The 144,179-nt window shown below is 37.5% G+C and overlaps 4 protein-coding genes across 8 annotated transcripts; 2 read left to right on the plus strand and 2 right to left on the minus strand.

Moving 5' to 3' along the window:
* Nucleotides 1-11,497: 11,497 nt before the first annotated feature.
* LOC115625040 (ABC transporter G family member 20) lies at nt 11,498-88,296 on the minus strand. 3 transcript variants are annotated; one of them, XM_030519887.1, is made up of 10 exons: nt 88,140-88,296; nt 87,354-87,480; nt 64,800-65,111; nt 34,427-34,586; nt 33,716-33,978; nt 33,526-33,619; nt 20,910-21,337; nt 20,198-20,417; nt 13,340-13,517; nt 11,498-12,625 (listed from the first exon to the last, which is right to left on the minus strand). In XM_030519887.1, the coding sequence occupies exons 3-10, from the start codon at nt 65,015-65,017 to the stop codon at nt 11,871-11,873; spliced, it is 2,316 nt and encodes a 771-aa protein (XP_030375747.1). In that variant the 5' UTR covers nt 65,018-65,111; nt 87,354-87,480; nt 88,140-88,296; the 3' UTR covers nt 11,498-11,870. The 3 variants fall into 3 exon arrangements, with proteins under 3 accessions (XP_030375747.1, XP_030375746.1, XP_030375748.1); XM_030519886.1 differs by having other exon boundaries at nt 88,115-88,296; XM_030519888.1 differs by lacking the exons at nt 87,354-87,480; nt 88,140-88,296 and adding an exon at nt 66,768-66,822.
* A 21,198-nt stretch (nt 88,297-109,494) lies between these two features.
* LOC115625501 lies at nt 109,495-110,525 on the plus strand. Its single transcript, XM_030520561.1, has one exon. It carries the CDS (start codon nt 109,551-109,553, stop codon nt 110,496-110,498), a length of 948 nt encoding a protein of 315 aa, XP_030376421.1. The 5' UTR covers nt 109,495-109,550; the 3' UTR covers nt 110,499-110,525.
* A 4,536-nt stretch (nt 110,526-115,061) lies between these two features.
* Nucleotides 115,062-119,583, minus strand: LOC115625237. 3 transcript variants are annotated; one of them, XM_030520222.1, is made up of 4 exons: nt 119,474-119,583; nt 118,405-118,660; nt 118,076-118,235; nt 115,062-118,004 (listed from the first exon to the last, which is right to left on the minus strand). In XM_030520222.1, exon 4 carries the CDS (start codon nt 117,511-117,513, stop codon nt 115,507-115,509), a length of 2,007 nt encoding a protein of 668 aa, XP_030376082.1. In that variant the 5' UTR covers nt 117,514-118,004; nt 118,076-118,235; nt 118,405-118,660; nt 119,474-119,583; the 3' UTR covers nt 115,062-115,506. The 3 variants fall into 3 exon arrangements, with proteins under 3 accessions (XP_030376082.1, XP_030376084.1, XP_030376083.1); XM_030520224.1 differs by lacking the exon at nt 119,474-119,583 and adding an exon at nt 118,730-118,888; XM_030520223.1 differs by lacking the exon at nt 119,474-119,583 and adding an exon at nt 118,730-118,883.
* Nucleotides 119,584-136,743: 17,160 nt separating this feature from the next.
* On the plus strand, nt 136,744-141,152 carry LOC115625428 (laccase-2-like). The gene is made up of 5 exons (XM_030520468.1): nt 136,744-137,021; nt 138,714-139,858; nt 140,225-140,449; nt 140,594-140,842; nt 140,937-141,152. The coding sequence occupies exons 1-5, from the start codon at nt 136,744-136,746 to the stop codon at nt 141,089-141,091; spliced, it is 2,052 nt and encodes a 683-aa protein (XP_030376328.1). The 3' UTR covers nt 141,092-141,152.
* Nucleotides 141,153-144,179: the final 3,027 nt, after the last annotated feature.

Genomic DNA, 144,179 nt, shown 5'->3' on the forward strand with positions numbered 1-144,179 from the left:
GGGCAGTGTGGGAGAAAGGAGCGGCGGTTCACTATTTATTTTGCTTATGCTTTTTTTTTCCTCTTGGATGTTATTAGCGGGCGCATAAATAGACAGCAAAGAATTTATTTATATAGCTTAAAGTGGATGGGAGCAAAGCTCGCTGAATAATTCTGCTAACGATATTAATGCCAAGTATTGGGGGAAATCAATAACATGGCAATTTATCAGCGCAGTCGCCTGTGGAAATGGCACACACTCGTATTAGAGCGAAAAATGCCAGCGGTCACATAAATAAGCATACAAATGAAATAAAAACACACCGCGCTGCAGTTTTCCGTGCTCACTTATCACACAAGTTGCTGGTATCGAATGAGTTTTACATGAAACATTATTCAATTGCGCATACGCAACGTTGGCCGGCGAGCAATCATTCGGTGCGATAACAAATTGAAGTGCTGCCACCAGTGAGCAGCAGCCAACACTTTGCGGCCAATATCAACGCTTAACTTGGTTAACTTTGGCGTGCTTAATTGCATGCTGAGAGCTGGCAAAATAAAATGAAATCAAGCAGCAGTTCAACGTGTTATAATGAGTAATCAATTGATGTGTGAATGCGCTTTAATTGCCGTTTGCTGCGGGAGACAATAATTTTGAAATCAAAAACATAAGTGCGCAAAATTAGTGCAGATATACTATACTGTTGGAATTTAAAAACAGAGAAAAATATAACCAAAAGTTTCCAACTAACTATTGACATGACTTGATCTTGAGGAAAGCCAAACTTTTTCGATTTTTTTCTTAAATTGCGGCGGCACAGGAAACATTACTTCCAAAAAACATAGCAATTGACAAGTTCTCTGTCACTCAAATGCTTTTAGTTAAAAAGTCAGATGTAAATAGTAAATAGTTGTTTATAGCCACGTTGTCTTCTATTGCTTTGCACCTTCCCCTGCTTCGAATCCCCTCTTGGAAGTTAGAATCGTCACGCTTTTTGAAGGGACACCCATCGTCGATTCCATAATTTTATAGAATTCAAGGTTTACTCGATTTTACTATTGTTAGCAAAAGAAGAGAATATTTGCTTTATTATAATAATGTTTGTAAGCAAGGATGAAAAATGTTTTCATGCTAAAAATCGAAGAGAAGTTGGGATGGCAGGGAAGAGAACAATGCCTCAATAGCAATATTGCTCCAACGTTTGAATTGTAAAAGAACATTTCTTAGCAAATTTACTTTTAAATCGATTAATCATCATTAATCAAGCAAAGACAGCTGATTTCTGCATAAAGGGACTGATTATTAGTTAAAGTATTCAATTAGAGTTTGTATTATAGGTAGAAAAAATTGGAAGATAGTGAAGGGTATATAGCTTTGGCACAGCCGAATATAGCTTTAATTTGGTAAATTATTAATATTTCTGCTTTTCTAAGTGTTGGGTTCTTAAAAAAATTGCCTTTCTAAGGAATGAGGCTGAGGATTAGATATTTTCATGTAAGTCATAAATATTACTCATATTATTCTTAATAAAGGTGTATGCTCAGCTTGTACACTACTTTTTTCCCCTCGATTGGCATAGATTTAAATTTATTTTTCGGTGCCAATATTAAATGCAATTTAATTGCCATTTGGGGTTTGGGATTTACATTTGAGAGCTGAAAAACGGACAATGATGGTGACAGGCTTATCAATGCGCATGATGCGCATGCAAAGCACTTTTAATTTATCACAGGAATTAATAAAAGTTTATGCATACGTGCACACGCGGTGCGACACACACACACATACACACACAAATTCTCAATCACGCTCACTGAATATTGCAAGCACGTTTCATCAGCAGCCACTTATAAAACTTTGATTATTAAAATGTAATCAAAAAATTAACTTAATTAACGGCGCAAAAGAGCGTTACAATTTTTATTGAAAACTCTCATGCTTCTGCTGTTGCTGTTGTTGCTTGAACAACAACAACGACAACAACAAAACGAGTTGATAATAAAAATCAAATATTACGTATACGTAGTGTGTGTTGGAGCTGTGATGATGACGAGGGCCATGACAAAGAGGCGGTGACAAAAGCGCAAAGCATGTGTGCAAGAATGTGTTAGTATGGGTTTATGTTATGTATGCGGGTAGGCGTGTTTCTCTCTGTGTGTGTGTGTGTGTGTGTGCGTGCGTCTCATGCATAAAAATTACATATTAAAGGATATTAGTGTGAAAATTGAAATAAAAATCAATGTAGCAGGAGCGGATGCGAGGCAGTGGCAAGCTTTAAAGGGTCACATCCAGTTGGTCCAGTGTTGTAAAGCGCGTTGGGCGCGTTTTCCCATTGCCGTGTATTGTAAGTGTTGACATAAACATTAAATTTTATATGTTGCCATGTTGTTGGCATCGTTCCAAATATACTTTGCACTTTAGTTTTCATGTTACGAATTAACGAGCGCTCTCCCCCCCTCCCATAACCCCCGCACCTTTGTGACGGCGCTCTGTCGTCGCCATCGAAGTCAACTTTTGTCGGTCATGCACGCCCCGCTGTCGATATAAATTAGTTGCGTCGCAGTCTAAGTTACGCCCACACGCACAGCCCTAAAGTAGCTGCCGGCTCGCGCCCGAAACGACAATGGGGACCTCCAGGAGTATGTGGATGTGGAGAACTACGATGCCGACGACAACATATCTTGAGGCGCGGCACGGCAGGCAATAAAACGAATTTTTACGAGCACAGTCCTGAGTGTTTGCTTTGCATGCGGCAACGGCTATGGCAATGGCAACAGCAGCCAAAGATGCCGCCTATAAAGGGAGTCGTATCTACGACAAATAGCGCCACTAAATAGGCACGGATTATAATGACACACACACGCAAATCCACACACGCACACGCACACACACACACACACTCACACAGACATGCAGGGCATAGGCGTTCGGGCCGTTAAAAGTATGCCAAACTAGCCGTGAAGCAGGCCACATTGCGAACGCAAAGTCACGAGCAATAAATGTTAGCTTTTACGAGTCTAGTACTATGGAATTGCAGTCAACTGTAGGTGGACAAAAGTCAAGCTTCTGCGAACAAATTGAACTAAATATTAATGTAATGTATGATTTATGAAATGCAAGCAACTGATGCAAAAATGAAATCTCATTTGAAATGATTTTCCAAGTCATCAATCAACGTTCATTTGAGTGATTGCTTTTGATTGGATTTCTAATTGATGGGAACTTTCATTATGGCTGTTGGAACTTTTAAAATTGTGTGAACGCTCAAGTTAGAGAATATTATTATCAATGTGTAGATAATAATGCAATAAGTGAAGCGGTCACTAAAAAAGTGACGCACTGCGTCAAAAACTTCCATTAATTATAATTTCTGAAGTATTTCAAAAAGTTACAGCTCCATGTCAGTCATTGCAATATAATATTGAAGTTCACACAATAAAGTAGTTATAGTTTTTTATTTATTTTGGTTTGCTCTATGCTTGAACTATTCAATTACCTTGTAACGAAGATCTCTCACACCATGACACAACATTTAATTTGTAGTACTACTATATGCTCGGAATGTTCGTCAATTACAAATGTCTTAAAGAACAGCTTGAGACTAAAATATTTGCGTATAATCTATACAAATCATTTTTTGTTTGTTTGGTTTTTATTTAATTTTTTTTTATTTTAATAAATACAGAATTATTAAACTTTATGTGCTTCGGATTGATTTAATTTATTGCGATTTAAGCTTCTTGCACACTTTTCACGTTCATTCTCTTATTCTTCTTCTTCTTTCAGTGTGTCTTTTAGCATCATTATATTGTAATGATTTAGCTTTAACAAATGATCTACATATTTGCAGAAATCAAAAGCATTGCGCAAAATGTCTGCACGATTGCTTTATCAGAGATTAATTTGCATAGAAACACACACATGTATTATGCATTCATAATACTAACTGTAACGTGTTCTTTCTGTGCTGTACGAATATCAATTTAGTGTTAGCTCTTTTTATGGCAAGTTTTGAATAAAATTTCGCATCAAAAGACCCGCACCAATATTTCAAACAGTGATTAAAAAACTCAAAGTATTTCAATTCAAAGCCACTGTGGAGGGGAACAAACCGACCAGTAGGAGAAAAGGCTCTCTTCCCGAGAGATATATGTATACGAACTTGGGCTGCATGTCGGCTACCGCAGAGGGCATTGAAATAGTTTTTGGTCTGGCAAGCATCAATGTCAATTGATTGCAACTCTCTGGCTCTCTGACTCGACTCAACGGGCAGCAGGAGCCCTTGAACTAGTGCTGGGGCATCTGCCCCAGCCCATGGTGTTTTGTATTTGGGCATCAAGCGCACAAATTGTGGGCTGGCTATGTGGTATAATGCCATTTCATTTCAAAACAAGCCAAGCGTATGACTGCGCGTTCAAAACAGTGCGCTGATTTCCTTTTCTACATTTTTGTATGCGCTGCATGCTGCGCCATGGGAGGCCTAAATAATTGAGCAGTTAATCGCACAGAATTGCTTGCATAGAAAAATTTACAGGACTGCTGTACCTCCTCCTCCCCTTTGCCATGCACACCAATATGCGATATCTTTATTTCTCTTCGGTATTGCCCGAAGTTTTGTACTGCTGTCACGGCCAGAAACAGGACCAGTCACGAATGGCACGGCCATTGATTGAATTCACATTTGCCTACCACTAGGGCCATGCATATCACAGTATATATAGTTGTGGGGAGAAATGTGTGTATATGTGGTTGGGTGTGGCTATTATGTGCGAGCAATTGATTGCGTGATTATTGAATTATGCAAATGTCTAATGGCAATATGCATAGTAAATGCTTTTGTTCAGCTGTGCGTCTTGCATGTGACAAATAGTTGGACTATTCATAGAATTGTTGATGACTAAGCCCTATACAAAGGGCTCGGATACTTGACAAATTTGTTGAAATCATGATAACGATAAGTTCAGCACAGCCAATTTGTTATAAACTTCATGGGCAATTGTGCGTGATAAGTAAATAGTTAGAAAGTAGAGAGAAAGAGAAGAAGAAAACTTACTTCCAGCTCTCTTGCACTGATTAAAACTTATTTCTAGTGTTGTTGAAAGTTCCGTGGACATTTGGAAAGGGTATAAGTTTTAATAATAAACCGAAATTTAACAAGAGAGAACGCTACAGTCGAGCAAGCCCGACAGTAAAATACCCTGTAACCTCCACAAAAAGGAAAAATTAAAAAAAAAAAATTTTTTAAAAATTAAAAATTTTAAAAAAATGAATGAATTAATTAATTAAAATTAATTAATTAAATTAAATTAGAATACATGTTTATGCTCAGTTTTAACAGCATACATTTACATCACGTACCTATGCGTGTTCATATGCGTGTACTTATGTATGCAGCACAAAGTTGAACAAAAGCAGCAACAACAACATCAGCTGCGGGCAGCGCTGCAGGCAGTGCTGCAGGCAGCGCATGAGCAGCGATTTTACTTATGGCTATAACTTTCTTCAGAATTGACCTATCATGATGAAATTTGGCACACGGACACATTAGTACTAACCTTGATACCAATTTTGGTTATCCTAGCTCTTGTACTTACTGAGATCCTTGCGCTCATACAGACAGACGGACAGACAGACAGACAGACAGACGGACATGGCTATATCGACTCATCTTGTCATCCTGATCCTGTGGGGTCTGCCACGCCTCTTTCTGCCTGTTACATACATTCGCACAAAACTAGCATACCCTTTCACCCTTTGGGTACAGGGTATAAAAATAACAGTTAACAGTCGGACCAAAATATTGCCCAGAATAGAGTTTAGCTTTAGTCATTTTCTGTAGCAGTTTTAGTAGCACATTATTCTTATTGCTTTACGCTAAGGTATACTTAGTTGGAAAGATTGAATTTATCTGGAAACAGAAAAAAAATGAGAATGTGCAATGCTCTGTCCGCTGCTGTGTTATGTGCACTCCAAAAGCCGACTAGAGACACCCGCTAGGCACTACCATGAGGGCATTGACCAGCGACCAACGTTTGTGTCCTTCCAAACCCTAAAACAACAGTTCTTCAAACGACAAACAAACATGGAAGACCGCCAGCACAGCATTTCAGACTCTAAACAACACACATACGAGTACCGTGGCTCACAGCTGGGTTTGTGCAGGAGCAAAAAAAAAAAGCTCAATGTAAAGGATATTGAAAAAAATCCAATGATGATTATTGGATCAATATTAAGTTATTTTTAGCTGCTTTTCTGTTTTCTCCTTGTATTTGTATTTTTGTTTGTATTTGTTTGTTTGATGATCAGTAATTGAAACAGACCGAATAGACTTAAAAGTTACAACTATTTGTCTGTCTGTCTGTATACATGGTGTTATTTATTTGAATTGAATATTTGAACTCCAGAGGAAAGAGCCATTCGGATTACTCTAACAAGTGCCTTTAGTGGCAAACAATCTTTTCGTCCTTCTTCCTTTGGCTGCCAAATCTTAACTACAACTCCATTTTCTGCCACACTCCATATAATTACAATTACTAAACTACTTTTGCTCTAACTTCTATCACCATGGTGATCCTTGTAAGGAGACCCTGTAACGTATGTCGTCCTTACACAGTGTTTCGAATTAAGCTTTAATATTTAGTACATATTTCCACAATTCTGTTGGCCAACAGCTCTTAGTCGAATATTTGTTCGTGTTCGTATATGAAGCGTTTGATGTTGCCTGTACTTTAGTCAGTTAGGATGGAACGAAAATAATTTGTTTTCGACGAACCATTCGCCCATTATCGCGAAATTTAGGAACTCCACGAAAGAAACCGTCTTTATACAATTCCGTTTTGTAAAAAGGCGAAACAACGCAAAGAAAGCAGAGAGATTAACTATCTGCGACAGCGGAAAAACGTCCAAGAAGACGACGAGATCGATAACTTGGATATCTGAGTCAAGCCGTTTATTTTCCTCTTTATATAAACAACTCTTATTTAAAATACTTATTATTCACGCAATTAAATTCTATGTACATGTACTACTAATTATTTAAGTCGCTAATTTTAGTTTATCTGCCTTTAAAATGGTGGATGGTATTGAGAAATTCTTTAGCTAGGAAAGGGGTGGGGGATATACAATAAAAAATAAACGGAAGTGCCTACATAATCAAGATTGGTCAATGTGGGGGCTGTAGTGGGCCGCTTTTCGTTTGAACGATTTTTTTTTATTTTTTTTTTATACTCTGTACATGAAATGTACAAGAGTATATTAGGTTTGCGGGAGCTGAAAAATGTAACAGGCAGAAGGAGGCGTGGCAGACCCCACAAAGTATATATATTCTTGATCAGCATGACGAGACGAGTCGATCTAGCCCTGTCTGTCTGTCTGTCCGTCTGTCCGTCTGTCCGTCCGTATGAACACCTGGATCTCAGAGACTATAAGAGATAGAGACACCAAATTTTGCACAAAGATGCGTTATGTGTGTATTCTATACGAGTTTGTTTTATTTTTTTGATTTTCCCCTCCACTTCCCCCCTATGGGGGTTTTCCCGATTTTCCATTCGTATAATCGCCTATATCTCGGAGACTATAAGACCTAGGAACACAAAATTTTAGTCCCAGATGCCTTATGTGAATACGCAGAAAATGTATATTTTGGAATTCCCCTCCCTCCCCCCTCTACCCCGCAAATCGTAACTCCCGTAATTCTTGGAATTCCGAACTAAAATTTTGGAAATACCCCCAGTTGGTTATTATGTGTCCGTATGCCAAATTTCATTATGATAGACCGATTTAACAAGAAGTTATAGCCATAAATATATTTGCTGATGCAGCGCTGCTGCAGCGCTGCTCAAGCGCTGCCCGCGGCTGTTGTTGATGTTGCTGTTTGGTTGACTGCGAAAATGCTTACACAGACACGAATAGATGCGCATAGGCATACATACACTCACACAGACGCAATTGCTATGTAAATGTGGAATTATAAACCCTTTACGTGAGTTCGAATACCGAGAGAGGTAAAATCGATCAATTTTTTTTTTTTATTTTCTTAATTTTTTATACCCTGTACCCAAAGGGTACAGGGTACCCAAAGGGTACAAGGGTATATTAGTTTTGTGCGAGTGCACATGGAACACACAGAAGGAGGCTTGGTAGACCCCACAAAGTATATATATTCTTGATCAGCATGACAAGCCGAGTCGATATAGCCATGTCCGTCTGACCGTCTGTCTGTCCGTCTGTCTGTCTGTATGAACGCAAGGATCTCCGAAAGTATAAGAGCTAGAATAACCAAACTTGGTAAACAGATTCTCCTAAGACCGAGAAAGGACGAGTTTGTTCATTTTTTCTGATCCACCCCCCCACTCCCCCCCTATTACTGATTTTTTATAACTCCCGTAATTCTTAGAATTTTAAACTAAAATTTGGTAGTCACATTAGGTTAGTAATTATTTATCCATATACCAAGTTTCATTATGATAGAATGATCGGAAAGAAAGTTATAGCCATATAACCAGGCCCAATGCACACATACATACATATGTACAAGTACACAAACACGCATAAGGCACGATTCTGATGTAAATGTATGTATGCATGCATGGAATATTTTATATTTAATTAGTTAATATTTAGTTAATTAATTAAATTAATTTAGTTAATTAATTTAATTAAATTAATTAATTAATTTAATTACTTTTTGTGGGGTGGTACAGGGTATTTAAGAGTTGAGCCTGCTCGACTTTAGCATTCCTTTCTTGTTTTATTTTCTATAATTATTGTAAACATATGTACAGAGTATTTCAAAGTCGGGACACCCGACTTTAGCTTTTTTACTTGTTTCTTCTTAAATTTATCAGCGTAGAAGTATGAAACGCCAACTATTAATTGTGTGGCGAAAATAGGTATAAATTTACGTTGGTTTATTTTTGGCTAAGCAAGCTTTAAGATAGGAAAAAAAATAAATTTGAGACATAATTATTTATTTAAACTCCCCCAAGTTAGGCATCGGAGTAAATATATATCTGTCGAAACTGTCACTTGCTGCAGGAATGATAGTTGGCAACAGTGGGAGCTCGGCTCGGCTGATTGTTAGAAAGAAACCGCGCCAAGTTTTATTTCTGATAAAGTCAGTACTAGAAAATTAAATACACATAAAGTAAAATAAAATTAACTAAGGTGTTAATTGTTGGCATTTATTAGTTTGAATAAAAGGAACGTAGGTGTTTATTGGTTGAATTCATAAGGCGAACTGCGCGCGATTTTCACATACAATCGACGCGCATCTTATCGATAGATTACAATATATATCAAACTTAGTATGACAGGGCTGCTTAGTGCAAATTCAAATTAACTGACATTTATGTTGCTTATAATTCCAAATATTTCAACATTAATTACGTTACATTAAATACCTGCAAAAATATTCATTTGTGCCTTATTTAACCCAAATTTGAGTGGCTTAAATTGGATTGGCAGAAGTCGCGCATTTAAATCGACTTTTAATTGCCATCGGACGTTTTTCTAGCCGCAATAGCTCGGGACATTATTGTTCAAGTCTCGGCGAAGTGGTCTGTCATCGAGGTGCTTTTCCCCTCTGGGTGACTATTGTCTTTTGGTTCCGTCCCATGAAATTGCAGATTGCAAGCGGATTTAGCATTTAGCATTTAGCGGATTGCTATTAGGATTTAGCACCTTTGCTTAAGCTTAATACAAATAACAAGTCCATAGCTTAAGTTTAGCAGAGGAGCAAACAAGAGAAGAGGGAGAGAAAAAGAAACCAGACATACTATGAAAGCTTTTAGTTAGCTTTAGTTAGTTGCGGAAAAGATTACATAATCTTTCAATGGTCTAAGTGATGCACTTCAATCATGTTCAAATAATGCTTTAATTTGTGAATTTACATATCGATGTGCAAGCTGGCAAAAACATAATTTTAACAAGAGAGAACGCTACAGTCGAGCAAGCCCGACAGTGTAATACCCTGTACCCAGGTAAACTTCCGTCACTGAGTTATATGCGCCCATAGCAGCAGCAAAAAGAGGAAGAAGAAGAGCGAACTTGTTGCTGCAGTTTGGATGGGTTGTACTGGCGAGAATTTGTTTCGCTAATAACTTATCTTAGAATTGACCGAATTGAATAAAATTTTGAACAACAGTAGACAATTATATATAAATTATGTGTGCAAAGTTTGGAATGTTTGAAATGTGGACGCTATTGACGAAATTCTGTAGCGGGGGAAGGGGGGGAAAATTAAAAAAAAAAAAATAAACTCGTCCTTACTCGGACCTAGGAGAATCTGGATGCCAACTTTGGTTATTCTAGCTTTTATAGTTTCTGAGATCCTCGCGTTCATCCAGACGGACAGACGGACGGACAGACGGACGGACAGACGGACATGTCTAGATCGATTTCTCTCGTCATGCTGATCAAGAATATATATACTTTATGGGGTCGGAGATGCTTCCTTCTGTATGTTACATACTTTGCACAAACCTAATATACCCTGTTTACCCTACGGGTACAGGGTATAAAAATTATGAATTTTTTTTGTTACCCATTTTATTTGAACATGAAGTGAAGGCAAATCAAATCATATAGCCTATACTCCCCGTTTGAATTAGTACTTATAAGTTTGTACAACATTATTTAGCTTATCGTGCGAGAGCAGAGCAAACACCTGTTTACGACACCAGAACAACAACATTGCAAATTACTCCTCTACAGCTTACCCCCGTCTCGTCTACACCCGAAAGATCTTTCGCCGTGGGATGCAGCAAACTGTAAGTGTTTTATTATTATTTTTTCCCCTTTCTATAAAGTTTAACATGTGTTAGTTTACGCCAACTGGGGAACCCATGCATACCCTTAGGTGCGTCAAAAAGCGAGGAAGCCCGTCTGCCTGTCTGTATACACTATCTTTTCTTCAGTCTGTCGTCTGCTGTCCACTTTCCATAGAATCATACCTCACTATCCCCAAATCCCCATAAATCCTTTCTATAAGTACGCGAATTCTTTTTAAAAATACGATTATTATAGCACGGAGAAGTAATTGTCTTGCCGGCGAGCATGCAGCCGAGGAGCAAGCCCGTACTCCGTCTAATGACATACGTCCATCCGCTTCCATACCTGAGAAGGTATGCCCAACCGTTGCACGTTACAGGGCAGCCGTTTCTAAAATCCAGGTGGACGTACAGATAAACAGACAGTCGGATGGACGTTTGGACATGTCTATATCGATTTTTGTCAAACTGATGACGAATATTTATACCATATGCGGTCAACGATGTTTTCGTCTGCCTCTTACAAAGTTTTCACAAACTTATACCAGTCTTCCCCCTTTGGGTGTAGGGAATAAAGAGGGAGACTTTGATAAATGATTGCATCTGCTGCAACAAAATCGTATTAGATAGTACAGGTTTCTTAATTAAAATGTATCCGATTTAATCTGGTTTACATATTTGAAGCTGACACAAGGAAAAATGTATTTATTTTAACGAGTAATTAAGAATACCATTTTGAAGCAAATTAATTACATGGTAGGCTTTCGAATTTATTCAGAATTTTATTCTTAATGTTATAAATATTATTATTAATACGAAGTTGCTTGCATTATTCATGTAATTAGTACATTTCGTTGTGTAGTACATAAAATTTGTATGAAAGCTAATTAGCTGACTAAGTATATGAGCATGATAACGTGGTAGATAGATTGTAGACAACTCAATGTTTTAAAATAACACAATATTTTTAGCTTAAGTATAAGGCACAACAATTCGTTGAATATGTGACATCCGGAACCTTAGTCTAATATATTGTACACTCAATACTACGACTACAAGGACTACCCTTAGAACCTAATAAAATCATAAGCGATATTTATGACCACGGTGACAAGTTGGCGCTCAGCCCTTCTTGAACTTGATCAGCAAAATGGTGAGTACGAGGAAGACAACAACCCACGCTGAAATGGAAATGAAACCATAATAGACCGTAGGATAACTCATGTCCCAGCCGCGTTGCAGAATAGAGCGCAATGATTCCGTTGGCTTGGTCAGCGGCAAGAACAATGTGATAGACTGCAACAATGGATACATGCCCTCAATGGGCCAGATAATGCCACAAAGCATGACAATTGGCAGAAATGAGCCCATGGCCACATAAGTGGCTGTGCGCTCCGTATCCACAGCGCACGAGATCACGAAACCAAAACACATGCCGCACAACCCATTGAGTATGCAGAGTGCGACCACAAGCCACACGTTGCCCACGAGTGTCAGCTCAAAGAAGTAGAAGCTCACAATGAGGACAAAGGACGTTTGGCTGAACATCACGGTGAACTGTGTAACAACTTGGGAAAGCAGGATCTCGGTACCCGTAATGCCAGCGACCAGACAACGCTCCAACATGCCCTCATTTCTCTCAATCAACATGGCGCCAGATGTAATGGCCACCGACAAGAAGAATATGATGGTCAAGATAACGCCCGGTGCCGCAAAGTCTGTGAAATTGGGATTGCGATAACCATAGATGGGCTCTTTAAAGTCGGTGGGCACTGTTCCTATTTTCGGATTCACATCGCACTCCGCCAGAATAACCTGCACGAAGTCCAGGAATGTGTATTGTAAGTCGCGGTACATAAGAGTGGAAATTTGTTGATCTGTAATGCAGAAAAGAAAAATTAATTCAGAGAACGAATGAGCGAACTGAGTTCATAAAAGAGGTAGATCTATAAAAGATTCATCTATGGAAACGTTGATTTCTATATTGCACTAAACTAATATATACTAGTATGTATGTTCATATTGTAGGGATTGGGATTTTTGTAAAGGCGAGAGTATTTGCTTAGTCGAAAAATGTAATTGAAATATGACTTATTGCTTATTAATTAATAAACCATTTAATAAATAATTGACAGGCCTTTAATAAAAACAAGAGTGCATCCACTAAGCAACGTCTATTCCAGTTTTGGTGGAGTCACTAACTTGTTTACTTTTTCATGTCCAAAAATAAGTACATATAAGCATGTGTGTGTTAAGCTCCACGTGTTCTCTTTTATTTATAGGCCTTTGAATTAATGGTATATTGTTTATTTTTATTATGAAGATGACTTCTGCCGAGGAGTTTTTAAGTTAGTTTACAACAGTTGTCCCTGCTTGTATATTTTATTCTCATTTAGTTAATAAGCAAATTACTTCAACTTCCAACAGAATGGAGAATTGAGAAATTGAACTAAATTACTTCCAAGCAAGTTAAAAATGTTTTAAAATCACTTGAAGCCATTGAAGAGATTTCACTCAGAAATGATTTTTGCATTAAATGCCTAGTTATACTCTGTATTTTAATTTAAGTTTTTATGAATGATGCTACTTACTTGTCCAGTCCATTCTGATGCCCAAATCGGACTCTTCGATAGTGTCGTTTTCTGCATATCGACCCATTTCAGTGCGCTCTACCAGAGCTGAGGTGTAGTTGGGTTGGAAGACCAGAGCAGCCCAAGCGCGGCCACGTCGCACTTCGTCATAGGCCGCCTCATCATCCGCCATATAGTTCTGTGTACATAAACGAAAGAAAATGAATGTTAAAACATTTTCGTGTGAGCTTGAATGATGATACATAACAATGACTTTAGCAGGCTGCAAATGCCAACAGTCAATCAAATGCCCATTCAATTAGCTTAAAAAGTCATTGCACCTGCCTTGAATGAATTCTCTCTGTCGTTATCTGGGCTATACAAGTACAATGTGCCTGATTTGTTTGTTTGCTTGCGTTGCTGTTGTTTCTGTTGTTATTGTTGCTATTGTTGTTGTTGTTGTTGTTGTTGTTGCGCAATTAAAAGCGCTGCTGAATTATTGAGAAACGCATGTCAATGTAATGCCGCCTACCCCCGCAGACACAAACTGTGAATTGTATCTTGTAACTTATAGATATATACGCATTTACAGAGCTCTCTCTTCGCCTATTGTTGCTGTCGCTCATTGTCTGTCTCGCTTCATTTCCTGTCGCATTGTTTGTTGGTTTGGCTGTCTGTGTTCGTGTGTTTGTAGTAAATGTTGGCGTTGTTACAACAATAAAAGTAACTCCATGTAATTAATGTGCGTACTTTGCGCAAAACGATAAATTCAACGCCAAACAACAAAAGCTCAAGCAACAACAACAACATCATCATCAGCAGCAGCACCAACAGCGACAGCGACAACAACGTCAGCAGACAAGAGACAACAAAATATGCATTGCCTACTTTTGTGCGCCACAACTGCGACAGAGGCTGCCTGCTTTTGTCAACAATATGTTTATTTTATCTTTTACAATTTCATTGCGTGCATTTTTTGCCTCGCCCTGTCTTGTCCGTTAATGTTTTTGCTGCTTTCTTCATTTTTGTTTATGTTTTTTTCTTTGTGCGTATTTCGCAAACATAAATAATGAAGTACAAGCCGCATGTAAGCTTTGCAACTACCCTAGTAAGTAAGTGGCGAAGTAGTGTTGCGCGGTCCATGTCATAAGACTGTTATGAACTAGTTCCCTTTTTTTGAACTGATATGAATATATTTTAAAATTATAATCAACAATAAAGATACTTGCTTTGTGTTTCGATTATCATTGAGGGATGGGAAGTTTATAAATAGTTGCTATGATTTTTCCGTTAAATGATGCATATCCATGTATCGATATACCGCTTTAAAGACTGACTTATTTCAGAGAGTTAACAATTTGAATAGAGTTTCATTTCGATGTTTGTGAGCTTTAATTCATATCTATTAACTCAGTGTATTTACACAAATTTTGTTTAAAGAATATGTGGACCTGTAATTTTCCATTCGCTGGAGGCACAAAGCTGCTGTAAAATATTTCAAATATTCAATTCAAATGGTATCGCTCTAACTGTCCGTTGTACAATGGCTGGAATAAACATGGCCCAACTAATTTTCCAGCATTTGCGCATACACTTGTGCATGCGTGCGTGCGTGTACAACAGAAAGTGCCCATACATTGATTAAGTTTGTTTTTGGCAACAACAAACCGAACAACTAAAACTACATACTACTTGTATACTATAGTATATAGAATAACAACTTTGCTAAAGTTTCTCTGGCACAACTTACATACTTCATAGACTTTGGGGGGCAGAATCAGGCGAGCAAGCGGTGTAGGATGTTTCAACTAATGCCATTGCCAGAGCCACACGAACAGCAACAGCAACAACAAACGCCGAATGATTGCCTACAGTGTAAATGGTAATGGCTCTGCTGCTGCGTGTATTGGCATTTGTATTTCGGCTCAACTTCAAGCCATTTTGTGGCTTCGAACAAGGCGCATTTAAAGCCCCGAGGCTCATGGGTAGATGGCGGAGAAAAAAGGATACAGGCGTGAATTTACGCAATTGCCCCATTAATGTTGAGACAAATGAAGTCATTCACGACCACACGCGTGTGTGTGTGTGTATAAGTGTGTACGAGTGGGTTTGTTGCCGTGTGGTTATACGCCCGGCATTAAATGGTTTGACAGGCTTCATTAGCTTCATTGCTGCCGAGTTTATAAATATCAATTAGAGTTGAATGCGAGAGCATGGCGCACAAATGTCTGCCACAAATCACAACCAAATAACTCAAGGCACAAGCAATCAAATCAAAGTATAGAAAAGTTGCCCACTCACATTACATGTTGAAACATTCATTGATGTTTCAGATAAAGTTTTCTACGGCCACAATAAGTGCACAAATAAACTCAAGTTGAAAGATAGAATGCGGCCCATTTCTGTTACCTCAATAGTTTAGCTTTCCTTAATTTTTTATTGTTTTACTTTTGTTCCATATGTGGGTCGATTGAAGGTAGTCATTATTGACGACAAAACTAGAGCTCTAGGTCTCTGCAAAATAAATGCATATATACGTATGAATAAGTTCGTAATCATATGTTTGGCTTTATATAAATATATTTTTTAATTATAATAAATATACTAAGTGTATACTAGTATATAAAGAATAGATTCAATATAGCTATATAAAATTCAATTCTATACATCAATATTTAAAAGGCAATCTTCAAAAGAAACAGAACGTAAGACAGTTTATTATTAGAAAAGAGAAATATTCGCTACAAATATATGGAATTAAGATTAAGCAGATTAAGTGTTGCTCAATTGAAAATTCTCAGGAAAATATGCGATGCCCCCTGGTACATGCGCTCCAGAGATATCGAAAGGGACTTATGTGTTGCCAAGGAGAAGCACCTCGGCAGTCACCCTAACGCACTAACCAGGCGGTAGCTGTACAGATCCAGGAAGAGAAGACTAAAGAAGTATCATCCGAAGGACCTCTATTTAATCTATTTCATTTAAAAATATTGCAAGCATTGCATTGTATATTTATATTGATTTAAGTTTGTTTTTTAGATGTTAGCTTGCAAAAATTGGCCAACGATTTGCTAGTGTGGCAATGAATCGATCGAAAAGCTTTCACTATAAGTTGATTGGTATTTACGTGCAGTTCGTGAGTTTTGTATTAATTGAATTTTACTTTCTACAAAACAGTGCTTTCAATGCTGATATGATTTGATTCTTCTATATTTTACTCATATATGTACGTATATTTATTCTTGAATAGGCGCTGGAATGAATGCAAGTATTTTTCTTAATTAAAATGATAAACCTTAAATCCTTTAAATAATGAATGAATCAAGTCTGGCGCTTATGTAACGTCGCAGCTTGTAAAGTGCAGGCAACTGCCGAACAATGTAGTCACTCTATTCAACTGCAACAATTTTGCTGCACTGTGGTTAACCAACCATAGAAGCTCAAAAGTTGCTCAGTTGCCTATAAAATTGTCGCTCGGCCATGCCCAACCACTTCGAGCAGCAGCAGCAGCATAAAAGCTCTGGGTTATGCCTAATGAGCGCGTGCCACGCCACAACAACGGCGATGGCCGTAAGAACGGTAAACGCGCGAGCGTTGTCACGCCTAATGAACTTTTAATTAAAAGTAAGCCACCACAACCAGTAGAATAACAACAACAACAACAACAAAAAACAGCGCTGCTAACAGCTACAATAAAGGCAAAAACAACGCCCAAAGCTGACCACAATACGTTTTCAATTTGCACATAAATTAAAAAGCGAACCCTTTTTCGACTTGCCCCAAAAATTATTATAGCAGCCTTTTAGGCAGCGCCAACAAATTCGCTTTGGGGTAAGCAACATAGGCTGGGTTTTGCACCCTGCAAACGTTTCCAGCGAATGTATGTAGCTAACAGTAGAAAGTATTAAATATAAAGCAACTGAGGCAGAAAGCGCAAAGATCTGAACTATAACTGAGGATGAATAAATCAAATTTAATGAAATAATTTCTGTTACTTACTTTGTTGTACAAAAAACATTTTCTTAGTAAGGGTAAACAATATTCGTCTTTAAAAATACCAAGCACCGTTTGTCTGGTTTATATAGATTGAGATGAAAGTTTTTAGGAAACAATTCTTTGCAGTTGAGTTATGGGCTTTATAGGAATGTTTAATGTATTCTAGAATATCAATTATAGAAACCGATTCTGACTTTTGGTTAGATAATTTTAGTGAAATAATGTCTGTAACGTATTTTGTCGTAACAGAAAATATTCAGAGAATGAAAAATTATATGTATGTTTAGATAAAAGTCTTTAGGAAACAATTCCTTCAGTTGGGTTATGGGCTTTTTATGAATATTTTATATAGTATTTTAGAATATTATTTATAAAAATTTGCTGTTTGCTTGGGACATATTTTCTTCTTTCAGCAATAGCCGTTATAACACTATATAATAATATAATATTGAAATGAAGATTTCTTATGTTTCTCTGTTTTTAAATCGAGCTTGTTTGAAAGTTTTTGAGTTAAATGCTATCAAAAATTGCGTGAAGGGTATACTTTAGTCGACCATGTGTTGTATAAACACATTCTTTACTATTGCTTAAGTTGCCGTCGCCGGCGAGGCTTTGAAACTTTGAGCAAAGACGGCCGCAAGCCTTTTTAGGCAAAATAAAAAACCAAAGGGAAACGGTAGCGTCGAGGCCAAAAACAAAAGCCAATTTTTATATCATTAAGATGACGTTACAATATGCGTTTGATCTAGGCAAAGACAAAACGCTCGCTCGGAGTATAGGAAAAGGAAGCTGCCGTAGTGGCTTTTGTATTTTTACGGCTGTCATCAAAGCTGCCACAAAAGGCCAAAAGCTGATGCGCTTTTCACTTGTTCGCTCTTTCAATTTTCGTTTTTGTGGCCTGCGGTGTAAATATACATACATAACTGTTGTTGCTGCTGTCAGTGGAAAAAAGCAGTACTGAGAAAATGAAAGGCTGCTATTGAGAAAAACCCAAAGCGCCAAAACGCCAAGCGTCAATAACGACAACCAACAACAAACAACAACGAAAAGCTGACCAGAAAAGACGAAGAAACGGAAAGCGGCAACAAAATTCAAATTTCAAAGTCCGTCGCCCTCAGCGCTTCATTTGAGTAAGTAAAGTGGAAGTGGAGGTTTCCAGGATTTCGCAGTTGGCAGCGTGCTGATGCCACGTTGATATGCTGTTCATTGACCAAAATTAACTTTACCAAGTAGCCAAGGTAAGATACAATAAAACTCAGTAAGCAAAAAAGAGATGAAGGCAGATGAAGCTCAGAGGAGATAAGCAAGTGGGTGCGTGCCACAGTACTTTTTGCTCTTTTTTCTTTTTTTTTGTATCTTATTTTACATTTACACAAATTAAGGACAATGGAGCAACGGTGGTGGCCTCGTATTTGGTTGGGAAAGTTCAGCTGTTTTTCTACCATTATTGAAAATACAAGTTTCACCTTCTTGTTGTTACTCATTTGACTGTTGAGATATGCCTCGTGTTATTCAATATTTAATTGTTATTGTATTCGTTGCACAAAGTTCAAATGAAACAATGTAAACAATTTTAATAATACAACAAGGCTGCTGGTTAAGGCCTGGCATGATTTCCACTAGCAAATAATAAACTCAATTTACAGATTATCACAAAAAGTTGTCTTTAATTAATATGGTTTAAAAGATAATTCAAAAGCTGTCATTGAAATTTTCATCTGTCATAATGCCAATTTATATTAAATGAACATTTAAACTATCAATAATTAAGGCAAAAGAAAATATGAAAAAAAACTAATGTTCATTTCAGGTGGAGTCTATTTTGTGGAATAGACGTACCTATATTTGTATAGTTATATATAGTATATTGTCGATTTTATACAGCCATTTGACAAATATTCTGCTCAAATTGACAAGCAAAGAGAAAGAATGAGTTCCTTTCTATTCAAATTTATTCTAGTAGCTTTCATAAAATGAACTTTATTTTAGGAAAAGTGGCCACTTTTAAAATGTAATACAAGGACTTTCATGCTCTTATTTTGATCTACTTTTTTACAGTCGTTAGAAGAGCTAATAGAAAATTTATGAAAATTTAACATCGGCACAGCAGCACGAAGAGCTTTAGTCTCAACTCGTAGTCTCAACCTCATTGCTCAAACTGCTGACCAAATTAGCCAACACAAGAGGCTTTTGTTTTTGAAGCGTAATTTGCAATAAATTGCCACGAGGGTCCACTGGCAACAACATCCGGCAAACTGTGCATCTTTCAACTATTTTTAGTCCGAAAGCAAGTAAATTTATTGATGATCTCGACCGTAGCTCCTGCTCGGCCCTGCTCGGTTAACCCCCGCCCACCCATCACCATGTTCCATGATGCGTTTCTGGTATTTTGGACGATAGATAAGCAGCTGTAATTTGTGTTCGCCAACAGCCAAAGACAAAGCCAAGTCGATAAAGAGAAGGGTGTGTGTGTGTGTGTGTGTGTATGTATCTATATGTGTGTGTGCATGTGTGATTTAGATTTGTGGAGCAGGAGCATGAGCAAGCAATGCCTTCACGCGTGTGTGTGCGAGCAGTAGATTGAAGAGAAGGCACAACTATGTAGCTGGCACACATCCCTCCCCTTTTCCGACTGCTGTCCACACAAATTGAAATAAATTACACGAATGCCTTGCAGGGTCAAAACTGACAGACTAGGTGCCCAGTTGGCCAGTCGGCCAGCTGGCCAGCTGGGCGTACGGCCTTGAATAGACAGCATCAATGGGCGTTGTAAGCTCACACCATGCCCCACAATTTAGAACGGCATCCCGTTTGGCAGGCCTGAACAGCCAATGACGGTGTAAGTAATTTACATTATGCAACTATGGCCAATACTGCACTTACCACAACCATACTCTTGTTCCTGACCAGCATATCGATATAACGACAGCTCAGCATGCTCTGATGACATCCTCTGGCCACTGGACAGAACTGTTCCTCGACCATTTCCTTGGACATCTCGTGATTGGACACGGCAATTTTTAGGCCGGTTGGGTCATGACCGATTGCATAGCAGAAAAGCAATATTTGTACCACAGGCAGACCAACTATGAACAACATGATGCTAAAATGGAAAAGAATCAAGTAACAAGTACATATTAGTGAATTGTTGTAAGTTGTTCTTGTTTTTACAAAGACTTGTCTTACAACGAAATACAAATCAATTAATTGGCTTTTGTTGGCTACTACAAACACCAACTGCATTTTTACTTTCGAATTAAATAAAACATTATTTGCATTAATTTCTTGTCTTTATGCAAGTGTATTTGAAGTCAATCAATTTGGGATGACACCTGTTTTTGGCAACATCAGTTAATAATAGTAAGCAACAATAGATTTATTAAAATTTCTTTTTTCATATTAGATGCCAAATGTAAAGTAAATATTGTTTTAAAAATATATACAAGTATCTCCCATACATTTACGCATTTACACGATGTACGAGCCAAATCTCCCAAAATCACTTTCTAATTGCGTCTTGCACACACAATCGGTATTCATTAAGGAAAAAGATAGGTTCGCAACTTTTTTTCAATATCTTCGAAAAAAAACTTACCCCACATTTCGCATCATCCATAGAAAGTTTTTCCAGATGAGCGCGTGCAAATGATGCTTCTGCATGACTTGCAAGTTATACCAGAACGATGTGGGTGTTTCGTCTGCTGGTGGCAACGGTGGTGCTGCGGGTGCGGTGGTGGTTATCGGATCACGGGCAGCCGAAGACATAGAGATGTTATCACCAAATTCACCTGAGATCTCGGCAGCGTGCTGTTCGTCGGAGATGTCCAGAGCAGGGTTTGAAATGGCCGGCACAGTGACTTGCTCAACAATCTCTTGGGCAATCGAACTGCGACGCCTTTTGCCCATATTTTGCATAACGGAAAGTTTCAGGAATACATCCTCGAGGGAGTCTGCATTGTATTGCTGACGCAAAAAGTGCGGAGATTCCTCGGCAAGCATTTTGCCGCCACGCAGCAAACCAATCTGAAAGGTACAGAGTGGAAAGGATTAGATTGCATGTAACTCGTATTTATTATGTTGTTGAAATTGATTTGAAGTGCGTGCGTGCGTGCGCGAAGAAAGTGTCAGCAAGTCAATTAAACTTTTGACTTTGATGATGGGTACATACAATACACTTTCTATTAGATAGCTGCTGAAAGTTTCGTTAGACTTCAACTTCCACTTCGCCTTCGACTTGTGCTTACACAAACATTGTGCAAAAGTTTGCGCTTTTTGGTCAACGGACAAAATTATGCACATCCGGTTTTGTCGGCCATGTCGCAAGCGCCATCGATGTCGTCGCAAAGTTTTATTGACTGTTCTTGCCGTCATTGCCCCCCAAAAGCTAAACTTCTCTCTGACTTCATTGTTTTGTCTATCAGTTTAGCCCAACATTGTCTAATCCCTTGTCGCTGCCTTCGACTCCGGCTTTGCTGCAGAAACGTGCGGAAATTAACTTAATTGATTTCTGTGCCAAAGCACATGACCAGGCATGCCGAACAACATATTAAGCGTCTATGCCAAAAACTTTTTGCTTTCACAAAACTTGTTCAACGATGTCTTCATCGTCGTCGTCATCGCTATCACCGTCGTTGCTCTTTAGGCTTTGCTTGTTCATCAATTCTACGCCATTTACAAGTACGCCTTCATTTGGGCGACTAGCGTTGACGGCTTCATTAGACATGCACATAAGTGACTGGCCGACCGACTAAAGAATGTACTCTACTCGTACCAAATAGGCCAAAAAGTTTTCGCGCTTCATTTTGCTGCGGCTCGATTTTTGTCTATATTCTCGGAAATCGGTCATTTCCTACAGTTTGGCTCTGCCGGCGGCTCATCTTGATTAATTTGGCTTCGAATGGTTCTTGTTGCTGCTGCTGCTCAAGTTTTGTCTGTGTGCAAAGCCAATTAAGCTCTAAATTGAATATCAATACGAAAATAAATTAAAAAAGTTCCCGATGCTCGCGCGAAACTGGCAATTGCATTTTTATTGACGGCAGCCTGAACTATGTATGGATTGCAAATCCTATTTCATTCTTTTACTCGTATTGCCGAAATGGTTGCTGAACGCAAAATGGCAACATTTTCGTATGCGCCCATGCGTATGCTATAAATTTTTGCACAAGTGCGTGTCTGCTTGTATTCAAGTGTGGGTGCATTAAGAACCGGAAATTGAAAAAATTCACATGATATAAGAAACCAAAAAATGTTCAAGTTGAAGGAGCCATGCAGCTAGAGGTGCTTAGTTTAATGAATCGCAATTCATCGGCTTCATTTATTCAAGGAATTGCTGGTATGGTATTGCCCATAGAAAAAATTACATATTCGAGTCGGATTAGCTAGTGATGAAATATTTATTTTCTTTTGCAGCAGAGATTGCTAAATTTGCCGAATTCAGCTAAAATTTGAGACCGTGATTTTCAAAAGGACGGTTCAAGCCACCAATCTGCTGCGCGTGTTCTAGATTAAGAACCAAATGTGCTCGGTGTTTAACAAAATACGCATTAACAAGAAAGCCACACTGTTTTTCAGCTATATGGCATGAGCAAGAAAAGCATTTACTAATTCATATAGGAAATTGAGATTTTTTGCACACAAAATAATTATTATTTATTTTCATAGTCTGTCAGTCTCTTTCTTTCATCTGACTTGATAATGATCGGACGATTGTTCGTTGCTAGAATACTAGAATCATATAGATACTAATGGCACAGATATGGTGAACAAGTTTTGTTAACTCTAAAACTGTTTTTAAACTAAATTATACTACACTAATTTTTCTGATAAATCATTATTATATTATTACATACTTTTGATTCAATATAATTGAGGCAATGGTAGAGTTCTAAAAACAATTCTGGTAGTTCGAAATTGCTACTGCATTATTAGCAATATTTAAGCAGAAAGTTTTTTTTTGTTTTTGCTGTGTTTCGGTAAATTGAGAGCTGGTTGATATCTTTTCTTTGCCATTTGTTAAGGCATTGTCATTTGTATCATAAATGCATATTGAAAGTTAATTACTGTCGTTCGAAAAGTGTCCAAATCCAAATCATTATTATATTATTACATACTTTTTATTCAATATAATTGAGGCAATGACAGAGTTCTAAAAACAATTCTGGTAATTCAAAATTGCTACCGCATTATTAGCAATATTTAAGCAGAAAGTCTATTTTTGTTTTTGCTGTGTTTCGGTAAATTGAGAGCTGGTTGATATCTTTTCTTTGCCATTTGTTAAGGCATTGTCATTTGTATTATAAATGCATATTGAAAGTTAATTACTGTCGTTCAAAAAGTGTCCACTGAAGAGCATACAAAAATGGACAACTGAAGAAACTTAATATTTTCATAAACAATTGTCCTACTTCCAAGCTATCCATTTCAGATTCTGATTGCTTCACTTAATGAGTTGGAACCATCATTTGTCGTTCGCTTAATGTGTACTTTCTGTAAAGTACTATTTTTTTATAAGTAGCACATTTTTTCTGTCTCTCAAATGTTTTGCGTTATTTCCTTTGCTTTTATCAGCACTATTCGCACAAATTATCCATTGTCTGCGCACTTACTCAGGCATTTCCTGCATGTCCTTTATTAGCACAAACATTAGCACAACACACCTACATAAAACGTCAGCTGTCTGGTTCAGCACAAAAACTTGAACTTCACAGGCTTCAGCAAGCCAGCCGGGCAGGCAGGCAGGCGACAGACAGACAGGCAGACAGGCAGACAGAAGGACCCACATCAAAGCCAAGCACATTATGACACAACATCAACGCCTGCAATGGTGTCATTATTACCCATCACTGACTGATTCCTCCCACCTAAACACTTGCAGAACTTTGAGGTCAACTAACCCGACGAGCGCCATTTTGTGTTGTGGTTCCTCTATCTGCTTGCCCAAGCGCATGAGTGTGTAGGTGGGGGAGTGTGGCTTGAACCATGTAAGGATGTGTGTTTCTGTGGGTGTACGTGAGTGTATGTGTGTGTCTAGCTCAGTGCAACGCTTCACTTTTTTGACAGACAGTGCTCCCTAAATTTAATGCTTTTGCTCGTGGGAAATCGTTGGCTACCAGCACTGGAACAAAAATCGCGCATACGTCCCGTGGCCACACATACACACACACAAAGGCGCCTCTTTCTTTCTAGGAGCAGGAACAGCAGCAGCCCCTACATACTATACTCATATACAGAGTTTTTCAAACGTCCGTCTGTATTTTGTCTTACAGTCTCTATGCCTGTCTGTCAGAAAGTCTCTGTTGTACTCTCAGTTGGATGCAGCACTTTCTGCTCTAATAAATGAAATCAGGGACCGTAACATTATGTGATGGATATATTGTTACTTTTTTCGCCCAGCAGCGGCACTCGTTCTGCCAGGGCAAGCATACAGCTCTACTATTTTTTTTTTTTTTTTTTTTTTTTTTTTTTTTTTTTTTTTTTTTTGGTTTTTCTCTGGTTTCGTTTGCTTTTATTAGTTGATTTTGTCTCCTATATATTTCCTTTGTCGCGTAATTTTCCGCATGTTGCCTTTTAATAGTAAAAAGCCAAGCCAAAAATGCAAATGGACAGTCACATAATTGCTGCTGTTTCTGCTGCTTCTGCCGAAAGCTGATGAATGCCAACAGCAAAGACAAAAAATAAAAAATAAAAATAAAAAAAAAAAAACAACATCAGATGTGGCGCTGGGCCCTGTCTGTTGGAATTAACATGAGGCCAGAACAATTGGATTGACAAATAGCAGTGGCGTTGAAAACTACTCAGCCAAACTTTCACAAGCAAATTCAGATACATTTATATTTATATTTGTGTACGAGTATGTCGGTATAAGCTGACGGGTCATATTCGCTTTGATTGGCGTTTTAATGTGGCATCGCATATTCTGCGCTATTATATGCATTAAGCTTTTGCCCGCTGCACTGCAAAAATATTGCGCATAAAAATATTAACAATTCATATTACACGTATGTATGTACGTAGCTTAAAGCCATTGCCTTTTTATTATTATGGCGTAGCATTAAAGTTTTTCAAGTATTCCTTTTATGTGCATGGGGAAAAATTCGACATACGAATATAAGTATATGGATTAAAGCGAACAGGTTGAAAAATAAATAGAAAGCACACGACTTAATGGTAAGCATAAAATCGTTCGCCAGCATCAATAATTAAGTCGAGCGAATATATAATACTTCAATATTTATTTGTGGTTTACTCCTGTACAATTTTTGAGCTATATTATTTCTGGATGCTGTATTCATAACTATTTTAATTGCTGTTTATCGATTAAAGTCAACTGGAAGGAATATTCATTAGCATGGCGTAGAGCATATTTCTTATGACGAAAAGCTTTCAAGGTACTTGTATACTTCCCCATACAACTTAACGAAGCTGTGTCGTAGAACTTAGTGTACTTAACAACTCGCTCATTTCTTCTCATTTCTTGAGATAATTTTAAATACATATTTGAAATCGCTGCTTAAGTAAGATTATAAAATGTTTCGATTGATATTTTTTTGAATTAAATGGACTCCTATAGTTCTAAAATGAAAGGGTTTTATATCTGTTATAAAATTAATGACATTTATCGAAGATAAAGATCCCTTGTGTCATTTCTGAACTTTGCCTAATTGGTTTTCCATTTCGTATAAAGGTAAAGCCATATCTGTCTTTTTGTCAGTGGAATCAGGTGGAATCAATGTCTTTGTTAAATACTAAGAACAGCACTAAGTAATCAATTTTTTTATTACATTATACATTAGCTGAGCTATTATTTTATTTTTAACTTTATTTTGATAGAGCCTCTTTTAAAAGGTAGAGGCGTGTATATTTCGCAGCACATTATACATATTTATTAGTGGCAGCTAGGTAATATACATAAACTAACACTTAGAACGGGACGTTAGGCTAGCATATAAGTAATACACTTATATGTAAGAACAGATTGTAGCTGCTGGTTAAGTAAGAAGCTATAAAAGAAAGGCGCTGAAGTTTGCCTGTGGAAATATTTTAAACATTGTATATCTGCCACGCCACAGGTTAGTACCTGTGTACCTAAATAAATATTTGCAAATAATTTCAGTATTATAGTCAACGAATAATAAACATTAATACATACATCAGACTTTTTAACATCATTCTAAAAATGTTATGTTCTTTGAATAAAGATTATTTTTTGTAAATTTTCGCTGCTTATGCTGATAATATGTTTATCTACAATACTTGGTTCTTTCCGTACACCCTTCACGGGAAAGGTATAGAAACCCGAAAAGAATGAACTTTTTTTTGCGCGATTTCAGCAATTTCGCCTGAGGTAGCGACAAGAAGAATAACAAGAGGATTAAGTATTCCGGCAAACAGAACTCGTAAATGCATTTTATGCTTATTCTGAACACTTGCCTTTGTTTAAGTGCAGCAGTAGAACTTACAACCATTTTTTTTTCCCATTTCCGCTATTCTTTAATTCGTTAGCGCCAGCGGCAAAGCATATAATTTTTATGAGCATTGCCACGATTAAATGCGTTTTCAGCTTATAAATTGCACAACATGCTATAATAATTTAAAATCTGCTCTGATCGGGAGTGGGCGAGGATGAAGGGCCTTGTAGGTGTCAATTGAAGTGTCTCACTCAATCAAGTGGCACAAGGACCAAAGAGCATGTGTAAAGTAGAATTTATGAGCGCTCAAATATTTTAGCATCCATAGTTAGCATCTATAAGCAGACTAAGCGACGTGGCGCGTACTGTTGTTGTTTCTGTTTTTTTCCATAAGACTTTGTGCTGAGCCAGCAAAAAATGGAAGCCCGAAGCACTGGACAACGTTGAGGCGAGTAAGACCGGCAATGTGGAACAAATTTTTTTTACCCCAACTTGACAGTTTTTCTTCTGCATCGTTTTTCGAGCGGCGGCATGCTACATAAACTTCTGTGAGACTTGTCGAGTGACGTGCAGAATTGGCAAAAAAGAGAGATGTATGTACAAGTGGATAGTATGTACAGTAGAAACTAAATATGGCATATTTTTATTGCTATAATTCTACAAAGAGAAACTATTCATTATTTCTAGTATGGCTTAAATATATGCAGCAGTTATATGGTTTAGTTAATGAACTTAAAAAGAGTTAATGGATGTAAGAAGAAAAGTAAGTCTTTCATTAGATAACAATTTTCTAACTGTGTAATTTATTCCCAGTATCTTTAAAAATAAACATGTTTAAGAAACCGAAAGTATTTGTAAATCATTCTGTTTCTATTACAGCTACTATGTGCTAGGTCCAGATATTGAAATAGACAGGCGATTCGACTTTTCATTATTTATATCTCTAACACTCAAAAAAAATATATATAAAAATAAAATAATACAAGTAAAAACCATAAATTCGGATGTCCCGACTCTGTACATATGTTTACAATAATTATAGAAAATAAAAATAATTAAGAAAATTAAACAAGAAAGGAATGCTAAAGTCGAGCAGGCTCAACTCTTTAATACCCCGTACCACCCCACAAAAAAAATTATTAAAAAAATTAAATTAATTTAAATAATTCATTAAGTTAAATATAAAATATTCCATATACGTATAGATACATTTACATCAGAATCGTGTCTATGCGCGTTTGTGTACTTGTACATATGTATGTATGCAATATACAAGTATAATTATGTCAAAGCAGCAACAAATACAGGTGCGGACACCGCTTGGGCTTGGTTATATGGCTATAACTTCCTATATATATAACCTTTGTAATTAACCTACCATAATGAAACTTGGTATACGGACATATAATCACTATCTGGGTGTGACTACCAAATTTTAGTTAATAATTGCAAGAATTACGGGGTGGAGTGGGGGGGGGGGGGGGTGCATCGGAAAAAATGAACAAACTCGTCCTTTCTCGGGCTCAGGAGAATCTGTATACCAAATATGGTTATTCTAGCTCTTATAATTTCTCAGATCCTTGCGTTCATATAGACAGACAGACAGACAGATAGACGGTCAGGCGGACATGGCTATATCGACTCGGCTTGTCATTAATTTTTTAACAAAGTCTATTTCTATCTAGAACTTTTAAAAAACAGAAGACTTTTTAAAATTTTTTAAAAGAAGTGGCTTATTGTTTTCTTTGTCGACTGATAACGTTAACATATTGTACATACTTGTATTGCAGTTTGTAAAAATAATAATCAAATTTATTTATTAGGCTAATTTATGAATTATGATTCTTCTTCCTCAAAAATATTTGCCTTGTTGCCAAGTGTTAGAAAAAGGAGGAGCGTTTTAGCGCAGACTGATCACTGGGCTTAAGTTATTTGAAATTATTTTAATGGCTATTTTTAAACAAGAAAGGAATGCTAAAGTCGAGCAGGCTCAACTCTTAAATACCCTGTACCACCCCACAAAAAAGTAATTAAATTAATTAATTAATTTAATTAAATTAATTAACTAAATTAATTTAATTAATTAACTAAATATTAACTAATTAAATATAAAATATTCCATGCATGCATACATACATTTACAATTACATCAGAATCGTGTCTATGCGTGTTTGTGTACTTGTACATATGTATGTATGTGTGCATTGAGCCTGGTTATATGGCTATAACTTTCTTTCCGATCATTCTATCATAATGAGACTTGGTATACGGTTATATAATTACTAATCTAATGTAACTACCAAATTTTAGTTCAAAATTCCAAGAATTACGGGAGTTATAGAAAATCGGTAATAGGGGGGGAGTGGGGGGGTGGATCAGAAAAAATGAACAAACTCGTCCTTTCTCGGTCTCAGGTGAATCTGTGTACCAAGTTTGGTTATTCTAGCTATTATACTTTCGGAGATCCTTGCGTTCATACAGACAGACAGACGGACAGACGGACAGACAGACGGACAGACAGACGGACAGACGGACATGGCTATATCGACTCGGCTTGTCGTGCTGATCAAGAATATATATACTTTGTGGGGTCTACCAAGCCTCCTTCTGTGTGTTCCATGTGCACTCGCACTAAACTAATATACCCTTGTACCCTTTGGGTACAGGGTATAAAAATGTCAAATAGAACGATTATAAGAGCCATTGCTACATCAGATAAGGATATTTAAAGTGATTTGATGAAGACCAGATGAATGGTTTTGGTTTTCTAAATGGGGTGCTCTCCTACATCTTAGGTGTCAATTGTATAGTCTATCGATCTTTGTAACAGATATATTTCTTTATAAGTAGCCCAATTATGATATGGAGACAAAATTCTTGCGACATCTTATACAACTTGCTGGCGATCAATAAAATTGAAATGGGAAGAAGTACTATTTGATAAATCGCGACATTTTTAAAAGTTCAGTCAACGCACTCCGGCCCGTATTCTTATGCACGTAGTTACAAGTATGTAGGTATAAAATGTATGTATGGACATACTACTGGCTAGTCAATGCGTTAGTAGCAGGAGATGAGAAAAGAAAAGAAAAACGTGCCTCACAAAAGTAGCAAAGCTGGGAAGGGAATTTGCTGCCGATGCTGAGGCATCAGCTCAAACGCTCTCTCAAAAGCTGTTTTTGCCTATCTTGTTGTTGTCGCTGTTGTTGTTGTTGTTGTTGTTTATGTTGTCTGTGTATGCATGTATGTGTATTTATATTTCAACATCTAACACGTGTTCAATGATAGCAATTAAACACCACCACCAAAGTCAATGGACAATCAAAACAAGCGTCAGACAAAACTGGCAATACAGCACTTTGCTGTTTTGGGATTTGGTTTTGAATGCTCACATTTCCACACACATACTCGTAGAAGCCGGACCACTTTTTATGATCTGCATATCCGGGGAAGGTTCTGCATTCATAAAGCCATAAATTTTGGGCGGATAACAATTCCGATTGTGTTTGCAATTCAGCGGCTGCTTGGATTATTAACTGACTTTGCGGACTGCTCCTAACTTTGTTCATTGTTTTAGGTACTGAATTGTTTTTTATTTTATATGACAGGAAGCGACCGGCTTTGCGGTGGGAGGAGATCAGTCTACAATAATAACACCAACAACCAACAACGTATTTTCTATTGCTGACAGTGATTTTGTTTATTGGCCATAACTCTTTACCGCAATGAGTGCGCGGCAGCCATTTGACAAGGGTGCGATGGCCCAGAACGTGGCTGGGCATGTCAATGGGGGAAGATGTGGAATGGTTCCCGCTGTGTGTCCATTAAACTGTCGCAGCATGTGGTCGTACGTATATGCGTTTGGAATGACCCTTTTCGAAGCATCTGTGGGGTGCAGATTGTCGAATTGAGCTCAAATCGAAAGGACATTGGAGTTAGCTTTAAGAGCAGTGTTAAGCTGACGTTAAACTCCAAAGCTTTGTGAAATTAAAAGTTGACGAGCTGCTTAGATCTTTTACAGCAACTTTCACAGTGATCCATAAAATCACAATAATATTGGAATGTCTTATTTAAGTCCTGTACGTAACGTAATTGATTTTGTAGAAGCCAAAAAAATAATAGCTATCATGTGTGTGTTTCAAATTACTTTTCACGTTATCCACAAATTTTTTGGTTTTTTTTTTTGCCCTTTTGAGTAAAAGTGAACAATTTTCCAGCGCCCAAATGCTCCAGCACAGGCTATTATTTCGAGCTTTCTTACACTTAAAATATAATATAATATATACATATAATATAAAATTGAATACATATGTATGTACCATAAATTTAAGGCCGTTGTAATATTTAGTATTTCGTAGAGCAACGCTGTCGAAATAAACTGCAGTGCAAAAAGCTTGTTGGCCGTTAATTAAAATTGTTAAAATTGGAAAGCTACTCTACTTGTATGTATTAGAAGTAGGATTGGTAGCTTTGGACGGAGTGAAGGCATTTATAAATAATATGGCATGGTCAAGTATATCTGCAAGTCTTGTACTTGCACCAATTTTAAACCGGATACTCGTGTTTAAGTAATTTCCCGACATAACATCAAATACGGCTTTGTTCTGAGAGTGTGTGTCCATCGATCAATAATTTTTATGTTTCATAATTTTAGAGCATTTCTTTCAGGCGTTTGAGCTCTATATGAAGTGTATATAGTTCTATTAACATCAATAACATTGATACCACGCCTAAATGTTGTTTAATTTTTATTTCATTCTTCAAAAAGCAAAAGTCAATTACAGGATAAATTTAAGGTTTCTTTATATAATGTTTCTTTCTTTATAAAACTGTTTTAAATTTGTTTAGCTTAGAAAAACGGACACATATAGCATAAGTACTATTGCTCGGAAAATATATATTTTCGTTATTTATTTTTTCATTTACAGGCTTTAATTGTTTTAATTAATGAGTTTAAAAACACTAACTAATTAACACAATAATTATAATTTGCAAAAATTGTAACGTCGAACAAATAAAATGTAGACAGAATATTTTAAAAAATTATTGAACGATCTGATAAAATATGAAGGAAAGTTACGAGGAAATTGAAAATCTTTGTATTCATTGCATTCCCTTCTTTTGATCGAAAAATTCTGTTGGGCTGCAGCGAAGCTATTCAGTTAATTATATTTGTATACAACAAGCTGATCTGATTCCTCTTATTTTTTGTTTTTTAAATATTATTTCCTGCTTTGGCTTATTTTCAAACGTCGGCACTGCAGTGATATATGGACTCAAGCCTTAGAGCAGTTTGTGTGTGGCTGTCCTTTGTTCCCTTAGCGTGTAAGTCCATATGTGTTTCGTGCGGAGTTGTTTGTTTTATGTTTTTAGAGATATGTACATAGCTACAACGAGTATATGTCTGTATGGTCGTGTGTTTGTATGCTTGTGTACATCCCGTGCGTGTCGCTTGAGTATCTGTCGTCGTTCTATCAGTCCATCTATCTGTAACTGTCCATAGCGACGCATGTTTGTTTGTCTGTGCTTTGTCACGCTTTATTTTTGTGGATTTCTTTTTCATATTTTTTCTGGTCCCCCTCCTTTTGGGCGCAGTTCATTGTTTGCACCACGCATTGGTCATTCAAGCAAGGGCATTAAATGGCCAGCCCACACACAAACACACACACTCACATGTGCACACTCGCACACACTTACAGATGCTCATAGAGCGCGTGTTGATTATTGTCCCCGAGATTTGTGCGTTCCCGTTGCCAACATACATAAATAAATCTGAAACTGAAGTAAATTTTGCAATGTGTCTCGCTCGGAAATGCCTCGTAAATCGTGCCAGAGCCATAGGTCAACAGACGGACGGATGGAATATATGTATATAGAGACAGACACCCCGGCAGTAATATGCTATTTCTTTTTCATCCTCTTCGCCGACTGAATGACGCTGGACACAGATTTGCTGCAAGCGCGCGCAGGATACAAATTTGCCGTAGCGCATTGTGTCAGTCTGGTGGCCCTAGCTGCTTGGGCTGTCTTTGCAGCTTGGCTCGGAGGAAGCACTTACCGCCGCGTGTTGACAGCGCACACTTGAGCCGATAAGCGCGCCGGCGCATGGAGTAGGGACTTATGGTCCCATGGTGCTGTATGTTAGCTGAACTTTCACCTAAGCGTCTGTGTGTATGTGCACGCACATGTGTCTACCTATATTATTACTCATACGCCACATATTGCAAATAGACGTGCAAACTGTGACAATAAATTACAGGCAAACAATGATAGACAATGGGATACACGGTTGACTGCCATCTCAACAGAATCAGAATCAAAGTCTGCCTACGACAGACTTATTCGGTTGTTAAAGAATATACCAGAATTTTAAGATGATTATATTCAATTCTCTTTACGAAATACAATAGCGCTGCATTTTCGCAATTTAAGACAAGTTCCAAACCACTACTATATAGCACAAACAGCTACGTTTATACGTAGTTAGCAATGAAGTGGCCCGTAAATGGAGGTTTTAAGAGAGATAATACAGGTGTTTGAGTAAACTTAATTTGCACTCAAATCTATGCTACAAGTATTTTTCAAGTAAGCTTTTGCTAGTTTTTGAATTTAAGCTACCAATTAGTTGTAATGGAACCAACATTATATTCGAGACTTATTTATAAAGGTTGATGAATTTTGTGCAAAGTTTTTAAGCGAAAAATATTTAGCAATTAATGAAAAGAAGTGAATTGCAAATGTCGGCACTGATGCTTTGTGCACAACATTGTTGACTAATTTTCAGTTTCCATATGTAGAACTTACCACATGGGCCTGTGCACATTCCTCTATGTAATGCGTGGTGATTATCACAGTTGTGTGACTGTCATTCGTAATTTTGACCAAATGATCCCAAATGCTGTGAATGTAAATGGAAAAAGGCAAAGAGTTAATGGACCGTTTTAGTGGTGTTGCGTCGCTGACAAATATGTCCTAATGCTGTGGATACACGCACCTTTGTCGCAGTACCGGATCCACGCCCACAGTTGGCTCATCAAGTATCAGAAGCTCCGGCTCATGGAGCAGTGCGACAGCCAAGCTCATGCGTCGCTGCTGGCCACCACTGAGGTTCTTGACGAATTTCGAACCATTTGGCATATTGAGCAATTTCAACAGGAATTCGGTCCGATCCTCAATGTCGCTGCGGGACATGTGGGCAATCAGGCCGAAGTAGATTAAAGTCTCGCGCATTGTAAACTCGCCATACAGCGCCACTTCCTGTCGGGATACACAGAGAAAGAGAGCATAAGGGAGTGAAGCACAGAATAGGGAAATATAAACAAATCCACATACAAACTCACACACACACAGGCAAGTGCATGCGCATAGTTTGCATTTATGGAAAAATTTGTTGCATACTTCTGCGCGCACATTCTTTACAATCCACACTGGTTACGGGATTCCGAGCAACCAAATAAACAGAAAGGAGCGGGCGAAAATTTATTATTTGCGCTTTGTGAAAATTAAAAGTTTTATGCAACAGCATTTAAAACTTTTGACCGCTCTGTTTTCTTTTACGCTTTGCTTTGGATTTTTTGTTCGTGTATGTGAGACAGCATTTTATTGCGTTTATTTAATTTAGTTAAAGTCAAGAACTCTCGTTGAGCTCCTGCTTTTCAAGTACCGTAGCAATAAAAAGCGCATAAAATATTCAACGTTAACTCACCTGTGGCATATAGCCAATTCGCGGACCAGGCACACCGGATCCGCGCGAGCCCGGTCGACCACCCAGCACCCAAATTTCGCCCGAATTGAGACGCCGACGACCGACGATGCAAGAGAGCAGCGTGGTCTTGCCACAGCCAGAGGCACCCAGGAGACCATAGCTGCAAAAGCACAGAGATGAGTTGAAAGTTTGTTATGTAATAAAATGCATATAGATAAAAACAAACACACACAGGCACACACACAAACACTCTCCTATACACACATGTGCGCCTCTTCACAGGCAGTGCAACGAGCTGCATTTAACTTGAGTGCTATAAGACCGAATCGGCCAAGCCACAAACATTTGGGCGCTGTTCAGACAATGTAGTAGATGCCCAAAAATTTGGCACTTGAAGCTTCAGAATTTATGTAGTTGAGTTCAACTTGTCACAAAAGGATTTGTCCACACAAACAATTCCCGCAGATTAACAATTAATTAGTTAGTTTACTAGGGCTGTTATAAGTTAAACTGTGTCTTAAGTTGATTAATATTTTTTAAAGAAAGATTCATTAGGAACATCAACTAGTATAGCTTTCACAGCCTAGCCTAGCCTAGTAAGCCTTGGGAGTTCACATAAGAACTATATTTCGTCTATGATTTTAAGTAAAAGAATTTCTGTAAAAGGTTTAATACTAAATCCTAATTAGTTGTAATGGTATCTTATGAAATGTCATTCGTGTCTTATTATTAAAAGCAGCACTTGCCAAGCGCTTTTAAATGGTAGATTTGACATATATTGAGGTGGCATCATCACCAGCACCAACAAGTTTCAGATGAAATTTGTTTCACAGTCTGAACTTTACTGTCAATAGGCAGTGTAGATACATCTAGCTGTTGAAACCTAGGCAGATAGATAAATATTTTCAGCCCCTTTTCTCACACACATAGCCGCACACACATACAAAGCTATGGAAAGCATCAGGTGAAAAATCAACTGTGAATAGTTTGCGAAAATATTCAGGCGTACAAAACTTTTATTTCTCGCCGGCATCGTCGTCGACGTGGCCGTCGTGGCATGTGGCCCGCTTATCTCATATGTAGCTGTTGCAAAATATATTTAGGGAATGTTTAGCAGAGCTTAGCGCGCGCCAGTGCCTCAATGGAGGACCCCCACCCTGTGCCACCCCTTGCTGTTGTCCTGGCTTTTTTATTACGTGCGCAGCGCGCAAGTTTAGAAAATTGTTAGCTTGGCTTGTCTCCTGAAGTGTGTGCATGGACCTGCATATCCATGTGTGAGCATATATAGTATATATATGTATGTGTGATTGTGTGCTTAGCCATGAATAACATGCAGGTCGAAGTGACTGCGCTTTGCATGTGTGCGTTGGGTAGAATGGGTGTGAGTTTGTTTGAGCTACAACGGAGGCAAAGGGTAAATAAAAGAGCAACGCGGCTTAAAGCCAACACTAGACTATTTAAACACTAAGCAACGATGCTCTTAAAGTGGTCTACCTGCGGGGGGTGAAGCCATGTGAATTATGATGTAGGTGTTGGCCATCTGAGAAGCTAAATTAGACCAGCATGAAGGCAAGGTGATTAAAGCTGGTAATAAAATACTTTATTCTATTAGTTGCTTTATTCAAGTATATTCAGCTATAAATAACGAATAGTTTAGTAAAATGAATGTAATAGGGAGAACGAAGTCCGCTCTATTATGTACTTTTTCCTCATTCAGCTACACTCTTTTTATACTTATAGCTAAGTTATGTGCAAATGAATTTACATTTTAAATAACAAAATATAAAAAATTATGAAGAAGAAATTGTGGAGGTAGCTAGAGATTTTTTGGTAAATTGTTTTCAGTTGTCGTTTGCGTACATCGAATAAATATCTTTATAGATATCCCCGTTTCGGAATGGACTCTTAGAGTCTTATTTCTTTTATCGGAAGAATTAAAAGTTTAATTTTCAGATATTAAATTAATCATCTGTGTACCACTTTGCCATCAAAGAATTTAATTCGGAAGACAAACTTAGTTGCTGAGTAGGCAACAGCTTACATAATTACACAAATTAGGTTTGGTTGTTCAGTTTACAGTATTCGAGTTGGCTTAAAGCTAGGGGCCTTCAGTCTGGGCTCGCCCTTAACTCGTTTTGTGCACACCTTCAATTCAACCGCAATGTGATTTGCCTGCCACAACATTTTTAGCATAAAATTCAACGTCATAAAGCACTCACAAAAAGCGTCAAGCGCAAATGGGCGGCTGACGTGCTGGTAGTTGCTTGTGCATGCCAAAGGAGCGCAAGGAGCCCTGACTATTAAACCGCCAAGCGTACAACAATAACAACAACAACAATATATTCCTGGGCTTCGACGTGCTGCAGAAACATTTCGAGCCACAAATTACCATCATTTACCTGTGGTGTGCGCATAATTTAGACTGCGTTTTTGTAGTTGGCTTTATGCGCTTGTTTTTATTGTTTTTGTTGCATTAACAAACAAACAATAAACGACGTCAAATGGCAGCGACAATGGCGCTGACGAGGACAAAAATGCCGACGCCACTGAAGCCTTTGCCGTCACCATCACCGCAAACCAACGACGACCAAGTTGATTTTTTAACCCATTAACCTTTTTGCCCAGCTTAGTTCTGTGTTCTGTTGTTGTTGCTGATGAAAAGAGCGGCACACAAAGTTATTTCAGCCGCCACTGTGATTGATGATTTGTGCAAGGAAATAGTTTTCCGTCATGACAGCCGACCCCGTTGCCCTGCCCTGCTCGTCCGCACCATTCGACTTGCACTGAAATATGCGCTAATTAATTGTCATTTGCCATATCAGTGTACCGAGTTGGGGACTCTGTATCTGCAGTGTCATTTGTCATTAGGTATTTGATTTTTGAAATACACTGCGCAACACTCAATTACTTAATACTATCGACTATAAATTCACATACTTTCAAAGCACTTAGAATTTCAGCTCATAGAGATAACAGCACATTTATATATGAACTAACTTTTTAAATAAATTATTTTCTGCATTGGGAAATGAATACTACTTGTACATTATTTGTGAATGCCCGCAGCTTTTAATTTGTATAATTAATATATAGCCGTTCGTGACCTGTTCCGTTCAAAATATTTCCTTCAGACGCTTGAGCCTCCACTTATTTGTTTTGTATTAATTGTGGCAATCAGACTCCTACTCTATGTTCAGTAATTACGGGTTATTTTGTATTAAGTAATTTCCGAAATAGCAAATAATTGACTTTGAACTAACGGCAGTTGGAAAATTTGCTCGGAAAAATCGAAAAATCGTTTTGAAGGGTCCATGCTGGTGACTAATCTGCATATCAATCTGTTTTCATTTCATTAAATAAATGAATGTACATGAAATAATTATTTATAATGTATACCTAATAATATATAAAGATACATATTATCTTTAGGCCACATTTTATTTGATCTCATTAGTAGTAGTATTTAATCAAAAATTATTGTTTTATTTGCTAAATTTGATTGCAATCTTTGCTATTTTCTGTTTTCTGGCATTCCTCAAGGAACTTGTTGACATTATGAATCGAATCGATAATGCCACGTTTATTTCCATGGAAACTGGTATTTTAGCTTTAGAAGTACAGGCTGACATTTTTCACATACTTTTAGACATTTTATACCGGAAAACACACAAAAGCTATTCTTAAGCACCCACATGAACGATGCATGTTACAGATATTAATGAACGACTTAAGTATGTTTTTAACTTATTTCAAAATGAAAAGTCCTGCTGCAGGGGTATACCTATAAGTTCCGAAGTTAGCGTACTTATGTACTATTCTGCAATTTTTCATTTTGATTGGGGTATTTATAAATCATTTTTCAGAAATGATGTTAAGTCTATTGAGTCGTAGAAGTAAACATTTTAAAAACTTTGAGAACATCCGGGAGCAAATGCTGCTGGCTGCGGACTTGAATTCGATTATGAAATTAAATATTAATATGAATTTGGAAACAGCATAAAAGAAAATAAAGTAGCACTACTAAATGGGTTCTATCTCTGTGAAATGCTTTCCTGTAATCTTAAATGAAAGATTTTACGAATATAGAATACCAGTTATTTTTTGTTGTGCATGTTTCCACATGAAGAATATATAATGCGTGAGTCTACATACTATACTACTATACATATAAAGAAACAAGGCATTTAAGAATCACTTGTATTTATTTATTTGTTATAATATTGGAATTGAATTAAATGTTAATTTTTTTAGTAGTATCAGCAACGTAACATGATTAGCTAAAGTATTGAAAAATATTTAAGTAAACAGCAACACCAAATGACGTTCAATTAAATCGAAACGAGTAGCAGAGTAGAATTAATAACGCAGAGCAGTGTTATTCGTTGGCGTAACGAATCTTCATCTTGTTTTTCACACTCATATGCCATGCGTGTGGAAATGGAGTATAGTATGTTTGTTTGTCTGTCTGTGGTCGGAGCGTCGACCGTTAATTAAATTTTATGTTTGCCTATTTTCTTGAGCATGATGTATCGGAATGCAGGTGGGGCGATTGTCTCCGTGACTCACTCTCGTCAAAACTTTGCACTTGACTTTAACAATTAGTTTGCCCCCGAGAATGTTGTTGTTATTGCCGCAGCTGCCGTTTCTCTTGTAATTGTTGCTGTTGTTGCTAAGCAGCGCGTCACAGGCAATTACAGGCGCGGTAATGCGTATTTAATTAACAAGCTTACTTAGTAGTTTTCCATGGTAAATTACGCGCATTGTTGGCAAATGCGCCTGGCGAACTGAACTGAACTGAATGAATGACTGAATGAATGACTGAATGAATACCCGACAAACTAACCCAAAGAGAGTGGGTGAGCAAGTGTCGAATTGCCCGCCCGCCCCCAGTCCAATTAGAAGGTAAACTTTGTTATGGGTGGCCATTGAACTTTGACGGAAACTTGCTCAAGTGAAGTTGAACTACATGAATGCAAAGGTTGGTATTTGGAGCTCTGTACTTTGAACGGAGAAAACGAAGAATAAAAGTAAGGTTTATTTTGAAGTCAGCTTTTCATATTAACAATCTTTTCCTCTTCATAGAGAATTGCTGATTTAGTTGCACATTCAAATAAGAGGAATGCCATTTTACAATCGTTTTTAATCATTTAAGTCCTTTATTTGTTAATGGAAACTGTTTTGCAAAAGTTTGGTTATTGATTCCTTTAGAATGTTGGTCTGCTGTCTTCTCGTCTGCACGTTCACATTTTCATGCATATTTCCAATCGCCGTCAGAGCTTTATAACAGCAAACATAGAACAAAGTCTATAGTAACAATATTTTCAAACAAAAGCCAACTCTAACAAATATCAAACTTTGGTACACATTTCAAACAATATGAAACACGTTTTGGCTTCAGGCCAATAATCCGCAACAGCTGCATATCATAGCTATATGGAAACGCCCTCCTCTCTGCGACCACTCTTCACATCAAATGCACGTTTTCTCCTACTTTTCCCGTTCTACTGCCAATACTGTACCACTGACCAAAGCAACACAACTTTTGACTACAAAAGTCAAACAATTGCACAACTAGGCATATGCTTGATGTTTTTCTCAATTAAACACAGCACATACGCATACATTACGCACGCCTAGGATACGGGTATGTGTGATGGCCAGCCATATAAAAGGCATAAAACTCAGACGGCGTCAATGAATGTATGCTAATAATTAAAATTTGCTGGCATAAAAGACAAAAGCGGGGCAAAAGTGACGTCATGAACGAATAAATCTTGCTCTCTCTTTCTATACCTTTCACTCATCCGCTGCGTGAGCTGGAAAACTTATGAAGTGCTCGTATGTGTGCATGAGATCAAGCAGAGTTACAGTTGTACGTGCTGACCAACAACAGCAGCTACAATAACTTCTATAAAGCACTGGACCAGCATGACTCACGAACTGACTTAAGTCATAACAATGACATTCAAATGGACTGAGAGACGGCAGCATAACTAACTGGAAGCAAAGTTGAAGTTGCAGTTGCATTTACTGTTCGGATTTTTCTCCCAACATCACCCTATAGCTCATCCATTTGTGGTCTATTCTGCTAGTGAAGGGCTACTACAGAGCTGCTGTCCATTTTAATTTCCATGCATGAGCATGTGGCAAATAATTTAAACAAATTCGTTGCAAAAAAGCTAAAATCATATAAATATTTGCAGCTTTTGTTTTTGTTGCTGATGATGATTTTGCCTATAAGTTCTTGTTGCTAAAGTTCGCCTTTTCGTGTAGGTATGTATGTGGTTGTCTGTTTACTGTGCGGTCAGTTAGCTTGGCTGGCCAACAAAACCAAATATTTTTGCTAGGCAAGTGAACTGTTTGGGGGCGAAGACAATAAAGGAGAAGATGCAGAGGTGAGGGTGTTGCGCCAGGCATAGACAAACAACAACATTCATGCTCAGCAGACAGCCGCATGTTGTTCGTGTCTGTTCATGTACGAGGGATGAATGGAAAGTTGCTGAAATAATTGCATAATTGGCGACTAGTGAATAAGAAATTCTATTCACTCAAACTGTGTTACAAACTATTTCGAAAAAAATTCAGATACCATTTTTTTTCGTTGCTATCTAGCTTAAAAATAAGTGATTATTTGATTCTATAAATAAATTTCTACTAGTCATTGTATAGAAAAAATCCTTTGCAGCTGGGGCATCATGAAATTCGCCTACTCAGTCTCTATATTGATCAATATTTATCAAAGTTACAGCAATGGTAGAGTCAAAATTATACGCTTTAGCATTGAATCTTAATCAAACATACATGATACAACGGCATATTTCCTATTATATGCTGAACATTTGTTTGCTTGATTAATTACCATTATAATATCTAGCAACAATCTTACAACAACAACAAAAATGTTTAAGGTACGCCGTTTTGTTCCAATTATTTCAAGAAATTTCTGTTGGAATTAATGGAGTTCCGACTCAGAGTTCAAAAGGTATTTTCTCTTCATATATTTTCATGTTCACTTATTATTTAATTTATTAAATATTCATTACTTCCATATAAGTAGTATTTACAAAAAATCTCATTCCATTAAAGAAATACACGATATGAGGATCTTTCGAAGGGCCTTCGCTTCGCATTTCTGCTTCTGAAGGAATAAAATAGTGCAGCATACTTTTGGGGGTATGCCAAAGGAGTTGAAATGGGGAGCAGCAGCGCAGTGTGTTGCTGCTAATTCTGTAGTGGTAGTTGATATTGTTGTTGTTTGTATTTTTGCAGTTGTAAGTTTGTGCGGCATAGCTGCTACATATCAGTTCCCATGTGTGTGTGCATTCATATTTGTGTGTGTGTCTGTGTGCATGCATATGGATGGCACGGTATTTTGTAACAATTTTAAATATTTTTCATGCATATGCTATCTATGCTTTTTATCCGCTTTTTCCTCTTGTACATTTTATTGCTATTTTACTAGTTTTGTTTCGTTTAACTACTGTCAGTCAAACAATACTATTGTGCATTTTAATGTCAGACATATAGTCTGTTGATTTTGTTGTTGTAATAATTCTAACATTCGTGCACTTTGCTGTTCTGGGCATGGAATTCGGCTTTAATTAAGTTTGCAAGTGACAAAAATTTGTGCACTGCTCACCTCTCTCCTTATCCAATGGATTTGTGTTGTCCTGCTTATTAAAATGAAAGCGCAAATTGAGTTTGCCAGAAACTTTTAAAGTGAGAGAAAGCGGGACAGGCAGCAATCCTGTAGAGTCTAAAATGCGTCCGCAACAATTAGGTTTATGCAACTTTGGCAAATATTTGACTGCTTGAAAAAATTGCACCAAATTTTTGCGAGCATTCTATTTGCTTCGTTAACCACCGAATTTTCTATGTCTGTCTGTTAGATAGTTTCTCTCTCTCTCTCTCCCTCTCTCTCTCTCTCTTTATATCCCTATCCCTCTCCCTAGTTCTTCAGTTGGTGACTGGACTGCAAAAGTTCGGCCGTGTCGCTGAGCATTATGCTAAACTTTCTTATGCTTTTGTCAAACGCAGGCAGCAGTCCACAGAAGCTGGCAGAAGTTGCCAGTGACCAAACCCAAATGCATTTCCAAACCAATTACAAAATGTTCAAGTTCCCCCAAAGAGTGCAAAAGGGAATGTGGAGGACCAAGTCCAAGCGAGGGAACAAACAAAAGTGGCCAAAAAGTGGGCGAGAGCCATAAGAATAGTTGCGTCATTGCAAACAATTGCAATTTATTAAGCCAAGAGCCGGCGAACAAGTTGAGCAGACAGCGAACGGACGCAAAGTGCAAACAATGACCCACAAGCTGTAGATACACTCTCGAGCACGATGAGCAGAAGCAGCTATCCAGCGATGCTGCTGCTCCACCATAATTAAAAGTGAGTTCGACAATGCTGTGCACATTGCTCATACGCCCCGCTGTACGCATTTATTATGCGCTACGGCGCCTGCACACAACTTGTAATTATGTTGCAATAAGTTTTTGGTCAAGGACCTGCCACTGTTGAAGCGGAACGTTAGTGCGCACGTTACAAATACATATGTATGTGGTCAAGCACCTCAATTCCTCCCGCCCTCGCCCACACCCATCGATCCAATCTAGTGGATGAAACAGCAGACAATGGTGCCGCTGATTAGTTGTGAATTTACTGCTGATTAAGACACTTTTTTCCTGCTAAAATGAAGTTGCACAGCAAATGAACTTTCGTCAAACTTGCAAGTGTATGTATGAGTGTACAGCTCTGACTTGTCTGCCCATTGAGCTCTGTATGTTAACTTTTTTTGTTGAACTGACAGCTTATGAAAAAGAATAAATTCAAGGACAACATTAATTTTTGCAAAAAAGTTTGAAGCTCACTTGAAACTTTAGACGCGCAGACAAAGTACTTGGAAAGCACACACAAAAAAACAAGCATCTTCAGCTTCATACAGTCGAGCTACTTTTTGAGGAAGTGAACTGGAACAAATTAAATGATACAGAATATTGTTGAAAGTAATGAATGCTCTGACGACCTTCACAGAAATGATTTTTTAAATTGCTTCGCATCAATGAAAACTTATACAGCCTTCACTAAAAGGAGAATGGTTATAAGGTTTGAAACATCCATAAAATAGACATAATGAGAAAAGTCCAAATCGTGATTCCCCTGTCCAAAGTTCATGCTATTTATACGATAACTGAAGAAACTCAATCAACTCTTCAAGCTTCCCAAGCATCGCGTAAGTAAGAAAAATAAACGCGCTATCTTAATTAAAGGTAAATTTGAATTTCTTTTAATACCCTATCGAGTATGTCACTATCGAATTTTAATTCTTCAAACAAAAATACCATTTTAAGTGGCCAACAGTAAAAAATTGGGCGACAAATCAAAAATGTTAAAAAAAAGGCAGAGAATTTCCCCGCAAGGTTTGTTGTCTTTCTGCCTGCTTGTATGTCTGTTACTTCGTCTGTCTGTATGTCGTAAGCGCAAACAAGCAGCGCAACGGTCACCTGCAATCTTGCGCGTGTGCCTGAGTGTGTTTATTTAGTATATGGGTGTGCATTCTATCGTAATTACAAAAATTTTCATAAATTGCATTACACAAAGCGCTTACAAGAAAACTCGCGCTAAGCTGCTTACGCTAATTAGCAAATGAAATGGCAACAAAGCTTTTGAGACTTGTTTTTGTCTGTAGGAAAAGTTTACACCAAAGTGCTGAAGAATAATGAAGGAAAGAGTATCGTTTATCATACACGAACTTGAAAATATCAACACCATTTTACATTGGTACACATAGTATAAATATATGTTATTTATCCGGCTCCCAAATAGTTCACAGCATTTCCCATTACAGAAATATTCTTTTTCACTTACGAAATTATATATCAAGTTACTTTTGTAAGCTAATTTTCAACTTTTGAGCAAATACTGCTGCATTATATTTAACGAGTTATCATATTATTTACTTGAACTATGAACGCGTAATTAAAACCTTTTTTAGATTGTGCACACAAATAAAATGATTTACTTTTGGCGTTAATTGTGCGCTTAAATGCGAAATGTTATTTATGCGAAAAGTGGAAATCAAAAACTGCAACGGAAAAGTTTTGTTTGGTTTCTGTTGACCAGCAATGCAACGGCAACAGCAACAGCAACAACAATAACAATAGCACTAGAGACGAGAGCAGCGTAAATCAACAGAAATCAGTTCACGAGCGGATATAAATTGCATGCACATAACCACATTCAGATTTAGAATCATAGATACCTAGATGTGTAGTTACAGATACGTAGATTCACGAAATGAAACAGCCGCCATATGTCAATTACAGTTTTTGATGTCTAAACTGACGTTCCTGTGCCCGCTCCTGCCGCTTCTGTACTGGCGTGCTAAACGGATAGTTAGGGGCGCGCTGGCTTTTACAGGGCTTTGATATGAACACAAGAGGGCGCTGCTGTCACTGCTGGCGTTGTTGTTGTTGCTGCTCTATGTTTTACAAATTTATTTAAATTTATCGCATCGCGTGTGTGGGCGCACAAAAAATAAAAGGCCTTTCATGCCATAGTTAAAGGTATGCACATCCATACAAATAATTATAGCCTAAGCACAGTCGGCCCTCCCTGCAAACAACCATATATTTTTCTTAAATTGACATTATTTTAATCAAATAAAGCGCTGCTTACTTAACACACACCCAAAATATTGATAAATGATTTAAATAGCACGTAATAAATTGAACACAGCTAAAATTCAAAGCACCCTCCACTTAAAATATTGACGTTGGTGAAGGGCATTGCAATGCTATGCAGTTTGCGATGCCCGATCAAGAGAGCTATAGAGCTATATACCAAATACTTATACCAAATACTCCAAAATTCATTCAAATGTTCAGAAAAACTGAAAACTTACTCCCCCTGCAAGCAACCTACTAATGCTCCGGAGAAATGTCCTAACAGTCCAGTACCTGATCGAAGGGCCTTGTAAACAAGATATTTATTCACCCGGAGGTTATTTAATATTTAATAAATAAATAATATAATAAATATAAAAAAATATATGAATATTTATTAAATTTGTATAACTATATATATGTAAATAATTTGAATAAGCTAAGTTAAAAACAACGTTTCTATAACTTTATATGTTATATGTACATACATATACATTTTTTATGTTTTTTTATATACCTTTTTAAAACAGTGAAAATAAATGCTCCTGGTAAAGCAATGGACCATATATTATGGTTAAACCTTTCCACATATTTGACTAATTATCGACAAAACTTGTTAGGAGGCACAAAATTACTATAATAAATTAAAAGAAACCATTTTCAAGAACTGCGGGCGATATGAGAACACAGTAATACTGCAAAAAGAAGAGTGTAAGTCGCATGTTAGCATGAACAAAATAGGTGTAAGCTAGCCCTTTCTTTCTTTGGTGGACTGATTTGGCTTAATTCCAATGTCGAATTCTTTAAGCCTAGGGTATACAAACGACCAGCGCTTCAGTGAGTATTACATACAAGCCATTAGAAGTTACAAGATTCTTTCAAATTTGTAATAGCTCCACGCTGATTAATCGAAAATAAAAATCCTTTAAGATCCATATCAAGATAAAATGTGGGGAAAAATACATTGTAGTTGACTAATTTGTTGGCAATATGTAGCATTTTTTTAAGAAAATAACAATTTGAAATTTTCGGTTTGATTGAACAAAAAACTATTATATAGAATGCAGACTGCACATTTGTTTGTGCAAATTGCTGGTCATGAATCGTGCGGTGCAGCAACAAAATTGAATGTGACGGCGAAGCAGGCGGTAATAAAGCAAACATTTGCATGCAATCGGCCGTATTTGCGTATTTTCAATGTAATTAACAATTTAGCGGAGAGCGAGGGTCATTTTGTCGACGGACAGCAGCCGAAATTGAGGGAACTAATAAGACAATGTTACTGCCGTTGTTTAAATAAAATAAATTCCAAATAAATTTCCCATTAATGCAAATTTATTTCGTGCACATGCATAATTTCAATTTAATTTCAAACTGACTATAAATACTCCGTGCATAAAATTTAAAAAAAGGGAGAAAATATGGCTGCTGCCTGTGTGGCAGCTATAAAGCGCCGCAGGAGCTGATTCTGCTGCAATAAACAAACGAATGCATTGGTGGTGCAATAAAAAAAAGACAGAGGTTAATTGTGTGCCCTATTTTTTTAATTGCCCTTTTATTTCAGCATAATGACAAGCTCAACCCAAAACCAAAACCCATTCCTCTTATCTCTTCACATATGCATTTTTATATTTAATTTGCCATTTTTTCAGTTGCCTTGAGCTGATGCGGATGTTGTGCATACGCCCCGTGTACACAAAACCTGTACAGAAACCTTACTTTGTGTGTGTGTGTGTGTGTGTGTATGAGTGGATATGTGAGTGTGGTTGAAGAAAGGTCACACCGAAATTGCCTCCGGCACTTCAGCCCGTTAAAAGTGAATAGTGATGTGGCAGGCAATAAGACAAGAGATGCATATCGTCAATGGCAGGCTGCATTGTGTAACAGAAAGACGGAATTGGTTGCCTTGCGGTTGTGGTAGCATTTAATAAGGCCAGCATTATGCAACGGAGCCGTCTCTAGGCGACTTAATAAATGCTCTGCATAGAAAACGAAGGTATCCAGGTATCAGTAGAATAAAGTCAAGAACCTAACCTAACCTACTATTTCTGTTTCCTTATTAGGACTCAAAAAGCTACAAAAAACTTTTAACGGCTATTAAATTAAATCTACATCGCGAATGAATCTATATCAAATAAATAAAATATAGACTATAATAAATGAGTAAGATAAGTCGTTATATATATTATCTTAATCAAAATGACATCAAAGTTAACACATTAGTGTATACTGCCCAGAGAATAAAAAGATTCTTAAGAAATGAAACTTATATTGTATTAACAAAATTTACACTTTCTCATGAGAACATCTGCGAATGAATTTTATCTGACTTGATTACTTTTGGTATCTATATTACTACATTTAATTTAACATTAAAGTAAAGTTTAAAATATGATATTTATATACAATATCAACTCATCAGAAGTGGGTATACTTATTAAAGCTGTAAGCTTTTACATACTAGTTTCGAGTATTGAAAACTAATTACTAAGTAGTCTGACTTGTTAAACGAAACTTCCAAACATATTCAGGTGAGCGGTTGTTATTGGAAATAATCCGATCAGACTATTTTGAAGTGAGTTTGATATCGAAATTATTGATTCAATCTGTGAAGCAAATTACTGCCAGCCTCTAATTAACAGCTTCAAAGTCGAAACAAGCTTATTAATTTATCACCATGACATATATGTAGATCCATTTCAATTTGCAAGCCGACTAATTCTGTTGTTGTATGCGAGTATTCTAATAGCAGCGCACTAGTTGGCAGCGGCATTAAGATTATTCATCAATACAGGCATGTAGCGCATTAAGTTATATATAAGTACGGCTGGTACAGAATTTACGTTTGCATATACACGTAACTATATATATGTAAGAAGTAAGTGTGTATGGCTGAAAAATGAGCGGTGAAATCAAAAAACAATGTCGCGCAACGGCAGCATTTTGTGACGGAAGTTCAAGCCAGGAATGTAGACCGGCAGCTGCGTGTATTGGTGTATGCGTGTGTGTGTGTGTGTGAGTTAATGCGGCTGCTCTACCTATGCCAGTCACTACACACTTGTGTGCATGAGTATGCATATAGGTGTGTGTGTACAGCGCTTAACTTAACAACACACACACTCGGTTTTAATTACTCATACAGTGGCAAAAAAAAGGGAAAAGCGAAACTTAAATACACACACACACACACATGTGCGTTGCTAATTGCGGCCACATACATGTACACACACACTCACGGTTGCATTGCTCGCATGCAGGCGCGCACATTTAATGCGCACTTCCGTTTCCGCAGTAATGCCTGCGCCATAGTTATTTTTAACGCCCCCCTCGCAACTACCACCACAGAGCTGTCGTCGTTGTTGTTGTTGCTGCTGCAGTAGCTGTTGTGGTATTTACACTGTTGATGCTCTTGTCGCTGTTGTAGATGTTGTTGTTGTTGTTATTGTTGCCGTCTTTTGCGGTGCGTAATTGTTAATTTCAGCTACCCAGCCATGTTGAATGATGAACGAACCCTCAGCATCTCCTGGCTGACTGCATGATGCATGGCCTGGACATCGTTCCCTACTTCACTTGCAGGCAACCAAACAGGCTCAGCTGGAACAGCAGCAACAGCAACAACAGCAACAGCAACAACAGCAACAGCAACAACAGCAACAACAACAACATCAACAAAAACAACAGAGTGACAACTGCATTGCTGACATTTTGATATGCTGCGTTGGCAAATTAACAACATTTTAAGTGCGTCAAACTGAAAACCTCAGCCCGGATATACATACTTTTACGTTGACAAATGAGCTCTAAAGTGCAGCTTAAGCAAATTAATGTGAAAAACTCAGGCACATGGTTGACTCAAAATTTGAAAACTTCAAATGTTTTGCATTGATTTAACGTCATACTAGCAGGCACGTAAAGAAAATACTAATTTGACTCCAATTTTTTGAAATGTTGTTGACTGTTAATTCCCAAGAGGTTTTGCGAAAAGATTTTTTTTTAATAATTGTTGTTGATTAAATTAGAAGTAGTAACCATATTATTTCAAGCTAAAGTTCCAAAACAAGGACTTTTTATGAGTACGAAAGACAAGCAATTATTTAGGCAAACTCCATTCATTGTATTAAAAATAGTCCCCTTTCGGAATCCTTTTTTTTTTGATGGCTCCACCATACACTATCCTTTAATCAGAAAATGCATTTTTCCGAAAGCTTTAAAGCCCCACGGCGCTCATCAGGCCAATACGAGGAGTGTTTTTTGAAATAACGCGATTGTTTCTCAAAAAGTGTCACAAGTCCCGACCGATGTGTCAATTCTTGATTATTATTCATAAACCATTTCAATTAACTTCTCCAAAGTGTTGGCAGATTTCTGATTAATTCACACACTGTTTCGCAGCAACTGCTATAATCACAAATTTTGGATGGTCAAAATGTTACTTTTCATAGAAGTTCCTGAATCGTGTATATCAGCGTTTATAAATTTAAATTGTTTCAAATAAAATAAAGAAAAATGAAAAGGTGGCACATATTTGAATTATTCAGCTTTTGCTAAAGTTAAATGCTTTGAATCAAATGCCAAAGTAACACAAAAACTATTGAAGCAAGTGGCCGATCTAATCAAAACGAGCTATCGGAAGAACTCAATAGAGCATCAAGGGGAAAGCTATACAGAAAGAAATACAAGAAGTGATGTCTCGAGAGTAAACGGTAAAGACATGCCTTAAATCATTGGTGATTTTGCCTTCATAATTATTTGTCAACACTTCCCAAAAGAGAACCTGCATACCAGACGAACTTAGCATTTTGCATATATGATTTTTATTTCTGCGAGTCGGCACTACATACCATAAATGTATTAGAAACCTTCAGATCAGACCACTATATTTAATAGTTGTTATTGGAACTATTTGCCGATTTGTGTTTTCAGCTAACTCAGTCTGATCTGATAAGTGCTAACAAACTCTTGAACAAATCTACTACTACGAAATAAGAAGCGGCAGGTTTTGTAAGCTATTTAGTTTATGTTGTTATTTTTTGTTTTGACTTAACTATTTTAATTACTCGCTTCATTAGAAATAACTTCATCAGTTGGTTCAGTTACTTTTGTTTATAAATAGATAACCCCATTTATTCCGTATTTTTCTGATAATTTGAAAACATTCAATTAAAAGGAGCAGCCTTTCAATATAGTCTTAAAAGTGACATATTTAATTTTAAAGGGAACGACCTTACAAAAACCGTCTTAAAATAGTGTTTATGTATGTAGCGCTTAGCGCTTATTTTTCTCGCTGAGAGATTGAGCATATATCGACTTACATACTTATATTCATATACTTAATGGCTAAAGGGAACATGTCTCAAGGCCTAAGCAGCCTAATAACAAAAATTGTATGCTAAACACGTCGAAAGGGAAGCCCCAAAACCCAGCGACAGCCTTCAACCAAACATTATGCAATTATTTAAAGGCTGGCAACAACAACGACAACGGCGCAGGAAAATAGCAACAACAACAGTAGCAGGAATTGCTGAGCATGCTGCGGTTGCTGCTAAAAAAAATTGAATTCTTAGGCGCCTAATTGCGAGGCAGCTGAAGTCGACATTCCGCCGCCCTTCAATTTCGCTCAAATCCTGCCTCCGCACAACACCCCTCTTAACCGGGCGCTCAATGCATGTAATGTCCTTGACAGCCCCGCCAAGCAGCCTGGTTGCCCATTTTTGCTACTCATTTCTGGCGTTCGCTGTCGTAATTGCTGCTTGAATTTCAATTCAATTTCGGAGCGCAGCGCAATGCGTTGAGGTTGAGGTTGAGGAAACTGAAAGGCCAACTTGCAACGCTGTCGCACGTACTTGGCTTAATTTTCCTTTTTTATTTTTAAGAATTTGTTGTGGGGAGGGCACGACTTAAGCGCTGGTCCACAATTGTCACAGCCAACTGACGGCAACGAGCGATGGCGAGGAAAATTTAATTTGAGGAAAATGGCATAGAGAATTAACATTTCTACCTAGGGCGAACTAATTTTCTATGCCACTTAGCTGAAGTGTGGTCGCTCGACCGGCATCCTCCAGGCGCCACTTTAACGTATTTCAATCAATTAATTATTGTTTTATGCCGCGCTTCAATCCTTGAAAAGGGCAAACAAATGCCGAGAGCGAATTGCGAATCGCGAAGGCAAAAACCAAAGCAAAATGAAACGCGCCGCCCCCTTTACAATTAATTTGCCATTACGGCAGCTTGACGCCATACTAACTGTAGTTGTTGTTTCTATTTGCATTGCTGCTGCCCATTTGAATCGATTTTCATTACAGACTCGGGCTGTTAAGCTTCAGGTTCATGCTAATGCTCTGAATCTGGCTCTGGCCAGTACATCAGTCACTCACTTGACGCTTCAATTGGCCTTCTCTAAATGGGCAAACAAACTCAACACCACTTGCGACGTCCTGCCGCGTAATTTGACTAATAAGCCGGCCATTGCAACGGCTGTTGAACTTCCGGCTGTTCGTCCTCAAACCTCAGACGCCTGCCCGATCCTACCACTTTGTAATTATATGCCTCGAAAAAAAGAAACAAAAATACGTTTGAAGAGCAGGCTGTTTACGTCCTGTACCCTTTGCTACTTAATTTGCTTTTGACTCGGACGTCGTTTGGGCCGCTCTGTTCTTGTACTCGTATTATTGGTTAATCATTTGCCATAAAGATTTTAATTTCCGCCTTTTAATGGGCAAGGCCTTTCATTTACGAATTACCCTAAGTCCTGTTGCCACGGACATCTAGTTGCTATGGCTTTTGTTGCCACTGTGGGACTCTGCAGGGTCTTGTGTTACGCGATTTGAATAAAGTACGAGTTGGTTAGCTCCCATGCTTGTATTTGGAAAATGCTAGCCATAAAGATGTGAATGATGCATTACAATAAATGAGGCGTAAAGTCTGAGACGTTGCTGGTTAATCTGTTGGGGAGTTTTTTATGAGCTTCAAGCAGCTGTCATAAGCTTAGAAATTAAACACATTCAGTGCTAATTGAAATTGGAAACATGTTACATTTAATTGAGATGTTGCTTAGCAATTCATGAAATGCTTATGAATTGTGATTTTCAATGAAAAGAAAATTATCGACAATCATTAAAACTAGCTAACATATGCTTTTCGAACCCTCTATATAAACACTATTAGTCATTAATTCTGATCAAATTCTATTTATGAAATATCTGTTATTGTTCCATTTCCAAAATGCTTCTGCTATCTGTTTTAACAACTAATTAATCGACGATTAGATTGTCTCAGTGCTACTCCATTGATGAGAAACTTATTTATTTAATTTAAATATCAATCTATCCTATAATCAGTCTATTTGTGGATGGTTATATGTACTTGGAAAACAGCAGAAACAAATGTATGTTCTATAAACATATATTAAACCTTTAGGCCTGATTCATTGATGTACTATAAATAAAGTCCCGTGTCTTGTTTTCCACTGGTTCATTTCCTAGACTATGCAGAATTTCGCATTAAATGTTTTTCAAAAGTTTTTGTATAACAAATTGAATTGATTTCCAACAAAGCGAGTATGGGACTTTACGGGATGTTGTCTGAGGTGTTGAATGACATTAAAACGTGATGAACAGTTGCTTCAAGTTCAACAATTTGACATATGTCGCCGTTGGGGGAGCGATTAAAGAGAGCCGACCTCATTAAACACTGACATGCCATCGGGGGGAACTATTGTGGCTAACAAATAGGAGCCACGCCTACCCACAGGAACGTCAGCCCGAAGCTCTGATACACACCTCCACACGCGTACAAGTTACTGAGTGGTATGATTACCCATAGCAAATGATTTGCTGTCATTTGCTTAGCAAATGCCTTGGCCACAACCACTTGAACTTCAAATCAAGCGCGCCCAAATACCGAATGTTTGTGTTGTAATATGAGAGGCAGGTGTACGAAAACAGAGACCTGCACACGAACACGTGTTGTACTCGTAGCAAGCCAAATATAAACAAATGCGGCAGTTAATGCGAATAGGCAAATAAGTGGGCCAAATGACCCAGGAACGCAGTCAGCCAGTTAGTCAGACAGTCGGGCATTGATTGATAAACCAATAGATCCGAGTAGCAGTCGAGTTGCTATTGAAAATCACTCAATAATTTACTAATGTTTTGTGAACAGAAGCACTGGCAATCAAACGAATCGTTCCCAGCACCGCATCGACATGTAAATAATAATATAGATACACATTGGGGAGATACATACATACTCGAAGACCAGTATGTACAAGTACATACTACATGGCTGTTGTAGAGAATTTGCTTACGCAAATAAGCTTAATTGAAGAGGCGGCAACCAAATACAGCAACAACAACGAATAAAAATGCAACTACACAGGCCTGTGTCGAATTGATGAGAGAATTAATGCTCAAAAATTATTTTCTGAGCTGGTATTTCATTTGAGTTTTTCAAAAATATCCTTAGGATGTCAGAATATTCGATAATTTTGTATAGCAGAGGGAAAGGTAAATCGTCAACTGTTCAGTAATTAGTCGTGTCCAGTGCTGTTACTAAAACTTAAGTAAGTGGAACAAATGCGTTTTTCTTTCAAATGTTTTAGTCGAATAGCCATCCATCTTAAGTTCATTTAATGGTTAATTATATGGTGAAGTGGCAGTAGTTTTAGGTTTCAAAATGGTAACAAAGATGAGATTAAAGAACAAATATTGAAGTGAATTGGTAAGCAGGCATTTATAGCTGAATATAGGTATTGTAAGATGTAGGGAAAGGTAATTTGTTAGCAGTTAACTCTTACGACATTTTTAGAGAACTTATAGTCAGCATTCGATGCTTCTGTTTTTAAATTGCTAGCAGATCCAATAATTTCGTTGTATCTGTTGCCCCCTCACGAAAGTATAAGTTGTTTACTGCTGCCACTAATGATTGCAAATACGCCACAAGTCGCACTTAGTGCACTCATGCGACTTTTTATTGAGTCGTAATTAGCAACTAATGCTTTTGATATTGACCTCAAATGAAAACTTATGGCACTCGTATTTCAGTCTGTAAGTGAATTTGTACTGCCAACAGCAATCACACGTGAACCCAATTGCGCTCAAATCGAAATGTTGTAAGCTAAATGATATCATATCGAATCGCCATACTATATACACTATATATACTCGTCGTATAGTATTAATTGCATGTTGCAGAAGGTCAGGCCATTAGCAACATGAACGCGAGCAAATGAACGAATGAATATATATATATATATATATATATATATAGTATATATAGTGTAGATTAGTACCACTTCAAGTAGCTTTAACTAATAAGCATGCATACTAACGTACAGTTGGATACAAAGACGTATGGCAATACCGACATGGCTAATGAATAGCCCGCGCCGCTCTCAGTTGATTGCGGCACAGTGGGCAAGGACTAATTGGAAATATAATTTTTGGCAACTCACAGACTCTGTAGAAAATCAAATTGTAAATGTCTGTTGTTCAATACACTATAATAAACAAATTTTTTCTACATTAATAATATAATATTTGGTTTAAATTAATGTGCAGCTATGAGGCAAGTATTATAAAGAAAGAGCCAGAAGCATTCAATAAAAATAGTTCTATTTTGAAAACAAAGCTAGACTGCTGTCTAGCTAGCCCATATTTTGAATTTCTTATCAAATAACAACAGCTGGTGGTTTCTTATATATTTCTACTTATAATTAGGAGACGCTCTAATAATATTGCCTTGCGCCCACTGCAACCCTTATACAAGGACGTACAAATTAATGCCAAACAATAAGCTTATGTGTTAGGCTTCACCCCTCCCCCCTAACCAGTAATTTCCCTTGCCGTCACCAACATCATATCTGCAGTTAATAACCCATAATTTGTAAGCAATGTATACATATTTACTTATGTACATACAAACAAGCATACGTGCTACGTATACACCCATTGAAGTGTGTAATGTTGAGTTGCCGTTTAGTTTTGTCTTCATACAAAGCCGCGTACAAGGCAATACTATAAGTAACAAATTACTAATGAAGCCACTTTGTACCGCACTTGAATGCCAGTGTATTCATTACTCACACACTTGCAAATGTGCTCATTAGTTGCACAGGCACACACACACACACACACACACACACACACTCATGAACTATAGTATATAAGCACCTATTCGTATGTACTACATGCATCGCGTACGCCTATAATTGTGCTGGCTTTTATATTTTATTTATTTATATGCAAAATACACAATTAATGCCGCACGTAACACAAATTGTAAAAACGTTCTACTAACGAAATAATTATAAGTGTATTAAGCATTGCCACAAAATGGCTGCCATGCTCGTCGGACTTCGCAGCTGGGCGTTCGTTTTTATTAAATTTAATAACAATTTAATGTCAATTATGTGTAGCATATTTTATGTGACTGTGTCTGCAGTGGTCAGGCCATAAAGTGTAAATCTCGGCCGAGAGCCAGACGTCGGGTCAAAAGTCCAGACGCGCCCAGTCGCGCCGAGACGCTGAAGGCAAGCTTGTAATCCTTTTTGAGACTTACATGTGCGTGTGATTGTGTTCGTTTGTGTGTGTGTGTGTGTGTGTCTGCGCGCTCAATTTACCGTTATTCATGCACCATTAATTGGGCGCTTTCATGGCCAGTGCAATAAAGCTCGACCAACGCCCTTAAAAATGAAAAAAGGTTCACTTCACTACTCAAACCCATGCCAACATGAAATTCGCACTCACACACCTATATCAACGCTCACATTCATGGTCCTCCATGACCCCCTTCTGCAACCCACTCAACGACCAATTACAACTAAACAGCTTTAATTTAATTTAGCCAGCCCAACCAGTTGCCAACTTAACGCTACCCGTACGCTCCCCGAGCTGCGCCACCGGGTCAGTCGCTTGGGGTCCGAAGAACAATGGCGCGGATGTAATGTTCGCATTATGCTCGTTCACAAATTGTAAGCAGCCATTATGTTTCTTCATGTTGCCCATGTTGGCCACGTTGTGTTTTCAACATTGTAATGCGCCGGCCTTGCGCCTCCAACCAGCCAACCCAAGCTTTGAGCCCTCCCCTCCCGCACCACTCATCCAATACACCAGTCGGCCCAGTTAGCTGCGTGTAAAATGTTCCACCGTCGTGTTCTCTCTTTTGTTTGAACGCCCATCGCCATCACTATAGCCCTCGGTGTTGCCTCCTCCACCACCATCCGCACCGCCATTGCCATCGCCATCGCCACCGTTGCTGTCGTATGTCAAAATAATGGCGGGGCCTGTGCGACCAGAGATCCACGTCTGTTCCACTGTTTGCCATTGTTAAGCGCAGTTGAATTACCTGGGCTGCTTTTATTTTTCCCTTTTACGCCTCTTGTACGGTTTTTGTAACGTTCCTTCTACATGGCAAGCGTATTATTTTCATTGCTTGGAGTGCACCTGGAACTGCGCCCAGGCTTTCATTCGCTACCTGATATGCACAAATTACAGTCATTGCAATAGCCTTTGAAAGGCAACCAAGTAGAGTTTATCAGGCACAACCCTGATATAAAATTGTGGAGAAACACCAACTGTATTGCGATTGCAACTGATAAACTCTAAGCAATTATATGCTCTGCACTTTGAGTTTCCACTTGTTGAGGGTCGGTAATCATTCAAAAAGGTTTCAATAGACATTTCATATATTTCATGTCATTAAAGTTTGAATAAAGATTGTGAGCAGAGTATTAGTTTGAAGCAAAATGGAAAAAACGTGGCACATATACATACATACAAGCTGATCAAAATTATATAAGAATTAAGATTGCAATTTAATGAGTAATTATATTTAATTTCCTTCTATGAACTTTTAATTAGAGCTTTACATTCACTTCGTAGGCTACCTACCTATGTTTCCTTTACCTCAATGTTAAATGAAAAGCACAAAGCACACAAATAATAGTCACATGTCTATGCTTGAGCAACATTTGCTAATGCAGTGCGTAAATATGGGATATAAGGGTAATAAAATAATGTTTTCTGTTACATGTTTTACAAGGTGCTACAAAAATATGAAAATCAGGACGGCTTCTTCTTTTAATTTTTCATAAAATTGTTCATTTCTGGTTGAACATGAACCAAATTTGACTACATTAACATATAACTGCTTTAAAAAAAATTGAATCTGTAAGGATGTATGGGTTCTTTATGTTTTTAGCTTACTTTATACTTTATTTAAGTTTAAGACGTTTAAGACGCATTAATTTCAGTTTGTTCAGGCACTCATAATTTTGCAACATGCGTACGCTTCTCTTTTCAAAACTCAAATTGCCTTCTTCCACATTTTGAGTTGCCAGGTTGTCCTTTTTAAGGATGTTGCCATATTGTTTGCTTATGCATTATATTAAGTTAACCGAGTATTTTGTAGAATGTATAATTATTCCTAATTTAAGTGATTTATAATTGAATGCACAATGATCAAGTATATACTATATAATATTAATTTGATTTGAATAACAAGGATTTGTTTAAATATCTTTGTATATTCAGATATCAATTGAAGTTGGTCTATCAATGATGTTGAAAATTTAAATCGAAGTGCTCTGGTATATTATCAAATGTTATTTAGAAGTCGGCAAGTATGTTTGCTTATGATTATAATATTCAGGCCTCCAAGGACAACGAATCAATTAGTTGCCTGATGGGATGTCTAATTATTGTGGCTGCCCTATCCTTAAAACAGTTTTATTTAATCAAATTTCATAATTTAAGATAATCTCTTACACTTTAATTGGCATAGTGCGTAAGCCATATGTATATTTAATATTTATATTTGTTTACTATAAGTAAAAATCCACAAAATGCTGTTTGAGTAGAATAAAACACGTTATTGCTTTAATTGAAGTAATATATTCCTGATTTACTTTCTCGACGACGCTTTAAATCTTCAAACCGGCTCTATAACTGGACACGACAGGTATGTATCACACATGCACTGTACTATATTGTATTGTATTCACAAATTTACCTCAGTTGTACGGCCATTTCATGAATTTGAAGACAAATAATTGAAACAACGGATGACACAACAATGGGAGCAATCAGCTCATATATTTAAAACGACAAGGAATGTGGCCTTCGTTCAAAATTGCCAATTATGTGCTAGTCAGATCGAATTATTCGACTGTGAAATATGCTTGTGATTCCACAATCTGAGCAAACACCTCAGAAAGCCTATTGTACGATGTGCTATTGATTGCTATTTTCTAATCTAAATTAAAGGAGAAGATGGCCTTTGAAAGTTCTTACTCAAAATGATTTACAATTAAAGCCATCGAACTGAGTTTGATGGAAAGACAAATGGAAATTAGATTGCGACAAACAACGCTAAATAAAGGTAACAAAGCAATTTTCTATGTATCTAGTGCTTGCTTATAATTCAGGCCCACACGTCGCATGGGTAATTAAATATTTTATTCCTTCTGCCAAATGTAATTGCCATTTCAGAAACAAACCCACAAAAAGGCAATAACAATAACAATAACAGACAACTGAGTCACTTAACTGAAAACTGACCGCAAAATATAACCACAGCACTGCATCATACACATGCTCGTACATGCAAGTAATTCATCAATTCATTTCATCTCGTCTCGAGCTTGTTATTAGGGAAAATGGCTCTACACTTAGCAAGTTTAGGGTTTGGATAATGGATTTTGGGCCAGCCCACTTGTTGCTCTAAGCCAGAGCCACTGACCACAAATTGTAAGCTGGCAATTGATTGCCAAATAATTTTGTGGTCAGACATTACTCGTATTAGAAGGCAAATGGAAAAGCTCGTGTGGCTTTATATATTGACTGAGGAGTACTCGCCTTGTTTATGTAACTTGAAAATAAATGGAATAGAACTTTCGTTCATGTAAGGAATTACGGACTGCAAATAAATGTATAGGAGTAAGAAAAGCTGCACGAGAAATAACAATTTTATAAATTAATTGAACTGGAAAATTTTATATAAAAGTCTACCTAAAAGCTTGGAGTGAAGTGAAGTTTTTAAGAAGCTTTATTTGTAGAAAAGCGATGTGCTTCAAACAGATGTTCTCGAGAGTATTCAACAAAATAGTTCAGAGCAAATAAAGTGTGTGTCCATAAAACAAATTTGTGGGCAACAAAAATACTTTTCGCCTTAGGTTGCTTAGTACATTGGATAGTACATTAGATAAGTTCTTATCTGTTTCCAACACAATTATGCTGATAAATGAGAAGTTGCCAATGAAAAAAATAGGCTTAAATCTATTAGACCGCATAATTATACTCTGTACATGAAATGTACAAGAGTATATTAGGTTTGCGGGAGCTGAAAAATGTAACAGGCAGAAGGAGGCGTGGCAGACCCCACAAAGTATATATATTCTTGATCAGCATGACGAGACGAGTCGATCTAGCCCTGTCTGTCTGTCTGTCCGTCTGTCCGTCCGTATGAACACCTGGATCTCAGAGACTATAAGAGATAGAGACACCAAATTTTGCACGAAGATGCGTTATGTGTGTATTCTATACGAGTTTGTTTTATTTTTTTGATTTTCCCCCCCACTTCCCCCCTATGGGGGTTTTCACGATTTTCCATTCGTATAATCGCCTATATCTCGGAGACTATAAGACCTAGGAACACCAAATTTTAGTCCCAGATGCCTTATGTGAATACGCAGAAAATGTATATTTTGGAATTCCCCTCCCTCCCCCCTCTACCCCGCAAATCGTAACTCCCGTAATTCTTGGAATTTCGAACTAAAATTTTGGAAATACCCCCAGTTAGTTATTATGTGTCCGTATGCCAAATTTCATTATGATAGACCGATTTAACAAGAAGTTATAGCCATAAATATATTTGCTGATGCAGCGCTGCTGCAGCGCTGCTCAAGCGCTGCCCGCGGCTGTTGTTGATGTTGCTGTTTGGTTGATTGCGAAAATGCTTACACAGACACGAATAGATGCGCATAGGCATACATACACTCACACAGACGCAATTGCTATGTAAATGTGCAATTATACACCCTTTACGTGAGTTCGAATACCGAGAGAGGTAAAATCGATCAAATTTTTTTTTTTATTTTCTTAATTTTTTTTATTTTCTATAATTATTGTAAACATATGTACAGAGTATTTCGAAGTCGGGACACCCGACTTTAGCTTTTTTACTTGTTTTTCTTGTAGTGTTGAATTTTTTAAATAGTCTTCAATGCTGTGCTAAAAAACCCAAACTGTTGTTTCAGGCTCAAACTATAATTAACTTCGGAGTGAAGTTGAACGAATGATCAATCAAATCGCTCAGTATTTGACTTTATTAATATAGGTTTTTAGGTTTTCCAAATTATAAGCAAGAGTTAAATAAAAAAAATCAACGATCATTCTGTTAATTGATCTAAACTTTTTTATCGTTGTCTAAATCAGTAGCAGGTATGCAAATAACACATCAGACTCAATCGAAAGCTTCTTTAATGAAGAAAATAATAATTAAAAAGCAGGGTAGTTACTAGTAAAGTTCAGATATGAAGCACATTAAACCCATTCTGCACATTAAATGAACTATTGTTTAAGTCAGCCGTGCCTACTGCCTCACATTTCAATTGTGCCAAGTCCAAAACATTGGCCAACATACATAAATTCTCTTCCGAATGTGCCATTTAGCCAAAAGCAAAAACCGCGCAATTTCTGGGCTTTATTTATGCATCAATGGCGTGATTTATTTGCCCGACCAGCAACCGCAAACAACACGCACTTCATCTGCCAAAAACTGCCTCTTCCTCGAATGCCAATGCCTACACTAGTGGAGTTAGGGCTCTAAGTGTTCATTGTCTACACTTGTCTTGTTTGTGTACATAATTTTTGTGTGTGGTCGAAAACACAAAAAATATACAGAGAAAAAACTATAATTCATTGCAAATAAAGCAAGAAAAACACAATTATTTATCACTGCACGGCCGTCAAACGGCGCAGACAGCAGGCAGCAGCCAACGGCCGAAGCCGTTGTCCCAAAAAGCGCTAACAGGCCCACCCAGCCCAACACCACACAACACAACTCAGCACACCCATCCAAACAAACAAACAAACAGACAAACAAACAAACGAACAAACGAGCGAACAAACCAAACCCAATCCAACAAAACAAATGTCAGTCAACGGCAAAGGCGACGGCCAGACAGCCGCCCATGGTGACTAACGGCATTGTCACTGAGCCTGTGCCGCGCCTACAGAAGCCGCTCAATGCTGAAAGTTACTGTAGGTTTGAGTTCGAGTTTTAAGGCGTAAGTACACTGAACCCGAAATTAAATAGGACCGGCCTTAAAAATTACTATTATGCATAAGTCGCTGTCGCTGTAAAAGAATAGAAAGAGGTCCCTACTGGGATATATTTTTAAGATAGGTAGGGTTTCACGAAAATTTTAATCGTGTAAGCTTAATGTAAAGCAGGATACGTGCAATTGATCCTTTAAATGATAAATTCTCCATATTGGAGTTGGTAAATTTTATTCAATACCCAAGCGATATATTAGTTTTCTAAACTCTAAGAGTTTATTAATAGAAATGTTTACAACTGGACTTGTTGCATGGTAACAGGACATACTCGAAAGTAGGACTGTTTTAATCAACAACTGACTAATCTCCACTGTCGAGCTATGACTGCGAACTAACTCGTGAGCCAGCCATGACTGAATTATTTTTGCCCCCAAAAGGGAGAGTAAGAGACCACCAACATCAATAAATTTAAATCATCACTCCTCATACAGTTTTAAAGCTTGGCACTGTCTGTTAAAGTCTTAATAATAATTCGCAATTGAATAATACTTATTTCGAGACAGATAAGATCACTTCTTCTTTAAATTCACTATATGTACAAAAAGTCTTGTCCAATTATAGACTTGTGTGACACTCTGATTGAAAAAGATTCTTCGTATATTCCTTTGCCGGATATTAAGAATATTTTTGTCTAACCTGATGCAATTGCCTTTCAGAATTATTTAAATTTTAACGAACTCGGACAGTCGCATGCTTTTATAAAATACGAGTATGATATTTCCAATAAAGAATTCTGAATGGAATTTATAATTAAAATGACACATTTTCCTCAAGTGGATTTAAAAATGTGAGCCAGTGTACAGTGATGGTGATGGTGGGGCTCTGGTTTTTACCATTGACGCAACAAATCTTGTGTTGGGGCAGGCATGCGGTAGCTGAGAATGACGAAGGGACGAGTTGGCGGACGCATTCGGGGGGTGTATTGAAGCGGCGGTGACTGACAGCCAGACATTGCGACTGGGTGACATATTTTGTGCTAAATCTTCTTGTTCACACTAACGCGTCGCTGACAGTTTTCCTTTTTTCATTTTTCCACAGTACGTACTTTTTTTATTTTATTCTTTTTTGGGTAGCGCTTTTGTTTGTTTGTCTCTTGTGCGCTTTCGTTGTTGTGTGTTTTTGAGCGGCTGGCTGGGGTTTTTGGTTACAGAATTTTGCCACCCACAGTTTTTTCTTAAGCGGCACTTTTGATATTGTTGGTGCAGTTTTTTTGTTGCTTTTTTTGTTGTTTTCTTTTTTGACGGATTTTGTGTGACAGTCTGTCAATGGGACTTTCAGCGAGGCATTCAGTCGGTCGACGCATTAAATAATTGTGTGTGAAATATCTCGCGTGATGCTAAGTGGCCAAAACAAATACCCGCGTTTTATGTCTTTAGGTGTGTGCGTGTGTGTGTGTGTGTGTGCGTGCCTAAGCGACGGAAATTTCATGGTCAAGCTTCAAGCTGCTTGTTGTTAGGTCTTTAGTCTCGGGCTGGGTTGGCATTTGCAGTTCATTCATGGCTTGCTGATGGCATCTGGCAACGCCAAGTTTTATCGCTAGGGTTTGCGTCTTGGCTAAAAAAAAACTGAAACCAAACCTGTTTTCGGATGCTGTAAGTTGCTGTCGCACAACCACTTTTTCTGCCCCGCGTTTGTTAATTTGGCAGTTTTTCAGCTGCCAGCCAGCCAGACAGCCAGCCTGCCAACCAGCCAGTCAGCACTGCCTCTGCCTCTGCTTCTGTCACTGTCTCTGCTCTCTGCTGCCGCTGACATTGACCCACTTAATCAACTCGGGCGTTTGCTGCCCATCGCCAACGACGCATTTTTTGTGCCTCATTTAGTTCGTCTTCGTCTTCACATGCTTGTACATACATACATAGATATTACAACAACGACAACAACAACAACAACAAGAAAAGTTGCTGCTCGGCAACTTCTGCGTTGATGTCGTCTGATATTATTAAGTCAAGTGCTAATTGCGGTCACTAACATTTGAGGGTCATTCACAGACAAACCGGGCAGTTGAGCGCGCGCATACACAGTTGCATACACAGCTTCACAATTTACATTTTCCTATACATACATACATACATACATACAATGTACATATACATATATACTCGTGCTAGTTTGAATTTGGATACAAACTAAAATCGTATGACCGGCCTGGCCAACTGACCACAATGCACTCACTCGCATTTGCATATTCGATTTTTGGATTAAGATTTGGTCGACGCGCATTGGACTTTTGTTGTGTAGCTGGTGGAAGACCACAATACACATTTTCATAATTTAATGGAATTTAATGAGCTTAGCCAGTTGTTGCGAGACAGAAAATATGCGTACATGAGACAAGAGATTAGGCCAGATATGAACTGGATGCATTAACACAAAGCAGCACAAAAACAAATATTGCTTTCTCGACAGGCAGAAATTATCGCCGTTGGCATTAGTGCTGCTCCGAGCAAGCTTCCAAAAAAATTTCAAAATCGGTGCTGATATCATGTACCTGGATTATTTTGATTTATAAATTTCATCTCGTCGATGAATCCATACCAAGATGTATATCGAGCTATTAGTTTCGAACATTATCAGGCTTGGAGTTAGAGGCAATGTAATTTTAAATCAGATCACTATAAAAATTTGTTAATTACAAAGATCTTGGAAAAAAGTGGAATGTTGATGAGAACGATGTTGTAATATCTGGTGGTGTTGCAGAACCATGCAAGTAAAGTGATTTTTAATGAAAATATGCAAAACACGACTCTTGTATGCCCTCTATCCTCCCCACTTCTTAGGATATAACTGAAATAATTCAAAAGAGCTAGTATTTTTAAGACACCTTCAAAAAATAGTGATTATGCTATGTTGGATTTGTACAATATAGGTACTATAATTGCTTTGTATTAGGCTGGCTTTGGGTAGGAAGAAGTTTCGTTTCCGCTGCTGTTGTGATTCAAAGGACAAACATGCATGAACTTGTCCCGTCATGCTGATCATATACTTGAATGTATTTACGAGTATAAAATGCGCTATCATTTACCACAATACAATATTTTTAAGTTGAAGCAATATAATTATTTAACAAAAAATCAATCTATCTACAATTAGCAATTATGTGAAATAAATGAAGCTCTAAAATAGGTAGAAATCTGGATACAACTCTTTTACAATTAAGATTTGTTTCTCTGTAATTGCTAACAGTTCTTTTATAACTGCTTGCCATTGGCTTAATTCCTAGTATATACCATTATATAACATTTTAAATCAATATTTAAAACAGCTAATACATAATTACATGAAAATCGTTCACATTGCAAGCCTGCAAATATTTACCCCCCATTCACATTTCAATTTGAGCTCCCCTCCCTCCTGCCAAACCACAAGTAATGTACTTACATGGCTCCTTTGGGCACTGTCATGTTCAGGCCATCTAGGACAATATTGGGATTCTTGCCGCCGCCATACATCTTGTGAGCACGACGCACACAAACCGCCTGTTGGCGTCTCGTTGCCAATGTCGAGGGCTGTGAGATGAAGAGACGACGGCGCGCTGCCAAATCCATTCCACTGGCTTGGGGCGGGGCCGGCGGCAGACCATCAGCTTCGGCGTCCATTATGTTTGTGTTGGCTTGCAGTTGTTGTTGTTGTTGTTGTTGCTGCTGGTGCTGTCTTCCGTATCAACGTCAACCAACGGCTTTGTGTTTGTAGCTGAAAATGTTAGACAAATCGATATGAATATTAACAGACTGATGAACAAAAGTTAAAATTGAAAAAGAATTGGCCAGCGTTTTGTACAGTTTTAGGTGAATGGCCACACCATGTTGTTGCTGTGCATTGACTAGGAAAGTGAATCGATATAAGCGAACTCGACCCCAATACCAGCATTATAGTACTATATATGCGCTGAAACGCATTTCGCGCGAAATGGCGTTCAATTTTTCTAACTGTTCTGCTCCTGTTCTGCTGCATGTCCATGTCCATCCGCATGTCTCTCTATTCGCTGTCAGCCAACATCTAACAGTTTGCCATTTTGTTGATACAGCTGCATGGCTATTTCTGGGACAGCAACTGCCGTTGTTGCACTTGTTTCACAGTTGATTAAACCAATTTTTGTATATACTTGCAGTTTGGCAACTGTGAGTGGCGGTGGGGGGTGGGGGTTGGGGTGATAAGGGGCGAGTCTGTTTTGTAAGTGAATGTTCCGTGATGGATATTGCCTGTGTGTCGCTGTTTTGTTCTGCGCTGTCCGCCCCTTTGAACTCAAATAGCTGCCCAGTTACTGGTCATACAAGTGCATTGCCAATTTGGCCCGAATTGAAATCAAATGTTCAAAATGGTCGCCCACACTCAGGCTCCTTTTGCGCTCCACCTCGTTCTCTTATAGCTGCTTTTAATTTTTTAGTTCGCCAAAGTGCACTTTCTTTTTATTCTAATGTCAAATTGTCATTTCGCTGAGCGGAAATGCTGCAAAAACAATTGAAGTTTTTGTGCAAAAAAGTTTAGCAATTATTTTCAAGAGCCGCTAAAAACAAAATGGCACCTAAACCCAATTTAATTTACTGATTTGCACACGGGCCTCTGGGCCAACAATGAGCCAAGCAGGGCCATAGAACTGAGCAACTCTAAATTGCAGCAGCAACAAAACCAGTGACAACAACATCACAGCAACAACAACATGTGTTTGTATTTGTTTCGTTGATGCTGTTGGCTTTTGGTTTGGGCGCCGGTTGCTGGAAATAAACTTTCTTGATAAATGACTTCAATGTAATTAATTTCTGCACAACTCTCTGGTAAATTGCAAGTGAAACTCTTGGCTTGTGGCTTGTGCTGCTGCTGTTGTGGTTGATGCTGGTCTTCGCCATGTTGTCACTGGTAATGTTCATCGCTTGGCTGGCTAATATAAGTCAAGAATTGCTCAAAGCGTTTTCAATTAAGAAAAATTGTTTTAAACGATGTGAAACAGTCGTCAGTGAGTGTTTAGAGGCAAGCGCACATGGCTAACACAATTGAGTCAACACACAACAAATGGAGGGCAGTGGCGAAATCCAATAAGATGATGGTGCTGATGAGTTGGTCACTCAAACGTCTCCGGCGATATTATTATGTATTGTGTTGTAATAATGCTGACATAATTAGAGATATGTTCATAATTGCGACTCTGCTCAGCTTCCTGCCTAATAAATGCGATTACTCTGTTGGAGATTATGCTTATGAGCTTATGGGAGATATTTATGCGCAATACGATTTGCTTTTTAATTAGCATTTATTAGTAGAAGATAATAAATATTTGCTGCTTATAATTATCATTATGATTAGACGCAGTTACGAGTAGTTGCGTGCCACCAAATATTGCTCAATACTCACAATTTAAAACAATAACAAGCTATTTATATAGGTTTTAAAATATTCATACAAATTTTACACTAGGAATTCAACAAATTTTACATTTTATTATCGGACAGACTAGGCAAAGCTTTAGAGACATTTGAAATAATGCTTTTATTGCGTATTTTTGTTTACAATAATAAAGGAATTGTTTACATACCATACATATACCTTTCGGGTATGGCGTATTTATTAATTAATTAATAGTCCTTGTTATTTCAAAAAAGTACTATTCATGTTAGTTTACAAGAATGTATATTAAAATCGTATTGAAAACATAAATACCTGTATGTCACCTATAATTAGTGGAGTTTCTTTAGTAAAACTTTGTTCTGTCGCTAAAAAATCTCACCTATATATGCCTGTTTTAATATGAACTTAAGTTCGTCTTCTTCTTGGATGCCATTAAAGCGTCATTCTCATCTCAAGGCTTTTTATTGCGTATGTACAACACCATTCCCTGCTCCTTTCTTTATTCGATCACTAAACGTTCCTGTGCATTGAAATAAAGTTAAACTCGTTTAGACACTTAACCGCTAACCTTGAAAATGGCGTGTGAAAACCCAGTAAGTCTGACAAGTATTGCCCTGTTCATGCTTGCGGTGTTCCTTTCAGACCTTCGGACCCTTGGCCACTTGCAAATGTTTACAATTAAAACTTTATTTATCTTTCTTGCTAACTGACTCACTGCCCGATTGTCTGACCGACTTGACCAAGACGCAGACACACACACACGCACACACTCTCTGTGACCGCAAGATCCGCAAAAACCACAAATTTAATCAAACAAGAGTAAAACTAAGACTTGCAGCATAACACATAAAGATAAATACTAAAACATTTACGTGGCTGCAAATTACCAAAAGCAACAATAAACAAAGGCAAACAGCAAACAAAAGTTTTGTGCAATAATTTTTCAAAGCACCCTCAAGCCCTGCATGCCAGCTCGAGAGCTAGGGAGAAACTTTAACCAGGCACGGAAAGGTGTTAGAAAAGTAAACGACAGAAAGTATCTTTTATTGCAATAAAAAACGGGGTGCACGTGAGACACGGAGCCACCGAGCAACCAAACCCTCAACAATAACTTGATGTTGGAGTATATCTTTAAAGTTGCCAAGGCATGCCACTGTCTATCTATAAGATACGCGCTTACATGCTCGGCTGCCGGATGCCGGCTGTGCGTATTGACTGCACAGATTTGTATCTGCTGTTTGAAATCTTTATGGGTTTTGTAACAATTTGTGCGGCGGTTCGGGAGCAGGTGCCAACTTGGCAGGCAGACGGAAATAAATAAAATCGCACAATTCAACACAAAGGAGCCAGGAGCCGAGAGTGCGGAGCAGGTGGGGACAGACAGGAGCGCACATGCATGAAAAGTAAAATATGTTTATAAATAAAGCAACACACTCACACTCGCAGGCACAAGCACAAGGACAGGTACAGGCAGTGGCACCCAAACAAAGTTTGAAGTTCAGCCGCATAAAGAAGTGCAAATTGTTGCGTGCTGCGATTGTATCTACATCGAATGTGTGAGTATCGTGTATATCCGCATCTGAGCACAAAGGCAAAAGGTATATCCTGCCAAGAAATAAAAAATAAATAAACGGAAATAGCAAGGAACATAAAGCAGGCGCGACAATGCCAAATAAGTTGGAGAAAAAAGTTGTAAAATGAAATGATTATCTGGTCTATTCTCTTGCATACTCGTACATATCTCTGTTTCCTGTATCTGTATCTATGTCTGTATCGGTAACTGTGAACCTATTTGTGTATGTGTGTGTTTGACAAAGTTTTCGGCAGTTTTGAGTCAGGTAAACAGGTCTATAAAACAAAATTTGCTTGGCATTGTTTGCGAATGAAGCGAGTGTGTGTGGTTTTTGAGGTCATTGTCTGTTGCCTGCGATATATTCTATGATGTTTTAGTCACATATTTGTATATAGCTTTAGGTTTACTGCATTTATATTATGTGTCATATAACACTTGCCGCACCATTTATGGCCTTAACAAAACGTTTAGAGCTTTATGGCATGCATGAACATTGAGTTTAGAGGTATTATTGGAATACACGTTGCTTAAGCGGCAAAAGATATTCGCTTCAAACGGCTTTGGTCTTAACTATAGTGTGATTCTATGTTAATCAGAAAAGGTCAGATATAAGAGCAAATTAGGCGTCAACAATGGATAAGAACAGTATTTGAAAATATGTTTTTTATGCGTTGCTACCATGACGTTGATAAGGCTATACTAAAAAGTCGAAGTCCAAGAGTATAAGGTAAAGGGAAGAACACAAGAAGGTTGAAGGAAGCGTAGCAGACTCGTGCCATATATTATCAGCATGATATAGACATGTCTGTCTGTCGTTTTACTGTTCATTAAGATATATTAACAAACCTAGGAACTTTTTGTCTCATTTCAAATATTCGGTCTATAGCTGATATGGGAATGACCGATAAAAAATTGTCCTTTTGTACCAAATATTTTCAATTTGTTCATTAGAATATCACAGCCGAGTTTCGCATTGAAGGCTTTTAAACCTTACCATAATCTATTTATTATATGAAATAGCATTCATTTGAATTTAAACGATCCATTACTTTTTCCGAGGGCTGTTCTTAAATAAAGTATCTTGTATAAAAAGAAGCTTGTAAGTTATGGCTTTAATTAAAAGGAAGAGATATTTTGATTAAACCTTAGGGAAATATATTATTTAATAGTGTTATACGAAGGCAAGGCGAGCTTAGCATTGATTGTTACTATGGCCGTCGTCTCAGCTATATGCCTTAAATCTGATATAGAAACATATTTATGTGTACAGACATTTTATAAATTAGGAATCAGGAATTACAAAACCCAAATTAATTTAATGTCTCTTTTCAATACTTTTATTTAGTAGGACCTTTGATATTAATATATGTTACAAGTATGTTTAAGTTTCTGTACATTAAGTAGTAAGTTGTAGTCCAATATTGTAGAATATCCTTTATTTGTGTGGTTGTAATATATAGTATTCCAATAATATAATACTTTATCTATATTATTTTCCGAGGTTTATTTTTTTAATCTTTATGCACGAGAAATTGAAATGCTTTATAGTAGCCCGTGATAATGAAATCTGTGTGGTATGTGTGTTGAAAATTATTATTCCTTCTATTAAAATAAGGCACAAGTCCTTGGTAAAAATAAAATTCATTTCAAATGAATGTTAAAATAACGAAGATGGTGTAAATAATGGTGAGCAAATGTTTTTACCCTTTCTTAAAACAATAAAATGGAATTATTAGTTGTAAGATGTTGAATATATTGCCATGCAAAGTTGAAATACAAGTAGGTGACAAGGTTTGTATGAATGTATATCTGTGATACAGAAAGTTTGAAAATTAAACCAAAATATTAATAATTGATCGATCCAACCCCAACTGTTATCCTTGTAGTTCCCCCTCTATTCGCATGAATGTACCATTTGATTGGCCAGCCTCTAGAGTAGTTCCGGTTTCCACTTTGCTTCCAATATCTACTTAACTTTGGTCCCCCACTGTTGGCTCTATTCCTAAAGCAAAACATATCAAATGGGTCAATGGCACTTATCGGCCGCGTGCCCAATTGCCCATCCGTTCACTGCTCATTTGCATACGCAAAAGACTTGGCCTTGGTCAGTCAGGCCACCATCCAGCCCACCAGCCAGGTCTCATGATAAGCGTGGCTTGGCCCATTTGGTAAAAAAAAAAATATAAATGAAAAAGTTAGGTTGGTAAACATTGACGGTCCCCACCAGTCACCAGTGTGAGAAGTAATAAATATTTATATTTATTTTTGCACACACACACACGCACTCACTCTCACACGCAAAACTCAGCGTACTAGTAATCAAAAAAATAGAGGGAGAGTGAGAGAGAGAGAGAGAGAGAGAGACAGAGAAAGCGGTGCACACATAAAAAATAAAACAAAATTTTACGCTCAATAAAACTCACAACAAAAATGGGCAGTGCGCTCGACAAAATATGCGCTCATGTGTTAGTAATGGGGTAGGGGTGGCGACAGCAGATCTGCTCTTCCTCCTATTTGGCCCTCACATTTGAAAACAATTTCCCAAATAGTTGGCAAATTATTATTTGCCACAATGCTGCAAATGTGCAAATACAAAGTCAAAAGAAAATTTGCACAAAATGTAATAAAAATGTTCGTTGTAACTTCTTTTCTCTCTCTTTCGGTACGTATTGCAGGCTGAAGGTCTCTTTGTGTTACTCAATGAGGCTGCTCGTTGAGCATTTAACATAATTTTGCAAATGCTTTTGTAGGTCTTTGTGCAAAATGGGCGCAGCACAATAATGCCGTAATGTTTGTTGTGTATACGCCCCGTATTGCATATGAAACATGGCCGGGCATCAAGCATATAATTTGGTATCAAAATGTTGGGGTTTCAATTTCAATTTTTGTTGCCGCACATTTTCACACACACAAACATACAACAAATACAAACATAAATACAATACAAATACAAAAGAAAGCGAGCAGCAGGCAGCAAGCGGCAAGCAGCATTTTATAAATTGAAAAGCAAAAATGAAGCTCCACAAAATTCTTACACACACACAAGTTGCACACATACAAGTTGCATACAACTTAATCACACATACAAACACACAACTACACGCTCGGCAGCAAAATATAATTCGAAAATTCAACAAACAATTTCCTGTGTGCGTGGAGAGGAGAATGGCAGCAGGCGGCAGGCGGCAGGAAGCAAGAACATTGCTAGACAGCCCCAACAATACACGGTCACACATACTCTAGTATATTTACACGATGGACATGTATAGTACGTAGATTTGTAGTCGTTTGTTATGCTTGTTGTGGGGCTTGAGTGTGAGTGTGCGCCCCTAAACGTATTTGTATTTAATGATGCCTATTTTTTGCGAACACGAACCGCACTTATTACGAGCCATTAGTTAGCAGTTATACTCAGTAGTTCTCCTACAAACTTGCGAAACCGCCGACAGTATTAGGTTCTACTCTTTAAATCGCACAGATAAAGAATGGATTTCGCATTTCTTGGTTCTTTACTCGCTTACTGGTTCCCTAACATTTCGTATTTCAAACGACATTTTAGACTTTTAGACAAATGCCCATCCAACCATATATGAAGTACACTGCGGGTCGGGCATGGTCGCCAAATGTTTTGGAAGTATATTGTTAGTTAATAAATAATAAGAACGGTCCGCATGTGGCGGGTAATTTAAGGTAATATAAATATAGGATTCCGGATTCCAGGTATTTAAAAACTGATAAGTGTAGTCATAGTATACGATTTAGCGCTTTTTGTCATCCAGCTTGGTGTTTGCAGTTTGTTGTTAGCCTCGGAAATAGCAGGTTGCATCACTATTTTGTAATCGTCTACATAGATGTAAAAGCGAATACAAAAATATTCGCCGACACTCGCAGCTGGATACTCAATGTTTGCAAAATGTATTGGTAATATAAGAAAACCGTTGCATTATAATCTTCCAATTGCGATTCAATAAAAAATTGGTTCATTTGCTCGCTTTGACAATTTCTGCTGCACGAATGAGTTCACGTTTTAATTGGCTTGCATTGTTTTTTCTTTGCTGAAGTAAAGGGCCTTGATTTACTATGGAAATGCCTTTAAATTTTAGTTACAACAAGGGAAAAGTAAACGTTCTTTAATTACAATTGCTCTACTAAAATAAATGTCAACAACATTTAATGGCAAACTCATTGAAATAATAAATGACTATTTTGTTTAATTATATTTCAGGTTTTTCTTGTGTTTTCCCATTTGAACTGAATTTGTGAATGTTTGTTTTTAAGTTTCATTTAACCATTGCAATTTTGTTGATTAAGTATTTTTGAATGTTTGTTGATTTTATTAACATTGTTGCGATTCTGTTGAATGGGTACGGGGTACTTAAGTTTGCAATAAGTTGTGGCTTTAATCAGTGTCAAAAATTGAAACTTTTTATTCAAATGAATAGTTAACATACACGTAGAACATGAACATTTTGTAAGACCGGAGCGGAAATACCCTGTATTCGCCTCTTCTTGCCATCACAGTTTTTCCACAACACTTTGTGGTTTCTATGGAAGCACCATGTGAGAACTGATGCTATCACAGATATTTTAATACGAACGTGTCTCACAAGAATTTTCATATATGTAGGAGGCTTTAGAGTTCATCCTTTAACCATATCCATATGAAGAATACGCATTAGAAAATATATACAAGTGGTGGCAACTAATCAACCATGTGCTAATTGGCGACTTCATCGGGTTGGGCTGCGTTTGTTTCGTGCAGTGAACAGTCAGAGAATTTTATTTCTGGGACACAATGCAATGCTACACTTTTCTAGATATTGTGCTGATTTGCACAATCTGTAAGTCGTTTACTTACTAATCCCAGTGATCCATCAGCAGTATAACAGAACCTATACTGATGTGAGCAACCTTTAGTCTCGATTAATAACATCTATTAAATATAAACTAGTAAGTACTATATGAAGCAGACTTTGCATTTCATTGTAATACTAAGGTTGTAGAATGCCTGTGTGCATTTTAACAATCACTTCGTATGTAAATGAATAATAATAAAATGATAGCCTTTTACAAATGCAATTAACTATTTTAATGGATCAACTAGCAACGGCATTTGACTACCACTACCCACCAACGTACATCCCCTAAATGGCACAAAATTATATATTCACTTGCATGTTCAAATAATAAGCAACCTTTTGTCTGAACTTTCATTCAGTAATGCAGCTTCAACAACAACAAAAACAACTAAGTATATTATGGGCTAGTAAGCAACAATAATAGCTAATACTTATATACTTATAATCGTCAGCAAACTTAGCTTCGGCATATATACAAGTTGGTTGATTTATGCACTTTGAGCTGCAGAAATTAGCTAACTAAGTCAATTACAAGCTTTTCTGAATGATTGAGCTGACTGAGTAACGGCAACGCGCATGCCACTCGAACTGTCAGAGTCGCTTACGCAACAGAGCACTCTTTTCATCCCCTCCACACTTTAACGCCCCGCCATTGAACTATTTGTACCCTCTATCTCAACAGTATATGGGGCTGCTGTAAATGTTTAAAATTTGCGATAGAAATGCGATAGAATACGTGTATCTAATACTCAGATTTATTACTTTAAATTTCTCACATATTTTATCACGAACTGAATCCTAGAAGGGCACTATTGAATATAGAAATAATATAAAATATACTATATGAATACAGAATATACAAAACTTAATTTCAGCTGCATAAATAATCTATTTATACAATATTTTGATTAGATCATTCTTTTTATCGAAGACTCTTCAAAGTAATGCTGCAAAATATTCCATGCTAACTACATCGTTTTCTTTCGATTTTTTCCCCGATTGTCTGCAAAATAATATCTATTTATTGTTAGTTGAAGGAAATAAAGTTTTAGTTCATATATTATCAACGCCACTTTCAAGTAATAATGTACTTATTCAACTATGCATTTCATTTTAAAAAAATCGATTTTTAGCAAAACGCTATATACAGCTCTACTTCAACGATGACCAATTTTGATGGATCGATTGTTCAGAATACGATTCATAAGCACTAAGAAACTAATCATGTATATCTTGGTTAGTTATAGTTTAAGGCAAATTCTAACCAATATTTGATGCCTGATTAGCAAAAATCCGAAAAGACCGAACTACAATGCTGGAACAGAAGAATGTAGAGGCTTGCTTCGAATGTTGAATTATATTTCATGATTAGCGCTGTCTTTTTCACAATACTGTTTGAAAAATAATTTTAAAAAAATGTCAGTCCATGTGGTTTTTCGCATCGAATTGAGGTTTAAAGACAGTCCACATGAAATGTACAATAATTAGGAGCCATTTGATGGCCAAGTTATTATTCAGCTAATAATTTTAATTTTTTACTAATAAAAGAAAATTATGATGCATTTATTATTCTTTTCTTTTTTTTTGTAAAAGTCTCACAGGCTATTAGAACTAATGCAGGGCTTTCTATATTCGAGAATGTTGAACATTTGCTATTTTTCCACGAGCCAGAGAATAAGTTTGTGCTTGGCAACACTTTAGCCAAGTGAACTTGGTCAGATACTTGATGTGCAGTGGTCGCCTGCCCTTAAGGAATGTGCATCCTCAATCGTATTGACATGTGGCAAATAAACAGCAACAGAGACTGCAGCAAGAGCAGTGCTTGAAACGTGAAAAATGCACAACAACCGGCACTGGAACTGCAATGCACTTCGATATTTAGTCACAGCTTTGCAGTTAACTGCGAAACTGGTTTGAGGCCGGCCCGACGCGTCGGTTTGTCGACAGACAATCAATTTTGCCTTTAATAGAACTGTCAGTGACTGGCAAGTCATGACTGGCAAAGGTCGAACTATGAATGCCGCTATAATTTTGTTGGCACTAGTCAAACACATACTGCTAATCAGAGCCCCAAAGGCTTACATATTTCGTGCTTTAGTGCGAAGATTCGTTGGAAGTACGACTTGTAAAAATTCGTCATTATTTGCTAATTGCGTGGTCATCCGTTGTTTTGCGATATGACGGCATTTTTACGCTTCAACTTGACAGTGAATACATTTTTGTTTTGTTAACTAAACGAACTGCTTAGTTGTTGGGAAAAACACATCTACAATAGCAATAGAACTTTTGTAATAATGTAATAGCAACAGAGGTAACTGCAACTATCAGTTCGCATGTCTGCCAGAGATATTTTATAAACAAGATGATTGCTAACTATTTAGTTTTACAAACTGCATGTCATATATACACACAAATTAAAATAAATGCCATAACTGTGGAAATCTAGAAGCACAAGAGCATACTATTACTGTAACTATTGTGGCTGTTGTTCTATTCCTCTTTATCTTGCAACTTGAATTCAATCTGTGGAATGCGCAAGGCGAGAAAAATTGAGTCAGGTCAGTCAGGTAAAGAGGCAAGAGTGGATAGGAAATGAGCTGACAAAGATAAAAACAGAAATGGAATGAGAAAATCGAGCAACAATTATTAGTAATCTCAACTAACTCCATTGAAAACACACAAAAGCCAATAGGTCCCAGCAGTGCTTGTTCCTCTAGTTGGTTTCAAGCAATTAACTAGAAGAATGATGCAGATTTGTCGCCACCCTACCTTCTTATGGATACTAATGCACTGAGCTATCAAATGAGCTGTGATTAAATGGTTTTATTCAGCAAAAAACAACCCAGAATCTGTCTGTAACCTGACCAGATGTGTAGACTTGTTTGTACTGCATGAACCAGTCCAGAAATGTATTAGTTTATAATGGAGCTGATAGCTTTATTTAAATTTATGGAATACGATCAGTTTATCGTCATGTTTTCACTCCCTTACATCATTCATGGCGTCATATTGGTTCGTTGCTAACATATCGTAGAATGTGAACAGATTAAGATGATGCTTGAAATATTGTTAGATAATTACATAATACCAGATATTTGTGCAATTTATTGGATATAGCTGTGTAATTGTGAAGGTAAATGAGCAATAAGCAGCAATAAAAGCCGTTTTTGCTTAATGCAGCAACATGTCTAATATACTCGTAGTTCTTATATTGTAAACTCATTATTGGCACTATTTTTTTTTTTTAAATGTGACCTATACTTATTATTTTTATAAGCGACTCAGAGAGTAAGAGATTTTCACATCATATGCCTCTACAGCTCTTGGTTGAAATTGGCGAGAGTTCTGGCGTACCCGTTATTGTCAGAATCAAGTCAATATTTGTATCTCCATGGCTTTGGAATCACAACTAATCTGAACACCAAACTCTGCCCATAAATTTCATTCCATCTATATGTAGGATAATTTATTTGATAGTATTTTTTTATCAAAAAGTTTATTGAAATACTGTTTTCTTTTTTTTTTCAGTTTCGATACGATTAGTTCAAGGATTACGCAAGCTATTGACACAAATTTCAATTTGCGGAATCAAAACAATATCCAAGTTTGAATTAGAACTCCTTGGAATAATAAAAGTAATACATTTTAACAAATAAAATACGTTCGGTACTACTACTCCGGCTCTTTTTATGCAGATCTCTACTAACAGCAAGACTGAAATATTTGTGTCTGCATATTGCACGAACACATTTCCACTTGACAACAGCAGCAAGAACAGGAACAAGTTCGAGAGTTACAACAGCAGAAGTCACAGAAATAGTTGAACAAGGATCAGCGTTGGCATACCAACGAGCTCTGCATGATGATGATGTTAAATCTGATGATGATGATTGGGTTGTTGGCGGCATCGAGCAGAGCCTCGAGACAATGTAGCAGTCGCAACGGCGGCAACAACATCAGCAACAGCAAATGTTGTCTGCAACATCTAAACATAGAGTGCATCAGTGGTAGGCATAAGACGGGAAGTAGGGGTCTGGCGGTCGCTTAGGGACGGGACTGCAGACAGCGGCAATGGAGGCAGAAAAAGTTTTGCTGTTGGGTGCAAGCCTGCAACAGCTGTTACATACATGCATACAAACATACTTATGCACACACATACATAGGTATAGGTGTTTATGCATGTGCGTGTGTGTGTATGGGTAGATGCCTTTGTGACAGCAACAATCACTTTGCAGACAGCGCACTTTCACGAATGCAACCAAAGTGTAGTCGCGCATTCTGCATGCATTGAACCTAAGCTGAAATCGATCAAGTATACGCCGCGTTGCCATACACGTTGGAAGCTGCCGAGCAATGAAACGGATAGAAGCGCACACTTATACACACATAGTCGGTTGGTCGCCTGGTTGGTTTGTCGGTTCAAAACTCTTGACAGGCAATCCTTGCACAGCTTGACTTTCTGAGCTCTGGGCGAGTATGTTCTTGCTGTGTTCCTCGAACCGAGAGCCTTGGCTGATGCAGTACTTCGAGTCGTGTTTACCATTTATTTCCATATACTACGCACAAAGGCTGTATGTTTATGCACATATGTACATTCTATGTGTGTGATATTTTGTTTACTATCCCTCTCTGCTTTTCTCTGCATCTGTGTAAACATTTAAACGATTAAATTCCTTTTTGAGTGAATTTTTGATTACCTTTGCTGGCGTATCAAGCATTTTATATATTATTTGAAATTTAATGCAGCTGATGAGTTTCGCAAATTAGTGCATTGAAGAGAGTGGTGAGAGTAACGCAAAAAATGCAATCACAGTAAATATATATGTGTTCTCAGTTGTTGCAGAATATTGTATTCTAATTAGTTTTGTCAGTTATATGGCTTTTAAACGCTAATAGCTTTTCCATTTTAATTAAAATGAGCATTAGAATCGATTTTTTTTATGTTTGTTTTATGAAACAGGCCCGCTTCTTTGATATGAACAGAGCAAATTAAAACGTGGTTTTTAAGTGCCAGTATGTCAATTAATTGATCAATTGATGTTTACCATAACAAGCTATAGCCAAAAGTTCAAATTTTTGTATAGTTGTAATATATTTAATATGAATCGATAAGCTTGAATATTTATGCTCAGTTAAATAAATTGAAATAAAAGATACAAAAGCTTGGATAAAAATAAATAGAGTTGTACAATTATTCGAAGAGAAAAAAAACTAGAAGAATAAAACTGGGTCACAAAAATTGTTGGTGGTTTTTCGATACCAAAAAAAAAAAAAGACGCTGCTTGTAAACAAAAATAAATTCGAGTGGGTGAATGAGATACCTGAATCAAACAGTTTGTGTTAGTATAAAAAAATATCAATGAAAGCATTACGTTCGACAATTAGTAGCAGAAAGTTAAACAAACTGCCGATCGAAATGCACAAGCCAAGGGATATGTTGCATGCCAATGTGCGCCCAGTTGCTCACTCGTTTCACATCAATGCATTGGTCAAAAACCATTTTGTTCACCAATAAAAACATATATAAGAACGAGCATTTTCCATATTTTCATATGCAATATAGACAACTTGGCAAGACGAGCAATTCATTCCATTGGACTACAATATTTGTGGAATTTATTTATATATACATACCCAAATATTTATTTACTTGTATTTCGTTTTGTTTTGTGCGCCTGCAATTGAGTGGAGCAGCTGCGATTCAACAAACATGCACAAACACTTATACTCATGCATATTACTATCGCTAGTTAGCTACAGCAAAAATCGAGAGACAACAAAAGGTCATTTAATATTTGTATGCCTCCATAATTCAATTACATTGCGCTACAGCGTTCGAACGTGTATTTAATTTATAGGTAAGCTTTCATTTTATTTCATTTGTTTATAAAGAATGAATTGTAATAATTAACACTCACACAAACACGCACGCATGCATATGTATGTGGTTGCCGACCAAATTGCGCAAAAATTTTCCACCCAATTATGCACATTTTTCCACACCGGCTCTCTCGCTCATTCGTCCGTTTCGTTCAGTCAATCGCAAGCTTGTTCTACTGGCCATGTTCAGGTTTTCATTATTATTATTATTACTTTTATTATGCTCTGAGCCCATTTCAAATCTGCAGTTAGTTTCAACTAAATTTAGTCCGTAATGAAAAGAATGGGGGGAAAAAGAAACAATTAAACAAGAGCGACAGGCGTTCTACACAGTTGAACGCATTTTGGCTTTCATGACGCTATTGTTGGCCAAGAAGTGACCCGGCCAAGTTTCAAGTTTCAACTCTTTGGCTTACAGTCATTCTGCGTCATCGCACAGTGGCTCACAGCACGTTTTTTTTTTTATAAATTTGGATCCCATACAAATAGGTATTTGTAAGTTTTAAAGAAGTAAAGCAAAGAAGCAGCTCTTGAAGGTCAAAGCGAATCATGTAATTAGTTGACAAACAATACTTATTATTTAAGCTAGAATTCGTAAGTTTTTTCTTAAATCTGTTTTGTGCACATAACATTCATTTTAGGAAGTTTACTGCTGATCTTTTACTTACGTTGTGCGTTTTTTATTTAATAAGCCAAGCCATTTATTTTACAAGACTATTCTAAAGAAAATACATTTTTCTAATAATTTTGTGAATACCTGAGAGATTGAACTTATTGGTAATTTTCATTTATGAAAACATCTGCTGGGAGTTCCATTTTTGGAGACGAAAGAGCGAAATTGCTTTTCTAATGAAATGATTAGTAAATTCTTACTATTCCAGCGTTTTCATAGGCCTATTATAAACACCTGTACGATAAAGCTTCGACACGCTATGCCAAATAGTGTGTCTATTTGTAGCCTGATCACATTTTAAAATAGTGCATACAATTTCTGCCCAATAAAATGATGTGTGCGTGCTGTCCACTGTGCGATGGCTAGTCATGCTGTTTCAGCGCTTAGTCAAGTTTATTTGTTTTGCAGCCGTCGTTGTTGCTGCAGCAGTGAGTAATCGTAAACTGATTTTTTTAGCATTGCCTCCATTTTTGAAAAACCGCACAGTTGTGAGAAGCGAAATGAGACGACTATGCGCTTTTCTATCCGCCAGAGCCGTAAGCGGCTTTGTCTTGTAAGTCGAGAAGGCTCCTTGGCCGACTAACTGCTTTGCTGGTCTGCTGTTGGACGCCTGAATGTATTCAAGTAGCACTCGAAAGAGTCATTAGCTTGGAATAAGCTGGCTGTGGCATCTTTCCGGCACAGATTCATTTTCTGAGCCATGCTTAAGTAAGCGTAAGAGCTGCGTTAATGAAAACTTATTTAGACTGTTGACAATGTTGCACTTGGAAACGGAAGTGGTGGCTATCGATTGAAACTACAATTTATTTTAAAGTATTATAAAAGTGCAAAGGGATTATGTAAAAATGAAAAGCTAGAAAACGGACTGGCTTGACAGAAGAATGTTTTATCCAGTACGTCTTTTCAAAATGAAACACATAGACTTCCAAATAGTATTCCTCCTGAAACTTAGCTCACAGATTAGCAAACATGCGAAAATTACTTTATTATATATAAAGTATTTTAAAGTAAGAATGGACTTCAACATCCATTTAAAGCTAATTTGGAAAATATATGCAATTAATCGCCACATATTTGATGACATTTTCAAAGTATAGTTGGGCATTTGTTGACATTGAGGACACTGTCCTAGTACTATAGTTGTATTAGTAGCAACTTTAATTTTTCATAATAATTGAAAGTTAAATTAAAAATTGAACTACATTGAACTAACCGTCTATCGATCATCAAAAATGTACACTGAAGTACACGTTGGCCGTGAAGTTTGGATAAGTAATTGGTTTTACAGCAACATTTAATTATGCAATGAAACTATTTATTATATTAATCATATTTTTACAAGACATATACCTACATTTGATATATGAGGCATATGGTTCAATGACAACATTTCAGTTCATGCTTTGTTAAGCATTTCTGCATATTTCTGGAATTATCGTAGAAATAGTTAGTCATTATTAAGCATTCTTTCTGTTGATCGCCCATCACATTGGCTTTCTTGGAGAACAATTTTCATCGTAGCAGTGACATGATTTTTTTCATTATGCGCCGAAATCCAACGGCTGGAGTCAGATAACTCCAAAGCGACGCAGAAATCGTTGTCTAGGCTCTTCCATGCTTCAAAGAATTAACTTGAATTCTTCTGTAGAAAATTTCGGTGACCTTGTATCCGGCATAAGTATGGTTTTTTGTAAGTCTGAAAGGTCAGCTGGCAATGCTAGATAATTCCGTTTCAATGTGAACTGCATAATTACAACAGTATATTCTAAGGCTTAGTAATGTAGTCAAGAGTCAAACGAATACGCAATACCAGGAGCTGCGTAGCTCTCCCAATCTCGATGGTGTTGCTGCTGAACAGATTTAAATGAAATCAGAGCAATCTGCCTGTGGCATTTTATTCATATTTCGCATGTCTCGGGGGTATTTAAAAAAATTGCCAAACCGGTGAAATTTTTGTAACGGAATGCAAATGGGGGTTCCCAGTCAGCAAAAACAGTTGCAGCGGGAACGGCGGCGGCAGCATCAACAAAACAAACCGTTACATATGCCTCTTTATATGTAAATATTACATATGTATGTAAATATTTGGCAATTACTTTACGCCCATTTCATTTGAAAACTCTCGGCATATTCCGCTCGCCTCACCTGACGTATGTATGGATCTGTTGCTGTTGTTGTTGTTGTTGTTCTTGTTTGTTCTATCTGGTGAAATATGCAAAAGCGGCGCCACTTGTTTTGCCCGCTGAATGATTTTTCAATTTAAATTGTGATTAAATTTTGTTACACTTCAATGCAAAAAGTCAGGTGGGCACGCATTTTTCTTGCTAACAAATATCCTCGCATGTACTATACGTACTCGTATAGTATGTGTGTGTTGGAAGTTTTTATTTAGTATTGATTTTGAAAATCAATGGCAGAAGTCTGGCAGGAAGCGGCATTATCTGCCTAGTCTAGCATCGCTGGAATATTGTTGCTCCGCTGTGTGTTTTTGTTGCTGGCGTTGCCCTCTTCGCTGGTATTTGTTATGCAAATTTATTTTCGATTACTTGTTACCAAAGATTTGCTCAAGATTATGCAAATGTGTCAAACGTAATATATATGTGCATATAGCAGCCATTTTTCTCCCCAATACATATACGTGTATACTATATTTACATCGCAGTGTTTCGCCTTACAAGCGGCTTATTACCGTTAGTGGTTGTCATTGCCAGTGGTTCTCATTGCCAGTGATGTCGTTGAGCTCCCTTCATGATGTCCTACGGCCACGGAAATGTCGTCTGGCCGAAGTACGACTATATGATTCCACAGAAAACTTTGCATAAATCCATCAAAGCATTTATTTTTGGGCATATAAAAAATAATGGCATGGAAAATCTATTTCTCATAAGCATTGATTGTTTATAGCCATAAGCTATTGATTTTTTATTGAGAGCGCCTATGTTTATTTCGTCATTACGATTTTCACGCACTTGCACCCTAGTTCGCACAAATACATACATATCTACAAGATGTATATATATATTTAATGTGCGAACGTACCCGTATTGCTAAATATTTTCGTCGTTAAGGGCGACAGGCACAACTCCAACTTTAGCGTTAAATGTTATCGACAATAATTAAATGTAAGTGCAATTTCTTTTGAGAATGCAAATTGATTTGCTTATCATTTCTGTTACGACTCTTTGGGGCACAATAAATTTTTATTGCAACATTTGAAGTATAGGAGGGTATTTGTTGTTCTCAGCCGTGCAAGGGTTTAACAAAATGAAAATATAGAATAAGTTGGAAATAATTGGGCTAAAGCACTCAAAATAATAATATTTTTGTTTTATAGATAAGCAAATACCGAGCAGTGTTTTCCAGCTCCAGTAGCTGGCTCTCCTGCTGATATGGACAGATTCAAGTTTCCTGATGGACAAGGTATTCGGTTTTATTTATCAATTATTCTGAAGAGGATCTCATTTGTTCTTTTATAACTGAATTGTCTATCTTATGTCTATCAATATGTCATCCGAAATGGGGAAAATGAATAAAAAATTAAAAGAAATACATACAATGAGCGAAAACCAATAGAAATTGAACTGAATGACCATTTTCAAATACACTCTCGCTGTAGAAGTTTTTGAACAATTTGCTGTCGAAAATGGCTTTCTGATCTCAGTGATCAACCTGAGAAAAACCCGTATTTATGTCACATATTTTTCAAAATAGATTAAACAGAATGTTTGAGTTGCAGAAATTATTAAATTTGATTTAAAATGTAATAATAATACAATTTTATTAGCTTTATATGTCTCTATATAACTTTATAGTACGCAATTGATTCAGAAAAACAGCCTGCCAGTTTTGTTGGCTCTAGCTCCTATACTCGTACTATCAAAGATCCATTGATATATATAGAGCAACTCTTCTAGTCAACTTCATAATACCCTTTTACCTATCGAGTGTAGAGTATAATGATGCCCATCCATTCAAACTCAACACGTGCACAATTTGTCTCCTTTCGCCATTTTTTTGCTCATGCATCTCGCACGTGCATTTTTTTTCAGAACTTTTACAAATTAAATTAAATATATTAATTAAATATTGTTGCATTTTTTCATTTATCAAGTACGACTTTGATTGCATCGGCGTCGCCAATGCGTTTCAACAATTTATTTGTGTTTGTTGTTTATTTTTATTGGTGGCTTTTTTGGTCGACATCGCGTCGCATCGCTACCAATTTTTACATGTGTGGTCATTTAATTGAATAATTATATAACTATATAAATAAAAATCATTTCTTTTTTATTCTCCCCTACAAATGTTGTTGTGGTTTTTGTTGTTCTTGCTTTTGTCGGCATTTTTCGCATAGCTTGTAAATCAATTTCCTGAACAACGACAGCATCCGTTTTGACCACGCGGCCAGGAAGCAGATATAACAAACGGCCAAAATGGCGAACCGCCTTGACAAGCTCAATAAAAATCATTTGGCTGCAAATCTGCGAAGAGTGCATGCGAAATGTTCACAAATCAGGTGGAAATTTTATATGCACAAGAAATCAAATAAATTAATGTTAAACTACAAACAAAAAATTGAATGTTATTGCTGTCACTTGGCGTTATTCGCGCTTTAAAGGCAAAAGAGGAATAATGTTTAATGCCAATTGATTTACATTGTCGGTGATGTCTGTTTAAATTTTGTTAATAACACTCCATGCGTCTGTTTTGAATTGAATTAGAATATTGCATTAATTTTTTAAAATGCTGTAGTTTCAGTTAATTGTTACTATTAGACAAAAACTGACAAATCATCAAACATTAAAGACAATGTTTTATTCAGTTCTATTACCTTATAATTGTTTTTTACACGAGAATTACAGAGAATTACATTACAGTGGACTTATATAGATTGATTTATATCAGATCAGTTGGGTTAAAAGAATTTTCCGTCATGAATATAATGCAATTATAATTTAAAAAGATAAAAATACTAATGTATTCTTAACTACTACACACATTTATTTGGGACTTACTTTTCAACGCCTATGTGCAAACTTTTTCAAATTTTTGTGCCGCCCAAGCTGTCTGAGCGAAAATGATTATCTATTAGAAGAACTTAGATATAAAAGTATACTATATATTGTTTCTTTTGCTGATTTACTCGCAGATATTTTGCTGACCAGCTATTAATGAAAACAGTTCTTCACGTTGTATAAAATGGAAAAACTCCTCACTATTTGGCTCAGGATTTTATCATAATTCAAAAAAAAGAAAAAGCTATAGAGGCTGATAAGCAAATTAAGAATATAACTTTTATTTGATGTGCTTTATGTATTTTTTCGATGTTATATGCTAAAGTCCATCTTCAGAATAAGCGGCTCTCGGCTTGAAGCTTAACAATTATGTCGATCATGATGATATGAAGAAATGCTGCTATTTTATTTGATGAAAGAAAATTGAAATCCAGACGACGACTCTTAAGACTAAATAGCATTGGGTGTTCTTGAAATCAGATATGCCAAAGGGCAGTGAATAGAATTGGAAACCACACAGTGAGTAAGGCCGACACGACTGCGACTATAAGGCTCAAAGTTATCAGCCATTACTTTCGCTACTTAGCCAAGTTTATTCCGCCACCTACATTTACTCGAAGTAATAAAACGCTCGGCTAAAATTAAAATCAAAATTCATGCCAAGTAGGAGTATCGTAAGAACTTAATGACTAACCGAAAGTCCATAATGGTTTATTAAGTGATTCACTTGACTTTGCGATAAATCGTGATTTCTGCAATTCATGTAAAATAATGAAAACAAGTCGGACAGCACGACAGCGGGAGAGTGTGGCCAGCAAGTTCCGTTGGCCCAGATGTCAAAAATCAGCGGCATGCGTTCAAAAGAGGCAGCCATAAAAAATGTATAGACATTATATACAAGTGCCCGACCTGACCACAAAGTGCACTACGGTTAGGTTCGGTTCTGTTCGGTTCGGTTTGGTTTGGTTTGCGTGCAAACGCTTTATAATCGTTGCATAATTTATTAATTTAATTAGTCAGAATTAATGCGACAATAACAACAGTGGTGCTCACCTGTAATTGCGTTAATCTTTCATTCCCTACTTCTGATTGTTTTTTATTTCTGTTTTTAGTTTCATTTTACTACAGTTTTGTTATGACCTTTTCGGTTTGGCTTAGTGCGTTAAAATGCTTTTGAAATTCCACTGCCACCGAGCCAAAGGCAAACGTTCCCAGTAAAGCAGTTTTGCGGGTTTAATTGTGCAAAGTAATGCGGTCACATTTACTAGTTTTGTTGCTCACTTTCGACGTGGTAGCTGTTGTTGTTGTTGTTGTTGTTGTAGTTGTACTTGCGCTCATTGTTGCGGTAAGCAGAAAGGTTAAGTGTGAGCTTAAAGCATGTAATTACAATTCATTAAATCATTTAATAACTAGCTAGTTGCAAATCTCGGCTCAGACGACCTAATCAAGCATTTCAAAGTTGAAGGACCCGCTATCTATTGACTGGTGTATCAACGAACTTTGGCACCAGCGAAAACAGTAGCTGTAGCAAAAGTACTAGTAGTAGTAGTAGTAGCAACAAACAAAGCCCGATTGAACAGGTTCAAAAAACCTAAAAACCTACAAAAAATATCGACACTACAGTCAAGGCATTGACAGTAATGTACGATGGCTTGAATTGAAATTTTATGTCACACAACTCCACGATACAAAAGTGAAATTCAAATTAAATTTTACGATTATTCATTAAATTCATTTAAGTGCAACCCATAAATGCAAATATGCAACACACCTTTCTCAAATTTGAATATAAATAAAGGAACTTTGAGACAAAACAATTTTTGTAATGTTTTAAAATCCAACATCAAAATACTCTTACTTGATATTCAAATATTAAACATAAAAAACGATTAGTATTGATTTTTCCAAGCTAAGTACAAGTAGTTGAAAAATAACTTGTGCACGCATCAAGTCTCAGTACTTATGAAACATTCATTCTCCTGTTTAATATAAGCTTACTAAAGTAAATATATATTCATAAACAAATTGTCTTAATTTCAAAAGACGTATCAGGGTTCGGGTTCAAACTCGGAACGTTAAAAAATGACTAAAGAGGGTATAAATAAATAATTTTGATGTGGGACAAAAACGAATTCGTAAAACTATGAATATTAATGCCTGTTGTGTTCACCCACTTTGAAAGCAAAACCGGACCACTGTGCGACGCAGACAGCGCAGCTGACGGACCGTCTTACTACAACTTAAGCTGAGTTTGCATTTAAAGCGTCGCAGCAGCAGCAGCTGCTGTTACTAAATTTTCTGCGGCGGTTACTGCTGCTGCTGCTGCTGACCTTGGGCTTCATAAATCGAATTGGAGCAGGTCGTTGACGATAAAGTTTTTAAAGAAATCATGGCGCGTTGTTGTTGCTCTGATGCGGTGGCATTTACTGAAATCCCTTGCCCGCAAAACCGGTGTGGAGCGTAAGTTGAATGGGAATTCTAGAGTGCAGTGCATTTTAGAGATTTTCTTTTCATTTTGCTGACATCCTTGAAATTGAGCTGCAATTTGCATGTATTTTCGCTTATTTACATTGTAATGCGACTTGTAGTTACCTGTTCTTTGCGATTTCTTATTGTTGTTGCTGTTGTTATTGCAATCGCAGGTGGTGCTTCGATCGTTGTTTACTTGTTAGGTTTCTAGTATTCTTCTATTTTGAGTAAATTGCACACTTCACTGGCACTGGACGGCAGCAAATTGTAAATAAAGACATAAAATAAAAAAACGTTGATTTTATTTTTCCTTGCGGCCACACACAATTATATTATATTTTTCTAACTAACTTTGCTTGTTTTATGTGTACGTGTGTATGTGCCCGTGTGTTTGCAAAGCCACAATACAAAATCTAAAAGAACACGTTTACTTTTGGTATGTTTTATTTATTATTTTCAACCAGTTTTTTTTTTGGTTGCGGCTACAGAGAGCAGCGGTCGCAGCAGCAGCAGCAGCAGCAACAACAACCACAACAGCTTTACAAAAATGTGTGATTGAGCAAAGATTGAACACGCGGACGCACACAAATGCAGAGAAGTAATTACAGCGACAGACGGAGTCAGGGTAAAGACACAATTTGCTGCTGAAATGGCAAAACTGAAGACTCAGGCAGACGGTATGGTGCGCATGCGAAATCTGAGCATTACTTTGCCATTATGTTGTTGCTTCGGCTGTGCTAGTGTTGTTGCTACTATCGCTTTGCCTTGATTTGTATCGTTCCCTCGTGCAATTAGACAAAAAGCCAAACTAGACAATAAGCCATAAGCCATACAAACACGCACACGCACACACACACACACACACACACACACACAGTACCCACTTGGTATTTAGGCACTCGTATTTACCGCAGTCGTGATTCAATGACAACAAATTTTGCCAACGTGTTCTAATTTTTCGCCAACTTTTGCACTTTTATTTGCCTCGCATTACAAAACCGCCGACATTTATTTTATCCGCACCTGATCTCTTCTCCCCACTATACGTTCTCAAGCGCGCACCGGTTGTTGTCCGAGACACAAGCTAAAATCAACTGAACGCTTCAATGCTGAACCGAAAGATCGCAGTCCAACTAGAGAAGCATCGATTGCAGCAGCGACGTCTGCGACGTCTGCGTCGACGCTGACTTCGGCATCAATGTTCAATGTGCCCCGCGCCTCTTTCTCTAGAGTTGTCTAAACAGCCCGTCTAAAAGATCAAATATGTAGTAAGTGGTCCACCTTTGCTTGCCGCTGCTACCACGCTTCACCTGGGAACAGCTGAGGAGGCACACATAGAAGCAAAAACTAGAGAGCTAAATACTAGAAGCTTGAGCGCAAGAGAGCGGCTCCAGCTGTTCGTAAAGCACTGTTGCTGTTAAAGCCAAGCTTTACGCTTGGTTGCTGTCCCAGCTAAGCTGGCTTGCAGTAAATAGCGATGGACAAAATTGTTTTGTAATGATCACATATGCCGTCACATTAAATAATCTTATTATAGCCATTTAGCTTTCCGAGTCTGTTTTTGAAAGCTTTATGTGTAAATGTAAATATATTTTCAAGGTATTATCTCTAATTTATTATTTTTGTTCACGCAAGTACATTTTTTTATAAAATATACTAAATTAATGTACAATATTAAATATGTAGTTTACCTATTATACTTGTAAATCCGAGTAAACAGTAAGGTTAATTATTATACTATCGTTATCTGAGAAACTCAAGTGCATTGATTTGTTTTAACTGAAGATTTATTTCGTATTAATTCATTTAACTAGTCAATCAGAAAGGGAGCACTAAGAGTTGGCTATCCCCCCCCCCCCCCCCACACACACACACACAATTATTACAATTTAAGCTAAGGTATCGATAACGCAATTAATATTTTAACTTTTTGTGGGGCTTGAATAATTTTACAGTCGGACAGTTTACAGGACGGACAGTTACCCTGTACCCGTTGGGTAAAAAGGATCGCCGACCCCATAAAGTATATATATTCTGAATCAGCATGACGAGAGAAATCGATCTAGACATGTCCGTCCGTCAGTCTGTCCGTCCGTCTGGATGAACGCAAGGATCTCAGAAGCTATAAAAGGTGGAATAACCAAAGTTGGCATCCAGATTCTCCTAGGTCCGAGGAAGGACGAGTTTATTTTATTTTTTGGAATTCCCGTTAGCGTTCTCTCTTGTTACCCTACGGGTACAGGGTATAAAAAACGAAAATAATTATTCATATACAAAGATACTTTACCTTAAAATCTTTTATCTATGTGTATTCGACCGACTTTAACAAAATGTTGATTAAATAGGCGACGCCACAAAAATAGACCGGCATGAGTTCGTCTAAAACTTTAAAGAAACATGTGTATTTTTAAAGTTGACTTTGACTTTGCCTCGAGTGTGCTTGCAGACCAAGGTGCCATCTAATTCCTCTTCTCCCCATGGAGACCCTTCACATTTTCATGTTCAATCTATGTTTATTATATATGCTTACAAATAAACTTAAATAAAAACAAGAGAGAACGCTACAGTCGAGCAAGCCCGACAGTGTAATACCCTGTACCCATGTAAACTTCCGTCACTGAGTTAAATGCGCCCATAGCAGCAGCAAAAAGAGGAAGAAGAAGAGCGAACTTGTTGCTGCAGTTTGTGGGGGTTGTACTGTAGAGAATTTGTTTTGCTAATAACCTTTCTTAGAATTGACCGAATTGAATAAAATTTTATACAACAGTAGACAATTATATATAAATTATGTGTGCAAAGTTTGGTTTAGGTAGCATTTGAAATGTTGACGCTATTGACGCTAAATTCTGTAGCGGGGGAAGGGGGGGAAAATTCCAAAAAATAAAATAAACTCGTCCTTTCTCGGACCTAGGAAAATCTGGATGCCAACTTTGGTTATTCTAGCTTTTATAGTTTCTGAGATCCTCGCGTTCATCCAGACGGACAGACGGACGGACGGACGGACATGTCTAGATCGATTTCTCTCGTCATGCTGATTCAGAATATATATACTTTATGGGGTGGGAGATGCTTCCTTCTGCATGTTACATACTTTGCACAAACCTAATATACCCTTTTTACCCTACGGGTACAGGGTATAAAAATACGAATTGCGGGGGAGTGGGGGGGGGGGGGGGGTGTATCAGAAAAAATAAACAAACTCGTTCTGCCTAGGGCTTATAGGAACCTTGATACCAATTTTGGTTATCCTAGCTCTTGTACTTACTGAGATCCTTGCGCTCATACATACAGACGGACAGACGGACATGGCTATATCGACTCGTCTTCTCATCCTGATCAAGAATATATATACTTTGTGGGGTCTGCCACGCCTCCTTCTGTGTGTTACATACATGCGCACAAAACTAGTATAGCCCTTCACCCTTTGGGTACAGGCTATAAAAACTAACTCATAATTTGACGACATCCTGTGAAGTGCACCAAGACCTCGTTACAATATATTGGGCCGACTGCATAATTTTTTTGTGAAAATCAACTCCATTTAGCTTGATAGTTTTGGAGCCATTGTTTATGTTGCAAAAACTGCATTTCTTGAAATTGCTAGTCAAATATAAATAGTTTTGTACACCTTCTACCAATATATATACGTGTATTTGGATGGAACAGTCGACCATTTTTTCCCTTAAAAAAACGAACATATCATCACCTATTTTTGAAATAACTCTTAAACTCAAAGCCTAAAATTTTAGTGAAGGTAGAACAATAAAAACCATCTTAACCTAACCTAAGCATGGTTCCTTGATAAACGTTCATTTACAGCCTCACTTACTTGTATATCGAATAACTATAAATACTCAATTGAGTATGTAGAAAATGAATAGCAAATTAATTAATGTTTTACAAACTACAGGACATTCAACAAATTTGCATTGACGGGAGAATAAATGTTGCCGACCGCTGTCCAGTTCTTTTATTGTTTTATTGTCCTATTCGTGCGCATATTCCATTGTGACCATTTCACATTTAACGCACTTTGTTTACTTACTTAAATGGCAATGTCATCAATTTATTTAACAAATGGGGAGCGCTTTGCAAATCAAACAACAATAACAAATAGCTGCTTTGTTTGTTATTACAGATTATTTTGTTGTTGTTGTTTCTGCTGCGAGTTATTTTATACAAATGGCTCTCCCTTATCTGGCTCGCACATTTGGCAGCGTGGAGCGGCGCAACTATTTTCCGGCAATTATCTGTAAGCTGTGGTACATACATACATCATAGTAATGCACACACACACACACAGACACATTCGTGCATACCGTTTTGAGTATATACTTATATGCATTGTGGCTTGCATTATAATAACCGATTTGCGTGCTTAACGGACATAAGCGCGCCACACAATGAGGGGCCACCACCAACGCCAACCCCCACCGCCAGCACCACCGCCAACGCCACCGCGAACTTAGACTCTGATTGCTGACTGCTTCTGATTTTGTTGTATTTGTTGTTGCGTTTTTTGTGGTATTTGTGAAGCGCATTATGAGAAATAATATTATCATTTATTGAGTCGTTATTTTGCTCGCTTTTTGTGTGCAGTTGATTGTTGCACGTTACTCCACTGTGACTTCAATGACTGACATAAATAATAAAAGGATACTCAAAATACTCTGATCGACTTGCATTTATTTGCTACATCAGTTTGAAGAATACTACGTCCACAACTTAAGAAATGCATTCAAACTATAACCTGTTACGTTCATATTAGATGGAACGTTGTCATGTTACGGTTAAGAAAAACATTTATTTATCTAACTGATTTGATCGATTTTCTTTAATAATTAGCACATTGGCACTTATTCATAAGTATTAAAGTACAAGTATAAAGGGAACTCGAATCAATAGGACTTTGTTTACGGCTACTCCGAATATATTGGACTCCTACTTGGTAAATACTTTTACTATTATCATTTGCTGCGTAACTTTTGAAATACTAACTTTTGAAATACTACTGAAATACTTTCTGACAGCATAATAGTTAATTGTAGAATCCTGATTTTTGTATCCTGCTATTTTATATTAAAAGTAAATGTTACATGTGTTAAGCAATAAATTGTTTGTTTTAGGGTTCTAAAAGGTATATTTGTTTCTTTTTTGTTTGTTATCTAAACTAACTTTATTAGGACTTGGAAAATAGAAATTTGCAGTGTTCCAGCGGTTTGCTATTTGCCAATTTGTCCAAAGAATACATTTCGCTAGAATTAAATTTCTTCAGATTTTTGTTTTTGATGTTTTCAAGACATTGCTTAAATACTCATATTCATGGCATGTAGTCCATGTAGTGGTAAGAGCACAAGCACAATGCACACAAAAGCATTGCCTAAGCGAGAAGGCCGATATTTCATTCAATTGAAAGTACTAAGCATTCGGCAGTAATCATAGTAAGTACTGCAAAGTGGAGAAAGGGGATAAATTGCGCAAATCACTACGAAAATTAAAGCTATGCCTCGGCTGTGAGTCGAACTTTTCATTTTGCTGTCCATGCTTTTAATTTTTTCCCTTCATCTTTTTCATTTATTGCAGTTCTTTTTGGCGGAACGCATTATGTGGCGATTTTCTATGATTAAGTATGCCATTTTTTGTGATGATGAACAAGAAGTGAAATGGCAAAAGACCAATAAAAGTGTTTTTATAGTGTAAGCTAGAATATGCCACATCACATGCAAAATTGGGCACATTATAAAGAACACAGTAAGTAAAAAAAAGGAAGCGACAGATGTGGTCAGAGAGTACGAGCAGGTCCTTCTGGAGTTATTGCCAACTGAAACGTGTCCATTTCTACTTCACTTTAATCGCAATAAGCCACCATCAGGCTGTAAGCCATGAACTTTGTCTGCACCTCTGCCCACACCTGGCTCATGGCCATCATAAAAGGCCACTGGCACACGCAGACACTGAAACACTCAACTCCACTCAAACTTGACCTACTATACGTGCACAGCCTGGCCTGCGACCTGTTGAAATAATTTTTTCACAGCTTGCTTTTGGGGGTCAGAAACAACGCGAGCAACAACGGCAGAAATCTGACTTTCGGACTCATTATTTAAATCGCAGCTTGGCTCTGCTGTGATATTTAAGTGAGCTGTTTCCTCCTCTTGATATTTTTCTTCTTCCACAACCGCTTCTTCTCATCCTGTAACTTTCTTTCATTCGCTTTGCAAATATTTTCTTGCGACATTCATAATTTTGATTTACTTTGGCTGTACACTCAGAAAAAAATAGACTACTTTCGTCTTCAAAATAAGTGCTGCAAACAAAAAATTAAAATCTTTTGTATCTCCACGAATCAACTGTAATATTTAGTATATGAAATAAATACAAATGAAATAATTAATCATTGTTAACTATATAGATTTGAGGTAAGTAGCTCGTTATGCAGCGACTTACATATACCGACTAAGTACTATAAAAAAACATAAACATTTAAGTGTTAATGTGTTGAACATTTCTTGGATTTAACAAGGGTGCTTTTTCCAGTCTTGATTTGGCTTGCCCTGGTGTTAAAGTTAGATTCGCTGTGGCTTTGTTTGGAACCCAAACTAAACCTTATATTGGTGCCGTTTCAAACATTGATAAAATAAACAAAAAGACAAAAGACAAGAAGGTTGAGGCAGATCACGAGGAATGTGTTGCGCTGAATTCTGTACTACATTTAAAATACATGATGAGGCTGTTTATTGATACTGATTGATTATTTTATCTTAAGTTATTCAATTCTTTACAAAAACATGCATCCAGTCTGCTTTTGAATACAAATTATTGTGTTTTTTGCCCTAAATTAACCTACGGTTTTTGGAATATGCTTCTACTTATAAATTTCAATAAAGTTCTGGACATTATGTGTATGTGTTATGTGTTTTATTTTTACCATACTTTACGGAAAATCCTCGTCTGAATGGAGCAATTGATTCATGCTCTTCATTCAAAACAGTGTTAAGGAAGCAAAATGATTTTCAACGACTTTTCTTTGTATTAAATACAATCATAATGTTTTAAAAATAGTAAATTTTTTCAAACTGCTTAAAAAGTGTTAATAAACGTTGTTTTGAGTGTGCAAGATATATTCCTTTGGCTTTTTGTTCCCCTATCCCTATCCCTTTTGCTTTTTCATTTCACTCATTTTATATGCCAGCGTTTTACATTTTTATGTTGCCACTGCCGGCAATGACGATGACGACGACAACGACAACGACATTGCGGCGTTTTTCCCATTCAGGCGTACCACATTTCGTATACTTAATGAGATTTTTCACAGACATATTTGCAATTTGGCGCGCACTGGGACTTGGGCAGCGTGTAAAAGTAGGAGCCGCAAAATATTTTGTTTTGCTTGTAGTGCACACTGGCATGCTGCGAATGTCGGGTGTGTGTGTTTGTTCTGTGTGGGTGGATGGGTGTTTTTCAGTGGAGTGTTCGCGGGGGTGTGTATGTGGGTGTAGTTAAATGTTGGCGCAGTTCAATTTGAAAGTTTCCTTTTGCTGAGCAGCGAGCGCACCACATTTAAAGCCGGCAGCAACAAAAACTAATTACAATCTCAAGTTGTTTTTTCAACACTCAAAGGCCCCAAAACACCCGTCCAACTACCTTGAACTTAGCGCGTGTTCCTCACACACACACCCCATCACACTCACATAAATGGCATCTAAAGGGGAGGCTAGAAAGGGCGCGTTCAGAAAGTGGGCGTGGCTGCAGAGTCGAAAAAATTATATTAAAAAGTGCAACGGCAGTGGCAGTGTCAGCGGCAGCGATGGGAGCTAACAAGCGGCTGCTGGGAACAAGTTTAATTTTAGTTTTTCCAACTATTTTCACTGCAGCTTTCGTCCTGCGAATTACTGTACATTGCTGCCGTTCTGCCTTTAGTTTGTACTTCTCACTTTGTGCGAGAATTTATTATTGTTGTTGGCTTATTTCTTGGCACAACGCTCCTAGACGAAGACTAAGAAAAGTACGACTGGGCGATACATCAAGTCGAGACAAGTGTTTTCCACTTTCCCATAGCATGCTCACACTTTGAAGCATCTCCAATTCGCCTGCTCGCCTCTTTATTCGCACCAAATTGCACCTCTGTGATTATGGCCACTTGGCCGCGTCGGGCTTTGTTACTCCATTTAGCCATTTAATGGCGGACTCCGTCACTGGACCACTTGCTCCCCCGTGTACAGTACAGTGGCTTAGATAATAAGAAACGGAAACACCTTGATTACTTAACAAATCATCGTGTATTATTGAGGAAGACGCAGAAAAAATGTGTGGCATTTGTGGAACAAAATGTATGTCTGCATTAATTATCGATTAACAAATAATAAATATTTAAGATTTCGCTGCCTAGTGAAATTGATTGATAAAAGTGCACATTGAATAAAATTGTTTACAAATAGTTGCTTAAAGCTCAGTGCAATGGGCACATTCACCAACGGATGCGTCGATGTATGGATTGCCCCAAAGATACCAAAAACTATCCAAGGAAGTAGGTTCCACTACTGTCTCTCCACGCCGGACCTAATATTTAATACACTTTCAAGTCCATTATATATTTGAGGGTGTCGTTGGAAAAATGAAGAAGTATATACACTTTTTTTGCAGGAGTTACGTAAAATATTCTCTATATTAATTTTGCTGTTATTATGCCAATAACTTCCATTAATGTGTTAAGTGTATAAAAGAAGTGAAATAGTTGCCGTAAATAAATTATTTCAGATTTCCAGTTTATGTCCCAAATATTCATTGTGTATGGACATTGGTCCAGCTTTTCTGCTCAGTAGCTGCACTTTTTTGCTTTTATCCAACTGTGCGCTTTTCGCTTTTTGCATTTTACATTTTACTGTCGAGCACGCCAGAATTTGTAATGACATTTTTCAAAATTCACTTAACAACACCTTGACATTATTCATTAGAAGGAGCAGCAGTTCCCCGTACACTCTCCCCCTTTCATATTTACTCTATTCCGAGAGCTAACTGCATTGCAATCGAGTTTTTCGTCGCTGGGGGTCGCTTGTGTTTTCGCACGCATTTTCCAGCATTTTGCATTTTAACTTTGCACGTTTCCTCATGCCCCGTTGGACTTGATGCTTTTTTGTTTTTGCTGTATTTTTTGCTATTGTCGTCGCCTTAGCGCTGCGCTTGAGTGCCATTTTCAACAGCATTAGCTGGCAAAATGAGTTTTGTTGTATCAGCCCCACATCTCACTACAGCCCGACCCCTTCCCCTCGTCTTAAAGCACACACACACACACACATATTCTAAGCTACAGCTAATCTCTATCATCAGCCTGTGCCAAGCATTTGGAGGCCAACGCATATCCCGCTGCTTTGGCCCTATTCGGAAGTTCTCTTGGAACTCGTCTCTCAGGCGAAGGACCGTGGGGGAGATGGCTTCTCGGTTGCCCGCCAACATTATCGCTTTGTATTGGAAATGGGTACGAGTTGAGTTGATGGGCGCCTTTGCTGCGTCATTATTCAAAATGTCAATGTCATTTCTTTTTGGTTTTTCGGTTTTGCTTGGCGTTGAAGTCTCCGCTCACTGCTGTGACAGCTGCTGACTGCTCAGCGGTATATGTGGGCTTGACTGGGGGGCACAAAGTGATGACGTTTGTCATGCTAAGCTGAGTACTGGGATGACGGGCTCGTCAGGCTCGGCTGCCCCTGCCAATGATAAAACAACATTCTATGCAGAGCTGCTGTGGCAGTTTCTTCCTCTCTATACAGTTATTGCGAGCTTGCGGAAAGTGCGGCTCTTTATGATGGAAGAGAGTAAAACGGTCATTATATTATATTTATTTGTTTATTTTTCATATCATAACTACCTTATTCTGGGAATATTAAATAGAAATTAGCTTGTCAGAGAGAACACTACTACTTAGTTCAATAATGTATAATAGCAGAAAATCCGAGCTTATAGCAATACAAATACATAGGTGCTACAAATACCAAGGGATAATATTATTTATGAAATAAAGAAATATTTAAACTTAACGTCTAGCCTGGGGACTATGAGAGTTTCTGTACGAGCCCAGAAATGTAGGTCCAGCCGTAATTGGATGTCAGGCGTCCATCCCGACCGAAGGATATCGATTTGTTTTATGGGGCGGAGATGCTTCCCTCCGTTGCTTACATATTTTTGCACAAAACTGAAAAATAATTTTTACCCCACCAATACACGCAATAAAAAACAAAATGGCAATTAAATCATTGAACTAATTGATAATCACTAGAAAGGCTAGTTATAAATTGTTTTATTAGCAATATTTTTTTTTTCGAAATATACTTTTCTTATATACTTATATATATATTTTTTGTTTTGGAGTTGAAGTGGTACAATTTCAGCAGAATCGAAGGTTTCTTTAATTCAGTACATATTTTCAAGCAACGACCTTCATCTTGTTGCTTAAACTCAACTCAAGCCAATTATTTAACCAGTTTTTTATTCGACATAACCTCGTTCTTAGGCAGTAAAACATGGTTATATTCTAATTGCTTCAACCCTCCCCCTTTACACATGCTTCATACCGTTACTCGCTCTATCTTGCTCTACTTTTGTATCTTTTTCTTTGTGCTTTATCTGCAACTATAGGCATGCACATGTGCCTGTGCTAAGCCTAGTCTTTGTTTTTGCCCGCACCGCTCGTTGTCTCTCACTTAAGCCTTGCATCTCATTGTCTTTCTTCATTTGGTTCAAGTATCGCAATGAAAGGCTGCTGTTGCATTCCACTATTTATGAGTGACCCGCATGGTAGCAGCACAGAAACAGCCGCCCCGTCGTTCCCCAGCACATAAGCCAAGTGAGCCAAAGCCACTGCGGCCACCAACCCAACCGCAGTAACTCTCGCAGGCGCCCGTGCACTCAGAGAAAAAACGGCGTTGTTGGTATTTTCTCATAAATAGCATTGGAAATATGGAAGATTTTATACATTTCTGAGGAGTAAAGAAAAAAAATGTTAGAAAATATGGAATATGTTGTACCTTCAATAGATTCAGATTTTAAAGTATACTTTCATTTACTGTACTCACAAAATAAATAAAATTACCAAATTAAACGCGTATATAATACATGGAAGTTAGAGATAATACAAATTTGGAAACCAGTTAAGTAAACGGAAAAAGCGAAATTTGAATTTGAATAAAGGTTGATCTGAGACAATTTCGAAGTATATTTTCATTTCACTTAAATGTCTTTTTTTTAAATGTGTTCAACCATTCCAACACTATACCTGGTTCTTTTTTAGTCTTTACTAATTATTTAAGATCTGTCCTATTGGACAATTATCAAATTTTATGAAACTTTTACATTTTTTGAATCATGCTTCTGTCATGATGGTCAGCCACATGCCTTTTCTATTTGTTTTGATGATTCCATTTTATCTGCGTATTTCCATTTTAGTTTCGAATTCGAATCTGATCAGAACCATAGCTTGCGATTTTTTCTGAGTGCATCACATAAATAGATATATGTATGTACAAGTATGTACATGCTGATACATGGCCGCATTGCTTGTTTCTCTGTAAAACTGTCTGACTGTCTGTTGGGTCTGTCGCCCTGCCACAGCTGTCTCCCTGTACAGCTCCTTTCGCTTCGCGTAACCTCAATGTGTTGCAAACACATCAACGTCCTTGGCTCGCCCATACCGAGCGCTCTATTTCATCGGCTCAGGTCCTCTCCACCCCATCTGTCAGCTCCTGCGCTTGGCATGAATTCGTCCAGCAGCTTTAGTCGTATTACTGTGGTGCTTAAAAGGTTAAATCGTTTTGACTTTGAGTGCAGTAGAGTCGAAAGAGACAGCGACGACGCGCCAGTAAATCGTCTAATGAAAACGACTTAAAAGAGAAATATACCTTACTATATTACTCTGTGCATCATTTTTTGGAGCGCATGCACCCTCAAGTTGACATGCCAATGAGTGTATAAGTGTGTGTGTGTGTGTGTGTGCTTGCCTTTTTGTGTAACATTTTAATTGAGCGACGAGTTTATTTAATTAAACATTTAAATTTCATCATCAGAAAGACAAACACTTCATGGCGTTTATGTAAATGCAAATGCCAAGATTGTATTTTTAATTCATATGGAAGTAAGTAAATACATGTATTTAAGTGTATCCCCCCTTTTAAATGTTTAGCTGTCATATTGTACTTTAGTATTCGTAATTTCTAATTAATTTCAAAAACATTATCGAGTTTTGGGTCGTAAGGTCATAAGGTAATACATAATTGTTTTTGCGGAATGTCTTGCAGCTACTAATAGAAATTAATAAATACAAACTAAACACAAAACATAGTTTAATTTAATATTTTTAATATTTTCTAAAAAACAATTACAATTACATTACTGAAAAAATTTAATGCTATACTTGTAGTACGTATATTTTTACTCAACAAGACATATGATTAATATGACATTTGAAGGAGCCAGGCTACTCAAGAATTAGGTGAAGAATACCATTTTAAACAAGATAGAACGCTACAGTCGAGCAAGCCCGACAGTAAAATAGCCTGTACTCTCCACAAAAAAGAAAAATTAAAAAAAAAAATTTAAAAAAAAATTAAATTATTAAAAAAAGTTAATGAATGAATTAATTAAATTAAATTAGAATACATGTTTATGTTCAGTTTTAACAGCATACATTTACATCACGTACCTATACGTGTTTATATGCGTGTATGTATGCAGCAAAAAGTTGAACCAAAGCAGCAACAACAACAACAGCTGCGGGCAGCGCTGCCGACAGAGCTGCAAGCAGCGCATTAGCAGCGATTTTACTTATGGCTATAACTTTCTTCAGAATTGACCTATCATGATGAAATTTGGCATACGGACACATTAGTACCAACTGGATGTACCTACCAAAATTTATTTCAAAATTCCGAGAATTACGGAAGTTATAAGAAAAAACATGAATTGCGGGGGAGTGGGGGGGTGCATCGAAAAAAAAGTCAAACTCGTACTTTCTCGGTCTTAGGAGAATATGGAAACCAAGTTTGGTTATTCTAGCTCTTATACTTTCTGAGATCCTTGCGTTCATACGGACAGACGGACAGACAGACGGACAGACGGACGGACGGACAAGGCTATATCGACTCGGCTTCTCATCCTGATCAAGAATATATATACTTTGTGGAGTCTGCCACGCCTCCTTCTATGTGTTACATACATGCGCACAAAACTAGTATAGCCTTTCACCCTTTGGGTACAGGCTATAAAAATGGGAATAAATTTATTTAGTTATCATAGCTGTAAATGGTTGTAATTCAGTTCGATTTTAGGAGTGAAGAAGTAAATATTAATGAATTGAAGTATATTATATAACTGATTATGTCATAGATTAAGCTTGACGAGCTGGTTATCTAAAGAATCATATATAAGTGAACAACAGCAGAATAGATATTGTTTTTTTAGAGAATACCTGTCGTTCTTCCAAATTAACGAATTAAGCAGACATGCTAAATCAGAAATTAAGTAATCCCCTAGATCATTAATCCTGATTGTAAAACGTCATTCTGATCGTAAAATATATACTCTCTGGCAGATCTCCAAGAGCATATATAATATCTCGATCAGAATGACAAGACGGGTCGATATAGCTTTTTTTTTTTTTTTAATTCGTTTATTGAGAGTAAATACAGAAAGAAAAAGAAAAAAAAAAGATATACAAGTAATATTAGATGTAGAGCAGAGGAGTAAGGAAAAAGTTGTGAATAAGTGGTTGGTTAATTATATTAATTTATTAAATTACCTATTTTTAGTAAATTAATTTTACATACTTGTATATATTTTGTTTAATTTTTTCTTTTTTTGTGAGGTGGGTACAGGGTATTTAAGCATTGAGCGTGCTCGACTCTAGCATTCCTTTCTTGTTTTTAGAATGTATATGCTAAGTGGTTACCATCTTATGTAAGATGTGGGTGCATGTACAAAGTATATAGAACTGCTCTTGACAGGCCTAACCATTTTGTGCTTGGTAAGCCACTTGGGATACTTGGAGGAAACTTCATACTTTCCAAGTCGCGAAAACAGCTCTGATTAGGCTTGACTGTCTGTCTATTGTTGATGTTGCTCTTGTTGTTGTTGCCGTTGCCTACCCATTAACTTGTTATGAGTATGTAGTGCTGTGTCTGTCTGTATGACTGTTGGCCTGCCAAGTTCAACATGGCGTATACGTGCTGCTATGATAATCATGCTTATTTACAATAAATCTGAACGCTAGTCTTCAAGTGAAGTGAAGTGTAGTGTTAGAAACACAACACCGCATTATGTGTTTCTGAAGGAGTGTTTGTATGTGTGTGTGTGTGTGTGTGTGTGTGTGTGTGTGTGTGTGTGTGTGCGTGTATGGGCTTGGGCATTACATTTTACCAGCCGCGGCTCAGCTCGATGATTTATTTAATGCGTAATCTGTGCCAACGCCTGACAGCAGCTACGAGTGAAGCAACAACAGCGGCAGTAACCAGTAACCAGTAACCATCAGCAACAGCAATAACAATAGCAACAATAACAACATCATAATCATTTTGATGCCATCACCTCTGGTAATTATTGTTTTTCACTCGAATGACGCGCTGTCAAGTCGCTTTGTTCCAACTAACACGCCCTCGGCCTTTCTGCCTCTCACACCGGATGGTACAGAAAGTAGAGCTCACGAATTTGTAGTATATTTTCCTTTGAAAATCAATTAATTGCGCCACTTAGCCGAAAAGCTTCAAGTTTTTTAGTTGCTTTGACTACAAAGTCCGGTCCGCTCGTCTTTAGTTTTTGCTGCTTCAGTTGCTCAACTTTTTGAGTCACGTAATTAACTTAGCCTGGACATCAATCAATGGCGCCATGAGCACTTTACCGACACGAGTGCAGAAAGCACAAAAAGGCCAGGCACAAGCACACATTAGAGATGGGCGCGTGGTAGCCACGATTTCTGCATTTGGAACTCTTCAAGAATCTGTGAATTTCTAGCTGTGATTTGTAAAAGTTTGATTTGATTCAATTTCATATACTAATTAAGAAGTACCAGTCCTGGTGGCGATGCATTCAAATAAGACGGTGAAGATTTGTGAAGATAAAATATCCAACCTTTTTTTAATGAGAAATTAAAGCTACAATCATAATTATATTTGCTAGACATATATATGCTAGACATAATATCCTTGCCTACAACAGCAGTTGCTTCAAACTACTATTTGTAATTCTCCACCATTCTTAGCCAGCCGAAAGGCAAATAATGTTTCCCCACCGAGTCGGCGACGTTTATAAAATGTCTCCGACTTAGGCTTTTCCAGCTTATAAGGTGTTTTGAAAACTTTTATATTGTTTCCTTATATCTAAAGTCCTTGTTTGTTGACACTTTACTAATCTTATAAGGAAAATGTTGTTTATTTGTATGTTTATTTGAATTTTAAACTACTGAGCCGACTTTAAGCATTCTTTCACTTTTGGGAAGCTATACATCTCCCCGGTTAACATAGGCTATATTATATTTGCATAAAATATAGGAATCCTTACTAAATCGCCAAAAATGTAACCTAAAAGTACCTAAATAATTCCTGAACAGGATGCTGTCAGTTCAGAATCACCCCCGAAGCATTATGTCACTTTAAATATTATGACAATATTATTCAAAGGTCCAAAAAAAAAAAAATTACCAATCGATAGACACCGTGAATAATATCGAAGACACAGTCCACTACCCACAGGAATTTTTAAATTCACTCAACCCTAATGGAACAAAAAAATCATTTAAAAACTAATTTATACTTTTACCCTTTTTTAGTAACTCATAGCAAAACGAGTATACAATCCAATTCAAGTCAACTCAAATATCAGATTGGATTTTACGTTTGCCTGTATTAAGCATTGTATGTAGCTTGTACTTTCTTATAAAAGTAATGCAATTAAACACATATTATTTCTGCTTTAGGAACACAACCATAAAAAACAAATGTAAATTGGAACATTTCGAAGGCTTCCAGTGATAATGAAAAGTAATGTTCATCGTCTTCAAAATGGATTTTTCTTGAGTTGGTACTTAAAGAAACAAAAATTGTTGTCCAGCCAACATGCTCAGGTATCTCTTGTTCTACAATATCGTGAAATTTTAGTCAGTTCTTGAAGATTACCATACATCCTATTAGGTCCAGGTAAGCTTTGAAGAATTCATGGCAATGCATAATTTTGGATACCTTTGGGTGGCTGGGCCTCATGCCGGCTCGCCACTAACAGAAACCGACAAGTTGAGCATTTGAGCGGATAAACATAAATCTGTGTGGTGTAAATGACGAAAGTTGTCTGCCAGCTGGGCTGAGAGTGGTTTAAGGCCCTCTACTATGTGCTATGTGTAGGGATGGGATGGTGGGGTTGTGGGTATTCTTCGGTTGCTTGGTTGGGGGCAGTTGGGATGCGGCAGCTCGTTGCCGTGCTGTTGTGATTATTATTGCGCTTGTCATTATCATTAGAGTGCCAGGCAGCAACAACAACATGCCTGAAACAAGCACAAGCACAGCTGTGTCAATCTACAAGCTACACTGTGTGATGCTACAAGATACCAATATTATATACTCACACATACTTACACGGCATATCTACGCACACGCACACGAACGCGCAGATGAGTGCTATCTGCTAAACACTTGGCCACATAAATGTTGATTGATTGTTGTCAGGCAAAGTTGTCATTGCTGTTGTCGTAGTTGTTGTTGTTGTTGTCGTTGTTGAGGGGTTTACGCAGGTAGGTGTCCTGAGGTGTCAACTTTGTGGCTGAAACGTGTGCGTGTCTGGGAGAGCTTGTCTCGACGAAAGTCACGCACCTGTACTTTCTGCCGCTTCTCCTTTCACCTAGCTATTATTATTCATATAGTTTAGTCTAGTGATAAGCATAAAAATTATGCTGGAGGCTACGAGGAAAGCTATAAAAAGATTCAAGTGGCTCTAAAAAATATGACAGACTATCGTATGGCATGGCATTTAATGAAACCATTGCCAATCATCCATCAATGCCATACATTGTCAATACAAACAAGGCAACAGCGAATGCCAATGCCAAAGTAAAGTCAAACAAAGATGACTAAAATGCCAACTTAAGGCAGGCGACAATGAATGTTTAATGATGAAACGACAAACCTCAACAAAAAAAGTCAAAGCTGGCGCTTAAATGCAATCGAATTGCAAAATCAAACCACACACAGTGGTATTCACCCATAAGGAAAGCAGACACTAGAATATAAACGTTCTTCTTTATCTATTAATGATATTAACATAATCTTCCAGCCTTCAGTGTATGACTGGATTTTCATTTGCCAGCATTTACTGTAGTCAGAAAGATTTTTAAGGCGGCCAAGAAACTTTTTGACACATTTGTAACAATAACCAGGAAATTAAATAGTAACTGATTTTTGTGATTCCTGTGTCGCTTGCAAAACAATGAGCAGAAGTGAATTGTGGCGTTCGTTGTTCGGTATAAATCTAAATATTGATTTTATTAGCTTACCTGCACATGAGACACAAATATACTCTTGTTATAAGCATTCCCTCCTCATAACTTGCACCACTGTGCAGGGAAGACATTTGATGTGCCCCATGCGGCAATCCCATTCAGCAATTGAAAGCGAAGCGAGCGTTTTTTGTGGTGGCTGCAGCGAAAAAATGCAAAATCGTATTCAATGGATTTACATTTTCCAGCTATTGAGCATGGCGTTTGGTTTTAAAACGCCAACCAAAATCAGTTAGGTCTGCATGTCGAGGACGTTTCTATCGCCGTTGTGGACGAAGAATACGAACGAGAAACATGAAGAGCAGCTCCATACAAAAAGAGTCATGGCAGGGAAGCGAAATGTAAAAACTATTAAGCGATATTAGCGGCAAGTTGCGCTTTGTAATTCTGTCATGGCGCTCTACAAATCATGGCCAGCGGCACGGCAGTGCCGGCAAGGATCATGCAGTTGGTCCAATGAAAAATTTATCAAAGCCAACAAGGGATTTGAGCTGCAGGATTGGCTCTGTGGCTTAGCTTTCACAGATTTGTGAAACATAACATAATATGTAATCTGTTGTATGATTAATTTGTTACCCTCAGAGTTGGAATAAAGTGCATTTTTGCTTCGAGTTTAGATAAATTGTAATGTAAATGGTTAAGATAAGATTCAGATATCGCTTTCTAAATAACAGAAATCCTTAAGCAGGCAACCCACAAGACTGACGAGTTTGTTTTAATATTATCTTAAATATCAAATAAACACATTTAAAGACTAAGTGATTTATAATTGTAAACACGCATTGTTTGGAATTCACCAACAATGAAGCAATTGTGCATTTTGTAGTGAAATTTAATAGAGACAATAGGTTTTTATTGGCAAACAACATAAGCAAATTACAGAAACTTTTTTGCAACTTCAATTCCCTCTTGTTAGTGTTTTATCTTATTAATTCTAATGTATTTTCTTTGAAGTACAGTTTAAGGGTCAGAAATCTTATATTTAAAAATGTTGAAGCATTTCTTGGTTGATGAGTTAAATTTTTTGTTTGCCCATTATCGTTCTCTTTTCATTCCTTTGTCGAAAGTTCAGAGTTTCCGATTGTCTGTTTCTAATGGGTCATATAAAAAGGGCATCCGGAATGCAGGCATTCCCAAAGCACTGACTTGCCATGTATTCCTTCTGCAGCTGCTGCTGTTGCTGCGCTTGCCGGTTTTTCAGCATTTTCCGTCGAACTTTTGATCAAATGTCAAGTCATTCAACCAACGATGTTCGCCCAGTTGACTGTGTCCCAGCACTCGGCCACATTAAGCGACTTTTTTTACATTGCCGTCTGTCAAGGCACTGATCCACAACAGGGTCCCACGGCTCAGTGTACTGCTAGTGGTACTGCTGTTTCTACTTCTACTGCTGCACTTGCAAATCTAATTTCATATTTTATGAAGTGACGCTGTTCGGGCGAACAACATGGCCAAAGCCCGCCCAACCTCTTCATTTTTCACGCCATTATTTTACCTTGCGGTTGCATTTTTTATCCTACACGTACCAGCTCAGTGGCAATACTTGCTGGGTGAAGCCAAAATTGAACTGGAAAATCAATTGTTGAGCACATAAATTTGTTAGCTCGAAAATTGCACCGTTGGGTGAAATTTATTTTAAAAATGCAGCCAAAAGCGAACCGCAAATAAAATCGCCATGTCAGAGAAGAAAGTAAGAGAAATCGCCGCTAGTGGCACTTGTTGTTGCTCTTAAAGGCGTTCACGCTATAATTTTTGGCCGGACTTCTTGTTAAGCGGATTGACACTTGGGAATGCGGCAGCAAGAAAAAGTTCGTAGACCAATAACAGTTCTTAATTGTATTCTGATAAGTCAGCCTCTATGCACTCTCTCTCAACTGTGATGTCTTCCTTTTTAAATATCCAAAGATGTTGAAGAATTAGCGGAAGAAAAATCGGACTCATTCCTCTGGCAATATAATTGTTGCTCAGAAATATACCAAAATGTGGTAGCACCATAAACATTTGTAGGAGATAGAATAATTGCTTTGAACGAATAATTCGGTATACATACTTGTATATCTTGCTTATAAGGTCTACTAAATGGATGTTAAAGTGGATTCAACAGCTTAGTAAGATTTGAAAAAATCCTCTTGTCACATTATTTGTCAACTGAAATGCCAAACAGTTCATTAGAGATCGTCGTAAAGTTGCCAAGAATCTCAGCCAACGAAAAATGTTTGCTATTTTGTACGTAGACACATACATACATACATACAAGTAAGTATACAAAGAAGAAGAAAAAGAAGAAGGCACATATATGTACAAGTATACTAGTATGTACGAATTTGTATTTTGCATTGCCTGCTGCACTTATCTGGGTTAATACGATGCACAAATATTTTGTAGACACTTAAGCAGCTAAAATTGTTGCCAACACACTCACACACACACACGCATACACATGTACAGTATGTGTGTGTATGTGTTAGAAGCCATTTTGACGATAGCTTGCAACAATTTACGTACAGCATTCCAAGCAAGACATGCATGCAACAAAGCTCCAAAAGAAAAAGCAGCCAGCGAGCAGTTGAAAGGCAGCAAGTAACGTTAATGTTTTGCATTTTCTATGGCAGCCCATGAAGCGCGTCCGAGCAACGCGTTGCAACGGCGATGGCGACGGAAACGGAAACGGCGACATTGTTGAAAACATGCACGTGAAACTCGTTACCAAAGCAAAGGGGTGAGAGGGTAGCAGCAGCAGAAATAGAAGAAGAAAAGCAGCTGCAAGTGAATGCAGCGAACATGCAAGAAATCTTAACAAAAGCGGCAATTCATTTTAGCATTTTTTGAATCCAAAGACGTGCACATGTCAGGTGATTGTGATGGTGCTGTTAGGTAATGTGGCTGGCAAAATGGGTGCGAGAGATAGGGGCACGGATGAGGAATGCTCGGTGGCAAAGAGTGGGGTGGGGCAGATGACACATTTCGAGAATGGTTCCTTGTGTAGGTTGAGTGCTGCAACAATAATCAGGAGGGGGCAGGAAACCTGTAAGAATTGAAGATTGATGAAAGCAGATTGACAAACTTATACATATTTATTTGATTAGCAGTGGAGATTTGGTCAGCTCTTCAAGCATAGTCACTGTTTGTGTAATACTACACTTCATCCAGAATGATTAAGAATCAGAAGGATAAACACTGATTTAAATCAATACGACAGCAATCTATAAATATGAAATAGTTTGTCCGGAATGACTGACTGATTGGCAGTAACTGGCAGTGGCAAGCCCAAAAGGTAGAAGATAAAAAAACCTTGAAACTGAATCCAATGTAAATCAGCTCTGTTCAATTTGCAAAATGCTAAGTAAATATAAAGAAATGCTTTCGAATGAAAGATAACAGAGAACGTTAACTTGCTTTAATTAATTTAGTGTAGTAATTTATTTTGGACAATTGAAAATCTACAAGTATGTGCATATTTTAGCTAGAGTTCTAATCAACATCAATCGTAAATCAAATCAGGACATAACTTTGATACTTAACGCTTTTATGTACATATAAGTGCAATAGAATGCTAGGATAATATAACATATGAGGCTCTAGCTCTAGGGAAGTAATATGTAGATACATTTTTTTATTTTGCCTCATCAGCTGCCAATAGGCGGCATAACACAACATTCCCCTGTATTTTCTCCTACTTGTATGGACAAATTATTTTCCCTCTCTCGCTCTGAGACTGAACATTTCAAAATCGACATCTGCAAAGCGCCGTTTTACAAAACCGCATTTTCATACGGAATTCGGAGCCGGGACGCATGTGATGGAATCATGTGTAGTCGTATGCCCCTAGCTCTGAAAGCAGGATAGATACCAAGTGTTCCCTTGTCAGTTAGACTGCCTGTCCATGCATTGGACTGGTCTGTGCCGTGCCCGCCAATTACGCAGCAGCATTATATGAGAAGTTTCACAATACACGGACAGCAGCCTTTGGGCAATTGCCGAGTCATTTGCATGGTCAGTCGATTGCATCATGATATGGCTTGGTCTTTGCCATGTTAGAGCCGTTTGTTGCCAAAACAGTGGCACGTGTTTTTCCTCCTCCTCTTACCATTACCAAATGCTCGTTAAGTTTTATGCGCCAGTAGGCCTTTCCCCACGACATTTGGCTGCACCATTTACGTAATAAGCCATAAACTGGCGGTGCACCTCATGACGTTCCCTTACTTTTTATCTCTTGGCCGGTTTATGCGGTGCTTGAAAATTTTCATGTTCAACTATTTTAATCCATGAGAAAATCTTTTATTTTAAGAATAGGCAACCACACTGAAAATATTCTGTGAAATTTTTAAATGGGTTGGATATTTCAATTCCCAGTACCTATATTACGATGCATACTAGCACTTTTTTAGCTGGCGGTGACTAGCACTGGATCGATCAGGGACTTTCCGTTCCTCCTTTTATTTGCTTTATTCATTAATTTTTAAAATTTTTCGTCAAGTATGAGAAATATTTGAACAAAAATTCGGAAGGCAAAATTAAAATTAACGCTCCCGGTAGATTTAGCATATCCTCAAGATTATAAAATTTTATATGCAATGTCTATTGTGTTGCTTATTATAGGGAAGTCTGCATTTATATCCATTTCTTTGTCATTCCTCTACTCATCATTCAGCAGCATACTTTTAATTTATAATTATATATTCGAAAACATAATAAGCTCATACATTTGAGTCAAGTAGCTTTTTGAACACCCAAATCGTTGAAGACAAGTTTATAACTATTCTCAAAATTTTATAAATTGTACTAATACACATACCACCATGATATCTACAGAATCATCGGAGGAATCCTCCACGATTCCGTCCAGGGTTACAATACACTCCTGTGAAACATTAACTTGGTCATCCGACAAAACTTTGGGGAAGTCAGGAATAAGAATTACTCCGGACATGGTCCACAACCTACAGTATGATATACAATTGGACAACGATGGATATGAGACCTGGCAGGCGACAACTCCCTACCAATCTTTATCCTCTATCCTTCACGTATCAGTTACTGCCAAATCGCCCCAGTTAATGGCACTTTTCGCTGACGGCGATATAAACTCTGCCATGCGAATTTTACTAGAATCGCTTCACGCCCCGTTCGGCCCTAATGCTGTAGCCACTATTCTGGTGGAGAGGAGCATTGCAGATGATGTGAAGGCACGAATTCAACTTGGAATGCACTGCCTTCTTGGTGATTCGGCCTATAATAACCATTACATGCGGACCGTGGACAAACTTCAGCTAGTTGACTTTGAAACCATTATGGGCGATCCTGAGAAAGTGCAGGCATCTGTCACGCCCATTGTGGTCATCGGTCACACCCAGAACGAGCTGGGAACATGGCCCAGTGGGGTCATCACCATGCATACATTTGGGTGTCTCGCAGAAGCTATAGCTGCATATCGCAGCGAGGAAATGTTCTTTGAGGCCGTTTCAATATGGAATGAGACAATGGACGGGGTCCATGAACTATTGGCTGCAATTTCTTCCACTCTCCTTTATATAAACTGTTGCAATGTCGACATCGAACCGATAAGAGATGCCTACGAAAGTTCGAAAAAGACAGTCCTGGTGTGGAAAGGGCTCCACTACAAAATAGTAGAATTGATGGGAAAGCGTAAGATAATTGTGTTTCCTGTTGGGAAAGACATTAAAAAGTTAATCCAATTGGTTGATAAAGCTCCTAAAAAAAGGTACATTGATGGCCTTAATCCCTAATAAATTTAAATGGTATATTATAGCAGATATAGGATTTGTTTAATTTACCCCGACACAAATACATAATTGTTAATCAAGCAACTTTAATCGAGCAATTACTAATGATTTGATTTCAAAAAATGACTTACTACAAGTATATGTATAGTGCGATGTAAAATTGTGATTTGAAATGGCAAAATATTGTTAGATGCGACTTGATTTCGACTGATCGCCTGCCACTCTCTCCACAGGGCTGCCACCTGCCAGGTCTACCATCACTTCTTACATAAATTAGAGACTAGAAAGACCACACAAGTAATACAAATGTGGCACACGAAAATTATAATCATATCAGTTTCAATTTATTTGGGATGGGAGAAGTAAAGACATAGCAATATATCATTACTGAAATTTTACTAGCAGCTCTGGCCACTCACGCCTCTTATGAAAACACATGATTTATCGATGCACACCAGAATCGGACGTAAAGTCCATTGAGTGTGATGGCGAAGAAGTTGTCGTGACAGCCCGAGAGAATCGAGTTGTTTGTTAAACTACAATTTATTTGTTAACTAATAAATAAACTGTTTTGTTTGCATTCATTTCTAAGCCATATTGCATTCCCATTGAATTGGTTGAGTGTCTCAAATGCCCCAAATATCCAGGACTCGTGTAAACGTTGAAATTGCTCCTTTAGTCGTGCAGTTGACGTCTCCGGCGGCGACACCGTCAGCTGCGCAGTCGCCATTACAGTCGCTGTTGGGGGAATTGGCTCTGTCATGGCTATTGCAGCAGTGAAGTGGCATGCACTTTTCAGCCTAAAGTATGCACTCAATTTTTGTCTGTCTTTCGGTCTGTCTATAAGCCAGTTTGAGCATGTGTGTTGATGGTGGATATGTGTGTGTGTGTGTGTTGCCTTTGCATACCTAAGTAGCCATTTAGCGTTGTTGTGCCTATTATACATGCAACGAGACTGCCGCTACAACCACCGCCCGCCCACGAGGACAACGGGGTTGCAGGACGGAGCTGGCACCAACAGTTAGGCACATTTCAAGTAGTGTGTTCAAGTGCCAAGTTGTCTGCGCCACCTACACACATCCTACAATGGCATCAGGAGCAGCGACGACACAACAACACAACAGCTAGAGAGACAATTTCCATTTTTGTGCAGCTCATAAACCTTCAACTTTAGCTGCCTTAGCCGCCTGCCGACGAGAACGTCAAGGACACACATGCTCGTAGGTGTCTCTGGTGTCTCTCTGCTGTCTGTCTGCCCCCTTATCGCCGCTCCGCCTTGATATTTTTATGTGAATTTATGTTTTTGATTAGTGCAGCCTCTGAGTTATGCATGCATTTCAGTTTGACTTTCATTGCGCTGTCTTTAATAAATTTAGCGCGAGACTACGTGTGCATGGTGTGTGTGTGTGTGTGTGTGTGTGTGTGTGGGTGTGCGCACCTCATCTTATGTCCTTCGCTCCCGACGCCCACTGCTTAATCTGTATGAAGTGCCAGCGTCTTGTTTATTACTGTTGTTGCCTACTGCTTGACTTTTGCATGAAGCCAGCTCGTATTTCTGCCCTAAAGCTCTCGTCCTGGCCTATTTGCATGCATACACACGCACTGATTTCAGATATGAACGCACACACACACACACACACACACACACACACGCATTTACATATTGTACGAGTACGTATGCCAGACTTTTGTTTTATTTGCATTAAATTTATGCAATTTCCTTGATACAAGTGCGCAAAATGTTGCACATAAACATAAACTACATGCATACATACTACTTGTACATATGTACATATATGTACTACTAGTATATATATAGTCGCATTTAATATTGCAGCTGCTACAAAATTTATATTCAATATCTAATAGAAAAACTGCTTATCCGCAAAATCATTTTCAATATTTATTAGTGCTGCAAAAGTCGTTCCGGACTTTGTTTAGTTTGGTTTAGTTTGCCATCCATTGGGAGTATTATAAAAAGCATTTCCATTAAGCCAGCTTAAATGCGGCCCAAGGCTAAAAAACGCATTTAAATTAGGACACTTTTTGTTGTCTCGTCGTTGAATTCCATTTGGCGTTCACATCAAACATAGAGACAGATAGACAGCCAGTTAGAGAGACAGTGGCTTTTCATTTGCCAAACTTCAAATGGGGAAAACAGAATTGAAAATGGAAAGTGAATCAGTAAATCCGCCTTAAATTTTTATTAAGCGCCCGTTGACAGTGTCGAATACAAGTACATATGTATTTATATATGTACAAGTATGTATGTACTCTATGTATGCCAGTCACTGTCGTTGTGAGCACAAGTCCCTAAACTCCCACTTAAAATTTATTTATACGCTCCACACAAATTTAATTGCGTTTGCGTTGCGCATTGTCCTGCGCGTCCTGCGCGTCCTGCTCTCCCCGCTTGGCTCAGTGCTTGCAGGCAACATCAGAGCCAGAAGTAGAAGCAGAAGCAGAAGAAGAAGCAATGGGAATATAAGACGAAGCCGTGGCGGTAGAAGGAGCAGCTGGAACAGGAGCCACAGCAACGGCAGCGGCAGCACAATAAATAGTTTATTTAAGGATTGTTCCTGGCTGACGAATGACTGTCCCATTGCCGTTGTCGTCGCTCCAATATGCGTTCAGATGGAGGAATGAAATTTTCATTGTTTTTTATTTTGTGCCCCAAGTGTTTGAAAAAGTGTCGCATTTTGATTGCGTTTCGTTTCGTTTCGTTCTTTCTTGGCTTACATTAAATAATGTCTGCTCTAGGGCAGCCAGTTCGGGGCAGGTAGGAGTCCCACGTCAAAATTTGTACCAGATCCGCATTGCTTTGAAGTGCCTTGGCCATGCACTTACTCGTACACCTCGCCTTATCATCTGGGTGTCGTTGTGGGCGCTGTTCACTGTAGGGGGCAAGTACGCAGGCACGCCCCCTGCCCTGGCTGTCACGACTGTCATGACTGCCCTCTTCGCCTTCAGCTTTTCGCATGGGGTGGGAAGAAGAGGAAGAGGAAGTGACGCAGTCATCTTTAATTCATGATGCGGGCTTTTTGTCGCCTTGCATTTTGGGGGACACCGAGAGCGTAGAAAGCGTGATTTAAACAGCGGTTTATGTGTTTCCAACATGTGGTTATCTTGCAAAGCAGCGTTTAGTGTCACTGTGGGGCTAAGTCAAGCGATGCTGGGAGCCTCTCACTGCAATTGAACATTGAACAAGGGGATGCTAGAGGATTCACATATGGCATAATTTATGTTTTACTCATAAAGCTTGGCAGAATAAGATGAATTCAATTTATTGCAAAAATAAATACGAATAGTACTATGAAGAATATTCAGAAATTGGGTTTAAAAAATGGCAAGTTTTCGCCTAAACTAGATAGCACCTATAAGAAAGGGACCCAAGTGAGATACAAAAATACAATAAAACTTTACTTTTTCACCCGAATTCATTTAATATTTTAATTTAATTTATTGCTCACAAACATGCGAATTGAAAAGTAAAATCGATAAGTATGTTATTTATCTTGTATTTCAATGCACTGCCCAATTGAATTGGACAATGTGTTTGTAATCATCTAGGCTATGAATTGTCTCTAAAAAGGGATTTTCATAATAAGAAATATCCACAAATGACTTAAATTGGATGTGATTTCATATTTCTCCGATTCTGTATATTTGATCATGACAGCCTTCTCAGACCGTAAATTATACACGTATATATATTTTTAGATAGATTTTTGATGTAATCAATCAATTGTTCTGTTGCCCAGTTTGTACTGACTGCCAATATTGCTTTATAAATTATGACTGCAATGAATTAAATCTGGATATATGGCTTAATTGCCGTTAATTGATAACAAGTAATAAATAAGAAACAAATTGTAATTTTTTGTGAAGATGCTCAATTAATGCTCTATTTGAAACTTTTATTAAATACATAAATTTCAGTTGATGACTATTATTTGATAAAAACGGGAACTCGTCAGGATTTTGAAAAAACTACTTGCTTTAAATAATTGTTTCAGCTTTAATTAAATGAGCAACAATTGATAATATCTCAGAGATTATTACACTGATAAAAAAATGCAACGAAATTTAAATATTTACACGTAGATTTAACTATTTTTACCATCGATTTTTCACTACAGTGTGTTTTAGTAAATATGAAGTGTGCACACTTAATTTTTTAATTTAATATATTCGTAGTAAATTTGAAGTGCTGGACTATTTAATCTAAAGTGTTGACATATTCAAATTAAAATGTAAACATATTAATTATGAATACTGTCATATTCAAATATTTACTATTTTCATATTTAATTTTAGATGTGAACATATTAAAATCCAAATGTGAACATATTAAGATCCAAATGTTAAAATAGTAATTATGAATATGATTCATATTCAATATTAACTATTTTCATTTTAGATTTTAATATTTTTAATATTTGATTCAAAGTGTTCCCATAGTCAAATTAAACAATTTCATATTAAGAATAAATTATCGATTTATTTACTATCGATAATCGAATTTTTATTTTAATTCAAACTCAATTAATTTTTAGAGTACATGATAATAATAGTAATAACAATAATAGAATTTAAATAGATCTATATTTTACATAGCTTTTACCGTTGTTATTCAAATATACATGCAATGGGTGGCTTGTAAAATATTCTATATCCTTAATAATTAATGTTCGATCTTTGTGGCCAACTTCATAAGCTTGCATATGTTTACAAAATCGTTCAACTTTTATTTCATTACAAGCAGCGTAGATTTGAGCTTCTTCATAAAAAAAGAAAAGCAACTTAAACAATTTGATATTATTTTCGTTATTCCCTAAATAATAGTTTTTTTTATACAAAACTCCTTTAAATTCTAAATTTTCACAATATTTTAAGTGATTGGACTTAAACAATTTTGAATAGCATACATTTTCCAAACATTGTATGTCTGTTATAGATTTGTCTGTAAAGCTATACTTATCAAATAATGGTGGAATACCTGACTCATAACTTAGCAAGATGAAAAATGAAGGCACTGTTTTATAGCTACCGATCGACATTCATTTTTTCTCGATGTAATTGAAGCTAAATATGCTTTAGATGCTCTATGTTTTGCCTCAAACCGCATAACCCATGCATATTTCAAAGGCCCGCATTTTAAAATAGCTGTAGGGTAATGCACGAGAAAATGGTGTTTAGGTTTTAGCGTAGGTCCATACAAATTCACATATAGCTCATGGTGCACTTTTATTTTTGTTTCTAAGTTTTTTAAATCTTTTGTTGTAAATTTATTTTGAAACAGAATGTCAATAATTTCCAAAAGTTTTGTAAATAAAATCCAATGCTGAATACTTTCTGGAATCAGATCTCCGATTATTAAAGGCAAAAACTTAGCGAAACAAAATTTTTCACTAGCTGTCATTCTAAGTTCATTTTTCTTAAGTTTAGTTAATTCTAGCGGTCGTGACGAGTTCTTTATTTCTATTTCGCCATAAGAAAACAGATTTTTTCTACTGTTAATTGTTGATAAACATACAATTTTTTCATTAATTAAAGCGTTTAAGGTTTGACAAATACCGTAAACACATACGCCTTCTAAAACATCATGCATCAAATCAAAATAAAAGTTTTCTGTTACGTGGAAGTTTTTTAGTTCGTTGAATATACAAACAGTTTTAATACCAGTCTCTAAAAAATTATTTGCTTCCAAATCATTTTCATAACAATTTTTATCTCTTAAATACTCTTTGTGCTCTTCACTGTCTGATTTCATTTCTAAGCTACTTCTTTTACACACTCGACAAAATCGCTTAGCCTTAAATGATTGAACAAAACCAAATATAGAATTCAATCCTAAGTTATCTCCTAAAATAAGGCCTAAAACAAAATATATTTGTTTTGATCCTTCAGGTATTTGTATTTCAATTCCATTTTCTAATTCTTCAAGCTCACGAAATAAGTGGTTAAAAATGATTTCATGGTCATTTCTTTTCAATGCATGTGATGGAATATATGCAAACGGGAAAATGAAATCTAATTTGGATAATAAATGCTGAGGCAAGGTTGGAAATGAATAATAGCAGCCACATATAGAAGATACATGAGCTCCTAAAGCATTGTTTATTTGAAAGTCATCAAAATACAGAAAAAATGTAATCACAATGTCATCAGGAAGAAAATTCTGCAGTTTGTTTGCAAATGTTTCAGAATTTACAAAGTTAATAAGGTTACCTTGATTTTGAAGTAATTTTTTATTTTGAAGTGTTAGATTCAAAACATTAGGAAGTTCAAAAAATGATTTAATTTGAAATTTTATAGGCATAATATGGATATCTATTTTATTCGGGAAAAGAGATGCATTTCCTTTTTTAAATTTAGGGCCGATTTTATTTGATACAGTAAATGACTTGGGATCTTCAAATAAATGCATTTCTTTTAAAAATTTAAAAAGCCGGTATTCCGATTTTATTTCCTCAAACGGGCTGGTTAAAAAGGAAGTAATGCATTCGAGTGCTTCTTTAGTTTCAGAATTGCATGCGCTGTAATAATTGAGAGCTTTGGAGATAGGCGAAACCAATTTAGTTATCAGGTATTGAATAGCAGTTACTTCATTTCTAGGCATGAAACATTTAGAATGCAGCCCAAGTGTTAATTGAAGACATTTTTTTTTTAGATCTGTTATATATTCCTGGATATTAAAACTGTCGTCTAAATCAAAACTATTATATTTTACTAAACAGGCTTTTTCAATTTGTATTTCATGTGAATGGAAATCCGGGTTAACCATATTTTGAGAAACAAAATCTTCATAAAAGGAGTCACCAATCGCATTTTCATGTGTCTTACATAAATGTTTTCTAAATATACAATATTTCAAAAATAATTGATTGCAATTGTTAATTTTGCATTGTAACGGGTCACAGAACCCAGGCTTTTTTAAAACATGATCATTTTGTAAATGATGGATTAATAAATCCGCAGTGTTAAATTTTTTGTTACATCGAAAGCATGGAAACATTTTTACAGCAATGTTTTATTTTCACTTTCTCATAAAACTTAATAAAGCAGTTAAGTTTGCAGACTTTACATCATAAGGCGTGTCAATTTCATAAAAGTATTTTTGTATGAATAGCCATGGAAACTTCGAAGCTATTGGATAATGCAGATTTAGGGTGTTAAAAAGTTTGAAGCAAACATCCAAACAATCAATAAATGAATCTAATTTGTATATTGTTTTATCAAAGTATACAAAGAACGACTTTATATCGTTGGAGTTCACGCCTTCCACAATGATAAAAGGTTGAAGTGTATTTGAATTACCGTAATTTTTGCAAATAAGATTGTTTACTTTACGCTCGTAGTCCCCAATTGTATCCAAACGAAGCACGAGACTTTCCTGTGAGTCCAATAAAGTTACCCGTGTTCTTGAAGTCTTTGATTTAGATGAATGCCAACTGTTAGAAGGTAAGACCGACGGTAGAAGAGCTGTTATTATGTAGTCCGAAGAATCTAAAATATCAGTGAAATATATTTTTAATTGTAATCAATAATTCAAGCACAGCAATAATATATAAAATTACCAATAGATTCCGCCGACTGAACTTGTTCCAATAAATGTTTACATGTAGCATTGTGAATATTTTCCTTATAGTATATAACTATTTTCTTTTTAAAATTATCCCATTTAGATAATAAAATAGATTCTTTTCCTGGATACGCAATTGTAAAATCAAGCTTGATCTGCAAAACATAATTTAAAAAAAAACTTCAATGATTTACGTATAAAATAATCTTGTAAATGTTGGATGATTTCAAAAAATGTAATATGGGTAAAGCTGAAGTTAAAAAGCTCAAATAAAACTAAAAATATAACTGAAGAACTAAACATTTGGAAGGCCTGGAATCTTACCAAATCCACTGCACGAGAATCGGTATACTTCGGCCATTCTTGCAAAAATTCGCATGCATTCAAGGTTTGGGATTCTTTACGACGCAATTCATAAGTTTTTGACCACTTATCAAGTACTGCATTCCAATCCGAAACTTCTCTCTTCAAGGCAGTCTTCAATGCATTATGAAGTGTTTCATCAACAGGATCCTGAAATGTGTCTGCTTCACTGCTATTAAGTGATTCCTCTTCTATTCTGCTAAACTTCGCGCATAACCTAAAATCAAACAATTAATAAATACTAATTACACCAAGTTATTATTCAGCATTTATTATGCGTACATACATATGTATACACATATTCAAAGGTTAAGCAGTAAATAGCACAACCACGTTTGTGCATGGTTACATGCTAAATAAATGATCACATTTTGCATTGCCTACACACGCATACATACTCGTATTAATGTACGTATGTTCAATTATAAGTACATATATTTTTAGGAATTTATAAAAAAATGAATTATTTGAAGACTTATAATGTGAGTCAATTAAGCATGTACAGCAGTTATTAATTGCCAATATATGTATGTAAATACATAACTATATGCATATGGTCAAGCGCGTTCATTTTTCACAAAAATCTGTACACTATTGAATGACGCGTCGCTTCTTGCACTGAGACAAAAGAGAAATAGCGATTACGCGGAAAGTACAGATTACCGCGAAAAATAGGTTGCTATGCAGTGGCATGCGTATGAAACTGTATATTTTGTTCTTTTTTTCATATGCATCTACGTACACAATATATGCATATATGTATGTATATACATACATATATATGTACCCAAATAACAACTATATCACACATTTGAAGCTTTACATATTTTAACTTCTTTATTTAGTCACAATTACGACGACATTTACGCTATATGCACATACATATGTTTGTATGTAGGCTACCACGTAATATGTTGTATACAAAATTATGTTTCTTGCGGACACGATGCAAGAAACTATAAATGGCAATTTTGTATGTATGTGTGTACGCGTACAAATATATTATACATATGTAAATGTTCATACTTACGCAGATCAATTTATTCCAACACAATCACTATTTTATTATGTTTTTTTTTTCACTATAATTCAATTAATTACTTTGGCACACGTCCGTCTTTGACAAAAATCAACTCACAATTGACCGACGCGCGTCATAAAGAATATCGATACATATCGCTGTGTGTATGCATTATTTGCGAAAAGAACGCAAAAGAAGAAGAAGAATGCGTGCATTCCGTGCAGTAAAGTGTGTGCTTATTAATATTTCATATGGTTTAACATTAAACTGAATATGACACACTTTAATAACAAAATTTTACACTTTGTTTTGAATATTATTTATATTAAAATCACTAATTAAATATGTTTTTAGTAAAATTTACGATGTTTATATTTGATTGGAATATAAAATAGTAGAAATTTAATTTAATATGAAAATATTCATCTGTACTATGCCACTTTTTTATCAGTGTACCCATTGCTAATATTGACATATCATGTTCGCAATAAAACAGAAAACCATCCAACTCAGTGTATCGAGGAATTTAAGGAACTTTCGAGAGTCATTTTACTGCAAATAATGTTGACTTTTTAAGCAGCTCAACAGCCCTCAACACCTTAAAGCTGTGGGAACCAGTACCAGAGCGAAAACCACCGACAAGTCGCTGTTCACGTTGGTCCAACACGAGAGAATTCAACACACTTTCAAATATCTGACAATGGGTTTTCATAGTTTGCTGTGCTTGCAATCTGTGCTCGTGTTGGTCAAGGTGTTCAAGCGGTCTGGTAGACTCACAGCTTCAGCATTGGGTCGTCTGGCTGGCTGACTGTCATGCTCTGCAGGTGCAGAGTCCTTGAATGCTTCAACGCCTGCCCCAGCCTGCGGCTCTGTTCGCAATGCTCCGACTAGAGCTCAGTTTACTTTTGGTTGCGGCAAACGAGTTGTAAATATTTATTTATACGCGCGCTCAACTCGCGCTCGTTCTTAGCCACGTTAACGGACTGCTGGCCCGATTGCCTGCGTGTCCTGGCCACCATTTTGATTTACATTTCTTGCCACCAACCTCAGCTCGAGCTGCGGGTTTTTGGTTTCGGCAACGGATTTGCGTTTTAGTTGTTGTGACAGTACTAGGGTGGCTTTTTTTACATATCGCGCACTCCTATCAAATTTAGTTTAGGTTTTGCAACGGCAGTGTCCTGTGCCTATTTCATCAGTGCAGAATTTACTCACAGCCCCGCACTCGGCCCGTTCGGCACACATACTATATATCCACACGCAGGCAGACACTCCTCCCATAACACTTTTATGTGCCTGCACGGCGCGCTCTTCTTTTTGCGGTTTTATTGCTCTTGCTCTGGGCGTTACTTTCATTTCCTGCAGTCAGCAATTTTCCACGCTAGTTTCACTCTATTTTCCTGCCGCCGGACTTGTAGATAGGTTGACGGTTGCTTTTTATATGTACTTGTATATGTATGTGTATGTTTTTATTTTTTATTCAGGCTATGATTTGGACTGCAGGCGCAAACGAAATGCGGAATTCACACTGGTTTACACTTTGGTTGGAGAGATTTGGACAAAGTTTAAAATCAAAATAACACAAACCACTCGTTTCAGTTCCTATTGGTTTTTTCGAATTATATTAATAATTCATTTTGCAGCTCTGCGTATATTTAGCATAGTTCGTTTGGGTTGGAAAAGGATAGATGTAAAAACATATGTTTTTAAGACAAAGAATCATCTATTGTAGTTACTATAACTTTAAAATCCTTAAGAGGTGTTTTTAAAAACCTCTTTTGTTTTTTAGGGTAGAACTTTTATTTATTGACCTATTTGTTTTAGTTTGTCAACAAATACAAAGTATATAGCAAAACTTCTCGATACGAAATTAAATTAAATACTAAATATTTCTAACAACGTTTTTCGAATGCTGTAGCTTGTTGCTTAAACTGAGCCCTCAGTTTCAGAATAAGGTTTTCGCAATCTGCTTATATGGGAAAGGAAATAATTTTATTTTGCAAAAGTATAAAATATTGGAGCGAGTTCACATAATTCGTGGCTTGACAGATTCGACATATTTTACATTTTTAAATTCCTTTTCGCCAGTGTAATTTCAAAATAAATCCAGTAGTAGTAGGGGACTGAGGTTTTGGGAATCATTACAAAACGAATACAGGAACAATGAATGCAGTATTAAATTGCAATCGATGGATAGTTTCCTATTTATTTCGAACAGCAATCTCTATTGAAACGGTCCAGCTCTACAAACATAGATCGAACCAACTGTTCAGAATGTTAAAAATTCGAAATGCAGTAGCAATTTAAGCACAATGCTAATAACGCTAATATACATACATATAAGTGAAATTCACGTTGAGTGTAAGTCTAGAGGGTTTTTAAAAAGCAAATACTCGTATTTCTTGGGATGCACATAACACTTCACACTGACAAATGATTTCTTGTTTGTTTTACAATTTACTTCCTAGGACACTGTTTTTATTTGGCATATCAGCTGGAAGCTACACTTTGCTGAACGCGCCATCAAAACATAATCTGAAAAATCTAAACGAGCATATAGAAGGGCCAAACAGTTGTCGGCTGGCATGTGTCGTCATGCAATGTTCACACGTGCTTCATTTTAAATGTGCGACAAGTCGCTCACTTTTTATATTAACTTTGGAATCCTCTCTCTCTCTCTCCCTCTATCCTGCTATCCTCTGTATCTCTGCATCCTTTCAGCCACAATCCAAGTTCGGCTCATGATTTTTTCTGCATACACTGTACATATGTGTATGAAAGAGTATATACGTGTATTTGCTTTGCATTTTTGTGCACACGTCATTCAAATGCAGTTTTACAGTTCGTTGAGTGAAAACTTAAGCGCTTTTAAAAATTGTGCCACGCCCCCAATGGGGCGCACGGCTCACATGCTCGCAGTGCATACGTCCAATTTTATGTTGTGACAGCATTTTTCCCATCATGCGGCAGTTTGGTCAGTTTGTCAGCGCTCATAAATGCAGTTCTAAGCTAGTTTTATTTTCTGGCCACAACCCTTGGTGCACAATTTTTATAACAAAATGTTGCGAGGCTTTATTTTCCTCCATATTCAGACTCTGCACACCGCAGGGCTTTAGTTTTCGGAGCCCGCAACAATTGCCGCAGAATTTTAATGGAAAATATACAAAAGGAATGAATGCCACAGGAAAATATTTAATTCAATTTTTTCGCAGGAAAAATAAAAATTTGTCTGCATATTTTTTGGAAATTTGTTTGATCGACAAACTGTGTACATACTCGTATGTATAGTATTTGTGCAGGGAGTGAGCTCTTCAATGCCCGTCTCACTTCTATTCTCTCCTCTTCATTATTGATGCAAGGCTAGCTTGATTAATTGTTAATGTGAGCATTTCTGAAAGCTTTTCGCCCTTGGCTTTAATTGTATTGAAAGCTACAATACTGGTCAGCTTACGTTTGCAAATTTCTTAAATGGCTTATTAAACTTGTTTAATTTGTTCAACAAATTAAAATTTAATTAAAATACCCTGTACCCGAGGGGGATATTAGGTTTATGGAAGAGATTTACAGGCACAACAAAGTATAATTATTCTAAATCAGCACAAATCTATCTGACCTGCTGATCCTCTATTTTTCAAACTTGGAATTCAAAACATAGGAGAATATTCATAATTTAATTATGCTTCTTAAATAATTAATTTAATGTTATTTATTTATTCTAAAAACTGTATTTCTACTCTGCAGCTTTTTAATCAAAATGGGACAGAAAGGGGATGGTAATAAATAGGACGTTTATGAAAATGCACTCAAATTCGAAACAACGGACTTAAAGTTGGCCTCTAATTGAATTTCTTAAATTTGTGCTTTTCTATGGTCTGCTAAATTTTATTATATATTCTTCCAACCGAGACAAGGTCTCCCCCCAACATCCGTCTGTAGCACTTTTTCCTTGGAGAGCTCATGTAGTTCGTATTTCCATCGGTCGCCAACGCGGAAGATGCGGAAGATCTTCCGAACTAACTTTCTTGTAATCACTCCAAGAGCTTTAGCATCAGCCTGCGATATCCCACATGATTTTGGGCCATAAAGCAGAACGGAGAGGATGGGCGTCTTCTTGAGTGTGATCTTGGTCTATCACGAGCTGTCCTATAATAAGAATAAGTACGCTGAAGCAAAATAATAAAAAAAAAGTTATTAACAACATACTTGTAGTAGAGTAGTAAATAAATAGTATAAAATACAAATTATTGGGATGGATGCATGTGGAAAATGTCTTACTAAAATTAGACATTTAACAATATTTCAAATTAAAACGTAGTATTCATGGCCTGTTGAAAAGTTTTCCATCCTTAATTTTACATTTTTTTGAAGCTAATCGCGGTAGTTTCCTGGAAATTTAAAGTTAGCAAGCATTCACTCATAGATACCTATTTATTTATATGATAAATTCATGGATATTATGGATGTATAACTCAAAATAGAGATTGTGCGTTTATACTGGAATTTCTGGCCCATTGCCTAAAATAAACGTGCAATCGCTCGCTTAATGCTTTGAAAACTTAAGCAATGCTATAGGCAAAGAAAAATGTTTTCCAACAACAACAAGTGGGGAAGGATCCTTGCAAGTAAGCGTAGGGCCACATAAAACTTCGTCTTACAACAATAAATTAATGTTCACGAAAAACTCAGCAAGCTAAAAAAATATTGTGTATGCACGAATGTATGCATATGTACATACTTACATACATAAATGCCGAAAGTTGCATATGAAAACAGCCGTTTCTGTTATCCGCCGGAAGTAGGAAACCATTTAATTTAGCTTCAGCTTCAACTGCGACGCGGCCTGTGAGCCAGGGTTGCCAACGTCGGCGGGGCACGCGAATGAAAATGTTGCCGTTGGCACACTGACATGTTATTCTCACTTTTATTTCTGTTTTTTCGTTCGCCTGCAAATTTTTGCCAGCATTTAATTCGAACAAACGAGTTGAAAGTAAAGTTGTGTTAAGTTTTTGTGAGTGCAACAAGAAAAACAAAAGCGAGGGGCGCACAAAAACACACACATCCCAACAGATGCTTGAGTTCCCCAATAGCAGCAACATTTATTTATTTTTCTGCTGCTGCTGCATTCTTCAATTATTGTAGTTGTTGCTGCTGCTCTTGCCATTGCTATTGCATCAGCCCCAGCAGCAAAGACTGTGTGCCGCCGTTGCATCTGTCAGCCTTTTACATACAAATACAAAGTCTTGAGCTCAGAATTTTAATTTGCAATTAAATGCAACCCACAAGAAGCTTTGCATCAAAATGCACAAAGGGTAAGGGCACGGGGCTGGCTCTGGCTCTGGTTTTGTATGGGTGCGAGGCAGGTGTGTGTGTGTCTGTATGTCTATGTGTAGCAGAAATGGCAAAAAGTGAAACATTTCGTTTAGTCTCAGTGCAACAATAGCGTGCCAACTCTCATCCCCACCAGTCGCAAGACTCCCACCCTCAAGCATCCCTCGGCAGCACCAAAGCTCCAGCTTTAGTATTTCCAGCGAATGCGAATGTTTGAATTAAAACTTTGTAATTTCCCTTGTTTCATTTCATTTCGCTTACTTGAAATTCATTTCTACGTCTTACTGTGCACTGCCATTCATTTTCTTAGGCTGCCTTTTGTTGTTGTCTTTCACACAGACACACACACACAATCACACACGTATTGTATGGGGAGATAACATAAAATGGTTGCCGTTGCTCTGGCTGCCGCGCATTCATCTTCGGTCATGAGCAGAGCATAACACACTTTTGGGCTCTGCCGTGCATCTTTGGCGAAAAGTACATCCAAATTCTCCCTTTTCACATCCCTCTCCTCAACCGTAACACCTCTTTTTAAGAAAACTGCCCGGTTCCTAGGGAACATCAGATTAAGGCATGTCGGTGAGGGGCATTTTCCGCTTTCGCGCTTTTGTGCCGGCAATGCCAAACGCCGTTGGAAAGAAAGTTACTCTGGAGTCAAACTGCAATTTGCTGAGCCAGTAGCGTGTGTTACGGCAACTGCTGGGAAAGCGCAGTAGAAGCTCCCTGTAATTTGTATACTCGGCATCTTCAGGTTGTTTTTGTTTTTCTTGCTCTGCAATGCAGTTATAATTGATGAAGTAACCTAATTGAAGTTCAGCTTCTTGGTGTCTGTCTGCTGCTGCTTTCCAAACTTGAAGTGCATAATTATAAATGGATTTTCTCGCAGTCGGAAAATTTGGTGCAAATTTCGAGGAGTAACTGCTCAAATAATATATTAAAGTTGATCCAAATTAATGAGGGCAAGTGAAGTGTTCGTATTTCCAGACATAGGCAAAGGGTACATCTGGCTTGGAATCAAATTTGTAACAACTTGCAGAAGGTGTGTCTAACTTTATGTTCAAGGTACATAAATGATCAAAAATAAATCAGAACAGTCCGACAAATCGATTTAGATATGTCTGTTTATCTCTTTCCTAGTGCCCTCAGCATATGCTATCCATTTCTTAAAGCAGATCATTTGGGAACGATCAGCCGATTTCGCTATATTAATAATTTGGTTTGTTTTGGTTTAAATTATGTTACTATACAACGATTTAAAAAAAAACCCTTTTGCTTGTAAATTAACAACAGATCCTACATACGTGTATGTATATAAGACATTTAAAAGCAGAGCAATGAATCGTCCCAAAACCTACATATCAATTAATTAAAATGGTAAAAAGTATATTAGCTTTGTGCGAGAGTACACATGTAATACACAGGAGGAGGCGTGCAGACCCACAAAGTATATATATTCTTAATCAGAGTGACAAGATGAGTCAATATAGCGATGTCCGTCTGTCTGTCTGTCCGCCTGTCTGTATGAACGCAAGGATCTCAGAAAGTGTAGATTCTCCTAAGCCCAGAAAGGGAAAGTACACCCCCCGCACTCATACTCTATTCGTGATTTTCTCTAACTCACTCAGTTCTTGGAATTTTGAACTAAAATTGGTAGTCACATCCAGTTGGTGATTGTGTGCTTATATTAATTTTCATTATGATACTTGTAGATCAATTAGAAGGAAAGTTATAGCCATAATATAAGCTGTGTCCAAGCTCTGCAGCTGTTGCTGTTATTGATGATGTTTGTTGACATAATTCTGTACTTTACACACATGTTTCCACTTATTTCTGTATGTATGTAATAGTTTTATTTAATTAATTATTTAATTTAAAATTCATAATTATTTCTTAGGAGTGTGTACAGGGTATTTAAGAGTTGAGCCCGCCCGACTCTAGCATTCCTTTCAATGAATTTTGTAAAATGTATTAATAAAGTATTCTACAAAATGTTATAAATCAGTACAAATTTTAAAATAATTACAATTACTTTGCATGTTCGTACGAAAACACCAAACTTCATACCAACGAATGGCTAAGTATTAGGCTATCTTCATCATTAAGTATTGAGCTATTTTCATTGTCATTAGCCATTCGCATCAATTCTGAGTACTTTTATGAAACAAATTCTTTTTAGATAATGGTGCTTATTCAGTCGATTATGTCAAAGAATATGTGCATAATGAAAAGAAATATAAAACACTTTCTAAATTGAACAGAACGATTGTTCAATGTATTTGAAGTTCAATTACTTCGAAGGCAATAACATGAAGTGAATTTATTGAATTGATACAAAATGGGTATATACATATGTATACATACATATATATTATAAAAGGATGTTGGTAAATAATTATTTAAAAAGGAACACCTAGAATAAGTCTTTAATTTATTTTCAATAACTATATACAAATAAAGACACGGGAACGTGATGCTATATTTATTGTCAAATTAATTAAAATTAATGCCTGTGATGTCCAGTTCCTGCACAGCAAAGGCAGCTACTATGTCTTCTATTTAGGCCTAAATCGTAGTTTCTTTCAACAATTTAAATGTAGTCTACAATATATTTCAATGTACGAATATTAATACTTTAACTTCAGTGTTTAAAACTCTTGTTTCAGCCTTAGTTAATGGTTTTTAAGGTATTGCTGCTTGCCCATACACCACAATGGATGAATAAGTATCTCTTCAAATTGACAAGCAACATATTTGTATTCTCTTTTAGTCTGTAGCAATTCCGACTTAATAATGAAATACATATTCTGAAGAAGGCTCACTTAGCACCTCATCGCCTCTCACTCTTAAGCTCTATAGCAAATACTCTTGACTTATTTATGTTGTAAACACTTCTGTCAGCAATTTGCCGGCGGTTTTGATTGAGTACTTGGCTTAACAGAAACTTGAGACAAAAGTCAATCAAATACGAGTAAATATGCAGCCAGCATTTAGTATCAATGCCAAATGAACTTAGACATAAGCAAGGCAGTATAAATTGGAACTCCGACAAGGCATAGCTCCCATCACCCTTAGTCATGGAGGGTGTGCGGCAGAGAGAGCCAAACATTAATTTTCATTAGCCCACACATGCAACTGAATAAATGCACAGAAGGCTGCATCTGCTCAAACATCGTATCTTCTGCCAAATATGTGGGCCATGGCCAACGAAGCAATTTTGCATATTAGGCTTAATAAATTTCTACCGAAATTATGAATGAATTCTTGAATAAATGAACAAATGAAATGTTTGTTGTGGGCCCGGCTTGACAAAATGAGCAGCTATTATTTCGCCCAATGTACATACATACTAGCTGTTGCCATTTAATGAAAGGCTATGTAAATGAAATGAGTAAAGGTTGTTGGGAAAATGTTATTTAATTGAAACGGACACTTACAATTGAAATTGCCGGCGGGTGCTGCACAGGAGTTGGCTCTTAGGTGCCGGCTCTGTCGTTGACTAGTTGATTGCCATTGCTGGGACCCAGTCGTCCTTGTATTGCCCTCAATGTTTGACACAGCAACAACAACAGCAATGGCAACAGTGACAAGAACAACGACAACAACAACGCAGACGACAAGAACTTCGTCTTCCTACTTACAATGCACATTGTCTCTAAATTTCACATTTTACGGCGAAAAAAGCTTACTCGAATATACGTGTAAGTAAAAGATACCGGTTTTATACTCAAAGAGTCTAAACGAGATGAAAAATTATATTTGTCTACGGTAAATCTATGTATGACTTTCACGATCTATATACTCTACGGTTTTCGAACTATGTGCTCATTTATTAGAAAGTATTTTCTACAGATTTGCAATGTGGTTCTCATAACTTTGGAAATAACAGAGATGTTGGTACAAAAATAATTTTGAAATCATATTGGTTATATTACTGAGGGACAGATAGACATTGGACAGATGGAAATAAACACCGATAATAATATACCCTGTTCCTTTTAGGGATTGGTATAAAAAAGAAAAATTAAAGCATACCGAATCGAAAAAGTTGTAAAAAATGTACAAAATCTTCGCCTCTTACATAATTCATTATAAAACTTGTAAAAGTTATCATATTGCGCATATACTTGTATAAACAGCCCCCTCCTTTCACGTAATCCCTTTCCTCTAACATGCTAAGTTAATTATAAATCTCATAATATTTGTGATATTTTTAGGAGTAGGCCGCAAATACGAGAATAAACTTCATAAAAATTTGGGAGGGCTTTTTACCAATGTGCATAGCTGTTGCTTAATTTTGAAATTATTATGGCAGTTGCAGTTGCTTCTCTATGAGCAGTAAGGCGGGGAATGAAGGAGTATTGAGGGTTGGGCCTTGGAACTGCTGCTGTGTGTGCGACATGTGCACAGCATTTGACATTAACGCTAAAGTTAACATGTAACTGGTTTCAGGCTCAAAAGCCACTAGTCCAAATGCAAGGGCCTGGCAAATCTGTCCATGCTTCATGTACATGTGTGTGTACTTCATGTATTTGTACGTGAGTGTGTCCATTTGACCGCCTGCCTGCCTGCCTGCCAGTTTGTCTGGTCGTTTGCTCTGCCTCTGGACTTGAGTCTTCATTTGCGTGTTTAAGTTTTATGTCTATATTTTGTTCCTGTTCCTCGACGCTTTAGTGCAAAACTAAGTAAATTTTAGTGCAAATGAGCAGCGCACACGGGGGCCACATACTATAATAACAGTTAGCAAGCAGCATAATGATAATTAAATAACTTTTGTGCCATTCCTAGAATAAGCCTCATTCTTAATGGGTATTTGTGTGCACATACAGAGCCCCAGCATTGACATCATTTAGGCAAATTTACGTACATACCGAAATGCTTTCATTAGGCAGCAAACAATTTTCCCTCCAACTTGCAACGACGGAAACAAAAAATAGAAATAATAGAGCAAAACAAAAACAAAACAAACAAAATACAAACTAAGCGCAAATGTGCCAAAATAATCCGCTTAAATAAAATAGCAAGAGAAATACTCGAACGGGTGCAGCTACCAACCCAGCTAACCGTGCTCCTTGTGCCATTTTTTTCTGCATATGTGCTGTTATCTCAGTGCACGAGTAGTGCACGAGAGCATGAATGTGGCCACAACCGCAAAAATAGCACAACAACACATCAACGCCAACAATACCAAAGCGCCAACGACAACGCCGATGGCTAGAAATGCCAAAGCATAACCAAAAAATGGCAAATATTTTTCTATATAAACTTTAACTGGCATAAGTTGCGGCAAAAACACGCAGCAACTGCTCAAAGAACACCAACAACAACAGCAATAGAATCAACGCCCACAGTAGCATCACATTCTACAAATGGCGCCATCTTTGGCTTCTGGGGACGGGCCTCTTATGGCGCACACACACACATACACACACACACACACACACACACACACACATAAGCATATAGTTGGAATATAAATGTGGGGGTCATTGTCACAGAAGCCTTTAATTAAACAGATGAAAATGTGGCGACCCAAATTGCTCTGTGCGAGTGTACGAGTAGTGGTACGAAAATGTCAAAGAAAACCCGTCGCTGGTTGCAGTCAGCCTTGTTGCCAAAGAGGTAGTTTAATGAATTTTAAATGCGCTGCACATTTCATCGCATTGAATTTTGTAATTGAGAGGCTGAGTGTGCTATAGTGCACTGCAGATTGAGGCAATAAACATTTAGTTTCGAAGTGAAAAACAGGGGCAAACAAACACTATACTTGCATTTGTTCCTGTGCTCCAACTCTAACTCTAACAAGCCAGACGATTTTTAAAAAATCTGGATAGCGGCATAAAACGTGAGGAACCTGGTGCAAGAACTAATAAAAATAAGAGATCAAATGCTGTAAATTTCCCATCTCTTTAAATCAATCATGAGTATTTTTGATTTCATTAAATTCAAAAAAACAATACTCTACAAAAAAAAACATTTATAAAATTTCTAATTAGTTGTAATATTTTTTTATACTATACCATTATTATTTACAAGTATATATAATTGGACATATACCAAATATGTTATTATTATAATTGTTGCCTGCTCACTTTTAAGAATACTTTTTTTTTTTTTTTTTTTTTTAATGCATGACAAAGGAAGAACTGCTACATGAATTGTACACGAACTATTCAACCGAGGTAATTTCGTCTGAAATAAATTCTACCATTAACTTAACTGCTTAACTTTTTGATAATTGAGTCCCAGTGGCTAGCTGTTTTATTTTTCAAATATGACCCATTCAAACATGTTATAGGAAAGATTATTATTTTTATTATTCGAGAATGGGAAAACTTGGACATTTAAATGCTCCAAAACTTGGTGAATTCAACGCGAGACCGAATAACGAAGGTGTTGAACAACGACGGGTGTACCATTTCAAATAAGTATATTCCTAGTTTAAAATTCTTTGTTTTGGTATTTTTTAGTTTTAAATATAAACCAGTTCATTATTTCGTTTGAAAATAGTTTGTTTAATTTTTTTATTGCATTTTTTAAGTTTAATTTTCTTTATTTAACTTGAAGTCTATTGATAATTTTATTATGTTTATACAATTATTATTTTTTTTTTCAATATATTGATCTATTCAGTTCTAATAAACGTAGTGTCCTAGTTAATTGTTTCGCGCACTGTAGTTGGAATGACCCTTCATGCATTTTGTAATTTAATATTTCCACATACATATATATTGCTCAAAATTGCCAAATAGTCGACGTATTTTATTCCATGGCGATAATGAGGTGCATCTTAAATGGGATGTGTGGCTCTATAATGCACCCATTCGTTGCTGAGAAGATGTGATGATCTCTGATAATATCAGGAGCTCCAATAATTATGTTGGCTCCTAGCTGTTGGCTGTAAAGGCCAGCAAGTCGGCGAGTCACAGCAAGAGCCGTGCCAGCTTAAAAGCCATTTCGAGCTTGATTAAGTTCACATCAAATGGTCTGTAGTGCTTACCAAGCTGCACACTCGCCTTGCTGCCTGCATGAACGATTCTAAATAGTACATTTATGTAGGCGGGGTATTAAAAGCCACACAGACTAGGAAGGCTGCACAGCCACACACATACAGCGGAGCAGGAGCGATGCCGACACATGGCAAATAGCTCGGTAGCCCAGTCGCTGAGCCACGTCGATTATTACGTAGGCGTCCGAAATTTCATGCCCCAATGAATTTCTGTCCTATTCGTGATAATGATGACGGCGAAAAATGGCTAAAATGGCCTGCAAACGGCCGAGTGCGTTTGCCCGTTCGTTGCCGGCATGAAGCGGCAATGAAGAATGCCTCAGTAGTTATACTATATGTGGTTGCCGTGCGGTTGTTTGTGATATAGTCTGTATATGTGTGTGAGTGTGAGTGGCAATTTTGCGCCTAAATGTAGACTAAAAGTTGAGCACAAACACTCAGCTCGCTAATTACGCACAGAAGTGCTAAAAAAAAGCAGTAACAGAAGCGTCTAACAGGTGACTGACTGATGAATAACATGTGATTAAAGGGCAACGCCTACGCATATTCAGTGAACAAAATAATTAGTCAACAGCAATGGAGAGAGGACCAGGCAACTCATTCAAGCTGGTTAATATAAAGCATTTTGATGAGAGTCTACCATGTGCGTTTCGTGTGATTTAGTCGCTGTAATTAGCTGTCTTTTTTGTCGTTCTGGCAACACGGAAGTCATTATAAACTTCAGATATTCTTGTTGGTATGGTGAAAGAATTTACGGAAAAAAAACACATTAGTCTACCTAATGATGTCCATGTGAATGCTTACAAAAGAAATGAATTGTTCAAAATGATTAAATGTGAAACATTATTTCTCATTCAAAAATGAAGCAGATCTTTGCTTGCGTTACTAATTTAGGGAAATACATAACTTACAGATAATAGTGTGATATGATTTTCAACGGAGCGCAAATAATATAGTATGACCCTCTTCGAACTCTCGTTCGAGCAGCTCTTAGGCATAAACTTGGAGATCCACATCCACTGCTTATCAAGTAACCGCCTCAACAGGTTCCAAAATCAGAAGCTGATTAATTTAGAGCTAAGACTCGCTTGAAAATGTATCAGCTCTAATACTTTTCCGAGTTGAACTGAACACCAAATGATTTATACTTTGTCCTTCAATCTGTGGAATTAAATCTTAATCTCTTAGTTGCTTTTACGAATTGTGCTCTTCAGCATGGGCATAATTTTTGAAGTAATCCCTAAAAGTATGCTGTAATTAATTTCAAATTTGTTTTATTTCGACTAAACGGAAATGTGCTGAAGAGACGTTCTGAAATCAGTTAAAAGACATCCGTTCCGGAACAGGTACTGAAGTTGGAACTGTTGGTATATGTATGAAAAAATATATTTCGAAAAAAATAAAAACTCACTAAGGAGGCATATTCGATTTATATTCAAATTAGCTGCGCAAAAAAAAATACACATTTGAAAATCCAATAGTTCAGCTTTCAGGACAGGCAACGTTGTGCTGCTAGCAATCAGAGCCACTAGATGCTCTGCGTTTATTATGCACAATTTGCATGGCTAGTTGCAGGAAAAATGCAAACAAACTGACAAGCCTTCTATGCGCTGCCCAGCTGCCTGTCAGTGGGGTAGCTGTCAGTTGTCTGTAGTTTGTTGTTCGTGGCTGTGATCCTGCTGCTGCTGCTGATGCTGCCTTTCCTCTAACTGCTGCTGATGCTTCAGTCTGTTGTCTAATGATTAACCCCATGATTGAATATAATGCCTTTGAAAAGCAACGCAGACAGCCGCGCAAGTGCCAACACCAAGCTGAGCAACTACGAAGGAGAAAAATGCAGTCGTTGCATTCCAAAAGCAAAGCAAACAGCAAAAAATAAAGGCATCGTCGGTCATGATGATGATGTTGGCAAGGCAAAGGCACAAAACAGTAGCAACAACATTAATTTTTTTTCTTACTAAAACAGTAGCACAAGCAAAGCGGTTTTTTCTTTTTATTCTATTTATTTATTTTTGTTCATCTTTTTGTAGTTCATGCGCTCAAATAGTTTAAAAACAACAAGAACAAACATGAACAAAATAACCAGAAACTTGTAGCTGGGCTATCAAGAATTGCGGTTACTCTAGGCCAAGTCACATAATTCTGACTAATTCTAACTAACCAAAATATTTTTTAAAGTGAAAGGGCAGCTATCGTTAAGGAATTTAAGCCCGAAGGCTTTAATATTACATAATATAATTCAAATATGCACTAAACGAGCACGCTTTATATACTTTATTAAATACTAAGACAAGTAAAATTATTTCTTCGAATGTAAGATAAAAATAAATAGTTAATTTCTATGATTAGCTATAATTTGTGTCGCACATAAATATTAATAAATTATTTCAAATACAAATTAATATTCTCAGTTTGGGAGTAGATGGTATTAATAGCTTTGCAAAATATTTGTATCATGTTAAGGACCTAATTCGGTTGAACCCGAAAAAGAGGAATACGATACCGATAGAGTGAACTATTTTTAGAAGTGGGTTTTACTCGTCGTTGATTAAGTTTTGTAGAATTTTAAATCAACAAGATTACAGTTTAAACAGATTCTGGAAATAAGTACTCAACATCCGATGATACTGGTTGCAGATAACATTGAATATTCATTTTAATATGGCGGAAGAGGATCTGGAATCTACAGAAATGGAATTTGTGTAAATATGGCTAGTGGCTGCAAAGAAGATATTCCTTCCTTCCTCTGGATGCATAGTTTGAGCAAAAGTTAAGCGCCAAAACAGCGACCAGTGCCGGCATAGTTCTCATGCCACTATGGTCGCGATGTAGACGTGCTGTTATGTGTTGTTTCTTTCTGCTCGTCTGCCTTTATGCTTGCCAAAGGCCATGCCTTCACGGCAACAACCCGCTAACGTTAAAGCCGATGCCAAAGGTAGATATTTTCATTTAGTTTCCTGTTTACCGCAGTCGAGTCGAGTGGAAGTATCAAAGTTAGTGAAGTGGCGATGCCGTTCTCGAGGCCACCGCCCCCTTTGTTGCTCCCATACTGTGATGCCACTCAAATGCTTAACTATGCAAAATAAGTTGCATTTAAGATGCTCCATTATGCATGTTTTTTTCATGCCGATGATACAGTTTAGTGTGTGGTCGTTGAAACCACCATTGCCATCACCACAGACTCCGCTAAACAACATTAGTGGCAGGTGGGCCAACTGCCAACCTCGAGTGTCGGGTTAAATGAAGTCTGAAGACGGCTAAATATACCTGAACTTTATGCTGCATATATTTCATGTGGAAATACGCGAGACCTGGATCAGAGGGTGTGGCAATAAAGCAAATGCCATAAAACGGAAGCAGAAATAGGCACACTAAAAATATTTTGAGCTATTTGTTTTTATGTTCTAATATTCTGAGACTTTAAATTTATCTTTAACCGCGCCACGAATTCAGTGGAAATCGAAGTGTAAGGCGAATGGAGAAGGCATGATCAAGTCTTAATTTATTATTACCCTTTTAGTTACATAAATAAATTTAGGCCATACATTTTTCATATTTTCTTGACTTATCTTAAGTTTGCCTTTAGCTTTTATCTGCCAAATTACATTTCAATATATTTTCTACGTATTTTTGCTCAGATTGCTTTTTATATTTAACTTCATTTCTAAGTAAATATTAAGAAGACTCATTGGATTAATGGTGACAGTTTATTGATTAATTTTTTTACAATTAATACTATCATAAATATGTATTTCAAAGATAAAGGTTTTGTGGCTTATGCGGTATGTGGTAAAGTATAGACATTTCTTTTGGATACCCGCGATAAGGACTTGAATAAACTGCCTTAATTACCCCTGTGGTAGCTGATATAAGCCTCAGAGTACTTTATACATATTACACAAAGCTTATAAATTCTAAATTTTGTTTAGACTATGTTGTCTACTACTACTACCTAAGAGTTTGTCTACTAAATGAGACTTTTCACATACGTGTATATATAAGATAATCATTGTACATTCAAATGTTATTACTTATAAACTGTGCCAAAACTAATAATATGCATACCTTAAAACACATATGGTAGAATAATAGAAATATTATATTCTCCTTATCTTGAGATAAACGAAGATCCCACAACGCTGGCCAATTACTACGAGTTCTGAGCACTCACTTGATACATTTTACTGCAAAGATAATTGGTAAGATACGAATTTTCAAGTACATTCAACTGTTCGTATATATTAAAGGATCATATACTCACAGTTTATTACTTTATCTTTATCGACATCTGCACAATACATTTGATCGATTGCTTAACTCTTTCGCCATGACTTTTATTAACACAGCACAGAATTGTGGATATTGAAAAGAGCTTGGATTGTAAATGTTTTTACGGCAAAATGCACAAGAGCTAAGCTAGAATAAAAAGTGATTGCAAGCACAACAAGACAAGCTATGAGCATAAATTGTCAGCGAAATGTTAATCCTGTAACGACTTCCACAGCTATCTGTACAACGATGTCGTCTGCCAGATCACAATAGTCTAAGTCAAAGCTGCATTGTTTTTATATGTGTCATAAAGTTTTATACCGTAACGTCGGATTCATGGATAAGATATGCGAGATAAGAGAGCAAGTGTCCCAGCAGTCGACCGATAGAGTGCATAGATGATTCATTGAACTCATTGTTGTTGCTGTCGCGTGCGCTTTATAATTGTCTGTTAGGTAATACGACGAATTATGGTAACCCGCGCGGCAACGGTACTTACCCCCAGCAATCGTTGATTATAGCCAAGTCTACTGACTTCTATGGCTTGGTTGGTCGCAACACTCGCACCTCTGCGTGCTTTATCCGACTGACAGTCGCCACTCACGATAAAGAGCTGGGTGTCTTCAGACATCAGCCTACCCATCCAGGCAAAACGAACTTAAAACCAACTGCCTCGATGACTTCAACGTCCAGTGTACCACGCAAAATGCTCGCGAAGCTACGTATCTCCCGCATCTGCTTGTTCGTGCTGCTACCCATGTGTGGAATACTGTTGCCGAACTCGGCCAGTGTACTGGGGCAGAATCTAACCACAATTGACCAGATAGTAGCCCAGTCAACCACAACAATATCAGCAACGAACGATGGGGCGCTTTGTGCGCGGATTTGCCAAGCTGGGCGGTCACGCATCTGTCACTACACATTTGTTCTGGAACATTATCAAGCAATGGGCGTGTAAGTAAAAGTGCATTTTAGACAGATATAGGTCAAAACCCTTAAAACCCTGATGCATCGATTGTGCGGGTACGTTCTCTCCACAATATTTAAATTTTTATTTAACGAATGCTTCTAAGACCCAAACGCATCGATTGTGCATGTTATTGTTTACGTTAGTTTCTCACATTGTGCCGCGAAAATAATGCATTTAAAATGAAAACACAAATCCATCTGCCCGGCTGTTTAATCTACGATCGTCGACAGCTTTTATGATCCACATAATCATTTACAAATTGCTCAATTTGTTAACCCTTAATAAGAATGAAGATGAAAATCAGCAATTTTCTCTTCAGTTAAAATTGTCATTAAACAGTAATTTGATGGGATTTTTTTTTTAACCGAAACACATTTGACGGTCCATTTGAGTTTGTAAAATTATATTTTATCGAGAAAAACTGTTTGGAGGACCATTTGAAATGCTTTTCAGATCATTAACTTTTAGCAAAAACTTGGTCTGTATGCAGAGTTGTTCGTAAACGAACAGATTTATGGCGTAATAATTTCCATTCATTCTACAAAAGACAATGAAAATATTACTCCAATCAAAGTTACAATTAATGTGGATTAAAAACGAATACTTTTTAGTTATTTTGTTGTAACCCACATGAAAGTTTGTCTTTTGTGCGTGATTATGCGTCTCACGTCTTAGAGAATTTCGATTAGGAGATCATTCTATTTGCTTTTAATATTTCCATCTAAACCAATATATACTTATCTTCTTACTATTCGTTGACAATACTCCGTTACTATGTATTTTATTTTATTTATTATACCCTGTACCCGTAGGGTAAAAAGGGTATATTAGGTTTGTGCAAAGTATGTAACATACAGAAGGAAGCATCTCCGACCCCATAACGTATATATATTCTTGATCAGCATGACGAGAGAAATCGATCTAGACATGTCCGTCCGTCTGTCCGTCCGTCTGTCCGTCCGTCTGTCCGTCCGTCTGTCCGTCCGTCTGTCCGTCCGTCTGTCCGTCCGTCTGTCCGTCCGTCTGGATGAACGCGAGGATCTCAGAAACTATAAAAGCTAGAATAACCAAAGTTGGCATCCAGATTCTCCTAGGTCCGAGTAAGGACGAGTTTATGTTTTTTTTTTTTAATTTTCCCCCCCTTCCCCCGCTACAGAATTTCGTCAATAGCGTCCACATTTCAAATGCTACCTAAACCAAATTTTACACACATAATAAATATATAATTGTCTACTGTTGTATGAAATTTTATTCAATTCGGTCAATTCTAAGAAAAGTTATTAGCGAAACAAATTCTCGCCAGTACAACCTCCCCAAACTGCAGCAAAAAGTTCACTCTTCTTCTTCCTCTTTTTGCTGCTGCTACGTGCGCATATAACTCAGTGACGGAAGTTTACCTGGGTACAGGGTATTACACTGTCGGGCTTGCTCGACTGTAGCGTTCTCTCTTGTTTTTTTGATATAATTGAAACGATCGTTTACTCTATAAATCCAAATATAGAGGGGTCGACTCTTAAAAGCCTACAATATTCATTTTTGATACCAGATAGTGCATTTTTTTGTTTTTTTATAATTAATAAGAATTCTGAAATCCAAGAACTTTGCTTATTTAGACATACACATACAAGTATGTATGTATTTTTCAAATAATTACATTTTCGATTCTCTTTTTACAGCGCCTGCGGTCGTTGTGCCGCTGGCAATTCCAGCGATTGCAATGCTCCACAATGCATTGTTGGCGATGGATTCGAAAGAGGCGGCGTAATGAGCATAAATCGGCAATTACCAGGACCTGCTCTGCATGTGTGCCAGAACGATCTTCTGGTCATTGATGTGGTCAATAGGGCCGGTGGCACGACCACAACCCTGCACTGGCACGGCATGAGTATGCGTCAGACCCCATATATGGATGGCGTCCCGTATGTCACCCAATGTCCGATTGCCTTTTCCAATACCTTTCGGTATAGTTTTGTAGCCACCGATTCTGGCACACATTTTTATCATGCCCATGCTGGTCATCACAAGGAGAACGGACAGTACGGCGCCCTCGTTGTGCGGCAACCAACATCACCGCAGGTCAGTAGCTACGATTACGATTTGATGGAGCATCTGCTGGTCATTTCAAGCTGGATGCATGTGCCGGCAGAGAGTCTGATGCCTGGTACCCCCAACACGATCCTAGCGCCGGATGCGGTGCTCATCAATGGGCGTGGAAGCTATATTGAACCGAGCTCTAGGGTGCGACAGGCGCGCATTCCTCCGCAAGTATATTTCCTGCAGGCCGGAAAGCGCTATCGCTTTCGGGTCATACATGCTGGCAGTCATGCCTGTCCCTTCAAAGTGCAGGCACAGCGGCATCTCCTGCGTATCATAGCCAGCGATGGATTCAATGTGGAGCCACGAACTTTTGACGCACTAATTATCAATTCTGGCGAGCGCTACGACTTCGTGCTGTTGGCCAACAACACCAGAGGCGATTACTGGCTTCGCGTGTCGGGTCTGGGTGCCTGCAGCCGTCTGCCCACTGAGTCCTTGGCACTTCTACGCTATCGTAGGGCAGACGCATCCCTAGCGCAGGATGCAGCGCGCCCCTTGCCCACACAGCCCAACTTTAATATCAACTACCCTGAGAATAATGTGCTCAATAATCCCATGACGGGCTGCCGTCCCGGTGATCAGTGCGTCAATGAGCTGATCTCGTTGGAACGTGATGAGCAACTGCAGTGTGGGGTTGTCCAGAACACCATTTATCTCTCCTTCAATAACTATGTGGTCTCCAATGCGGAAATATTTCGGAGCGGCTACTACAAACACTTTCTGAGTAAGTAATTAAGTTGCTCAAGCACATCTATATGGGCTTTGAAATATCCTCGGCGTTTGGCTCAGGGACGTCTTTTAAAGCAGCTGAATAATGCTTTATATCAAAAATTAAAAATTCCAAATAATACTAATTATTTTTGAAACCACTTGTATATATATAAAATAATACTTTGCATTACACTTGTATAACTAAAAAGGAATAGAGCAGAATATAAGGAGGCAGATGATTTCATAGTTTTCAAATATATCGCTTATAGATCGTAAATTGCTTAGAAGTTTAATTAAATAAAGTACTGAAACTTTTCGCACATATTAAATAGCTCGGGGGTACTTTCTTTTAACAACCTTAACCCATTAATGCCACCAGATCTGAATGCAAACACAACCGTTGTGGGCGCCATCAACAATCTGAGTCTGACGTTTCCGCCATACCCGCCGCTGACGCAACCGGAGCTGATTGACGACGCACATTACTGTGACGCAAGGCGACGACCTGCAACCTGTGCCAACCAGCGGCAGTGCATGTGTGTGCATCGTTTGCAGGTGCCACTTGGCGGCACTGTCCAGCTAGTCATTGTGGACGAGAGCGAGAGTGAGTAAACAATGGAGGGCGGACAACGGACAATGGACAAAGGACGTCGGACTGACGGGGAGACTGTCGGACAAACAGCCTTGCCGCAAATTCCAATTACATGTTGCTACATGGGGCGCCCTCGACAACTTTTCCACTTCACAGGCGTTGGCCCCATACATCATCCGTTCCATTTGCACGGCCACCGATTCACCGTTCATGCCCTCGGGCAGCATCCGCAAGGCACGCCCATGACGGTGGCTTTGGCCCAATCGATGGCACATCGTGGTCAATTGTTGCCCGCTGCTGCAGCTGCCTCTTCCTCATCCTGCAAAGCGAAACCGCCGTTTAAGGACACGGTATCGATACCGAGTCGTGGTTATGCGGTTGTGCGGTTTAGGGCAGATAATCCGGGTGGGTTGTAGCTGCCAAGCTTCGAGTATAAATACATTTTAATGACCTTCCCAACGCCCGTTCTCATGTAAATAAACTTATTGTGATATTGCAGGTTTCTGGCTCCTGCACTGCCACTACGAGTGGCATCTGGCCGTTGGCATGGGCCTCATTTTGCAAGTTGGCCAACTGGGGCAGATGGTGCGACCGCCGGCCAACTTTCCGCGCTGCTACAATTATATGCCGCCCATCGAGTGGCCACACAAATGAGCTGTAAGCTACTTAGTTACTACTGTACTCGAACTATAAATTGTAAATTAACATAAAGTTAACAGTAAAGATGTGCAGGTCATGGATTATATATATGTGTAGTATGTATCTTTATAATCTGAGTGCTGGCAGCGAATTTTAGAAAGGTAGAAAGAACATACAGCTATCTTTCTCAGCTTGATGATTTCTTACTCCAAAGCAGAAAAGGTATGCAATTGCGATTTTCTGGTTCGCTAGTGCCTGTGTGCAATAAAATGATCAACTATCAGTGCTAATGAATAGACGAATTGTTTTATCATGATCTCTCAGCATCTGATTATTTAATTTACCGCTGCAACGCGCTTTGGGTATAACTGGCCTTTGTATTCAATCAAGCAGACCGCTTAAGAACCATTGAAAATTGTTGAAATTGTTGAGACTGGCAATGGCTGAATTTTCGTCGCTTGTTTATTATACCCTGTACCCAAAGGGTAAAAGGGTATATTAGTTTTGTGCGAGTGTACATGGCACACACGGAAGGAGGCGTGGTAGACCTCACAAAGTATATATATTCTTAATCAGGATGACAAGCCGAGTTGATATAGCCATGTCCGTCTCTCCGTCTGTCTGTCCATCTGTCTGTCCGTCTGTCTGCCTGTCTGTCTGTATGAACGCAAGTATCTCAGAAAGTATAAGAGCTAGAATAACAAAACTTGGTATCCAGATTCTTCAGAGCCCGAGAAAGGACGAGTTTCTTCATTTTTCCCGATGCACCCCCCCCCACTCCCCCCTATTCGGGATTTTCTATAACTCCCGTAATTCTTGGAAAGTACAATTTGGTAGTCACATCCAGTTAGTGATTATATATCTGTATACCAAGTTTAATTATGATAGGTTTCTTAGAAAGAAAGTTATAGCCACATAACCAAGTCCAACCTCTGTCCGCAGCTGTATTTGTTGGTGCTTTGACATAATTATGTAATGTGTACTGCACAGATTCATATGTACAAGTACACAAACACGCATAGACACGATTCTGATTTAAATGTAAATGTATGTATGGAATATTTTATATTTATTAATTTAATTAATTAATTACATTTAAAAAAAAAAAATTTTTTTGTGGGGTAGTACAGGGTATTTAAGAGTTGAGCCTGCTCGACTTTAGCATTCCTTTCTTGTTTTATTTTTTCCCTTTTGAAGGCAGACCCAGACCCACAACTATTTTGTTCTTTTATTGCTTTGCTCTGCCGCGTGAATTTGTTACGATTGCGTTTTCGTTGAATAAAGCATAACATACTCGTTGGTTGAATCGGTCCTCTCAGCCACAATTGGAACTGGGACCACCAGGCAGGCAGCTTGCCTCTCTTGCTTCCTGTCCAGAGCCGACGCAGAGCACAGCGTACAAAAACTTAATGTAATTGAATTCATTTATGGTTTTGTTTGTTTTTGGGCTTTTTTACTTACGCGGCATAGTCGCGCAAACTCGTTGAGAATGTGTCTGTTGGGCTGTTAATAAATATTTCATTTATTTTAAGCCCGCTCTCAGCCAACTACAAATGCTCGTTACTGTGGCCTTTGTTTTTTGGCTTCGTGCTTTAATTAAAAATGTGTACGGCCAGCAAAAGGCACATGCATGTATTATTCTTGTTAGATGTAAATACATGTAAGCCCCAAGCACTTTAGCTAAATGCTAAACTAGCGGCTGAGCGACCTTCGAAGTTTCTGAATACAGTCATATTTCGCTGCATAGGATGTTCAGGACATGCCTTTAACATGGTTTATAGAAATCCTTGTTTTCATGATTCAAACCAAATTTTTGGATTGTAATGAACGATTTTCCTACAAGGACTTACACATATGGGTCGCATGTTCATCTTAGCCAATACTTACTGTCCAAATATGTAAGAATGTTTCTCAAGGATACTTTGGGCATGCAAAAAAGGATATTGGGTTATTAGGAAATATGCTTTTATACATGCAAGATTTATGCCCATTTGCCGAAGCAGGAGAGCCAAGGCTTTGAACTGGTACATGCGTACATGTGTGGAAAAGGACAGACGCGTGCCCCTAAAAGCATGCAGCATATTTCATATTAATCGCTGCCGGCTACAAGGCAGCCCCAACAATGCCTACAACACACCTTCCCTGGCTTTTACCTGCCACTTTCATCCATTTTGGCAAGACATACAGCGACACACACGCACCCACATAATACTCGAATTTTATCCCTTTCCGGGCTCAAAGAAAACTCGGTTCTTAGCTCTTTGGTTCGCTCATGTGGCTAATAAAATAATTGAAATTCTCTAAGCATGAAAAAGCAAAACATGCCAAGCTCTCTCATACATACAAATTATTTCGATGCACGAACCCAAAGTCCCCCACACCCAGAATTTCGCCCAGCAGCTAAATCGCAATTACCCAAATTCAAATTTTTGCTGCCATTTTCAGTGAAGACCGAAATGCGATTTAGCTGAGAGATAGCTAGCGAGTCTAAAAAGCGTACCGTCCTTCTCCTCTCTGATGCTCTCTCTTTCTCCACATCAGCTTTCTGGCTGCACTGACTACTTTCGTAGCTTAATGCTTCTGCGGCTGCTGCTGGTACTACTATTGCTGTCAAGTTTCTTTGATTTTCAATTTCAATAATAAAATTGTTTGCAATTTTATGCCAAGTTGAGCAGCATCGCCGAGTGAAGCTCCCTCGCTCTGTGCGGGGCCATCCAACGACTCCTAGTGCTGTCAATATTTATTGAAATACGGACACGAATGCATAAAATATGCTCTACTCGCAAGTATATGTCATATACATACGCACTCGGTGACATGTGTGTGTGTGTGTGTGTGTGTTTGTGTCTGTTGTCAAAATTTTATTTTGCATGCGTATATGAAAATAGTGAAATTTCATGTTTATGGTATACCCTAAAGGTTGGGTATAGCCCGGAAAGTTTTTGTTTTAATAATGGTTTTAGAAGTGCAATACTTAACATTTTACTACTTCCTCGCAATGCAAGCCATTTTAAAGTCGACTAGGGACTTGTGTTGAGTCTAAAAGGGGTTCATTTTATACTGATTTAATGTGCCTTTTTAATGACTTGGAAGTGGTTCATAA

The sequence above is a fragment of the Scaptodrosophila lebanonensis genome, unplaced genomic scaffold (assembly GCF_003285725.1).
Source record: "Scaptodrosophila lebanonensis strain 11010-0011.00,11010-0021.00 unplaced genomic scaffold, SlebRS2 tig00000072-arrow-pilon, whole genome shotgun sequence".
Taxonomy (NCBI): domain Eukaryota; kingdom Metazoa; phylum Arthropoda; class Insecta; order Diptera; family Drosophilidae; genus Scaptodrosophila; species Scaptodrosophila lebanonensis.

What these genes read in the sequence shown, in the direction of transcription:
- LOC115625040 (XM_030519887.1), bottom strand. Translation starts at nt 65,017, where the DNA reads ATGGACGCCGAAGCTGATGGTCTGCCGCCGGCCCCGCCCCAAGCCAGT. An exon ending in ACAGTGCCCAAAGGAGCCAT is followed by an intron (nt 34,587 to 64,799) that starts GTAAGTACATTA and finishes GTGCTTTTGCAG; the next exon opens with CTATGGTCTCCTGGGTGCCT. An exon ending in TGGATGATGCGAAATGTGGG is followed by an intron (nt 20,418 to 20,909) that starts GTAAGTTTTTTT and finishes TTTCCATTTTAG; the next exon opens with CATCATGTTGTTCATAGTTG.
- LOC115625501 (XM_030520561.1), top strand. Translation starts at nt 109,551, where the DNA reads ATGATATCTACAGAATCATCGGAGGAATCCTCCACGATTCCGTCCAGG.
- LOC115625237 (XM_030520222.1), bottom strand. Translation starts at nt 117,513, where the DNA reads ATGTTTCCATGCTTTCGATGTAACAAAAAATTTAACACTGCGGATTTA.
- LOC115625428 (XM_030520468.1), top strand. Translation starts at nt 136,744, where the DNA reads ATGACTTCAACGTCCAGTGTACCACGCAAAATGCTCGCGAAGCTACGT. An exon ending in CATTATCAAGCAATGGGCGT is followed by an intron (nt 137,022 to 138,713) that starts GTAAGTAAAAGT and finishes CTCTTTTTACAG; the next exon opens with CGCCTGCGGTCGTTGTGCCG. An exon ending in CATTGTGGACGAGAGCGAGA is followed by an intron (nt 140,450 to 140,593) that starts GTGAGTAAACAA and finishes TCCACTTCACAG; the next exon opens with GCGTTGGCCCCATACATCAT.